The sequence below is a fragment of the Polypterus senegalus genome, chromosome 7 (genome assembly GCF_016835505.1).
Source record: "Polypterus senegalus isolate Bchr_013 chromosome 7, ASM1683550v1, whole genome shotgun sequence".
Taxonomy (NCBI): domain Eukaryota; kingdom Metazoa; phylum Chordata; class Cladistia; order Polypteriformes; family Polypteridae; genus Polypterus; species Polypterus senegalus.
This window is the reverse complement of record NC_053160.1, coordinates 57307350-57451528: the sequence shown is the minus strand read 5'-3', so window position 1 is coordinate 57451528 and position 144179 is coordinate 57307350. Positions and strand designations below refer to the sequence as shown.

The 144179-nt window shown below is 38.6% G+C and overlaps 1 protein-coding gene across 6 annotated transcripts; it reads left to right on the top strand.

Moving 5' to 3' along the window:
• Nucleotides 1–62655: 62655 nt before the first annotated feature.
• On the top strand, nt 62656–139248 carry LOC120532577 (E3 ubiquitin-protein ligase RNF180-like). 6 transcript variants are annotated; one of them, XM_039758695.1, is made up of 7 exons: nt 62656–62711; nt 65651–65752; nt 71104–71196; nt 74184–75125; nt 102452–102677; nt 134714–134839; nt 138223–139248. In XM_039758695.1, the coding sequence occupies exons 2-7, from the start codon at nt 65681–65683 to the stop codon at nt 138414–138416; spliced, it is 1653 nt and encodes a 550-aa protein (XP_039614629.1). In that variant the 5' UTR covers nt 62656–62711; nt 65651–65680; the 3' UTR covers nt 138417–139248. The 6 variants fall into 6 exon arrangements, with proteins under 6 accessions (XP_039614629.1, XP_039614627.1, XP_039614630.1 ...); XM_039758693.1 differs by lacking the exon at nt 62656–62711 and adding an exon at nt 62940–62959; XM_039758696.1 differs by lacking the exon at nt 62656–62711 and adding an exon at nt 62947–62963.
• Nucleotides 139249–144179: the final 4931 nt, after the last annotated feature.

Below are 144179 nucleotides of genomic sequence, written 5' to 3'. Positions count from 1 at the left end.
CGTTGTTTGGAACACACGCATTTCATGTCTGTTCCTTTTCTACAGTAATCTGTGTCAACACATTGTTAAAACAGAAACTTTTTTATATTCTAGTAGTAGATGACAAAATGTAGGCATAAACTATATAATGTATGAAGCCTGAAGTCCAAATAGCAAAGAAACATTTTCACAAGAATAACACAATTGCACTTTTATTCAAACATATAACTGCAGAAACAAAAAGCCGCCTTAACATGCGACATTGACAGCAGTTTTCTGTAACTGACTCCGTGGCTCAATAGACTCAGCCCCTGCTTGGGAATCAAGGGGTCGCGGGTTCGATCCTGCGCCCCTCCGTTTTGAGAAGTAAACTGCTCTTATTCTTACTGTTTTAGGATAAAAGCATACATTTGATTTCAGTCTGTAACAGCCGGTGCAATTTATGATCCATGTAAAGGTTAGCTTTTTTTATTCACTTTTCACTCTCTCAGTCGCGTTCAGAATCAATCCATACAACCCCATCTGACACGGCTGTTTTCACTAAAGACGCGCTATAGCTCTGCAGTGTACCACGATGCATACTAACGCACAATCACCCCCCCGGTTCTGACACACAAACGCTGGCGAAGCTGCCTTCTTCGTATCTCACCGTCACAGGAACATATATTGGTGTAAGAAAGTACACTGTCAGGTGCTCATTCAGTGTGATAGAAATCATAGCACAGAGAGGTGTGTGCACTGCAACAATTACACATGTCGTAAATGTAGGAAGGACGGTCCTTGGGTGTGTGGGAACTGTTAATATTTGAATGTGATGATTTCATATAGCACGGAATGAAAATCAGCACTTCTTAGCATTGCACCATGCAAGCTGTCATATCAATCGCCTACTGTAACTTGCTTTCTTTTCTTCGGTTATACAGGTAGTCTTGCACTTGTTTTGTTTGCGAAATGAAGTGTCTGCGTGCACTTTTCGTGGCATTACACGTGTATTTTTTGAGCATGCCCGTTTGAGCAGTATAAAAAGTATTGAAAAGTATAACAAAACAACGGGCAGATGGGGAGTGTCTGATGATTGCATATAGCGCCGAACTTACTGCTCTTTACTATTCTCTCCTCTGCGTGCCCTGGTGTACAAAAGAAACAGAATACAGACGCTATAGCTCTGCAGTGTACCACGATGCATACTAACGCCCCCCCACCCGGTTCTGACAAACAGACGCTGGCGAAGCTGCCTTCTTCGTATCTCACCGTCACTTGATTTTCTTTTTATTCAGTTTTATTGAGTGTTCCTGCCAGTCCCCGCATGTTGCTGTATGCTGGATATGTTCATATGTATTGTCTCTTTCTTTCAGGTGTGTAATAGAAACCACAGCATAGAGAGAAGTGTGTACACTGCTTCTTACAGGAAAAGGCGATGGAAAAGTGCACTTGAATAAAAGTGCACTTTTGTTATACTTTTACACCAATATATGTTCCTGTGTTTGAACGACACGGGCAGATGGGGAGTGTCTGATGATTGCATATAGCGCCGAAGTTACTGGTCTTTACCATTCTTTCCTCTGCATGTCCTGTAGTACAAAAGAAAAGCATACAGCAACATGCGGGGACTGGCAGGAACACTCAATAAAACGAAAAGCAAGTGACGGTGAGATACGAAGAAGGCAGCTTCGCCAGCGTTTGTGTGTCAGAACCGGGGTCGGGGGGTGATTGTGCGTTAGTATGCATCGTGGTACACTGCAGAGCTATAGCGCGTCTTTAGTGAAAACAGCCGTGTCAGATGGGGTTGTATGGATTGATTCTGAACGCGACTGAGAGAGTGAAAAGTGAATAAAAAAAAGCTAACCTTTACATGGATCATAAATTGCACCGGCTGTTACAGACTGAAATCAAATGTATGCTTTTATCCTAAAACAGTAAGAATAAGAGCAGTTTACTTCTCAAGACGGAGGGGCGCAGGATCGAACCCGCGACCCCTTGATTACCAAGCGGGGGCTGAGTCTATTAAGCCACGGACTCAGTTACAGTAAACTGGTGTCAATGTCATGTTAAGGCGGCTTTTTGTTTCTGCAGTTATATGTTTGAATAAAAGTGCAATTGTGTTATTCTTGTGAAAATGTTTCTTTGCTATTTGGACTTCAGGCTTCATACATTATATAGTTTATGCCTACATTTTGTCATCTACTACTAGAATATAAATAAACGTTTCTGTTTTAACAATGTGTTTACGCAGATTACTGTAGAAACGGAACAGACATGAAATGCGTGTGTTCCAAACAACGATCTATTATTTCCAGTCTAAAACTCCACTTCACTCCCAGATACTCAATCAAGGCCTGAGCTGAGAGAAGTTCGTGCACGTTCTAAATTGGTGGGGGGATGGAATAGCCGGCTGCTCCGAGCTTCTCTTTATCAGCACATTTAGAAAACAAAGGGCGCTGGCGGAGAGGTGTGAAGGGATTTAAGAAGCAGTTTAAGGTGGGACGGAATTACGAGTTTTTTCGTAGGCTCTGGTAATTCTAGTGTTAATTGATTATGGTTAATTGAACATGCATGGAAAACATTGTTTAAACCCTTTACAATGAAGATCTGTAAAGTTATTTGGATTTTTAAAACATTATTGTTGAAATACACAGTCCTGGAAAAAGGAACGTTTCTTTTTGCTGAGTATATATATATATATATATATATATATATATATATATATATATATACACAGTATATATACTGTATATATATAGAGTGTATATATATATATGGGGATCAAACCTTGGAAATCAGCACCTGAGGCAAAGCCTGTAACGTTGCGTCACGGTGGCTGGTTCACTTACTTGATATTGTGGAGATAAGAATTAAAAATGTGTTTTGTGGAGTGAAGCTCACAACAGAAGGCACGTCAAGATGGCACCTGAACACCACAATTAATTTCTGAGGACTGTTGTGACAAAACATATAGAACAACTGTGTATGGCTCGGCCTTCTCCTGCAATAGGGTTTGGTTGTGTAGGAAGTGGAAAAAGAGGGTCTCTAGCAGGTTGATCTGCACTTTCATGGATGCAAATATTTTTTCTGTCAGTAGTTTTAGTGACATGTCAGAAATTATCCCTCAGATAGAGCAATCTGGTGTGGTCACTCAAGGACAACCAGATATTAGTCATCTGTTGGGCTGGTCTGCTGAAACCTTGCCTATAGTTTGAACACAGTGGAAGAGCTTAATTCTTTGTGACTGGCAAGGCTGGCATATGCATGTCTGCCAGCAGCAAACCAATGGCCTTTGTCTTGCTGAGGCCTAAGCTTTGAAATAAAGTTTTGATATTGATGACCTAAGCAGGTATTGCCCCACATAGACCTTGATGGATAAGAGTGCACTTAATGAGATTTTGTGTGTTTGGCAGGTTCAGTGCCTCATTTCACAAGTTGTACTGCTGATCACAGCTCACAGGCTATACCTAACTAGAATTTTTCCATTATAGCAAATGTTCTGTTTCTTTTTTGCATCCCTATGAATATATATCTATCATGGAGTTTTGAAATGGATGAAGCAGGATTGGTTATGTTACATTATAAATGCAGTATGTTAGCAATATATTTTAAATTGTCAAGAACTTCTGAAAAACAAAACAAACAAAATGCCTAGTTTGAAAGTTCATATTTTGTAATAAAGTACAGTCTGTGCAGGCTTGCTGAGTTCACTACAGGATTCTTGTATCTATAATGTTTCATATTGTGGATAACTTTGATCTGTTATTCAACAGGAACTTATTTAATACTCATTCAGATGCAAATGTATGCGTCATTCCCTGTGGCATATTTGAGGCTTGTGTACTTTATGCATTTTAAACAAACCAACTTGACTTATAGTGGAAAACATTTCAAAATAGCCAACTTTTGATTTTTAAGTTCAGTCTACATAGTACCATGAGCCACACTTACAACAGGTGTTAATGATATGTGATACTCTAAAGTGGGTTGACAAGGTACATAGAATGCATCAGAATGGCATTGGATAGATTAGGATTCCTGAAAGGGGCTATACTTTAAAAGTCTTGCTCTGTTTTCTTGAGCACTGTCCCAGAAGTAATTATTCAAAGGACACCAGGATAAGAGTGAATGCCAGCTGAATTCCCTCCAGGCCTTTATGTGACAGCCAAGTGTTCTCATTTTGGAAAGGTGGGACCTTGTTCCCAATTATCAGGCAAGCGGCCTGATAGCTGGCAAAAATTCTTGATATTTTATCAATGGCATTTGTGTATTAAGGGCTTAAGGGGTACAGCCAAAACCTGATGCTCACAAGATGTTGCTGTTGTGCAAAATAAGTAATAAGTGTCCCTCAGGAATTTAAATTTAATATTAAAATGTCTTCTTTATCAACCTTTAACATTTTTCCATCATATCAAAGTAACTTTCCATTTAGATAAAAAAGTTTGGTTTTTTTTGCAGTATGTGAAGTTATCTTTATATCTGTTTCCAGCAATTCCCAGTGTTCTTATGATTCTGTGGATTTGAAATGTCCTTACCTCACCCTGGTGCGTGTGTGTGTGGGTGCGTGCGTGCGTGCGTGTGTGTGTGTGTGTGTGTGCATGTACAACTTGAACTTTCAGTTTAACAAAGTATATTCTCCTCATTAAAATGAGTGTCACTTTTTTTTATTGTTATGGTCTGGGATTACATTTAATTTTTAATACCTCTTTCTTATATCTCCCAAGTCTGAGTACATCATGTTGTGGATTCTGATTAAGGAAAAATTCATTTGTTTTATTTACAAAATTAAATGAAGAGTACTTCAGAGCATTAAAAACAGTTTTTAATAGTTTTTTATTTTTTTTTATTTTTGCCATTACCCTATTATTTCTTTATAGTTACTTTGGTTTTGCTACCCAGGGATCACCAGAAGTGCATGACATGTAGGGTCATTTTTTCAACATTTTAAAAGGTTGGTGCCTTGCACTTTCTAATTAATCAAATGGTGGAGAAAAAATAAAAGTCTTCTGCTTTGATTTTTGGACTAAGTGTATTGGCTGAAAAAATGGCAGTTAGTCCAAAATATTTAGAGTGAGTATCAGGAGAAAGAGCAGAGTCAAAGGGCAAAGAAAAGAACAAGACTGGAAGAGAAAATGAGAAAGACATTAAAGCCAACATCGCAAACCAAAAATCAAACTGAAAAGGCACAGCCTGTTTCTAGAACCAGAAGTAACAAAAATCAGTTATTAAATTTTGACCAATCTTGGATCCAAAATGGCCATCGAGGTGACATTTTAACACTCTTGCCCATTTGACCCTCTGATGTCAAAATTCTAGGGGCAATGATCCTAGCAGCCAGAATCTGCATCATGATGATGGAATCCACAAAATGGCAATGCCCACCGTCAAATGAAAGGAATCCAAAAAGATGTAAAATAAAAGTCAACTTTTAAATGAAGGCTTCAACCAAGAAACTGGATTTCCTGAGAAAAAAACACCTATATGATTTTTATATTTCAAGAAAAGACCCAAAAATTATAAACAAACTCCACTCGTATCACTAAGATTACTGGTTAAGTTTTTGGGTTTAAATGAAGGATGGGACCGAGTTTTGCTTTAGAACTTAGTATGGCTTTTAAATATGTCTATCTTCTGAACGCTACTGTATACTTAGCTGTCTCCTTGAGATGGCACAACATTATTAGCTTGTTTAGGCTTCTCGTTTGAGCTTTTTCAGTCAAGGCTATGCAGCACAAAACAGTGAAGAGTTATGAACTGTCCAGCATTATTTGCTTTGTTGAAGGTACTGGCCTTTAGAAGTTTGAAAAAAAAAAGAAGCGCAAGATATTAAACTATTTAGAACGATGCTAAAAAGCATCTTTTGATCTTTACTTACTGCATATCAAGAAGTGTCACTGCCTTTGGTAGATGGAGTAAATTTCAAAAAGCCACCAAATATGCTATTTCTCCTTTCACTTCATGGATAAGAAGCAAGCAAATAAGAACATCTGCCTGGAACAGTGGCTTGGGATTGATACTCCTGTTTCAAAGAAATGCAGTTCAGTGGAAGGAACAAGTATGTAGGAAACTGTTGTTTCAATGATTCGGCAATGGCCTGTCCAGCAAACACCTAGCTGCAGGCTGGTTACCGCTGTTGCCAGACAGCTCCAGAGTCTTCGCTTTGAGTTATGCCACGGGCCTAGTCTGCATGTTCTTTCTGTGTTATTGTGGCTTGTCCTTTTTCATCTCAAAGCAGCTCAAATCTGAAGTGGAGATGGTGCTGTTTCCATCCGGACAATTCTTAGCTACTATATTTTCCTAGACAGGGATTGTTTAGAGGCTCTCAATTTTCCTAACATTAAAATCTATATTGTAATATTTTATTAAAGGAAGATGGCAGAGGATACCACACTATATGTTGCCAATCAAGAGATACCAGGCAGTGGCATCCTACTGTTTGATTGATTTTTTTCTGATGCAAACTGTGCGTGAACTTGAATGTCTTGCTACTCAATAGCAAAAGTGGTACAGATTATGCACTGCAAGTGAATGTTAATATTACATAAGTTAGCACATATAAAAGACTTGTGTACCAACTTACTCTTCAAAATGTAAACTGAATTGTTGATTTTATTTTTATATTCATGAACTGACTGATATAATTTATTGTGTGGATATTAATTTGCACTTTGGGCATCCTTACACTGATGCCGGTTCCAGTCTTCAGTATTTGAAGTTCAGACAGCTTTTAACATGTTGCTTTGGTGGTTTTGCCATTTGTGTTGAAAACAAATGTTGATAAATCTAAATTGTGTGATTTTGTTAATAATCACTGGTGTTGGTGGTCTAATCCTTTGTAAATGTAGAAACAAAGTGTTGCTCCCTTCTTCCTACACTTGAGGTTTACAAGCTTTGTGAGTGCTGTTCAGTTTAGTGTAATAACTCCATATGATTGCATAATCAATTTTCTTCTGTGAAAATTGTCTTGCCCCATTTGAATTTTCATTTCAAAAATGCCACTGCATTTATGAACAGAGCTAAGGAGTGCTGGAATACACAAGAATTTCTGGTGGGACAGTTTTAGGACTTTCAAAGAGCATAGATGGGGCGATCCTGGTTGGTGGCCAGTAGTCTTCTGATCTTAAAAATAAACTATGAATTGTGCCAAAGGAATGGCAGAAGTGCCAGAGAAGGAGTGTGCACAGCACTCAGAGAGACAGATACAAAGGGAGTGAGGAAATTGAGTTGGAAAGCATTATTGCAGTTCTTGGACAGTGCTTTGGAAGCTTGAAAAGTTGGCAGGCCACCCCACTGCACAAACAGGGATGACACTCAGTAATATCAGGACTTTATTTAATATTTTTTGCTCCTTCTGTAGTTATCCACTTAGAATCTGTATTTTGATTAATAAAAAAACATTAGTTTTGCATTTTGTGGGCTGGTGGTACACAGAGATGTTAACCCATTACAAATTCCTTTAATACTGTATACCCTATTTTTCTTCATAATTTCATAAATGTTGTTTTTTTCATGGCAAGCCTCTTTTTCAGTAATTTAATTGCCCAACAACTCCCTTCCATTCTTTTTTTGAAGCAAGTCCTTTGTGCACATTATAGTCGAATAAACCTCTTAATGAATTTTTACTTAAGCTCACAAAAGAGTGGAAAGCATTGATACCATCTGCTACATATGAAAGTTATTGGTCTTATGATGGAAAAGCATGACATTGAATTTTAATCTCAATTTATAAGATTAACATTATTTCAGAATTTCACGTATAGTACATTGCATTTGATCATTAAATCAAAAAAAAAAAAAATACAGCCCTTAGAATAAGGGGAAAATAAATAATTTATTATTGCTGTGGCAGATGCTGATGATCAAACAATGCCATCTGCTGTACAGAGCAGATAGCAAGCTGCTTCAAAGGTGAAATGATCTCATTTAAAATTAAGAAAAGTCAGCTAATTATAGGCTGCTGTTTATTTTCTTGTTGATAATTAAAGATCAAGGGACTAGATCATTAAGATGATCAAACCTATTTCAGTATATGTTTTGATTCTTTAAGTAGTTCTTTTCAGTTCATCTGTATGTCTAGAGGTGTTGTGAACATGCATTTTGCTTTATTGTAAAATACTGAAATTTTTAGAGTTCTGTTTTACAAAATTATTTTTGCTGCTTTAATTTGCAACATTACTATTGACATATCACTAACAATGCTATCAGGTATGGTTTTGTTAGGGCAGTGTCGTGGTTTCTGTGTCAAAACTACAGAAACCTAAGTCTGATTCTTTGCTTAGTCACTATCTAAGTGGCAATTGCATGTTCTCCCTGTGCCCATTTATTCATATATTCTAGTTTCTTTCTTGCTTTCTTTTTGGTAATAGTTTTGAAGTTATCTTACTTTTGTTTCTTAATTATTCTGTGTTATTTTCCTGTTGTCTTCTCCTCTTTTTGGTAAGGCCATGGGGATTCTGCAAGTGAGTTGATTTTGGGGTTACCAGGCAAGCCACTTAAGGTTAAGAACTTCTCGAAAGGGCCACTAGGCTCAAAAGTAGGGATACATGATAAGGTGTATATATATATATATATATATATATATATATAAAAACAGGGAGAATTCATTGACACTTGATGGTATATATTGGTATCAAGAGACCTATAACCTGCTTCAGCACAACATTGAAACCCAAAATGGACTTGCTGTTTTTTTCAGAAGAGTTGCTGAATATTTTCAAGGCTGAGATCCAGGAACTGGAATGCAGTTTGCACCTTTTGTACAGGAAGGAAGACAGCTGAGGGACTGCTACCTCTGGAGCTCCACCACTGCGTTCCCCATCTGCTAAGGTCCAAGTGCCTGGATGTGTGAACACTGGTGAAGCTTCTGGCCCATGCAGCTGGGGAGAAGTGCGGCAGACTGAGTTGCCAGTGCAATGTGAGGCAGGGCAGGCAAAAGACAAGGCAGATTGTAGCAGCATTACAGAGCAGCCGAGGACAGAGAGTCATAAAGCTGAGATCCGCACATGGAACACCAGTTGCAGTGTCAGTTCAGTGTGGAAGACAGCCAAGACCATTACATTATATATAATGAACAGATATACTCACAAAAGTGCAGTGCTAAACAGCACTACTGCACTGCATGACAGAACAGCACTCCAAATCCTCGCTGTGCTGCCTGACAAAAAAAGCACTTAAGACCACTGGTGATGCATCTTTCTCAGCAGCTGCATGACCAAGGTGGAAACTAAGACGACCTTGCATTTCAAAGAATCTGTGCACCTTTGCAAGCTTGAAGTGGTCACTGGGGACAACAACTTTGAAAAAGGGGAGCTGTGTAATTTCTCTGATAAGCTGCATCAGCTTGGGGATGAGTCACAAACAGTAGCTAATATGCCATCATGCAAACAATCAGCTTCAGAGCCAACTGCAGGAAAGCCTATTAAAACTGCATGGCTTCCAAAGTTGCATGAATTCCAACTAGTGCAACAACAGAATGTGGTCTTTCCAAGAACAGAATGCTATCTAAAAAAGCATCATGAAAGGCAAGAATCCATTGGGTCAGCACCTGGAAGTATATACATCCTGTATATACGAGCAAATGGCATTGGATGTGTATCACATAGGACCGTTACATGAAAGCAAGCTTTAATTAGGAAGAAAATACAGTAATCCCTCGGTTTCACTCTATCGCGGATTTTAAATGTAAGCACATCTAAACATATATCACAGATTTTTCACTGGTTCGCCGCTTTCTGCAGACAATGGGTCTTTTAATTTAGGTTACATGCTTCCTCAGTTTGATTGCCCAGTTGATTTCATACAAGGGACGCTATTGGCGGATGGCTTAGAAGCTACCCAATCAGAGCATGTATTGCATATTAACTAAAACTCCTCAATGCTATAAGATATGCTTCCCGCGCTGTGCTTGTTTGCTTCTCTCTATCTTTCTCGCTCTCTCTGCCTGACGGATGGGGTGTGAGCAGAGGGGCTGTTTGCACAGAGGACACGGACGCTCCTCTACAAAATGCCACTTTATCGCGGTGCTTCTGTATACTTAAAAGCATGTATTGATTTTTTGAATGTTTGCTTTTCTTTGCGAGCTCTCTCTGACATTCTCTGCTCCTGACGCCTCCTTTATGACGGCGCTCCTTTGAAGATAAGATATGTTTGCTTTCTTTTAATTGTGAGAAAGAACTGTCATCTCTGTCTTGTCATGGAGCACAGTTTAAACGTTTGACTAAAGGGTGTTATTTCATGTCTAGAGGGCTCTAATAATGTTAACAGGGTGGGAGAGTTTATAAGGGCTTAAAATATATAAAAATAACCACACAAACATATGGTTTCTACTTCGCGGATTTTCACCTATCGCGGGGGGGTCTGGAACGCAACCCCCGCGATCGAGGAGGGATTACTGTATTCTAAGAAAGACTTTGTACAACAATAGTTCATTAGGAACATGCAGCCTCATTAAAAATTATTTAGCAGGTCTTAAACATCACCCACTAGAATTTCTGCTGAATGAAGTACAGTATGGATGCTGTATGCATCTGAGACATGCTATAATCCAGTTGGTCTACCAAATGGCACTCTATAGTAGCTTGATCATGTTTGGCCTATTAAAGAAGCATCTAGGCCACAGCTATTTCATCTTACTTTCTAGACAGTATGATAGCCCAACAATATTTTTCTATGGTTTTAAAGAACATTGGAACAGGACAGTGAACAGACTATCTCATGGAATGATGCAGTGTCACCAATTTTAAAACATCTTTAAATAGAATTTCCAGGCTTTCAATAAAGACAATAATAAGACCTTGAAATTAAAGTCTGATATCCTTTCAAATATAAGGGTATTAAAAATTGCAGTAAATGTATTTTTTTAAATTTAATGCACCCTGTTTTACATTAAAACAATATTCAATATATTCTTGTTCATAAATAAAGCTATTCCAGTATGTCATACTGAACACAAAGCCTGATCTTTGTTATACTTGGCGAAATTTGGTTTACAGTCACTGTTATAAATTAATAAAAATTGTCTTTTTTGAGTAGCTTTAAAATTCATAAAGACATAAAAGTGGGCTTCCTCAGTACACACTTTCTGTCTGTCATTGGCTTAACAAGATTTTCCAAACTGTGAGCATTCAAGCAAAAGATTTCCTCCAAATGGGCAGAATGAAAAGCTATTAATCACGATTTAGCGATATCACGAGTTTTCTTTAATGAAAATGCCAAAAACAAGACTGTAAATAAGAAGCAAGAATATTGAAATTTTGCCAGCCTTCAATGGGCTGTGACAGTTACACAATATAAAAAGATTTCTACATGGCTTCCTTAGAGTACTGTTCCAGATTATGAGTAGAAATATGGCCCCTTGGTAAATAAGGATGGTATTCGTCATGTACAATTGCTCCTGCCATTAGCTGCACCGATTATATGGATTTCTTTATTAGTAATCTAAATTGCATAAATTCTACTTCTAGTGTTGCTAAATTAAGCAATATGACTTCTTGCACATACTGCTTTCGTAAACAAACACTGAAATACCTGTGGGGGCAGACAGCATGCTTATTTATACAAGCAGCTTTGCATCTTTTTGTTTCTCTTAACTTTTCTATCATTCCTCAAGCTATTCTACCCACTACTAGCCTTTAATATTTGAGACACCCGACCATGGTAGTAGCAAGGTGGGAGGGGGGTGTGCACAAAGGGTAGGGACGTAACCAGTGGGAGCGTATGAGTCGCACTTAGTGGGAATTCCACAGTTTGCAGCCCGAATGGGGTTCAACGGCTTACCCATGCCTCTCTGCGCCGTGTAAACACACGATCAATCTCATGCATTAATATTTATTGAATGCTAAACACTTCTCAAAGACACGGTTGTCTAAAATGGGTTGGTGTGAGAATACAACAGTAAGTGAATGAAAAGATGGAACTCTGGAGAGAGCAACATATAATTGTCCGTGAGTGAAGAAGACGCATGTTTGTTGCGGATGGGAATTGCTGTATGTAGCATGTAAAACAGTTTGCTATGATGCACACGGTCGTGCGTCGTAACCGAAAACTCGGTTTTTAAAGACTGCTTACTTCATTGTGTTTTAACCTCAGTTGTAAAGGATTGTTTTAAGGATCCTATGGGATACCCCTCGCAAACTGTTTTACACGCTACATATGGCGACTCACCTCCGCGAGAAACATGCTTCTATGAACAGTCAAGGTGGCTCGAAGGTACATGAGGCCTCTAAGACAGACGAATATAAATGACGCCGTTCTTTCTGTGTCGTCGCATCCAATGGTCTTGGAGTTGGTGGGCGTGGCTCCTCCCTGCGTGTGTCATAGGTGTCTTACTTGTCGGCGGCTTAGTGAATCCACGCCCCTTCCGGCGTGCTTTCCATGGGTGTCTTGCCTTAGTGAATTATATATATAGATAATAATTAATAATTTACTTCATTTGCCATTTACAATTTCTTGTATATGAAATTTATTTTTCATATACCCCAACTTACTCAGAGTTTTAGGGTCAGAGCACAGGGTCAGCTATTTGTACAGAGCCCCTGGAGCAATTGCAGGTTAAGGGCCTTGCACAAGGGCCCAACGGAGTAGTATTCCTTCTGTCACTGCTGGCATTCAAACCAGCAACCTTCAATTTACCAGCCCAGATCCTTTTCATACAAAGTACTGTAAACAGGCGCTCAGTGGCGCCTACAGCTATCAATGAATTCAAAAGGTCTGAGAAGCTCTGTTCTCCTCAGAGGTTCAGGTCCAAATGAGATGCCAACATCTGGGGGCATCTCTCTGTTATACTGGTTCTGCTGGAAGCGGTGTGGTCAGTTGCCTTCGGGGGCATCTTCTTTGGGCTGAAGGAGAAACAAGAGACAAGCCTGTTAGTAGCAATGCCCCCTCTTGCCTTGGTGGAGTTTTACATACCTGGGATGAGTCTTTGAGGCGTCTTTCAGACATAATGTTGACAGCAGTTATAAACAATGGCATTAGCCAAAGTGAGCAAGATCTGCAAATGGCCACATATTGTTCAGAGATGCTTTGAAATTTTATAATGCTTTAGTCTTATATTCACTATAATCATAAATGGTTTTATTTTCTGGATTATGTCACTGTCTGGATTTCAGTGAAGTCACAGATATTTCTAAACATTTTCAAAATTATTTCTACGTCGATATATGATTAATTGCTTTCTCAGAGGCCATGATAAATTTCTTTTAATGAGGGCATGCCATGCCTTTGGTTAGGTCCAAACTATCCCTGATGTTTAAGAAATTATTCAAACTTCATCAAATGATTTAATTTGGAGATGTTACTTTTACATTCTGTTAAATAAATACAATCTGAAATGTGATCTTATTTCTTCACGTACATATTCTTTGTCCATTTATTTGATTCAGATGAAGATTAGATGATGTTCAAGGTGTGTACATGCATTGACCCCAAAATGAGCTGGTGTTCCATTCACTGTAGGTTTCTCCTTTGTGCCCAATAGTGTTGGGATAAGGTGCCCCCTGACTAAGAATTAGATTGAGAAGGTTTAAGAAAGTTATGGTATATTGCAAAAATATTCTTTTAATCAGTAATAGTGACATCTGCCAAACACCACAAACTAAACATTGTCATCTCATCTGTACTTTATTTTTTGCCTGTTAAATTGCTTAGAATTAGGTATAAAGGTTATGAAATATATACAGGATTGCTTCTAAATAAGAATAGTGTCAAAGATGGCTTGGCAAAATAAAAAAAGCAAAAAAAAAATCATATTGTTTGCATCTGTCTACAGCGTCTCATAGTTGTTCAAAGCATTGCAGCAGGTTTTATTGACATGTTCTGCTCTCCGCAAATCTCTCCTTTACAGATGGCATATTGCTGCAGGTCGTGGGAAGTGCAGAACATCACCAGAATGGGAAGCGTCTGTCATTCTTTATGATATGTCTCTACTACATGACAGAGTTGATATACTGAGAATAGAAACACTCAGCATAAAATGGCAGTTTGTTTAAACAAAGATTATAATTAGTGAGTTATTTGACTATAGAATGCAAATACATGGTTGAGAAATAGAACTGAATTATTCAGTCAGGAAGAAAAGAAACCAAAAGGTAAATTTAAAAACATGACAAAGTTCAGGCATAGAGCACTAATCCAGAGATAACTAACGGCAAAAGGGATGAGTAAGTCCTGAGGTTCACCAAAAGGTGAAACAGGAGAAAAGCAATGACAGGTGAAGGTTTTACCCACAATAAAGAACTACTGTACCTAAGTGGCCTACTAAATATCATGACAGACAGTGCTCCCAAAGTATGCAAGATTAGTGCTCTCATACTTCAGATGTTCTCTTTTAATATAGTCCTGACTATTTTTCTATCACTTAACATCTAATTTGCTTACAACTACTAAAATGTGTTTCCTTAATCATGTAAGAAAACTGATATTCCTAAGACTGGGGACTGGAATTTAGCAAAACAACATTGGGTATAAGGCTGTAACCAGTTTATTACTCATTTTCTCACAATCACAGTGCTATGATTACTCTGGCTTCACATAATAGTGAAGCACAAGACCTTCAAAAGTAGCCCACTGTGACATCCTGGGTGCTCTCTGCCATGGGCATCTTCCGATAGTCATCAATGCTCATGAACAAAGGCGAGGAGTGAGACATCCAGACTACTGTCATTCAGCAGATGTGGAAAAACACTGGTTTATTGTGAAGAGTCATTCAGTTCTTTAATAAAATACTAAATAGTGCATTTAAAATTCTTAATAATCTTTGGAGTGACCACTTTAAAGACAAATTAAAATGTGCAAAGTGCATACATTTGAAAATGTTTCTCAAAGGTGATGGCAAGGTGGGTCCAACTCTTAGTGAACAATCCACAAACTCAGAGAACATCAGAATTAAAAATAGATAACAATGTTAACAAATGATAATAAGCAAAGAATCAAAATTGAACAAAAAGGAAATGAAAAAGGAAATTAAGCGTAATTTGGGGCAGAACTCTGGCTTTACTGAAGAACATACACACATACCACTTGTGAAGCTTTAGCACAAAATGGTCAAAAGGGTGAACAGGCCTTCAAAAACCAGTCAGACCAACATGTCAATAAGTCTCAACTCAAAATAGACCACAGCCCAGACAGCCTGACCCCAAACTCAAAAGGTAGACTTGAAGGCATACACAGGTGCAAAATGGGGCTTTGGTTTATCAATACAAAAATCTACAGTAAATGTTCAAAATGCTCTTCAAGATTGAGGGAAACCATAAAACCTCTGGCTTAAAAGGACAAGAAGAAAACACAAAAATATGTCAAAAAGCAATGCCTTAAGTGGCAACCCAAGCCATATAAGTCCCAATCACTATTTCAAGATAAAATCTAAAACCCAGAAGCCAAAATTCAATAAACCAACAAAGTCCAAAGTAAGCAATACTCATAAGATGAAATGTACTCTCAAGTGATCATGATAAACCTCTTAGAGACCTGCTTTCCAGCCTGGTCCCTCAGCAGTAACATTATGATGGCACCAACTCTTGGCATTCAATCAACAGAAAACAAGTAACACTGGGAACCATAAACACAAAATGCATAATATATAAATATAACAATATTAACAAAAATTACATAATAACATAAAGCATATATGAAAAAATCAAATACAATAGAGATTACAATAAAAAGGCAAATAAACTCACACAGACAAATAAATTCACACAGACAATGGCAGGTGCTGTTTTTAACTTTGCAATGCTTGATCTGTTTGGCAGCAGTGCTTATCACGGCTGTGCCCACTGTGACATCTTGGGTTCCCGCTGCCACGGGCATCTTCCTATAGTCATCGATGGTCATGAACAAAGGCCACATAAATCCTTCACACTTCATCCTGGTATATCCAATCTCTCTCTCCCCTTTCTCTATCTTGTGCCCTCCTTGCTTGATCTGTTAGACAACAGAACTTATCACGACTCCACCAACCTGCCCCGAAGAAAAGTATGCTGCAATATGATCACTAAGTGCCTACTAGTACGACTAATTCTTTATTCTTAAGACATACGGTATATTTTGTTATTTCTCTTGCTGGGTACTTCTATATGAAGTTCTTTCCTCTAATAATTTTTTTTCTTTGAGGTTATTTGCAAAATTTCCTTCAAATGTCTTTTTATCCAGGTCATACATAAAACATGCATGATTCATTTAATTGCTGTTTACAAACAACTGTAGTAATTTGATTTCAACAAGTGCGGTATATAGAACATAAGGCAATTTTGTAGCCTAAATTGCCAATAATCACAGCAGCACTTTTTTTAGAAAATAATAAATAATAGTTGAAATCATCTATTTGTGTGGGAAAGAAATGAATCTAAGATAAAAAAGAAATTGCAAACATTTACCAATTAGCTGCAGTCCAGTGATTTCATGTACCCTTTGAGATTAGACATTTATTGATTGCTGTATGACATTGCTAGAGGAAAGTAACGCAGAAAACGAGAAAAACATTTTGATTTATACAGCCACATTTTCAGGTGATTACTATTTCACGAAGGGAAAGTTAAGTAGGAATATTTTAAAAAATTTGGCCTATTTTCAAATCCTTGGTCCATCTTATATTTATTTTGTTTATGAATTTTAATGAAGCCCAGAGGGATTTCTTCATTACACCCAATTTAAAAGGCAATTGGAAGTTTTGATCAATGCGGCTAGACAGATTTCACAATATGCACTTGAAAAGTGTCTGAAATTGAAAATTCATATACTTTGTCCAGAAAGCCATTCTCTTTGATTTTAAATGAGTCTGCTCAAAAAAAACAATTTAAGACAATTGTAGCTAATTTTAGAAGCCCTTTCTATATTGGGAGATTGTGCGTCACTTGAAGAATTAAGAGATAAAATGGTGCTGTATAAGTTATTTATTTTTTATAAACTCATATGGTAGCTGCTAACATCATGTCGATCTTCTTAAAGTTTAAAGGTACACTGTGCTATGTTTGATGACAGCTAATTTTACTAGTTCCAGTTTCTGAAACACCATTTCATGCTCATCACCATCTTTGCAATACTGGCTTTATTATGCACACCTTCTTCCGCTTACTGTACAGTGGATTCAGAAAGTATTCAGACCCCTTGCTGCATACTTTATTGTGTTGTAGATTGAATTTTAAATTGATACATTTTCCATTTTTGTTGATCAATCTAACTCAATATCTACACTATGACATAGTGAAAATATGTTTTCAGAAGTTTTCAAATGTATTTAAAATCTAAAACTAAAATCTCTCATGTATTGTGCACATTTGAAAATTTTTAGTTTTTAAAATGTAAGACATTTAAGATTAATACTAGAGATGACTGTGGGTCTAATATATAATGCATACCCCATATCATTAGCATATAGTAATATTTTTTGAGTACTTTTTTAAAATTATTCTCTGGTTTTTATCTGCAAATAAATAGCAAATGGCTCAACAGCTGTCATGAAAAGTATTGGTGATAGTGGGCAAGTAATCTGAATTCTTGATATTAATATGGACTGAGGCTTCTGGACTAGTACAAAGTAGTTTCATGTGGATATGTTGGGGTCAAACCTAAATTTGATGTAGTTTACTAAACAGGAAAGTTGCAATTGATTCTGTTAAAGTAATTTTCTGCATCCAAAGATACTAAGACTTCTGGTAAGTCAGATTTTGTGGGTGAGTATATTACATAAAAAAGACACTGAAACTTTGAGGCTGAGTGTCTGTCTGTCTTTAACAAATCCAGATTGGTCTTATGATCAGCCCTGGCTCCATACCAAAATGGTAAGGGGTACATCTGATATACTAGGATGGGCACGATGTGACAAAGTCCCAAAAATCCAACAAGTAGCATTATACATGACTGCACTGCTACCGGACATGATATTTGGAAAGACTTAGCCTGCTTGTGATATCATTGTAGTATCCTAATATCATTATGCAAGGGAAAAATTGGTTTGTATGATACACAGTGTAGAAAAACTTGGTAATTAATGCTTGGCAAAATTTTGGGGATAACATTTTATTTTCTCTAGCTTCTATGAATGATGTTAATGATAAATGATCATAACTTAGTCTTTTTCCATTGAGTACCTCGTTAGGAGATCTGGTGTACTCATAATCTATTCCGGAGGTTTCTGTAATTACATTTGAGGCCTTCCTAGTCTCAAGTTTATTTTTTTATGAGAGAGATATGTAATAATTTGTCCTCTTAAAACTTCCCTCACAGTTTCTCAGAGGTTTCCACCAGTTTGTCTGATAATGAATTCTATGAAGTCCTGATCTTGTAATGACAGAGAGTTAAGACACCAGGGACAAGTTGAGTATGTAGGGTATAATGGTATGAGCACCAAATAATAGGAGTGTGGTCAGAGATGACAATAGCATCTTACTTACAAGATTTGATAGTGGGCAGGAAATTATTATCAATGAGGAAATAATCAATACTTGAGTCACTATGATGTACTAAGAAGAAAAAGAAGCTTTATTTTGAAGTTGGAAATTAAAATCTCCAAGGGTCTGACAGATCATGATCTGTAATAAATTTGTAATTGTCCTTGCAGTTTTAGATGTCATAGTTACTGTAGTCAAGGATGTATCCAAGTCTACAATTAAAATTCAATTAAAATCTCCAGCTAAAATCATTCAATGAGTGCTCATATTAGGAAACAATAAAACACATTTTGCATTAATTCACTGTCATCCATATTAGGTGAATATATGTTAGAAATATATGAAAAAAACTTATATATTTGAATATGTACTCCACCATCATGACATTGCCTTTTGGGATCAAATACTACATCTATTGCTAAAACTGGGATTGTTTTACAATTAAAATTCCCACAGATCTGTTTTTTTTATTTTAGTTAGAAATGAAAGCTTTTGCCAGTCCAGTCTCTTTTCAGTTAAAACTGGCCCTTACTCGTTATTTGAGTCTCCTGTAAAGATACTATCTTGGCCTTTAAGCCAGTGAGATGGGAGAATACTTTTTTCTCTTTAGGCAGTGATTGAGGCTTTTTACATTTCAACTTATAAAGATACATGATTGTGTAGATATATTTTGTTTCTGAACATTAGAACACATGTTTGGATCTTAAATAAAAGCAGTATTATATCAAATCTCAGATTTAGTGCGAATTTGAAATACTTATTGCTGGGTGTTAAATTGTTAAGCTAGCCAGATAAATAACAAAATGGTGGAGATACAGCAAAAGAAATTGAGAAAGAACAACTTGCTCTCTTTCCATTCTCTTTCCACATCTTGTCTCCCTGTCAGGCTAAAATCAAACATCACAGAGTCCCAGTCCTTTGACATGCCAAGAGATAGGATGTGCCCAAAACGAAGATTCCTCCTGGCAGCAGTGAAGTAATGATTAAACTGAGACAACAACTGATAAAAACCCTCAAATCTTTATAATAGTACAGTACCTGGGGACAATAAAGATCTATCTATCTATCTAGGTAGAATAATCCTAGAGTCAGATATTAAACAGCTGTATTTAGTTACAGTAGTTGAGACTGATATTCCAAAAGACATATGCTTATTGATATATATTATTGATATATATTATATACATTATATACTGCTACACTATACACTACTACATTGTGTGCAGCAATACAGGGGCACCGCAGGGGACTGTACTTTCTCCGGTCCTGTTCAATCTATATACATCAGACTTCCAATATGACTCGAGTCCTGCCACGTGCAAAAGTTCGCTGATGACACTGCTATTGTGGGCTGCATCAGGAGTGGGCAGGAGGAGGAGTATAGGAAACTAATCAAGGACTTTGTTAAATGGTGCGACTCAAACCACTTACACCTTAACACCAGCAAGACCAAGGAGCAGGTGGTGGATTTTAGGAGGCCCAGGCCCCTCATGGACCCTGTGATCATCAGAGGTGACTGTGTGCAGAGGGTGCAGACCTATAAATATCTGGGAGTGCAGCTGGATGACAAATTGGACTGGACTGCCAATACTGATGCTCTATGTAAGAAAGGTCAAAGCAGACTATACTTTCTGAGAAGGTTGGCATCCTTCAACATCTGCAGTAAGATGCTGCAGATGTTCTACCAGACGGTTGTGGCGAGTGCCCTCTTCTACGCGGTGGTGTGCTGGGGTGGCAGCATAAAGATGAAAGACACCTCACGCCTGGACAAACTTGTTAAGAAGGCAGGCTCCATTGTAGGATTAAAGTTGGACAGTTTAACATCTGTGGCAGAGCGACGGGCACTAAGAAAACTCCTGTCAATCATGAAGAATCCACTGCATCCACTGAACAGTGTCATCTCCAGGCAGAGGAGTAGCTTTAGTGACAGACTTTTGTCACTGTCCTGCTCCACTGACAGACTGAGGAGATCGTTCCTCCCCCACACTATGCGACTCTTCAATTCCACCCGGAGTAAATCACGAACATTAATTTTATTTTAATTCTTTTCATTTTTATTACTATTTAATTTAATATTGTTTCTTTGTATCAGTATACTGCTGCTGGATTATGTGAATTTCCCCTTGGGATTAATAAAGTATCTATCTATCTATCTATCTATCTATCTATCTACTGTTTTAATATTGTATTTTAGTTTTACTTTTGTTATAGTGTTATCTAAGAACAGGTAAAATAAGTAAATAATTTAGTCAGCATATATAAGCATACACATGCATATGCATGCATGTGCATGTAGATGATTTACACACATATACACTTATTTCTATTATTAACACGTGCTCTTAATTTCTATTAGTTATTGTCTACACATATACAATGTAATATAAAATGTACTAAATGTACTCTCTTTATTCTATACTATGTTATACTACATTTATACTATTATAATATCAAATCCCTGTAAAAGATCAACAAAAGATTTAAATATTACTATGGTGTTCAAATAAAAACAAAAAATAATAATTAGAAAGAAAAGAAAAAGAAGTGGAAGTGTTTTATATTAAGATATTACTGGTATTCTTTTTTGCATTTCTTAGATAAGATTTGCTCCATATAATGTTTATTTTATGTTTTAAAGATTGTCAGAATCAGTCTTTTAGCTCTTTTTTAGCTTCCTCTGGAGAGGTGAAGATACAGAATAAACCGTAAACTGTTACTTTGAGTTAAGCTGGAAACAGAGCACTATATTTCATTTCAGCCCTACGTAGGCGCTGGTTATTGCTGTAAAATTCCTCCTGGTTTGCAGAGGATGTAGCAGAGAATTTATGGATTTGACTGTTTCCGAATATGAAATAGCAAGTTTATTTTATCCCATGATTTATCATATCTAACAGTGAGGCTTCTAGGCTTTAAAGCATTCAATCCACATGGGTGATAAGCCTTTAAGATCTCTGGGTTAAGTTTAAAGTCCACTCCCAATATTTTAGAAAAATATTCTCCTACAAAATACACTGGGCAGGAACTTTCAAGTTTATCATTTAGTCCTTCAATTTGGAGGTTTTTCATCTTTACCTATCTTCAGGCACTAAACGTTTTATTATGAAGTACATTGCATTCAGATTCTAGGGCAGATATTCATTAATCGTCAGCACACATGGTTATACTTTAGATGCGAGTTGTGACCCTGTGCTTTACTTCTTCTGGGTGAAGCGAAATACTTTGATTTTATTCTCAAAACTTGTTCATGTTTTCTCTATACTATTGCCCATTTTACTACATTTTCTTACAACTTTAAATCAAAATTATTGCTTAAGCATAATTCCTAATGCTTCATGTCCTGGTTCAGTTCATCTGGTTTGTCATGGCTCAGTACTTCTATTCTACTGCGTATTTCTTTTATTTTCATCTTGAGTTTGATGATCAGTAACTTTAACTCAGAAGTCTTGTCTGTGCAGCCTTCCATGCTGATGCTCTGATTAGATTGCACAGAAATGTGTTGAAATGTGTTCCATAATTATATTCAGATGTTCAATATGGTAACATAGTAACTTTACTTGGAAATTTTATTAGAAAACAAATAATTTTTTAACTTAAATTGCCACCGTCATATTATTCAAAATGTTGCTAACAAGAACCATTACTAGATGATAGATAGATAGATAGATAGATAGATAGATAGATAGATAGATAGATAAAATAATATTAAATTAAATAGTAATAAAAATGAAAAAAATTAAAATAAAATTAATGTTAGCATTTAGTCCCCCGGGTGGAATTGAAGAGTCGCATAATGTGGGGGAGGAACGATCTCCTCAGTCTGTCAGTGGAGCAGGACAGTGACAAAAGTCTGTCACTGAAGCTACTCCTCTGCCTGGAAATGACACTGTTCAGTAGATAGATTAAATAATATTAAATTAAATAGTAATAAAAATGAAAAAAATTAAAATAAAATTAATGTTAGCATTTAGTCCCCCGGGTGGAATTGAAGAGTCGCATAATGTGGGGGAGGAACGATCTCCTCAGTCTGTCAGTGGAGCAGGACAGTGACAAAAGTCTGTCACTGAAGCTACTCCTCTGCCTGGAGATGACACTGTTCAGTGGATGCAGTGGATTATTCATGATTGACAGGAGTTTGCTTAGTGCCCGTCGCTCTGCCACAGATGTTAAACTGTCCAACTTTAATCCTACAATAGAGCCTGCCTTCTTAACAAGTTTGTCCAGGCGTGAGGCGTCTTTCATCTTTATGCTGCCACCCCAGCACACCACCGCATAGAAGAGGGCACTCGTCACAACTGTCAACTGCAGCATCTTACTGCAGATGTTGAAGGATGCCAACCTTCTCAGAAAGTATAGTCTGCTCTGAGCTTTCTTACATAGAGCATCAGTATTGGCAGTCCAGTCCAATTTGTCATCCAGCTGCACTTCCAGATATTTAAGGTCTGCACCCTCTGCACACAGTCACCTCTGATGATCACAGGGTCCATGAGGGGCCTGGGCCTCCTAAAATCCACCACCAGCTCCTTGGTCTTGCTGGTGTTAAGGTGTAAGTGGTTTGAGTCGCACCATTTAACAAAGTCTTTGATTAACTTTCTGTACTCCTCCTCCTGCCCACTCCTGATGCAGCCCACAATAGCAGTGTCATCAGCGAACTTTTGCACGTGGCAGGACTACAAGTCATATTGGAAGTCTGATGTATATAGATTAAACAGGACCGGAGAAAGTACAGTCCCTGCGCGCCCTGTATTGCTGCACACAATGTCAGACCTGCAGTTCCCAAGACGCACATATTGAGGTCTGTCTGTAAGATAGTCCACAATCCATGCCACCAGGTGTGAGTCTACTCCCATCTCAGTCAGCTTGTCTCTAAGGAGCAGAGGTTGGATGGTGTTGAAGGTGCTAGAGAAGTCCAAAAACATAATTCTTACAGCACCACTGCCTCTGTCCAGGTGGGAGAGGGATCGGTGAAGCATATAGATGATGGCATCCTCCGCTCCCACCTTCTCCTGGTATGCGAACTGCAGAGGGTGAGGCGTGGCGGACCTGTGGCCTCAGGTGGTGAAGCAGCAGCCCTCCATGGTCTTCATCAGATGTGACGTCAGAGCAACAGGCGGAAGTCATTCAGCTCACTAGGACGTGATACCTTTGGGACAGGAGTGATACAAGATGTTTTCCAAAGCCTTGGGACTCTCCCTGTTCCAGGCTCAGGTTGAAGATGCTGTAGAGGACTCCCCAGTTCCAACGCACAGGCCTTCAGCAATCGTGGAGATACACCATCTGGACCCCCTGCTTTGCTGGCACAAAGTCTTTTCAGCTCTCTGCTCACCTGGGCTGCTGTAATTGTGGGTGGGGATGTCTCACCTATGCTGGTATCAGCAGAAGGATGGTTGGAGGATGCAGTACTCCGAGGTGAGAGTGGGTTACTGTGATCAAACCTATTAAAGAAGTTGTTCATTTGGTTTGCTCTCTCCACGTCTGTCTCATGGCGGCACCCGCTTGAGCTGCAGCCAGTGATAATCTTCATCCCATCCCACACTTCCTTCATGCTGTTGTTCTGCAACTTCTGCTCCAGCTTTCTCCTGTACTGCTCTTTGCCGCCCTGAGCTGGACTCGGAGTTCCTTCTGCACGCAATTGAGCTCATGCTTATCACCACCTTTAAAAGCCCTTTTCTTCTGGTTCAAAAGGCCCTTGATGTCACTTGTAACCCATGGCTTGTTGTTAGCATAGCAGCATACTGTTCTTACTGGAACTACAATGTCCATACAGAAGTTGATGTAATCAGTTGTGCATTCAACAGCCTCTTCAATGTTCTCACTATGTGACCCAAGCAATATATCCCAGTCTGTAGTTCCAAAGCAGTCTCTCAGAGCCTGCTCTGCCTCAGGGGACCACTTCCTGAATGGGCATGTAGTTGTAGGTAGCGCCCTCACTCTTGGTTTGTATTGAGGCTGAAGCAGAACCAGGTTATGATCTGCTTTCCCAAGTGCAGGCAGCGGGGTGGTGCTGTATGCGTCTTTAACTTTGCATACAGTAGGTCGATAGTCCTGTTTCCTCGAGTGTTACAATCCACATACTGGGAGAAGGCAGGTAATGTTTTGTCCAGCGTTACATGGTTAAAGTCTCCAGCGATTAGCACAAGTGCCTCAGGGTGCTGCGTTTGTAACTTAGCAACTGCGGAATGGATGATGTCACTCGCCATCTCCGGGTTTGCTTGAGGGGGGATGTAAACAATAACAGCAATCACCTGTCCAAACTCTCTGGGCAAGTAATAGGGCAGACTTACGGCCAACAGTTCGATGTCCCTGCAGCAAGTAGAGATTTTAACGTTTACATGTCCTGAGTTGCACCACTTTGTATTGACATAGAGAGCGAGTCCTCCGCCTTTCTTCTTTCTGCAGGTACTTGCGTCTCTGTCCGCTCTAACTGTGCTAAACCCGGGTAGCTCCACGTTAGCATCTGGGATGATAGACGTTAGCCACGTTTCACTAAAACACAGCAAGCTGCATTCTCTGTAGGTTCTGACATTTTCACCAGCACAGCCAGTTCGTCGATCTTATTTGGAAGTGAGTTTACATTTCCCAGGATCACAGAAGGCACCAACGGTTTATAACGCCATTTTCTCTCAAGTTGTCTAGATTTAATCTTATCTTTTATCTTTGCGCCAGCTCGGCTGCCCCGATATCGTCTTTGTACCTCGTCAGGTAAATAAGGAACCACCGGCATAAGCATTTCTTCTCAGTGCTTTAAGCTGACTACTTGAATAGGCGATTCTCGGAGTGTAAAAATCCATGTCAAATAGTAAAATAGTAAAAAGTGTCCAGGGAGCAATTCCACATAAAAGAAAGTGGTAGAAGTGATCAGTGAAATAGAGAAAAATAGAGATAAAAAGGTAAAAAGATAAAGTCATAGACGGAGCTGCTGGAAAGGCTGCCACTCGGATGCGGCGCCGGAAATGTTTTTTTTAGATTTTTACTAACTACCCCTAGAAAATACAACCAAATTGCTTTCATTAAAACTTTACTCTGTACTCTAGTTACAATAAGTGCTGATTTCAAAGCCCTTCCTTCCTACCCAAACTTATTATTACACATAAACTAGAATGGACATTAAGTTCAGATTTTTAGTTTAGTTCATTTCTAAAGCACATTTAAAATAATCTATGTTGACCAAAGTACTCTATATTAAAATAAACAAGGTTAAAATAACTATATTTTTAAGACTGGATAAAGTTAAACAAAAGGTATAAAAAGCAGTAAAAATACTAAATAAGTCAATTCTAATTAAAAAACAAAGACAAATTATGTGTTTTTACCTGGATTCAAAAATGGCCACAGTTGTAGCAGACCTGACATAAGCGGGTTCCATCCATCCATTATCCAACCTGCTATATCCTAACTACAGGGTCACGGCGTTCTGCTGGAGCCAATACCAGCCAACACAGGGCACAAGGCAGGAAACAAACCCCGGGCAGGGTGCCAGCCCACCGCAGCATAAGCAGGTTGTTTGTTTCAAAACCTAGGAACAGTTGTTGCAAAATCCCACTCATCTTTAAGTTTTAGTTGAGCCCTTGGCACTACTGAGAGTGTCTGAGATAGAAGAGTTAGGAAGATGTTAACCAATTTAGGCACTTACAAGCAAACGATAGTTCCTTAAAATCCACCTGTGTAACAGACTGGAAGCCAATGAAGGGAAGCTGAAACAAGCAAGCTATGGTCGTGTACTTATCAAAAGTCTAGCTGGAGCGTTTTGAACCAGTTTCATCTTGTGATTAAGATCTCAAGATGCTGGTCTACTAAAGATTCCTAAGATAAAACTGCAGGGGAATGTTATCAAGTCTATCACATAACTTGATGTAATTTTGGATGAATTATGTAAATAGGATTGATAAGCTTTGTTGGGATGCAATGGAGTATTCTCATCAAAACTATTTTAATGTTCTGAGGTAATTTTTTGGTAAAAGACATCAAAGCTGAGGAATGGTCTGCCTGTTTATTTAAATCCAGGCTGAAGACTCACTACTTTACACTAGCATACCCAGTCTAGAGCTGCTGATTAGTTGTGCATGTTACATCCTTGTAACTTAATTGTACAAAAAATATAAGAACTGTTACTGACTTTCTTCTATTCTACTTCCATGTTGTTTTCTTGCTCATGGAAACTATACTAGAGATACTGGAGCCTTAGGACCCAACAATGAAAAGATTCTTTTGTTTTTGATTCCAGTTATGTCTTTTAATTATAACTGACCATGGACCCCACAAGGGTTTATTTTCTCCAGAGATGCTGCTGGCTAGAGTTCTTGTTTTCCACTTCTCTGTTGTCAACTGCCCATATTTCAAAGATTATAAAGGACATACATGCTACATATTCCTTTGTTTTACTGTGTGCATTATGTAATTAATAATTTGTAAAATTTGTTAATTTGTAAAATAATGTTAATTTGACTGTGAACTTAACACAACACTCTCAGAGTGCTACACAAAAAATAAAATTAATTTAGATGAATAATCGCTGTTGGGATGTTTTTTTTTTTACTCTATTTTGACTACAAACTTTGCCTCATATTTCAGTTTTGTTTGCTGACCTTTTTCATTTTCTGCTTCAGGAAGTATGCCTGTTTGTTGACATTTTTTTTGGCTAAACCTAAAAGTTGTCATCTCCCAGTCCACTTCTCTTTTTGTTCTTTGTCACTGGACTACATTTTTTACATCTAAACCACAATGCACATGTTAAGGTCAGCTGTTTATGTTGTTAATCATCTGCGGCTGAACAATTAATTCACTTTCCAATTTAGCTCACTTAGGTAAAGAAAATTCATGATGACTGGGGTAAGGGAAGACACAGTGAAATGAGGAATTGTGGAATCTCTGTAACTAAAATATTTCCTTGGCTCAGAGTTATCTGTGGTCACTTCTCTCAGTGTTAGAAATGTACAAAGTTCATTTTTTTTAATCACATAAAGGATGTTCAGAAAGCATTCAAGTACTCAAGAGAATTATCTTACTTTACTGCAAATGGCTCACTACTCATGAAATCCAGAACAAAGACTGTGTAACACCCATTGTGTAAAATATAAATCAGCTTTCAGCCAGCACTGCCAAGATAACAGCAACAAATTCTTTTTTACCTTTGGGAATGCTGAAATTGAGTAGTCAAGAAATGTATTGATTTAAATAATTAAACTAAGTGAAAGCTTAGTGACCTAAGTAATAAATGAGATAGCCATACAATGAAATATAACAACCTTTAGTTTGTTTTTAAACAGTTATATGTTATTTAATGAAAACAGTATAGTATTACAAAATTATACATCCAACCAATTATGAAAGTCAAATAATCCAATTTAGCTAGCATCTATCCCAGTAGGCGTGTTACAAATGAAGTTATATGGTGTTTAAGGTTGGAGCATTCAAATGAAATAGACTTTTTCCTAGAATGCTTGATATCTAACATGCTAGACAAGCTAAAAACTATGAGAGTAGAACATTTTAATGTCTTTGAAAATTCTTTTGGGCCGTATCAGCTTCACTGCTGACAAGTAGAGAAAAATTAAATACCACTGAAACTCTGAACCAACTGTACTTCTAATATCAGTAGTCATGTAATTTGACAAACTCTGGCAAATAAAATTTGGGGACAAAATGTGTTCCATAATTTCATGACTTTGAGATTATGCAGTAAAAATGACATGCATCATCTTGGCTGTACCATTTTTTGCGAACTAGATGGTTACCTAGGGTGGCAAAATTTGAGGAGACAACACTGTTTTAAATGATACAGACCCTAACTTAGTCTCAATACAACTGACCAACACCCATTACTGTATTATATTTAAATAAGCAAGTGGACAGAAGAGACATACACACAAGCAAAGACCATGCAGGATGTGTAAATATTAGACCTCAAACAAACAGATATATTTAACAATAGGATATGGGCAGATCGCTAAACCTCTTCACTGTTAGGTGCCACAGCAATAAAAATAATCCCTGGCAGCTCCTCTTTGTCATCACTATTGGAAAAAGTCAGACCTCTTGAACCTGATAACTGATACTCCTGTAACAACACTCTCTGCAGGGTGCTCAGGCTTAAACAGCATGCACTAGAAAGCCATGGAACAGATGGGATGTTTCTAGGTAGTTCTACCGTCAGTCCAATGTCTCACTTCACATCATCTGTAAGCGCTCTTTTCCTGCTGTAATCCGGCACATACTTGGCCCCATGTGATTGATACGTGCTTCAGTCTTCTGGCTGCTACAATGTTATTTTATATTTCGTATACTAGTGATGTTTGGTCTCAATATCTGATGACCTACACAAGTCCTTTACGGGTGGTCTTTCAAACCCCCAGGATGATGCTACAGCGTATTCCACTTCACTCTTTATGCTGAACATTCTTGTTTTTTATTTCTTCTTTAGGTGCACATTTGTAACTTTACTTTTGTTTCAGTACTGTTTCTGTTTCCACAAATTTATTCTTTATCTTATTTTGCCTATTTATTTTGACATTAAGTTAATGAAGATTTTGGATTTATGCTTATATTTTTATTTCCATTTCTTTGTTTATTTTACAAGGAAGCATTGCCATTACAAGTGATTTTAGAAGGATTGTATATGTATCTTTTATGAAACAATTTCAGGAACAAAAATAATCCAGCAACGGATTTCTGCCTAATTGTTGAACTGGTCAGCATACATTTTTTTACCCTGGCATTTCTTGACTTGCATATGCTACATCCTGGGTATGACGTTAATCTGTATCCATCCCTGCATGTAGGCCCTCCAACCTGCAGGGAAAACCTGCACTCCAACCACCATAAAAAAATCTCACACTGTTCCACTCCATCCACTCCATCTGAACTAGTGTGGTGCTGAGGTGTCACCCATTGCATGGCTGCACTCTAATCTGGATCCTGAGTTGGTTTGTCATGTGGTGGGTGCAGCACCACTGTATCAGCGCATGCTCCTAACCTCTATCTATATCTCTCTATATTTTATGATGGGCATAATAATAATAGTAATTATTATTATTATTATTATTATTATTATACACTAGCTGAGTAAGCCCGTGCTGTAAAAAGCAAGGGGTCCTAGAAACTATTGAAATCGTCAGAAAAAAAATTGAAATGTTGAGATGTCAGGTAATTGAAAGTTTCTTCGGAGGTTTTGTTTTGCCGTGCTCACCTCGCTTGTGTATTAGCGGCAGGAGGAAAAGTTAAAGGGATACCGTTTGCCAATGTGCTCACCTCGCTCCTGTATTAGCCGCTAAGGTTTTGCCTTGCTGACGTGCTGGCCACGCTTGTGTATCCTCGGAGGTGGAGCCCTTACCCCGACTCCACCTCTCACTTCCAGGCTGGACAGACAGACACACACACACACACACACACACACACACTTTCATGCGTAGACGTTTATATATAAGATCAGTATTACCAGAAATAATTTTAGAAATTAGAGAATAATTACAGAAAAACCCTATTATAAAATGTGGCAGTCATTTGTGTGGGTTATATATATGTTGTTTTCAGGAACCTTGTTACTGGTCTAAACAATGAATTTAAAATAAATTGTTTCTAAATTTGCAAAGATGAAGTCAGTTTTAAATTTCAATGACTTTTATTTTTATATTTGTAAATACCTTTAGTTAAACATAATTATAAGTATAGTTTCCTTTTTAAAACTAAAGTTCTGTTCTCAAATGAAACTACAGTAGACCAATTAACCTATTTATTTTTGTTATACTGTATATATATATTAATATAGCGGAGTGGTGGCTCCGAGGCTAAGGATCTGTGCTGGTATCCAGAAGGTTGCCGGTTCAAATCCCTGTCACTGCCAAAAGAGATTCTACTCTGCTGGGCCCTTGAGCAAGACCCTTAACCTGTAACTGCTCCAGGGGCGCTGTACAGTCTCTGACCCCAAGGGGTATGTGAAAACTAACATATTCCTAATACATGAAATTGTATAAGACGAAAAAAAAACCAAAATATTATCATGTTTGTATTTACACATTTTTAAATAAAATATAATCCATCTAAAATGTTAAATCAAATTTACATTCATTTACTTAATATTTGTAATAAACTGCTTTTTTCTTTGGCATCATTTACCAAGAATTTTGAACTTCATTAAAACAAATATATAATTTTAGCCGATATAAAATGCCTGCATTATCTGCATGATCAGTGCAAACTATCGGATTATAAACAGTGGGCAGCAAAAATTCTAGAGCCAGCCCTGTTTGTAATATGACTGATAGGCTCATATTTAGAACAGATGTGATTATATTTAAAACCCACATAGAGGATGTTTTGAATTTTGCTTGCAAAACATATTATATCATGAAAAATTCCTGGGAACATTTTTATATTGCATGGTTTCTTCATATGTCTATACTGTGTCATATTGTTAGTTGGCCAGAGGTTTACACTTCTAATGCTCATGCACTTTGCTCATTTTAGGCAAAGCTTTTAATTTATTTTAAAAAATCAACTTATATTGCATACATGCATTTTTATATACATCTCCCTTGATTATACTATTAATGAATTATAAAGCTGTTGTTATACTGTTATATTGTTAATTGTTATAGTAGTACTCTTAAAAAAAATAATGGCTAGCTTATATACGATAGCGATTTTACTGCGTATATAACAAATTTTAGAAAATAATATTGACTTTATAACAATCAGTCAAAACTGATGAAATTAACAGGAGGCTATTAATTAGTAATGTAATGAATTGAGTCAAGTTTAACTCAATGGTCAGTGCATTGTTAATACATTACAAGGAATGCCAGTACTGTTCTCAGAAATGATAATTTATTTGTTTGCTGTAATATAATGTTAATTTTCAAAATTAAAACATATCATTTGGGCATTGTGCCTTGTGAAGATATCTTGTACATATCAAAAGGTAGGCAGTTAGTTTATTTTGTACCATTTGTAACTGAATTTAAATTAGTACTGACAAAAATCAATTTGAGCTAGACAAGCAAACAAAAAAGATGCTTTTATTTACTTTGTTATTACTGGACTTTTAAAATGAAGTGGTATTTAAATCTTTATATACAGGATGAGTCAAAAATTTGTTAACACTAATGGAATATTTTTATCTCGACCACACCTTTCCAGGTCAATAGATAGGTCGTGGTGAACCAGTGCCATGGCCTCCATACACCCCTGATTTGACACCCTGTGACTTCTGGTTATGGGGTATGGTGAAGGAGAGCATGTATAGCAGAAAAGTTCATGATGTCAGTGACCTGAAGAACAGTATACAGACTGTGGTATCATCTGTTCCCCCACGAAATGTGTCCGGGCTTTAAATGACACTGTTGCTCTTTGGTTTTTGTGTGTTGAACATGATGGTGAACAGGTTGAGGCATTCCTGTTAATCATCTTCCACATATGAAGTATGTTTTGTGAATAAATTGTTTCCACCATTCAAATGTTAACATAATTTTGACTCGCCCTGTATTTAGCAATAATAAAAATGACATTATGCTCACTACTGACTGCACGTTCATATTTTTGTTGACCACAGCACTAGCCATGTGATGCAACGGCACAATGGTTTATGATGGCTTTGTGTCAATGCATACTATGTTTCAGATGAAAACAATAAGAAGTATATCTTCCTGGTATATATACTGCACTGAGAGAACAGGAAATAAAATTTATTTGGCAGGATCAGGAGATGGAAAGGTAAACTCAAAAACCTATAAATGAGTTGTTGTGAAAGGTACATGTTCTATTATGCTCCTTGTGCTTTGTGGGTGGTTCCTCAACAGGTGGGGCTGCCTATCCATTTCGATCTAGGAACTGCCCCCAAAACTGTGAGCTCAAATCATAAAAAATACGGAGCACAAGACAAGAATTTGAAACCAAGAAACAAGTGCACAAAGGCAAATACCAGGAGATCAAAAATAATTACATCACAAAGACAAGGCATAGAAAGGGTTTTGGGATCATAAATTTGGATACTATGGTATCATTTTGGACAACCTTTAAATCTGTCACCGATTCAGATGTCATCAGCGTGTATTTCTCACAGAATCCAGGGATTGTTCCCATGGATAAGGGAGACACAAACAACAAAAAATATTGGTGCCCATCAGGATCTAACATGACAAAAAATAATCAGCTTTCAGATAAATTAGAAAACTGATGGAATATTCAGAATTCTTGATCTAGAATTTTCCCACAGCAATGTATAAATCATGGCAAATAAGCAATGTAGTAAATTATAGAAATGAGAGAAGCAATAAAAATTTTTACATAAAGGTACAAAAATATGAATACAACAAAACACCTTCTAAAATCAATATAATAGAAAAAGCGGATTTAAAGGCATCTTGGTTCATTTTTTGACTCTTGCTCAGTGTATTTTCATGCATACACAAAATCAGGATTAGGTGAGTAACTGAAACCTGGTTTCTTAAAAACACATGTTTACATGCTGAAGTCCACCTATGGAGTTCTCCCTTGGGAAAATGATCTAATGTCATTAAACTGCACAAAAAAGAGTTACTGTACTAATCTCTGTCTCCTAAAGCAGTGTAAGTAAAGTTAATTAGTTGTAATTATAATTAATTCCAAAAAAAGTAATTTTATGTTATATAGTTATTTATTATAAAATGTAATGTGTAAACAGTGCCTTACCTTTGTGTTACCCTTTCTTCCTTAATATGAAAAATTGCACTTTTGACTGGCCAGAATTTGTTATTAAATTCTAAACCCATATATGAACCATCATGAAACTGACCAGAACCATAGCTAAGCATAATTATTTCCTTCTGCTTTATAAATACTTTTGGCCCATCATGTGCTGTGAGGTAAATAACACCCATCCTCTTTTTACGTCTCTGACCTGAGCTACTGATGATTCATACTGAAACAGATTACTTCAACCAGGAGAGTGAGTAATGCAATTACCCGAACATTTGCCTCAGGAAATGTATCTTGTGGACGCGTCTACTCATGAATGCTGAAAGCATGTGTGAAGCTAATACATGCGCAGGCAAACAAAGTGCGATGGACATGCGCATACTTAGGAAATTCTTAACAGTAACCCAGTTAAGGGTTTACATGACCACATATCTGAGTTACTTGCACATAAAATCTATGTGTATTAACCTGGTTTCATTAGCCATAGTAAGGGTTTACATGGCATTTCAGAAATCAGGTCTCTGTGTATAACCAGGTTATTAAAGTGCATGTAAACACTCTGAATGTTACTTTATCATTTTGGTACTTTTTTGGTACTTGTTGACTTCTGTGCTCTGACTCCAGCCTGTTTTCTGACAATTCACATGCATAGTTCTAAAAAAAAGGACATTATTTCTCCATCTTTAGCTATCAATATACCTTCTTTCTAAACCTTCTACAGTCTGCTAATTTATTTTCCAGCACAACTTTGTAGTGGTCTGGTGCTGCTAAGATTCACACCATTGAAGAGACAGTGATTTATTAAATTTTTTGGTAGAGATTCCAGGGACGCACCCAGCCTTGGCCCGACTGTCACGCATTGACAATCAGAGGCAAAAAAGCCACTGGTAACTAAACCACCAATAAAGAATGTTTTAAACAATAATAAATGAAAACAACGACCCCACCCCTGTTCCCCTTATGGCGATGTACAATAAACGCAAAAACAAACCACAACAATAAACACTCACTATAAAGTCCATGGAAAACAGCAACAGATGAAATAGGAATGAAGGAGCTAGATAGCCCAGAAATCAGCACGTTGAATGGGAATGTAAAAATAGTCCTACTTGTATTTCTTGATGAAATGAAGATGGATGATGGATCAGGAGTGCTCCTTTCTTCACAGGATGGCAACAAATCCTCGGAGAGTCCTCATGTGCAGGAAGACACCAGGCAGACCATAACCCAAAACAAGAGATGATCCAGGACAAAACAAGAATCCATAGGTATGAGAACAGAAGGTAGACAGGCAGGAACTTCACACACCTTTTTTGGTATCACCAGCCCCCTTTTAAATGTTGCCCCAGACTCCTTGTACCCAATAGCCTCTGCGCCCTCAGCAGATGACCAATCAGAGCCACTGCAGGGTCTGCTGGGAATTGAAGTTTTAAGCACCGCTACAACTTTAACATTAATATGTTTTGAGGAATGAATGGGATAAAAGCCATAATGGCTTTATATAGTAAGAGGACAACTTTGAATTGGACTTTACTTAACTTTAGTGTAGGGACACAGTAGGTGTACTGCAGGTCTTACAGGGACAGACTTTGAGGTTACACATCTTCTAACATGCTTGTCATTTTCCTCTTCAGCCTGAAAGCTGATGACCCAGTTGAAGAATACTGACTCAGCATTCACTCCACTCACCACCCGCTTATTCTGATCCACAGAAAATAAAACTACCATTATGATATTGGTTGTTTAACCATACTGCTGAAGGTGATGCTGGTGTTATCTAAAAGCATTATTTTCATTCCATCTTTTTTTTTTTACATTTTTATCTCTATCTTTTCACAAGGCTTAAAAAAATGTACAGGTTATAACCCAGCCACAGGGGATGCACAAACCAGTGTGTTTCTTTGTGCCGGTCCCAAGTCCGGATAAATGGGGAGGGTTACGTCAGGAAGGGCATCCGGTGTAAAATATTGCCAAATCAATATGCGGACAAGATGATCCGCTGTGGCAACCCCTAACGGTAGCAGCCGAAAGAAGAAGAAGAAGAAAGAAAATGTACAGGTTATGATCTAACTTCTTACTTTTTTATTATAATGTAGGCATACAGGCAACAAAGGAGAAATAATTTTGTTTGGAGACAAAGACCAAGTACTTCAAAAAGTAAGAAATACTAGCAGATGTTACATTTGAAGCCTGGTGTGCATGGTCATCATGGATACATGATTCTCATTCTAATAAGAGAATGATTTTACTAACCTTATATGCAGCAAGGTGAAGGTGAAGTAATGCATAGCTACAAGTAAATGAGGTTGGGGCATGCACTGTTACACCATGTCGCTGCACCCACCACACAATGAACCACCTCAGGATCCAAAATTAGACCCTGAGAACAGTCGTTCAATGGGTGACACCTCAGCACTGCACTACTTTGAATGGAGTGGATCAATCTTAAGACTTTTTACAGTGGCTGCAGTGCTAATACTGCACATTGGAGGACCTGCTTACAGGGCTGGAATCAGGTTAATGGCATACCCAGGATGGAGCAATTGCAGGTTAAGGGCTTTGCTCAAGGGCCAAATGGAATGGAATCACTTCTGGCATTTATGGGATTCGATGATAACCTTCTGATTGCCGATGCAGATCCGTAACCTCAGAGCCAGCACTCTACCCTCTACAGGTACCTGGGAGTTAATATAAACATCAAACTGGACTATACAAGAAGGGCCAGAGTAGACTGTACTTCCTAAGGAGACTTTGGTCTTTTGATGTATGGGACAAGTTGCTGGAAATGTTCACGCAGAAGTAGCCAGTGTATTGTTCTGTTCTGCAGTCTCCTGGGGAAGGAACCCGAGCTCAAAAAATGCACAATGCCTCAACAAACTTATCAAAAAAGCTTGCTCCATCACAGGGTGGAACCTGGGCACACTGGAATCCTGTTGTGGAAAAGAGGAAGGTGGCAAAATTGGATGCTGTCATGAAAAAAAAAAAACCCTCTAGGAGGCATTCTCATGGAGCACTTTTACAAAGAGATTTATTCCACAATATATTTTACTGATTGATTGTATTATTTGTCATATGAGTCTTTATCCTTGTTTGATTTGTTTATGCTGCTGTAAAATTCCCCTAGGGATTAATAAAGTTTTTCTTGGTATTTGGTACACTGTTTTAATCCCTGAGTGGAAATTGTCTTTTCACATGTCTAATTTAATCTACTCTAAGGTGAAGGGGATTGCTGTAAATGTGTTAACAAGCAATGTAAGTATGTTTGCAATTAAGAGAACAAACAATTTAGTTTCTTACATGTTGGCAGAACAGACTTATAAATGTAGTTGGCCACATTCCAGGGTGGGGCCTTACAAATAAAATCAGGAATAATGTTTTTAAAAGATTTTAAATTCTTACAGTAAGTTAGATAGCAAGCACACACACACATTATACATTATAATAAAAAAGCATATTTAAAAAATCAAATTTTAATAATCTTTTCTTTTAAGATTTCTTTAAATTATACATTTTGGAGCTTTTGCCACAGTTTTGGCAAGTATGGTATAGATGATACTGAAAAAATGGACAAAACTATACTATTTACTACCATTAATCCAATTTGCCATTCTTTTTTAGTTAAAACTCAGAATTTTGTAATAGAGGTCAAGCTGACATTAGAAAATGTATAAAATATAAATGACTAAATGTCTAATATATGATAATTAATTTTTGTAAACATTATTATTCACAGGCCAAAGGAAAAAATACAATAAGAGTTTTGAAGGTGATGAAGAGGATTGAGTTGGGATTTTGTATACTAATTTTTTGTACATTAGGGTACATTTTAAGTAAATGCTTTATTATTTTTAATACTTGAAAACAGTCCATCAACCTTTTTTATGTCTTGTTGACTTGATGATCTGAATGTTATTACTGTAAGTGGATAAAAACTGGCAAATGAAAATGAAAAATAATGTTTTACAGATACACACTGTACTAAAATTACTTAAAGCATTGGATGTGGCACACTTTGAGGTACAATAAAAATAACAAACTGAAAGTCCGTAATGAAACTTAAGAAAGAAATGTAACATGATCTGAGTTATCTTCCTTCAATCCATCATACTATCTGTCTACTTTAAGCACTTTTCCCCATTAATGTGTTTAGATTTGTCTTTTTACACATGATGTTTTCATTTTATAGTAATAGTGGCAGAGAAAGTAATGATTAAAGTGGAAATCGGAAAAAAAAACTGCAGAGTAGTTGAGGTAATTAAGAGAAGGGTTAATAAGTAATGAAAGGAATATAGAGAATGTGAATGAATTATAGTTGATTGAGCAAGCAGCCCTGTAAAGCATGCAAGAAAACATCGGAAGGGAGGAGAAACAATCGGGAAAGAAACTTTGAGTTACAGAGTCAATGGTAGGAAATAATAATCGTAGAAAGGGGGAAAAGTGAGTGCACAAGAAGGACAAATTCAATATGAGACTGATCAGCAAATTGGGGAGAGTGACAGATGAAGTGAGAGAAAAATGTACGAAACTGTATGAAATCAAAATAACAGGGAAGCAATGTCTGGAAAAAATCACAAAAGGTTATCACTGATGGAGAATGAAGATATTGTGAGAGTATAGCAAAACATTGTATGGAATGAATGAAAATCAGTTTGGAAAATAAAGACTAGCTTGATCAACAACAGACAGGACAAGCTCTGTTGCAACAAGAGGTAAATGAAGCTTTTGAAGGAAGAGAAGGCAGCAGGAGTGGATGGAATTCCAGGTCAAATACTGAAAATAATAACAGGAACAGAGAGTGATAATGAATTAGTAAACATTTGCCAAAATATAAAGGAAAAAACATTATGGCCCGATGCTTCATAATATCTTTTGAAAAGAAGCAAAGTACAGTTAAGTATGAGCGCCATCACACCATCAGCTTGATATCGTGTGCTTCAAAACTTGTACTGAAACTAAAAAACCTACAGAATGGAGAAGAAGGTAGAGGACTGTATTTTGATTTAATTTTATTTCAATAAATTAAATATGGTGATGACTAATCTGTCTTAATTCCATTGGTTATCCTTTTGCAATTTGTTAATTTACAGACTTAAAGAAAGATTTAAAGTTAGTCCAGGATTCATTGGAGCGTTTGTCAAATACTACCATGATGGGCCAAGGTTCTGAGAAAGATGTGCCAACTGATCCCTGAGTGCTTGTAAGGATTTACAAATGTTTCCATGTAGGCCATAGGTTTTGTCTGATTTTACATACGTACTTAAATTGTAATCACAAAGCATTCAGCCTTACTTCGGTATTTGCAACAAAAGATTCAGGTCATCTGCAAAATCATCTTCAGTAGTGAAACAGTACTTTAGTCTCATCTTAGGTGGGTAAAAAGGAAAAATCTAAATGTACTGTACTGCATTTAGTATTTCTATTCTTTCTTTCTTGAGCCAGTTGCAGTCTGGATAAAGAAGAAGTTTAATTAATATTTTGTAATTAAAAATAGCTTATCTATTACATAATTTGCTATATGATAGGTAGTAATATATGATAAAAGCAATATATGCTTAACAGTAAACATGTTGTTGTTTTGTGTACCTTTTGTCTATCTTTCCTGTAACAAATAAATTGTTTGTTTCAAGCAAAAATTTGTTCTATAAAATTGTCTACAATTTCTGTACCAATAAGGATATTATAATACTATTAGACTGGCTGCATCTTGCAATTACTGACAGTTACTACTGTGATGATAATCATTAATGTGAAATCAGCAGCAGAGCAGATCATAGGTTCTTATAAGACAATCAATTAGTTTTGGAAATGCCAAACCCCTGCAGTCCATAAATTATGAATTAATTAATACTTATCACCTAAGCTGTTATTTAAAGTACCAGTCTTTTTTTTTCATTGTGTTTCTTCTTATATTTTTAATGAAAACACAAAACTGGAAGGAATTCTTTTCCTATTGAAAATTTTGCTAACATTCAATGCATTATTTCTGTCAGTGAATTACTCTCTACATTTTGGTGTCTTTCATTAATACAATTTAGGAGTAAGTTTTTTAAACATTCCAGCATTTAGCACCCCTCCCTTTATGGTAATTAAGTTATACTGCACCAATTTTTATTATTATTTAATAAGTTAGTATTTTGTTATGTTATCTATATATTCATTTTAGACTGGCCAAAATATCAGTAGTTTAAAATGATTTTCTGTTAATAAGGAAACTTATGCTTTATATTTGTATGTTCATTTTTTGCACATTTCATTCTGCTTTAGTAACATTTACCAATAATTATTTTTATTTTGCATTTCTTAGCGAGGTTCAAAGTGGCCACATGCTTAGCTGTACTGAACAGGTCATCTTAACCCGAACACCTTCCTTCAGTACCTGCCGAGGAATTCCTAGATGCTCCCATACTCTGCAAGATATATAATCCCTCCACTGTGCCCTGGGGTGCCCCTTGCTAATTTTGTTGTGGCAATTTTAAATTCATATCCAAACCCATCCATCCATCCATCCATCCTGTTCCGCTTATCCGAGGTCGGGTCACGGGGGCAGCAGTTTGAGCAGAGAGGCACAGACTTCCCTCTCCTTGCCACTTCTTCTTCCGGGAGAATCCCAAGACGTTCCCAGGCCAGCCGGAGACATAGTCTCTCCAGCGTGTCCTGGGTCTTCCCCGGGGCCTCCTCCCAGTCACCAGGGAGGCGTCCAGGAGGCATACTGATCAGATGCCCGAGCCACTTCATCTGACTCCTCTCGATGCGGAGGTGCAGCGGCTCTACTCTGAGCCCCTCCCAGATGACTAAGCTTTTCACCCTGTTTTTAAGGGAAAGCCCAGACACCCTGCGGAAGAAACTCATTTCAGCTGCTTGTATTCGCGATCTTGTTCTTTCGGTCACTACCCATAGCTCAAGACCATAGGTGAGGGTAGGAACGTAGATCGACTGGCAAATTGAGAGCTTTGCCTTATGGCTCAGCTCCTTTTCACTATGACAGACCGATGCAGAGCCCGCATCACTGCGGACGCCACACCGATCCGCCTGTCGATCTCACGCTCCATTCTTCCCTCACTAGTGAACAAGACCCCCGAGATACTTGAACTCCTCCACTTGGAGCAGGATCTTTCCCCCAAACCAGAGAGGGCACGCCACCCTTTTCCGGCTGAGGACCATGGTCTCGGATTTGGAGGTGCTGATTCCCATCCCAGCTGCTTCACACTCAGTTGCAAACGGATTCAGAGAGAGCTGAAGATCACTGCCTGATGAAGCAAACAGGACAACATCATCTGCAAAAAGCACCTTATCGTGGTTGGGGGGTTTGCGTGTACCAATGATCCTAGGAGCTCTGCTGTCCGGGGCTTTATGCCCCTGGTAGGGCCACCCAAGGCAAACTGGTCCTAGGTGAGGGATGAGACAAAGAGCGGTTCAATAGACCTTCTATGATGAATAAAAAATGGCTGGCGTTTTCCCTCGCCCGGATGCGGCTCACCGGGGCCCCCTCTGGAGCCAGGTCTGGAGGTGGGGCTTGATGGTGAGTGCCTGGTGGCTGGGCCTGCACCCATGGGGCTCGGCCGAGCACAGCCCGAAGAGGCAACGTGGGTCCCCCTTCCTATGGGCTCACCACCTATGGGAGGGGCCAAGGAGGTCAGGTGTAGTGTGAGTTGGGTGGTGGCGGAAGGCGGGGACCTTGGCGGTCCGATCCTCGGCTACAGAAGCTGGCTCTTGAGACGTGAATGTCACCTCTTTAAAGGGGAAGGAGCCTGAGCTAGTGCGTGAGGTTGAGACGTTCCGGCTAGATATAGTCGGGCTCACCTCTACACACAGCTTGGACTCTGGAACCAATCTCCTTGAGAGGGGCTGGACTCTCTACCACTCTGGAGTTGCCTCTGGTGAGAGGCGCCAAGTGGGTGTGGGCATACTTATTGTAGCCTCCCTCCGCCTTTGGGTAGGGGGACGGGTCCTGACTGTTGTTTGTGCGTATGCGCCGAACAGTAGTTTGGAGTACTCACCCTTTTTTGGAGTCCCTGGAGGGGGTGGTAGAGGGCATACCTTCTGGGGACTCCCTCGTACTGCTGGGAGATGGGGGACATTGAGTCTGAATGACCTCGCTGCTGACCTCGACTCGGGACGTTGTGGGTCGGTGGGAGGAGTACTTTGAAGACCTCCTCAATCCCACTAACATGCCTTCCAATGAGGAAGCAGAGCCTGAGAAGTCGGAGGTGGGCTCCCCCATCTCTGGGGCTGAGGTCACTGAGGTGGTCAAAAAACTCCGTGGTGGCAGGGCCCCGGGAGTGGATGAGATATGCCCGGAGCTCCTCAAGGCTCTGGATGTTGTAGGAATGTCTTTGTTGACACGTCTCTGCAACATCGCATGGACATCGAGTACAGTGCCTCTGGACTGGCAGACCGGGGTGGTGGTCCCCCTCTTTAAAAAGGGGGACAGGAGGGTGTGTTCCAACTACAGAGGGATCACACTCCTCAGCCTCCCTGGAAAAGTCTATTCGGGGGTTCTGGAGAGGAGGATCCATCGGATAGTCGAACCTTGGATTCAGGAGGAACAGTGTGGTTTTCATCCTTGTCGTGGAACAGTGGACCAGCTCTACACCCCTAGCAGAGTCCTGGAGGGTGCATAGGAGTTTGCCCAACCAGTCTACATGTGTTTTGTGGACTTGGAAAAGGCATTCGACCATGTCCCCCTGATAAGAGCTGTTTGGTCCCTGTACAAACGGTGTCAGAACTTGGTCCGCATTGCCGGCAGTAAGTCAAACCTGTTCCCAGTGAAAGTTTGACTCCGCCAGGGCTGCCCTTTGTCACCGATTCTGTACATAACTTTTATGGACAGAATTTCTAGGCACAGCCAGGGTGTTGAGGGGATCCGGTTTGGTGGGCTCAGGATTGGGTTACTGCTTTTTGCAGATAATGTTGTCATATCCAAACCATCTAATCAAATTCATTTCTATCCCAAATGTCACTATATGCAAAAAATAAGTTGTATTATTTTGTTTGCCACTCACTCAACTATAGAGGATGAGGATGCAGACTAAGCGGTAACTCAAAAGCTTCACCTGAGAACATAGCTCCTACTTCACCAGAATCATCTTCTACATTCTGCAGCAGGGGTAAAATAGAGCTTACCTTAGTAAACGTGCAAATTAGAAAAATTCATGTCCTAAATATAAATACTGTACATACAGATTAAACTGAAAGCTGCTATTCCAAGAAACATACTATAGTTCTCTTCATGCCCAATCTAAACTCATCATTGCCAATTGTACTAAGTTAACCAGACTACATAATTTAGGTAACCTAGGCTCAAAGTTAAATTGAATAAAAGCATGTTCTTTCCAGTTAACTTACTTAATAATTGCAATCAATTTATTAGTCATCCAGTTGTGTACAACTCACTCAAAGAAATACAAAATTAGTTCCCTGTAGCTCCATTGTAGCAGAGTTTTTGTATTCCAGTCCTTAACTTACAGTATTTACTGTAATTTATGGAAGTCATTAAGTATCACCACTTTCAGAAATCTGTATAGTGAGAATTTGTTTGATCAGCTATGTCTTAAATATGGAATTTCTTCAACAAATTTCTGTTTACAAGTCCAAAGCTTCCATTACCATCCACTCTTAAAAATATTGTAGCTATTAATGAGGAAAATGCTGGCAATATTCCTAAAGTTCATCAATTAATGTTGTGGCATGCACCACTATTAAAGAGACCTTTCTATTAATAAATTCTCCAGTACTCTGAGCAAAATATGATTTTGATTCTACAATCCCTGAGGGGATATTATCATTTCTCATAACCTTTAGGGTTCAGAGTGCAGGGTCAACCATTGTATAGCATCCCTGGAGCAATTTTCAGGCTAAGAACCTTGCTCAAGGGCCCAGCAGAGTAGGATCCGTTCTGGCAGTAAAAGAATTTGAACCCAGGGCAGAATTGTTTTACTTAAAATTACAATGTTAAAATTGGACCTGCAATTATTACTAATTTTAGATGGGAATAAATTATGTAGTGATAACCCTTACACTTGTTTCTTATACTACATTGGTGAATTTTGCTGAACTGGAAGAATTCTATTGCACCCTCTATAATTCAGTGGGAAAACAAATGCCTTTTATTATCTAAAACTAAAAAAATCCTAGCCAGTAACAGTGTACAGTTTCTTCAGCATTTGGTACAAATATATTAATATTATTGTAATGTAAGTCTGCTATTTTCCTTCCAGTATTTCTGTTTTACATCTGTGTTTGAGTCCATTGTGGTATAGCGGGTCTGTGGCTTCAAAAAAAAGGGGCCAGGTTTTAAAAATTTATAGCCGTGTCGTTTTCCGTGGGCGCGATTGCACGACCGTGGGGAGTTAATGAGGTAGTTGGAGTGAGTCGCACCTGCACGTGTAGGTGCGATTGTTCTCGATTGCCTCATTGGCTTCCTGCGGTGTGTGATTAAGGCGCTATGCCCACGGAGGTGCACAGGGGTATAAATACGGGTCAGCACCATAGAAAGAGGGGATAGATGTAATGAGGATGGAGGAAAGAGAATGGAGGTTAAAGGACGGGGAAGAGCAGTCCCAGCAGGATGATCTGGCTACCTATAGCAGGAGACAGAATGAGCTGCGGCCCCACAAAAGAGCGTTAAGCTGTTGTGCTCTGGGGGCTAGTCCACCCAACTGAAAGTCCGAGGGAGTGGGGTGAGCAGGGCAGGTGTCCTCCCGAAGGATCTGAGGAGCGACTGCGGGAGAGCAAAGGATGAAGGGTGGAGAGCTGACCTCGGACGGTCTGGCAGTGACACAGTGAAGGAGGCCAAGACGGAGGTTGGCCAAAGGAGCTCGTGGCTGTTGGGTCTCTGCCGGCTACGCGAGTTATGGGTGAGCCAGGGATAAAGATAGATGGAGGTGTGCCGAGATCGGGATAAGAGAGACTGCATTTTAACCTCAGATTTTAATGGATTTATTTATTGATATTTTTTATCCCCACTGGACACTTGTTTTTATGGATTTATTGAAACTGTGGAGCACTGCGCTATTTTTTGTTTGGACACTGTGATTATTGTTTTAATAAAAGCACTTTTGGAAATATCCCCTGGCTTCATTTGAGAATTGTCCTCATTTGTCAGCTCATCTCATGACATTCAGGGCTCCCATAAGGACGTTGGGACCGTGGAGCGAACCCGCATCGTCACATCCATGTCTAGGATCAATTGTATAATGGTCTTTTTTCAGGTAGCTCTCTCTAAACCTGGTTAATAGTGGGGTTTTACAATTTAATGTAAGGCTGTCTTTTGAAAATGTTGGATTGATTGTATTTTTGACTACATATTACATATTGTAATATGACTTTTATAGTTTCACAACTTGGTTATATTTATTTTAATGCATACATTTTGAAAATATATAAAATAAAGAACATTGTATTTTAAATACTTCAAAAGAGATGTATTTTTAACTTAATTTTATTAAGTTAATTTAATTAATTTTACTGAACCATTAATTTTACCATTACCATTTTACCATTACTTTACCATTAATTTTACTGAATCAGCCCGAAATCTCGGAGTTCTCTTTGACTCTAGCATGTCTTTTAAAGCACATATTACAAAGTTGTCCAAATCATGTTTTGTCCATCTTAAAAATGTTAGGAAATTAAGGCGCTTTCTAAATAAACAGGATTCTGAGAAATTAATTCATGCATTTATTTCTAGTAGGATTGACTACTGCAATGTGGTGTTCACTGGATGTTTAAACTGTTCTTTATACAGCCTCCAGTTAATCCAAAATGCTGCTGCAAGAATTACCACAAGAACAAGAAAATACGAACATATAACTCCAGTTCTTAAATCCTTACACTGGCTCCCAGTTAAGTTTAGGGCAGATTTCAAAATCCTCCTTTTAACATATAAAGGATTAAATGGCCAAGGTCCAGCTTACTTGTCTGAACTTATCATGACTTACAAACCAGAGTGCACATTAAGATCTCAAGATGCCGGTCTGCTTATGATTCAAAGGATTAATAAAATAACAGTGGGAGGTCAAGCTTTTAGTTACAGGACCCCTAAACTGTGGAATGGTCTGCCTGCTACAATAAGAGATGCCCCTTCGGTCTCCGCTTTTAAATCCCGACTGAAGACTCACTACTTCAGTTTAGCATATCCTGACTAGAGCTGCTGATTTACTATACATACTGCATCTCTGTTTTCAGTCATTAACACTAAAACATAAGTAACATGATAGTTATAATTTGATACTAACCCTCACCTATTCTGTTTCTTTTCTCGGTACTCAAATGTGGCACTTGGTGCCATGGCCCACCTGCCAAGTTGTTGTGTGCTTATGGTAAAGTCATCCCTGATGAAGGATCGCTGGAATCATGGGAAAGAGAGATCCTTTCATCGGATTGGCTGGCCCAGCACTGTTTCAGCTGTGGAATGGCCAAATAGGGAAGGCAGCTTGATGGATGAGGTCTCCAGGACTATAAGCAAATCCAAATCATATTATGTGATGTCATCCACTGTTAAATTCTGCTACATATTCTAAAAATGTTTATTTTTATACTGTATTGAGGATTTGTTCTGTTCTGTGTATTGTATGGTATTGACCCCCTTCCTTTTGACACCCACTGCACGCCCACCCTACCTGGAAAGGGGTCTCTCTTTGAACTGCCTTTCCCAAGGTTTCTTTGGGAGTTTTTTTTGTCTTCTTAGAGACTCAAGGCTGGGGGGCTGTCAAGAGGCAGGGTCTGTTAAAGCCCATTGTGGCACTCCTTATGTGATTTTGGGCTATACAAAAATAAATGGTATTGTATTATATTAACTTCTGAACACTAGAATAAGTTTAGAAGACAGAAAATTTAAGGAATGTTAACATTCTACAGTATATTGCTTTACCTAGATAGAATATTTTATATTTGCTTCATTACAATGCAGACTCTAGTGGTAAATTAAATGGGAGTTAATTAAAATGATCAAATACATTATTTAGGAAATTTATATTTTATTAAGCTGTAATCAATTGCAGATGAAGATGAAATGAAACCATGAAAGTGACTAAAGAAAATGAACTTCTCAATACTGAACAAAACAAACTACAGTCCAGGTCCCCATTATTGGCACCCTTTCATTTTTTATATAACATGTAGAATAACTTCGGAAATTAATGGAAACGTACCAGATTTGTTATCATCAGAATATTTTAATTGGATATCTAGAGAGTACTTTAACCAGTAAACAATATTGTTCAACTTACATGTAGTAATTTCAAAGTAATTTTTCCCCAGTGTCAGATTTCAGCTCTTTCCATAGATTTTAAATGCTCATTTGCATGGCCAGTTTTAAACAGTCCATTTTTTCCTTTTCAACCATTTTTGAATACTTTTGGATGTGTGCTTTGGGTCTTTATCTTGCTGGAGAACCCATAATCTTCAACTCAGACATAGTTTTCTTACATTGTGTAGCACATTTCACTCTAAAATACCTTGGTAATCTCTGATTTCATAATTCCTAAAAAGTAATAAGTTCAACTCCTCCAATACTATATAACTCCATTTTGGGACACATGAGGTGGATAATGCATTGAGTGGATAGTGCAATTAGAGTATAGTTGCAAGGAGGCCTTTGAGAGGAAAACTGACAAATGTGAAGATCTGTCAGAAAACTGCAGATGAAAAGTTAGGCAACCATAGCTCTTTTTGATTAAAGTCTAATCATGTGGAGAATACTGTAATAGAAGGGCTGACTTTTACAGCAGGGACAGAAATACAACAGTTTAAAAACTGCTAAAAAGTAAACTCCAGACCAACAGATGAGGAGCAATGTCTAGCTATCACTGATGACGAGCTAGCAGAAAAACATTATACATTAGGGATTAGAACACTTGATGAATGTTGTATTCCATTTGATGACATCAGCTCCTGGTAAAGCAGCAATAGTCATTGCAGTCATTGCCTAAAGAGAACAAAACATATTAATTGGAAGAAGCAGAGTAGCAACAAACCTGTCAAACAGATACATATCTACAAGAAATAAAGCTGGGGGTTTTACAACACTGTAGAAAAACCTACACATTTGTGCAAGATATATTGTATGCAAAACAATACGAGATAATTACTTTTACATTTTTGAGAAATAAGAATGGAATTACAGAGAAGGAAAGTTATTTAATATTAAATGTGTGCCACACATCAGTAGACTATGGTGTATTGATTTGGGAGATAAATCATTTCTAATAGAAATCTGTTTAATTTGAAATAAACATGATACCTTTAATAATTCCATTATGGCCGCTATAGTATTTGAATGATATCAGTAACGCAGAATTTCTAATTTCCGACCAGAAGGAAGGTGCTTAATTGTGGAAAACGAACCAACCAATTTCAAATCACCTAACATTTTAAAGCATCTTTGGATCTATAAGGTACTTCTCTGCCTGCCCAAGTACCTTGTTCTAAGTATGCATAGTCTGCTGTGTGGACAAAAAAGCACCCTGATATAAATGCAGAGTTCACTTTTATTCATCTTCCATCTAAGTCCTTATGTTACTGCAGAAGAACAGATTTTAAAATAGCAGTGGCCAACAACCTTACATATTCCCTTCACAAGTTTAAATAGTTCTGTCATGTCATTTTGTAGTCTCAGTTTGCCTTAGATGGAAATTTCTTTGATATTTTCTCATAGCTCATATTCTGCATTCCTAGAATTTCTGTAGTAGCTATTCTCTGGACTTTTCTCTAGTGCTTGTATATCTTTTTTATTCTAATATGAAGACAAGGACTGCCTACAGTATTCCAGGTCTGTCCTCTACACCTACACTACACAGTCTAACCATAATAGTTCTTGACATTTTCTTGGCACTTTCATTCTATTTATGCAGTGCTCTATAACTGAAAATCCTCTCAACATTTTTATCACTTCAACTGGTTGCTGATAGTGAGCAGTCTCTTCTGTAGTCCAGCACCCATCAATGGTGTTTCCAACAATTAATAGGCTCAAGCTTGTCATAGCCTCAAATTTGAAATAAGAGCATTGAAAAATGAGTAAATACCTGGTATTTCAAAAGGTAGTACTTTAAATGAATTTACCTTAAAATGTATTTGTGACATTCTGCATTATTCCAAGAAATGTACTGTGCCCATTGTCAATCTGTAATTTTTGCTGACTATAGTATATCTTCTGATCCATCTCCTTTTATTTAATTACAGACTTTAATTGGAAAAAACATAATATATTAAAAGTTATTTAAATTATAAGAAGCGGAACACTCATCACTAAATCCTGTTGTACAAACCTTTTTAGCATTACATAATTCTGAAATAAACTTCTTTTATTTTCTACTTGAACCAATGTTGTGTCCTAGATCCATGCTTTATATACTAGCAATTAAACCTTTTTAAAGTGTAGATGTAGGAATTGATAATGTATGCACCACTGTGAGCACAATCCACTCTCCCTAAACACATTGCACACCTGTACTCAGTATGTTTTTTTCTTCTTCTTTTTATAATTGCTTACATTAATTCTCATGTCATACATTAAGGTAACTCATTTATAGTTACCAGACTTGATCTATTTTTTATATAATAGTATAATTTTTGCTGCCTCGGTTTTACTAGGAATTTCCTGATATGCACTTATGTTTGACAAGAATATATTTCAGGCTACGGTGCTATATATAATCAGTATTTATTGTGACCACTCTTGGATAAATGTTGTTCCTTTGGGGTGTTTTATTTGCTTTTATGTTTTTTAATGATAGTAATACTTTATTCATTAAAATGTTCATGTCTTTTAGCATGTAGCCACTGGCAGGTTATTGCCCTCGTTACAGAGAAAACTTCTGAAAAAAATAAGTTATGCATTTTTGATGTAATTTTTTTCTATGCTTACTTCACCACTGTCTCTCTTAATTCACATCATCTCTTCTTCCTTGACTCTTTTCTCAATACTGGACCACTGATAGTACCTCTTAGGGTGGTCTTTGGTATTATTAACAATATTTTCATCTGACTGCCTTTTGCTACTTCTAATTTCTCTGTTAATGATTTCTCTCATGTGCTCATGAAGTTCTATTTAGTGTGGGAGTTGGGTGTATGTTAGTGTGGCCTTCAAAGGGTTAATGCCCTGTAAGAATTGCCAAATCAATATGCGGACAACAGTTTTGGATGATCCGCTGTGGCAACTCTTAACTGGAATAAGCAACTTTGAAATGAAAAGATGAAGTTATATGGCTATATATTGCTCCACAGCTGTCCTCATAACTTTTAAGTTTTTTTTTCTATATGGTTTTTGAGACATATGTTCATAGTTCACTTAAATTAAAAATCTGAAATTAGCTGTTTCTCTAATTCTATGAAAACACTGTGAAATTTACTTTTCAGCAGGCCCATGTCGATCCAACACAGGAAGCTCTACAGTCTACTTGTGTCTTTACACTGTAAGAAGATAAGTAAATAAAGGTAAATAACATTCGATATGGCATTTATATAAGTAACAAATAAATGTTTTTCATATAAAGATCATCAAAAAACATAATCGCAAACAGAACTTTGCATGTTACCTTGGCAAGTTCTGTAGACTCTGCTGTTTCGTTGAAGGACGTGTGTGTGTGGCAGGTTCACTAGCAGGATGACGCCCAACCTCCTGCTGCATCCAAATGGTGCCATCTTTCGCCTTTATGGCACATACACCTGACAAAACCCAACAAGGGTGAAACATGTGTCATGTATTGTTGGCAGATACTGTATGACATATCTATGAGCTGCTTCTCACAACTGAGAGAATGTGGCAGATGTTTGCTGACTGGCTGACCAACCGCAAGTGTTACCTGATAGGTAACCACCTAATAATCAGATTGTGATTTAGACTTAAAAAAGAATGTAATTCGCCGATCTTCACCGTGCCAAGTAAGCAAACCAGCAGCCATGGTGCAGTGTCCGAGGCGTGACTATTGCGTCTGTTGAGGGTTGCTTGTCCATTGCTGAGGCAGCCGCAGATTCACAGCTCTACAGAAACAACTATAAGCTGACTACTGCTACGCGCAAAGTGCTGGTCACCCAATGGGTGATGCAGGGAACATTTTAATTTGACCACTGAACTGACCTGACCCTGCATGTTTGCTGTGTCTGTGTATAGTAGAATGTTAGATCCCGATACAATAAATAACCTTGCTGTTCCTGTTTTGAATTGAATAAAGCTGGTTTTGCTAAAGTACTGAGACTCAGCATCATCTTTGGGGTGCAAGACACCAACTCACATGTCACAAATATATATATGTAGTAGGGGGTTTCGTCCCCTGCTCGCTTTGCTTGCCAAACCCCAAGGTCAGCGCTATGTTCTGTTGTGAAGAGGGGGGCTGAACATAAACCTAGGAGATGCGATTGCTGTTCCAAAACTGCTCTGAAATGGCGATACAATGGGAACCAAGTTAACAGTTGTTTTATTACCTCCTGTTTGCTCTATCAGCTGCTGGCTTGCTGCTGCTGCAGTGCCGCATGAGCTGCATTTCGTGTGGCGCTTCAAACATTTAAAAGCCTGTACAGCACCTGTCCTTTTGTCTCACTGCCTTGTCTCTCTTCTCCCCCAGACATCCTCAAACACTATTCGATCTCTTTTCGCTGTTCCGTTATTTCACCGAGTAATATTTTCTGTTTGTTTGCACTAATGTGATATTTACTCTCATTTTTGAGACTTTCAAATTTTCCTACTTCCATTATCTCTAACCTCCTCTGCATGTGTATCACGGGACTTGCTCCCAAAGGTTGTAAGTATGACATGACTTTTCTTTCTCACGGGACGTTAAAGTGTCTCTCTCTGTCTCTCTTCAAAAGATCATGTCTCGTCGCAGGAAAAAAATCTCATATAGTCGCAAGAGTTTTTTTTTATTATATATATATATGTGTGTGTGTAGTAATTGGACAACCCCATTTAATTCCAAAAAAACACTAAAATGAATTTAACAGGAGCACAGTGGCACTATCAAGACAACAATGGTAATGGCCTTTTGTCACCCACTAGTACTGTTCTCTGATATTGCAGGCCTGGAGTCATTCCTGACAGTTAAGCTCTCAGCCCCAAATTAGATGCCACCTTCTGGAGACATTTCCCTATTATATCAGCTGGAGCAGAAACAATGGAACTTCTCTGGTTCCATTGCCCTCATGGGTCGGTTTCTCAGTGTCGTGAGGGAAAAAGGAAAGTCGTACCTATATATATATATATATATATATATATATATATATATATATATATATATATATATATATACATACAGTGGTACCTCATTATACATCTGCTTTGGTATAAGTCCAATTTGGTATACGTCCTGTTTGGACACGAAAAATTTTGCTTGGTATACGATTTTTGTTTGGAATACGACTTGTTTACCCCTCTCGAGACAAAGCCACGACTGCCCTCGAGTGTCAGTGCGCCAGTTGCTAGCATTCAGTGAACAACCCGTGCTATAACTTTCTGTGAATTTTCACGTGTGTGGTATAGCGGGTCCACAGCTCCTATCAAAGGCAGCTTTAAAATAAATAATAACCGCACTCGCGGCTTGGTGAGGGGGTGTGGTGGTTATGTGGCTGAAGGTTATCAGGGCGATTCGTGAAGTGGGAATTATTCACCAAATTGCAGGTGAGATACCATCCCCATTCGTGAATTTTCCTGGGGCTGCTTATCTTGATAAATAGAAGTGCAAGTCGGCTAGAAGGGGAGAAAAAAGAATGGATGTTGAGAGAGAGAGAGAGCGAGAGAGCACATGAAGTAGCTGAAGTAGGCAGAGTTAAGGTCAGCTGCAAGTAGGGCGAATCCCCTGTTGGGAAGCAGGGGGGCCGCCAGGTAAAATGGCAACGGGCTTCTTCTTGTTTTTTTTTTTTTGAAGAATGCTTCCTGCTGTATTTTAACCTCTTTGTTTTTAACCTCCACGTTTCACTTCTGATTTTATGGATTATTTATTGGAACTTTGGAGACTGCACTTTAATTTGAACACCTTGTTTTGCTGATTGTTTTAATAAAAGCACTTTGCACTTTTTCACCATCCTCTTGCTTTGTTGTTAGAGATGAGCTTAGCAGTGAGGCACATTACCGACGGTGTAGGATTCAAGGGCTCCCCGACAGCAGATGGGAGTTTACAGCAAACCTGCATCGTCACAGCATGATTTTGTGTTTTTTCACGTAAATTTGAATTGATTGTTGAAAAGTATGAAGGTGGCATGCGTATCCGGGACATGGCTGTTGCATACCGTTTGCCGAGAACGACGGTATCTACGATTGTGAAAAATGGACGTTATTAAAAAGTAAAGTGAGGTATAATTTTCATTTATTTCATCTAATTGCTTTTGTATTTATGTATTTTAGTATTAAGCAGTGTTTAAATTATTTTATACAACCCCATCAATGTATAATATGCCAATAGCAATAGGATTTTTTTTCATGGGAACGGATTAATCATTTTCCCATTATTTCTTATGGGAAAAATTAGTTTGGTATACGTCCTGTTTGGTATAAGTCCAAGGACCTGGAGTGGATTAAGGACGTATACCGAGGTACCACTATAAATATATATATATTGTCACGCTTGGGTCACAGATTTGCACAGAGACACAAGAGGTTGTAGAAACAAGAAGGATTTTTATTCAAACACTGCAAACACATGAGCTTAAATGTGATCCATGACAAGTCAGAGATGACAGTTCCGCTAGGAGCGGAGAGAGATAAAAGCAAACAATCAATTCCAAAACTGACAGGCGCTGCGCAAGGCTTATAAGTCGGCAGAGTACCGCGCGAGGCTTGTATTACGCGTTATAGTGTAAGGATAAGGAACAATGTGAGGGTGGTAGTCAGTGTTTCAGGGTTTGTGGTTTTCCCAGGGGCGTCTGTATCTATTTGGGGTGCGATTAACCCTCCAGCTCACAATATATTGTGGCATCCGGCTGGGGGTGGATCTCAGCCGGGACGCCAAGGACCAGAGGAGGGCTTGTACCTCCTCCAGACCACGAGGGGGCGACCGCCCTGGTTGTATTGGGGGCCACGGGTAGAGAGCTTGGAAGCCCAGCCCTGTAGGGGCCCGTGGCCACCGACAGGCGGCGCCCCAGTGCCTAAAGAAACCTGGAGCCCAGCACTTCCGCCACACCAGGAAGTGCTGGGGGGAAGAAGACAGGGGACACCCGGAGGGCTTCCGGGTGCGCAGCCGGCACTTCCGCCACACTGATTGCGTGTCTGCGGAGGAATGCGGGGAAGCAGCTGGAGCCCATACGGGTTCCTATATAAGGGGCCGCCTCCCTTCATTCAGTAGCGGAAGTCAGGTGGAAGAAGGACGGAGCTGGAAAGAGGACTGGAGGCGGCCAGGAGAAAGGTAGTTAAACTGTGAGGCCTGGACTTTGGGGGATAAGTGCAAGAGGCACTGGGTTGTGCACTGAACTTATTTGTATATAGTGTGTAAATAAACATGTGTTGGGTGAAATAATGATGTCCGTCTGTCTGTGTCCGGGCCACGTTCCACTATATATATATATATATATATATATGAGTCCTTTCCTGTCTGTAGTGGTAAATGACAGGTTGACAGATGAGGTCAGATAGGAGTCTATGTGGACTGTGATGTTCACGGATAACATTGTGATCTGTAGTGAGAATAAATAGCAGGTTGAGATAAACTTGAACAGGTGTGGTATGCACTGGAGAGAAGGGGAATGAAAGTCAGTAGGAGTAAGACAGAATACATGTAAGTGTATGAGAGGGAAGGTGGGGGAATGGTGTAATTGCAGGGAGCAGAAGTGGTGAAGGTAGACAAAATTAAACACTTCAATAGTCCAAAGCAATGGACAGTGTGGAAGAGAGATGAATCAGAGAGTGCAGAGGTAGAGAAGAGAGGTGGACTGAGTGGAGAAGAGTGTCAGAAGTGATTTGTGATAGAAGAGTACCTGCAAGAGTGAAAGGGAAGGTCTATAAAATGGTAATGAGACCAGCTATGCTATATGGTTTGGAGATGGTGGCACTGACAAAAAGGCAGGAGACAGACCTGGATGTGGCAGAGTTGAAGATGCTACAATTTTCACAAAAAAAGGGTAGACAAGATTAGGAATGAGTATATTGGGGGACAACACAGGTAGAACAGTTTAGTGACCAAATGAGGCAGTCTAGATTGTGAAGGTTTGAGCACATGCAAAGCAGAGATGGGCGAGGGGAGGGTGTTGGGGGATAATGAGGATGAGGGAAAAGGGAGAGGCCTAAGAGGAGGTTTATGGATCCGGTTGAGGGAGGACATGAAAGCAGTCAGTATTGCATTAAATGATGTAAAAAGAGAGGGATAGATGGAAACGGATGATTCACTGTGGCAACCCCTAAATGGGAGCAGCTGAAAGAATAAGAAGAAGAAGCAAACAAACAACAAACCCCGAAACCCCACATAAGAACTTATGGCTGGGATATCAAAGAGCTCCTGCTGTTAATAACAGGGTTGTAAGCAAAAAATTACAAAGCAGTGTAGTAGGTACAGTAGTGGTAAATTGGGAACTTTCAAACATTGACTTGGCTGAATTTCTTGCTCTTGTCAATAATGTACTTACATTCTTAACTGTTGGAAGTTAGGTGATAATTGGACATAGCCTAATATGGACAGGCAAATTCCTGATGTTATCATTCAAAAGGGCATCTTGGTGTGGCATCCAAATCAGTATGTAAGAATATAGAGCCTGCTATGTCACCAAAACAGCCTTGCACACACCTTTTACATTAGTATATTAAAATTTGCAGCTTTTTATATTATGTATAGCATGTAGGAAACATTTATTGTATTGTCAAGAATAAACATTGTCTGATGATTACATATGACCTACAGTCAAAAGGGCCAGACATATCATTAATAGGCTGGTAAATCTGGGGATATGCTGGGGATTAATTTAAATTATTATCTTCAATATAAGTCAACAGTAGAAATTAATTAATCTATTTACTGGACAACAAGAGATGGTTTACACTGGGTAATGCAATGCTAACAGGACAACAGTCACTTCTTCATCTTCGTTTGGCTGCTCGCGTTAGGGGTTGCCACAGTGGATCATCTCTGCATATTGATTTGGCACAATTTTACACCGGATGCCCTTCCTGATGTAACCCTCCCCATTTATCCAGGCTTGGGACAGGCACGAAGAAACACACTGGTTTGTGCATCCCCTGTGGCTGGGTTAACAGGACAACTGTCACTACAATGTAAAAAAGATTTACTGATTTCTGCTTTGCAAGTTGCGCATAATTGGGGGGTAAACACAAATAAAAAAATGTCCAAATGCCATGACAACACTTTTCTGGCAAAGGTAAGGTTATTTAAATGTAAACTCTCTTGCTGCTTTTCATTATATTAACAAAGCTCCTGGATTATTACCTTTTATACTATTTGCAAAAATCTTTTAAAACCTGTATTTATTGCTGTAATGTATAATTACATTGAAAAATATTTGTTACTCTTAATGTATGCATCATGTATTTAAATGCATGTATCAATAATTAATTTCTTCTAATAACAGGAAAACCTTTTCAATCCACCAAATTTAAATTCCATTCCTACATTTCGTATTCACCATCCATTATCCAGAAAATGTACCTTGGCAGCATCTCCCTCTGAATGACAAAAGACAAGGAAACTCAATCCAAAGCATTGTTTTTTAAAAAAATGAATATTTTGAAAAAGAAACAAATGAGTAAAAAGTGCTTACAATGAATGGATGTATGCAGATGAATTATTGACAGCTGATTTACATGACCATCAGCCATCTCTTTATGGATTTAAAAAGTGGTTGGCCTGAAACGAATTTAGTTAATGCATTAACCTTTTTTTGCATTATCAACAGGTTGGAGTGACAAGCTCAAAATGTAGCACGCAGTACTCTGATAGCGACCTTGCACAGTGAACCATCCAATAGGTTCAATATGATTCTATGCTCTGTCGTGGACCAAGTATGTTGAACCCATACCCCTTTTAAACAGCTCAAACACCAGCTCAAGATCTCATTATGTTCAGAACTCATCTTGTAATTTGGAAATCAGCAAATTTAATAAAATTAACTGGGATACTGTGATGAACATTGCAAAACAGCAGCAGTGAAGCTGTAGAACAATGGCAAAATGGTAATTCTATAGCAACATCCAAATGAGTTCAGCACAAAATGCAAATACCAGCCTTTTTTACATAAGATTAGAAATCATTTTGCATTAATAATTATTTAAAATCTAAAGTTAAAATATGCTTTTGGTGGCATACTACTGCTGTATGTCTGCCTCTGGATAGTAGATTCAAATCCTAGCCCAGTTACATTTTTTTTCTGTTTACCGTGGCTTTCCTCTATATTCCAAAGGCAAACAGTGCCCTTCATAATGTTAGGGACAAAGACACATTTTCCTTTGATTTATCCCTCTACTTCAAGTTTTAAAATTACAAATCAAACAATTCAGATGTGATTACAGTGCACAGTGCAACAGTGCTGGCATATTTTTGGTCACTCCATGTAGAAATTACAACACTTTTTCTACATGGTCTCCCATTTCATGTTTAGGACAATTGGTGTCACAGATGTTTGCAATTACTCAGGTATAGTTTAACTTGGCTGGTGACTATTTTTTTCAAGTCAGGTGTGTGATTGTATGTATTCTTCAGCTAACCTGTCTTGGGTCACCTTCTGCCTTGTCTCCTGTGTTAGTAGAACATGACCCAGGACTGGATTATTCAGGTTCAGAAAACGGAAGAATGGATGCACAAATATTTTAAACTCTATACACTGATAGCACTACAAAATATTGTGATTAACTAATTTCTATTAGTTTTATTGTCTCTTATACTGCTTCTAAATTATCCATGAACTATACTAAATAACAACAGCAACAACATTTATTTCTATAGCATTTATTTCTATTTTCATACAAAGGGTGTAGCTCACCTACCTTGCAAGGTGACAAAGAAAAAAAAAATAACATGAAAAGAAAAACAAATTACAAATCGATAAAAATAAGAATGAATAAAAAACATACCAAAAATCTCTCTATTTAAAAAAAAAATCTTGTGACAATACAAGACTTTTTTTCCTGCAACGAGAAGTGATCTTTGGAAGAGAGATCTTTTGAAGACTGACAGAGAGACACTTTCACATTCCGCGAGACGGACAAGTCATGCCATACTTACAACCTTTGGAAGCAAGTCCCGTGATATACATGCAGAGCAGGTTAGAGATAAAGGAAGTAGGAAAATTCAAAAGTCTCAAAAAAATGAGAGTAAAGATAGCATTAGTGCAAACAAACGGAAAATATTACTCTGTGAAATAATGGAACAGTGAAAAGAGATTGCATAGTGTTTGAGGATGTCTGGGGGACAAGAGAGACAAGGCAGTGAGACAAAGGGACAGGTGCTCTACAGGCTTTTAATCGCATTAGTGTAAACAAACGGAAAATATTCCTTGGTGAAAGAACGGAACAGCGAAAATAGATGAGTGTAAAAATTGCATTAGCGCAAACAAACTGAAAATATTACTCTGAAATAACAGAACAGTGAAAAGAGATGAGAGTAAAGATCGCATTAGCGCAAACAAACGGAAAATATTACTTGGTGAAATAACAGAACAGCTAAAAGAGATTGCATAGTGTCTGAGGATGTCTGGGGGAGAAGAGAGACAAGGCAGTGAGACAAAAGGACAGCTGCTGTACAGGCTTTTAAATGTTTGAAGCGCTGCACGAAATGCAGATCACGTGGCACAGCAGCAGCAGCAATCCAGCAGATGATTGAGCAAAGAGGAGGTAAAAAAAGTATTTGTTTCCCATTGTATCACTGTTTAAGAGGGGTTTCGGAGGAGCGGCACATGTAATAAAAAAGTAGAGTTCTTACATACAGATTTGTTTTTATGTTTCTACGGTAAGTCCGATGAAAAAAAAGAAGAAAAACTCCACACTGAAGGAAAAACAAGATCTGCAGGGGTTCCAAGGTCAAGAGACCATCCAGCCCCAAAGGATAGTGAAAAAAGTTTAGTCCCAAGAAAAACTCGCAAGGATTCAAAGGTAATTCATTTGATTTTAATTTTGTGTGGCAAGTACAATAAAAAAGGATTTAAAAAGTAACTTATTTATTCAAACATTCTTTCTTAATGGATATTTTATAGAATAACTAGCAAAATACCCGTGCTTCGCAGCGGAGAAGTAGTGTATTAAAGAAGTTATGAAAAAGAAAAGGAAACATTTTAAAAATAACGTAACATGATTACGAATGTAATTGTTTTGTGACTGTTATGAGTGTTGCTGTCATCAAGGATTTGATTATCATTATTTCTTTCAATCAGGTTCATATTTGGAGGATGTGTTGTGTTCAAGTTATATGCCATGTTTGCCAACCATTGTAAAGATAACAGATTTCATTCATCGAAGTGTTCACTACCCAAATCGGTACTCGTGAATCAAAGATGTTTAACAGGCATTCCTGGTATTAAGTTGTGGATTTGCCTGCGAATATTTAGCGGCAGCGTGTCAATGAACTTAATTTAAACTTAAGCTTTACGCCTTGCTTTCCTATTGATATGTCTACAAAGGCTTGTTCAGATTCAGAGGGTTGTTCCTTTCTTACTGCATCAATAAACAGCTCGTCTTCCTCTTTATCTGAGACATCACACACTGCATGCACGGGTTTACTTTTCCCAGTCCTGCAAACTTTAGCGAAGTGGTTTAAGTTACCACATTTTTTACACTGTCTTTAGCTGGACATTGACTTTTTCCACCATGTGCTTTGTTTCTGCAGTACCTGCACGAACTTAATTTAAACTTAAGCTTTACACTTTGCTTTCCTATTGATATGTCTGCAAAGGCTTGTTCAGATTCAGAGGGTTGTTCCTTTCTTACTGCATCAATAAACAGCTTGTCTTCCTCTTTATCTGAGACATCACACACTGCATGCACGGGTTTACTTTTCCCAGTCCTGCAAACTTTAGAGAAGTAGTTAAATTTACCACATTTTTTACACTGTCTTTAGCTGGACATTGACTTTTTCCACTGTGTGCTTTGTTTCTGCAGTACCTGCAGTTATGAATATGCTTGTATGCGTCACACACTTCATATTCTTTTGCTGCCTTCTCAATTGTGTAATGCGTTTTTTGTTCAGCGCTTTTTGGAGCTCTTGCTCTTTCTCTGCATACTGCATTCACAGTCAGTTCATGTGAGCTGCTCGGAGTACATGCATCGAAGGTTCTCAGCTGTGCTTGTGCTATCTCGTGCGATCTTGCGATGTCCACGGCTTTATTTAATGTTAGCTAAGACCCGGCACTTAAAAGTTTCTCTCACACTTTCGCTGAGTTTGTGCCAAACACTAGTCTGTCCCTGACCATCTCATCTTCCTTTGCATAAGCACAGTCCTTCACCCGTGAATATTTAGTGGCAGCGTGTCTATGGGATTGCTGCTGATGGATGGCCTTATATGGGCAGGCACTCAATTACGTGGGAGGCGTGACGATGAGGGACGCAACTCTGCCTCACACAGCGACCGAGCTGCAGGCTATGGCCGTATATATGTACGTAAGTAGGTTCCAGTTTTGACCGTTACGCGTAGAATTTCGAAATGAAACCTGCCTAACTTTTGTAAGTAAGCTGTAAGGAATGACCCTGCCAAATTTCAGCCTTCTACCTACACGGGAAGTTGGAGAATTAGTGATGAGTCAGTAAGTCAGTCAGTGAGGGGTTTGCCTTTTATTAGTATAGATGATGATTTCAAATTTATTAACTGATGGAGACTGCTGGCACTACAGGATGACTAGTGGTGTGACAACACACACATTACAATGCCTGTGTAGTAATGATTTTTTTCCATGCAACATACAGTGCAAAGCTGTGCCTAACAACTGTTGTCCATTTAAGAAGGCAGGTGGGGGAGGACTCTCTAGATGTAAGATAAGGTCCTTTTAAAATAAAGTAAGGCTCAAAAGTGCAGGCCAGAGCCACTTGAGGGAGGTCGAGTCTGCTATTCTGGCTGCAAAAGTTAAAATCACAGAAACACCATTTACATATTAACACATGAACAGACTTCAAATACAGGTACTGTATATCAAAATACTGAGTTTGAAATTAATCGGTCTAACCTCAAACTAGATATCTTGTTCCAGAACTTCTGCAAATAGAAGATTTACTGTTAACTTATTTATTTTCTTTATTTAGTTAACTTATTAATTTACTATTCTTTTCAACTTGTCACTACAGAATGGTACATACTTACAATGTGTTCATTACCATGTGGATCATATAATACTATATGTACTATATATATATGTATAGTATAATATTAAAAAATAACAAATTTGACAGGCATAATGAAAACAGTTAAACCTTTATATGTCTTTTTACTTTTTTCAGAAGTGATTCAATCATTATCATTTTTTCTTTTACATCCTTCTCTGACTGTCTTGCCCTCTGTGCTGACTACTGTTTTGTTGGGTGTTTGTGTGCTCTTGATGTGTGGGACTTTTGTTTTGAAGTTGTCTGAAGATAGAGGGAAAGGTGCTGAAGTAGTTTTTTCTGATTCATTTTCCTTTAGATGGGAAGCCAGTTAGAGGTACATGGTGTACAGAGACACAAACATTATTAATCTTCCTGTTGTAGCCTCCAAAATCAAAGACTGTAAGTTTATTTTTGTTTGTTTTGACATTCTGTATTGCCAAATACTATTGTTTTAAATAAGGTTAAATGTTTTAATACTGAATGATTATTCTAAAATTGCAATGCACTGGATATATTGCCTCAGACTTTCATTGAAGAAGTAATGATAACTTGAGAATGGAGTTTAATGTGCTCTTTATCTGTGTCAACACTTGAGAAGTAGCATGTAGTGAGTTCTCATGTTCTCTTAAAATTAAGCTGGTTGATGAGAAGTATGAAAACTTTAAATGCACTTTTTAATGAATGATTCAGAGCATATATAGCCAAAATGTATACAGATAACCAATGTATATCCTAGTAATTACATGGTTCTTTTAAAGGATAAGCAAGCTACCTAACAAAGCAATGAAATGATCACAAGTTCATTGGCAAGCACTGTGCAGAGCTACGATATAAAATACTAAGAACTGGTTTGAATTGGATTATGCAATTTATAGTATCTAATCCTCAATCCAGGACGGTGCATTATGTTATATACATTCTGCCCTCTGCATTGAATACTATTTTGTTGTTGGTACTTTGAGGCTGACTGATGATACAGGGAAAGGTCAGGAAGTATCTGTCTTTTGAAAAGTTCATGAAAGAAGTAATGAAACTCGGTCCCTGATTTTTTAATGGACTTACAATTTATCTGTGTCAATACATGGGAAGTAGCACATGTAGAGAACTGTTCAACATAAATTTCAAACTTGTTGGAGTTCACGCAGTCTTCTTATACAGCCGTCCTTTCTTTTTTGATATTCATATAAAAAGTCATAAGGATGCACATATTCTCCAGCAACACATTTGTATACACTATGCATTTGATACTGTCCTCAGGCCTAGGGGAACCTGTGCCAGGTTCAAGCCACTGTTGCTACAGGGTGTAGCCACAGCAATGTGGTGCCAAAAACATAAAAGAAGCAGGCAGCAGTCCAGAGTTTCTGACCATGCTTACTTTTTTTTTAATTCTTATTTACCCAGAGGTATATAACTGCTTCAATGTCAATATGATGATTGGTTAAAACAATGGTACATACCAATTTCCTCTTGTTAAACAATGGTATTGTTACTAACAATCAAGATGTACACAGACCACTATATGCAGATTAGGGACCACTGCCCCCTGAACTTGTTGATTTTCAAAGGAAATAATTCAAAACATTTTCTATGGAAGCAGGCAGTTCTGTTATTACAGTACAGTATGCTGATGCCAGTCAAAGCAGGTGACTCTTTTGTGAGACATGTAAATATTGATGACCTGTAGATATCTACCAACAATAACTTGTAACAGGATTACTCAGGAAATTTGTCTTTTCATTTATCCCAGTCTCAAACAAAAAAGGTGCCTATTGTCCCCTCATCTATAGGCTTTTCCATTTATTATTGATGTTTTTTTTTCTAAAAGAAACATACAGAAATGTCCTTTTTCAATAAAACACTAATGTCTAGCCCATTACACATTAATACGCCAGAGTTTCTCAGATTTTTGGAGGAAATGTCATCAGTTTGTTTTCCCCGTTAAATATGCCCAAAAATATAGAAACATGTATCGAGCAAAAAAAAAAAAAAAAATGTATTTCACTTTCTTTTTATCTTTCAGAAAATCATTTTTCAGAAATACCGTACATTAATTTTATAATATCACTTTTCCATTTCAGTAGAATTTGGACTTCGTGTCAAAAACACCTGTTGCAATGTCTAAACTGGACACACGTCCATTGCAGGGTACACTCCGATACACAGCCACCCTCGTTTTTATTTACGAATTCTAGACCTCCCAAATAGTCTAGTAAGCCATTTCTTACTCCGAATTCGAGGGAACCCTAAATATCAAATATCTACTCTACCTAAATATCAAATATCTACTCTACCCGATGTTTCATCAAGCTTTCAGTAAACTTCTGTAAGTCATGGTAGTTCGGTTCTTCCTACAAGTACGCTCGGATTCCTCGGGCATGGAAATGACGTTTGCGTCGGGTTAATTGTAGATCCTGAACTGCCATGCTACGACAGACTGTTGTGATGCGCGTGAGTTTGGGCCGATCACTTCAACAAAATCCGTTGCAACGGTAATCAGATCTTGAAAGAGGAGATTTGATGGAAACGTCAAAGAACCAAACTGAGTACCTGAATAGTTCAAATGCATTCGAGCTGTAGTTTGAATTCAGATAGGATTAAAGTCACATTGTTTCTATATCAGTATATCTATAAACCGAAAGCATTTTTGAAATCGAACCACATTCTGTTCTTGCTAATCTATTTCCCACTACAGTACGGTCGAGGCCTGTCATATGAAGTTTGGCACTTTTGACTTCCCGTAGGTTGGTTCGGCTTTAAGCGTTCGAGACAACAACGCAGTGTGTGGTTTGCTAATAGTTTAAGCTGTCACGAAGTTGTGTGAAAAATGAGTGCTGTATGCGTAGGTTTTTCTTGTATACAGATAACATTTTTGTAACTGTTAAAAGTGTATGAGATGATATTTTGGTATGTAGTCTGTAATTTATCCTTTCCATGTGTAAGATATTAAAATATTGGAATTTATTGGGGGGTTGGTTTGTTTGAAACTTCAAACTGTGCTGCATATAGGTAATCTGTCAAAATGCCAAAAACCCAGTTATATTCTTAACGATTGTGCGTTATAGCAATCGTTTGAGTATTGACGAGTTATTATAACTTGTAAATGTGGCTAGAAAAGGGTTGACTAACTCCGGGACACGATGGTCCTGATTTTTTTTCTGTTTATATAATAGTGGTTAGTTCATACTGGCTGTTAAGTCATTTTGATGTCCTTAAATGTTTACATTCTTTTATAACCGAACAGAGTTAGATTACAGTTAATTGTTTTGTCGTTCCTTATTTAATAATAACTCATAGGTGTTACTGTTGAGGAAAAAGTCACAATTCTAGCAATCGGCTTTTTTGTCAGAAGCATGTTATTTGCGTGTGTATATTATCATATTTTTAAGATTAAATCCACAGTTTATATAAACCGGGCAAACTTTATTTTCGTCTCCAAAACGATTCAAACATACCAAATTTGCATTAGTGCACTATTTCTAAATAAGATGCGAATGTAGAATTTTGAATGCAAAACTAACCATGTAACCATAAAAATATTGAACGATTATAATGCATTTTTAAATTTGAAGGTGGCGAAAATCGCTCTCGATTTTGTTAGTTTCATTAATTAGAATAAAATAATTATTGTTTAATATGTATTTAATTAACGCTTGATACATTAAGGACCCGAAACTTCAGATTCTGCTCGATTTAATCTCTGTGAATATAGACTGGAAAGTCTTAGGTATTGTTAAAGTATGTGTCTTGTTGGCCCGCTTCATTTATGATGATATTTTTAACTGAATTTATTTTTTTTTTGGGAGTGAGATTTAGACGGTTCGGTTCCTGAAGGGCATTTTTATTTCTTAATAGGCAGCCAATTCCTATTTTGCACAGCCGATGCATTTAATTCAATTAAGAACCACATTTATTGCCATCCACAAAATTGGCTGCAGTAAAAATATGAGGCCATTGCGCCCCGTTAGAGGCACTGTTTGATATCACTGCATTAGAGAGCATGATATTGCATTCACTTATGATACAAGCAGGCATTTCTAATATTGTTCTCAGTAAAACAAAAAAAAACATCCAAATATTTTTGACCTGAATCAGATGAGTCGTCTTCCTTTTCTTCTTCTTTCTCCTCATCTTTCCCACTTTTGTGTGGGGATCAGATCAGCACTTACTGTTATCAGACATCCAGTTAATGAAAAAAAGAGTAATTTAGGTTTCGCAGTCTTCAACAGCTAATCCATCAAACCCAGTGCAACAAAGTATGCAAAATATTTTCTGCTAACTGCAATAACTGATTGTTAGTTAGGAAAATGGCTGGAATAACAACCTGTCTCTACAGCTGCCCTTCAAGAACTGAACTTGACACTCCAATTTATACAATATCCTTTATTTATTATCTCAGACCATCTTAATTTATAATTTTGTATATTTTACACTTATGTCACAGAAACACTAAGAAAACCTGCAAATGGAATTTTACAGCTGAGTTCGCTGTTAGTCATTCTTTTCAGATTGCAGTTTGCCTTATTTGCTCAGGCTCTAACAAACCTATTTAAAACAATACATTTTTAAGTTAGGTTCATACTTATTTTTATGAACAACCTATATATATGTATGTATGTATATATTACAGGGTGCCCATGAAGTCCGTGTTCAATTTGAAAATAGTTGTAACCTTTTAAGTACTGTAAATGTTATAGGAGGAACTGTAAAAAAGATTAGAAAGAAGAAACACATTTTTTATTGTTCTTGTTAATTTCCAACATGTCCACCGTCATTACTAATACAAAGGGTAATAATACGATTCTGTCCGTCTTAATGACTTTCTTGGACTTGCCTCAAAGGTAACTTCTACAGATGCTACAGTTTCTTCACTAACACGTGGCTCATCATTGACAGAACCTGTTTCTTTAAATTTTTTCATCCACTTGGATATGGAATTTCTGTGAATTTCTTCTTTCTTGTACTGGGTTCTAAACCTTCTTTGGACAGCAGCGGTAGATTTTAGTTCAGCCAACCAAAGAACACGATTTACTTTCTCTTCTAGTGAAGCCATGGGTCAACAGTGATTCTGAAAAATGAGTAATTTTTAAGTTAAATTTCTAAAAATAAAACTTATAATGTCAAAAAAAAGATACATCAAGCTTTCTAATACTTTTTTTCTTTCTATCACATACACTTACAAAGTTACAACTATTTTAAATTGCACACAGACTTTATGGACACCCTGTATACATGTATGTATGTGTATATACAGTATATATATATATATATATATATATATGTATATAAATATGTATATGTATATATATATATATATATATATATATATATATATATATATATATATATATATATATATATATATGAATGCAAAACTCATTGATCTTGAAAATCTACCTAATTAAATTTTTATAATTCTCTTGATTTACAGAAAATTTATGTTTAAGTGCTTGGAGGTGTAATGGAGTCTGCATCACTAAAATGCAGGAAATGTCGGAAGAATGTCCTGGATTCAGCAAGTCTTTTGGTTAAGGTATTTGATTCACTTTATAATGCATTCAGTTATAATTAAGAAACACTTCTTAGCAACAATAAAGTTATAGAAACAACTTTAGTATGGTATGATACAGTATTGTGCATCTTTTCAATGGTAAGATCTTAGGAACTACTTGTCTATACATGTCCTATAACATGATTAACGAGTATGTAACATAGTAGGCAAAGGCGGTCTTATTATTATTTAAAAAAAAAATAGTACACAGTCATACAAAACAAGTTATTAGAAGGTGTCATTTAACTGTAAATAAACTGAAAATATTCTTTTTTAAATGCTTTTTTTAAAGCTACATTGGTATTTGTTTTAGTGACAGTTACATTTGCAATTACATATCCCTCCTAATGCTTATTGTCCTATTGAGGAAATCCCACATTGATTCCAATCAGAACATCTTTTCAAAATCCACAAAATTGACAATTGTGGAGGGTCTATTCTTTGTGCATGTATACTGTCCCATAACTTAATTTAAAACTACCAAGATAGCTCAATAAGACTACTGGTTGAACATCTTGATTTTTAAATAAATGACAATATTCATGCTTCCCAGTGTTTTGATAGCATTTATGTAAGTGTTCATATTGCTTTATGTTTACCATTAGTTTGACATCTGCTAACACTGTCATCCTCGATAATGAGGGTCACAAATGTCTCTGACATGCATTTAACAGATGTGAAGTTCAAATTCTGTGAGTTTTTTTTCCCATTATCCTGACTAGGTTTTGTACCTGACCTTTTTTTGTGTTGTCTCGCGCTCCAAGGTAATATTAGGAATGTATTAACCACTTCAGCAATTTCAGTCTATTGTTCACATTTATGCTTGACGTACATTTCTGAAGATAAGACTCCTTATGAAATTTCAGTCATAATCAAAATTTTCAGCACTAAACTGACAGTTTACTACATGCCCACTCATACAGTTAATTTTTCTATATTGCCTTCAATAACAGGCACTTCAAACACTGTTTTCTGGTTTCCCAGTTCAGAAAATGCTGCAATTTTTGCAGTGATTAGACAGACTTTAGGGTAACTAATATTTTCCCTATTCTAAAACATTTTCTCTTACATAGGTCATTAAAATAATTTCCCCCTTTTTCACACTTATTCTTAAACAGGAACCTCTGTTCTGAATCCAGTCATGCTCTCCTCCTGCAAAGCACCTAACTTATGGAAACTTACAACTAAGAACCAGTTGCTACACCAAGCATTTTCATGTGCAGAAGTTACAATGTAAATACCTCTTCAGTAATAAAGCCCAATTGGATGCTTCAATATTACAAAACTGGCCTACTACCTTTTTACCTACTTTTTTTTGATAGTTTATACTGCAGTTTAAATAGACTTAAAGTGGGAGAGCTTGTACATTGTTTTAAGAAAACTGTCTGTGTCTTTGGATCAAGCACCTCATTGAGCCTTTTGTTAAATATGTCACTTGAATGTAGCCACACTGCACTTTTTGTTTATAGCCTTTAACAGGGTTTCAAAGACAACTATCAAAGAGTGACAGTAGCGAAACTATTCTTAAACTTGGATCACTTATTTTTCCAATACAGAATGACCAACTAACCTTTTAATCTGTCACTTTATCTTTGATCTCTACTAGTATTTCTCCCCATCTCACCTATATCTTCTCCTGCTTGTGTACTCCATTTCAGGCATACTCAACGGCTTAGCAGCCCATAAAATGTTCTTTTGTTCTCCAGCATGGAAAAACCCTGATTTTTCCACTGTCTATTTTTCTCAGTTAGTCATACAATGGAACTATACTGTAATTGTCATTAACATCTCAAAGCTTTGGACTCTGGGACGGATGTGCCTTCTGTGGCTAATTTACATGTTCTCCTTTATTTTTGCTGGTTTGTTCTAGGGATGCTGATTTCCTCAGAAAAAATAAATGCTACTTTGTTAATTGGCTTCCATGTGTTGCCCCTTGTGTGTCAACATGAGTATGTGTTGTATTTTCTGTATATCATATATGTAGACTGTGTTTCCCTTCTAATATCAGTCTCAAAAGGAACATTAAATTGAATATTTTATATGTTAAGGATATTTAATTTACAGCTTTTAAAACAAAAAAAGCATGTTGCTTGTGTGCATCATGTGTTGTTAATTTCAAATATTAACATGCTGTCATATGAAAACAGAAGATGCATTTCACATGACTGTCCTTGATCATTTAGTATTATATGAAAATAATTAGCACTTGTGTGTATGCCTCACATTTTAAAAATATAAGCTTAAAAAGATTGGTTTGTATGTTTTGGGCTGTTTGAATGATTTTACTACCATAATAATGCAGTATGTTCAGGGTGACTGATAAAAATTACAGTGAAATAAAACCAAATTGGAAATTGTCAAAAAAAAAATGTCTACTATTGTTTGACCTGCCACACATTTTGCTGTAGTACAAAAATAAAGCAAAGACCATCTCCTTTACTTCATCCTTTCATTCATTGTAATCTAGTGCCTACTTTGTGCATAGCATGTATGTATTGTATAACTTGCCTATCAGTTGAACTTACATGTACAGGCAGTCCTCGGGTTACGTACGAGATTGTACGGACTGTAGGATTGTACTTAAGTTGAATTTGTATGTAAGTCGGAACAGGTACATTATTTTAATAAATGCTATTGTTGACCTACTGTAACCAAGTGCTCTGCCAATGAATGGTGGAGTTTTACCTCTCTCTGACCTTTTTATTTCTACTTTATTTTCAATGGTGATGGTTTTTCTCTTCTTTACTGTATCACAAGCACTTGCATCAGGTTTGTGTTTCAGAGACATTCTTGAAGGGTGAAGGCAAAAGATTAAGATGATCTCTTCTGCACAGCTCTGTACACGCTATCACAGCAGGACGGCACACGTCATCAACATGTCTGATTTACTGACAAGAGACAACTTCCTGCTATGTGCGTAACAATACAAGCAGTCTTGCTATTGAGAATGAATGGGGGCGGCGATGGGTGATTCACCACCTGCCCACCACACAGTCACCTCCACTACAATATGCTGCCTGCAGCGTCCGCCCACCGAGAACAAACATGGTGTGGCCAAAGGCAAGTAGTGAATCACCCACTGCTACCCCCATTCAACAAGCAGCCTGCGTCTAATCAGGAGCAGTAGCTGCGGCGGTGTGGTGGGCGGGCAGCGAACTGCCCCATGAAGCCTTCATCCTGCACGCGAGCGATAGCTGTGGCCCCAGTGACTGTGGAACTCGGGTCACCGCTTGACGCCGGGAGCCGCCCAAGGGACACAACACTGCGTGAGCAGCAAAATCACCCCCCTCCGGCCTCCGTCCAGCTACTGCTTGCATCATTCCCAGGCCGAAGATGACAGCGTGGCAGTTACTGAGGCGCATGTGTTGCAGCTGCAGCCCTGTTCGTAAGTCGTAGGTCAGATGTCCGTAACTTGGGGATTACCTGTATTTTAAATGTTTGGGGTGATTAGTCAATTTGGAACAAACCCAAGCAAACTTGGAAATTAAAGCCTTTCAAGAATGCATATTAATTTATAGTTATTAATTGCAGTTCCTCATAAGAGCTCAGTGTGCTATACAATAATTGCTAATATGTTAATGAAAAAAGTATAAAAATACAAAACGTTCAAACATAATGAGAGAAGCATTGTGCAATATGTAAAACAAACATATTCACACACACATACTGTATAAACGTGGTGGTTTAAAGTCCTGATTCCAACTGTTGTCATGCTTTTTACTTTATGATAGATACTATGTGAATTTGTTTTCAGTCTACAGTGTCATTATACAGTGGATATAAAAAGGTTAAACACCCCTGCCAAAATCACAGATTTTGTGTAATAAAAAAATAAACCAAGATTAATCCTGTCAGAACGTATTCCACCTTTATTACAAGATTGCAGTCTTTACAAAGAATGTGAAAACCTTCCATTTTGGCAGTTGTATGTAGACGTTTTATATCCACTGTAGGTATTAATAATCTGAACATAAATTACTAATGTAGACTAGTTTGTAGTTGTGGGCACTTAGTTTATTGATAATTAGTGTCATATTCAGTCCATTGAAGCATTTGAGTTAGTAGTTGGTAAAAACCCATCTCCTCAAATCAGGTTTGTCATGGATGCTTTTGTGCAATTTATATTTACATCAGTATATGGAAGAAAATATTAGTTGGTTAATCAAAACTCCTGATAATTTATTTTTCCCAGTTTCTGCTAATGTATTTTACATTTGACTCAACTTTACGGCTTCCTTTTTGAAACTAAACTTCTCAGTTGAATATCAATGTAATATTTCAGAATTCTGGTTAAACAGCCTTTGTTCTATTGCTGTCAAGCCCCATCACATAAACTTTAATGATCGAATGTTATTTTTTATTCCTAAGTACTAATCGAAATTAGCCATTGAATTGGACTGACTTTAACTGTAGTAATTACCCAGAACCGGAGAGTGTATCTCATTCACTCTCCATACTATTCAAATATATGTGGTATGAACAGAGAAAGAAAAGAGTGAAAGGAAGAGAGTCCGAGGTTTAAAGCGGGGAAAAGATTTTGGAGACGTCAGGATCGGTAGCCACCAGGGTGCAGAGGAAAGGAGGCAGGCTGTTGGGAGGAGAGCCCCTAAAAAGAAAGTAAGGCTGGCGCTCTAGGAGGCTGAAGAGGGTCACACCAATTGAACATTTTTTGGAATAGCTGGAGCGACCCAATACTCGTTCACACATAAGGCTGAACAGTGGCAGTGAGAGTTGAAGGAGCAAGGTGATGCTCGGCCTGGGGTGATGGCAGTGACCCGAGCATGTGAAAGAAGGTTGGCTGTGCATGTTGGAAGGACATTTCCTCTGGCTGCATGATCTCATTCCGGGTAAGCAGAGGAGATGTCAGTTTTTGAAAGGATGCACTGGGATCTGACTTTTAGAAATGTTCCCTGGCTTGAGATTGTAATCTTGTTTTTTTAAAGGATATTTATTTATGGATTGTTTTAACCTTCACCATCACATGCATTTTTTTACAGGTATATCAATTGGAATGTTTATTTATGCAGATAATTACACTGCACTTTGTTTTGATACGCCTTATAGTTAATAAATACACTGAAACTTTTTTTGTATTGTTAATAAACACACAACTCCTTGCTACAGGCATGTGTCCTCATTTCCCTGGCTCATCTTGGTCTATGACTATCAAAGGTTTTGGGTTGGAAAGGCTCCTGGGAGTGACAAGGGAGAGTGGAACCGACCCGGACCATCACATGGTGGTAGTAGGATCCTAATGATAATCATAATTGAAAAAATCATAAAATACTCTAGATAAAAGCAATTTCTAATTGCCTTCATTTTGGCCTGTTTAGGATTCTTTGGATGATAGTAATGCTGCGTTCTGCAGTATTTGGCATGTCAGTGTTGACGCATTACCTAATTGGATGAAAAAGCAAATAGAAGAGGTAAGCTAGTGGTTTATGTATTTATGATTTTTATATTATGTGCAAACTCAATTTTCAAATGTGAAATGGACTAGTAATTTAAGCTTAATTTAAGTAAATGCCGTGTTGAATTTTAAATTATGTTTTGTTCTCATTTTAATTATTGTTAAAATCTATAAAAAAGACATTATTAGTGATTTCAATAATCTGAAGATACTGACTGATTTGGTTGTACTATGGTAAATTTAAAATTTTTAACAAATATGTATGCTAATATACTGTAAGACATGCTTCAATGAGACATAGAAACCAGTAGGAAATACAAAACAAAATTAAAAAAAAACTTTTATATGTGCCTCTGGGAAAAAAAAATAACACTCATTATTGTCATTTTCCTTTGTCCCATTACTTCTGGGGCACTGGTCATGCTATAGTTTTACAGTTAAGAATTATACTCTTATTTTAATAAGAAACTCATACCTGATACTTTAGTTTGTAGCAATCATCTGACAAATGTTTCTTAAAAAGGTAAATACAGATCAGTTGTGTATTTTTCAAAGCTGGTTCCACTGTAGTCTATCTGAAAATAGCAATAATTAGCTCCTAGGACACTTGTAGATGTCAGATGTAAAGAATAGTACATGCATAATTCTCATTTGCTTTGGAAAACCTGCTGCTGATATAAATGTTTTTACTACTAGTTTTTAAAAGTATGCCGTAAGTCATCTATGCTAATAAAAGGTAAAGCCCTCACTGACTGACTGACTGACTGACTCACTCACTCATCACTAATTCTCCAACCTTCCGTGTAGGTAGAAGGCTGAAATTTGGCAGGCTCATTCCTTACAGCTTATTTACAAAAGTTAAGCAGGTTTCATTTCGAAATTCTACGCATAACGGTCGACAACGTCCGCCATGTTGAACTTTCTTATTTATGGCCCCATCTTCACGAAATTTGGTAGGTGGCTTCCCTGTGCTAACCGAAACCGATGTATGTACTTATTTCGGTGGTATGACGCCACTGTTGGCAGCCATATTGAACTTTCCAACGACTGACTCACTCATCACTAATTCTCCAACTTCCCATGTAGGTAGAAGGCTGAAATTTGGCAGGCTCATTCCTTACAGCTTACTTACAAAAGTTAAGCAGATTTCATTTTGAAATTCTATGCATAACGGTTGACAACGTCCTCCATGTTAAACTTTCTTATTTATGGCCCCATCTTCACGAAATTCGGTAGGCAGCTTCCCTGTGCTAACCAAAACCAATGTACGTACTTATTTGGGTGGTTTGATACCACTGTTGGCCGCCATATTGAACTTTTCAACTGTCTTTGTTACTTATGGGCCCATCTTTAAGAAATTTGGTTCCCAACGCTATCTGAATCCTACTTACATACATATATACGTCCATAGCCTGCATCTCGGTCGCCGTGTGAGGCGGTGTTGGGTCCCCCATCCCCATGCCTCTCACTTAATGAGATGCCTGCCCATATAAGGCCATCCGTCGCTCCGGTCTCTTCATTCTCTTCCTTGCTTTGCCACGGGATTCGCGTCTCCCTGCTGATAACTGCAGCGTTTTTATTTAATCCATGGCTTCTCCGCTGTTTTATTGTTCGTTTATTACGATTATAGTTTTTGTATAGGTATTTTAGACTTACTTTACATTGTTCAGGTACCCATTTCCTTTATCGTTCCAACTGTACCCCTATTAACATGTCTATCGAGGTGATCACCGTTCAAAGAACTGTCACTTACCGAGTGGTTTCCATGCCCGGAGATGGCACCTGCCTTTTCCATTCTCTGTGTTACATATTGCACGGCCATATCAGGCTCACTCTTGATATTCGGAGGAACATTGTGTCTTATGTATTGAATGACTGGGACAGGTTCAATGTGTGGACTGATTACGGTACAGGAGATAATTATACTACACAGGAGCACTATAAGAGTGAAATGCTTAAGCCCTTCACCTATGGTTCTGCATGGGAGTTGATGGCTGCTACTGAATTGTTCGGTTGTCGCTTTCAAGTGCACTGAATGGCCAAATATTTTACACCTTTGGACAACTGCCAATGCCACTTAAACATCTTAGATTCACAGGTGACGATTTCAGTAGTGGACACTTTGATGTTTATGAATGCTTAAACTCTCAATACCTGGATGCGACGTTATCGATGTAACTGGTTGTATGCTTACAACACTTGACAGATGCCGAATGTCACTTCAACACAACAAATCCTGCAAATACTGTCGTAATTGAAACAAACCATGAAACTCAAACCGATTATGACAGCAGCAATCCAAGCCAGGAGATTTGAGGCAAGATTGCTTTTCACATGGCCAACTGTACGTTGAATGCTCAAGAGTAAGCTCAGCGCACAGCTTGGTCATATTACAACCGGAGGGCCGAACTGACAACGTGGTATACAAAGAGATCCTTAACAAATAATTATTGGTATATTTTCCCTCAGTTTAAAAAGGTTTACTTTTCTTCTTAATAAAAATTTTAAGGCAGTACTTTGCCGCTGCGAACCTTGGGTATTTTGCTACTATACCATATATTGGGGCACATTTTCAATAGTTTAAATAATTATACCGGTACTTTCTTTTTTTAATATTTTCTTGTATATATACAGTATGTCTTGTTATTTATTTCTACAGTATTACAATGTTATTCATGCTTTGTTTAACTGTGTGTTGTACTTTCAGATGGTTTCTGCTCGGTCAGTTTTGTTTGTGGTTAACAATTAAAGTAGTATAATGGCTTATATAGTATGTTTTGTGCTGATTAGCCCACATTTAGTTAATATTCAAAATTGTGTTTGAAAACTATGAATAATTTGGATCATGATAGCTATTCAGTGTTTTGCTGAGTAATTACCTCTAAATAAATCAAAACAAAAAAAAAGCTGACATTGTCACTTAAAAAGAGGTTTATCTGGTTGTTTCATCAGTTTTTATTTTTTTTTTCAATGGAAGTGTTGTTCCTTCTTTCTTTTCTGTAGGCCCAGTGGACAATTGGGAAGCTGAAATGCCAACACTGTGGGGCTCGCTTAGGGGGCTTTAACTTTGCCTGTAGCTCAAAATGTTTTTGTGGCCAAGACAGAATTGTACATGTGTGTAAGAGAAGGGTTGACTATGAGGAAAAGGTTTTGTTGCCTATTTTAAACCCTTCAGAGAAGCAGACACTTTTAAAAGAAAATACGTTACAGGAGCCCCAAAGCTTGGACAACGGCATTAAAGTTAGGCCACAAAGGTTAAATAGAAATATGTTTACTCATGCTGTTGGATTTAATAATGAAATTAGACAGATGACTGAACCACTTTGCCTTGAGGAAAGATCATGCAACAGGGATTTCAAAGGGCCTAATTTGCCAGCATTTTCTGTGGATTCATGGTTAGCTAGTACAAAATATGCTGTGGGAGCTACTCATAGAAAAACTCATAGCTTGGATTATATTAACAGAGATGATTATGACTGTTCTTCTGATGGTTCTTATAAGACTTCTTTTCATGGATCATCTTTGTCTGACTTATTCGTCAAAACATCACAACCGTACAGTCAGAAAGCCACTTTAACAGAAGTAAGTACTACAGGAACTCTTGATGTTTATGCGAATAGAAGCAATTCTGTCACAGTTTCTGAAACTGATAGACTTTTAAGTCAAATGAATGTGGATGGGGAAGATGCATGTAGCATCACAGTGCATGCTTCAAGACATTTCCCTGAACATGCTGTAAATGTGACAAGACAGTTGCCTTCAGAATGTAATACTGAGGGTGAACTGGAAGTAGAACATATCAGTTCTAGTGAAAGCCTTGGGCTAGCTGCTCCATCAACATCTTTAGCAGTAGAAAAGAAGTTAAGCAAGAGGGAAAAAAACAAGCAGAAAAGCATAAGAAGAAAACAACGCAGAAGAGAACGTTGGATTCTGGATCAGAAAAAGGTATGGCTCTATTTAAGATGTACCTGTTATGTTTTTGCTTTTTTAAGAATGCATAGAATAGTTTTCAGATGTTCTAGGGCAACCAAGAAACCAATTTTAAAGATAGTTTCCTGGACAGTAATTATACTATATGTTTGCACGTCAAAATAGTATATAACATTAGAGTAAACCTAAATAAACATTGAAACAATAAAAAAAACAGCCAGCATTTGCTGCGTTTTTTAAAAAGTAAAGTCATTATTTACATGACTTTCCTTAGAATGTAACCCTAAAATAACTGCCTTTGGCACACAGCTTCACAATTTTTTTCTGGTAGTTCAATGGTTAATTCTAGCAGGCATCTTGTAGGATATGCCATAACTCCTTTGTTGACAAGGCTGCTTTTTGTTCTTTTTTCCCAGTCCATCTGATCCTAGACAGCTTCAGTTATGCTGAATTTGGGCCCAGTGCTGGCCAATGTAATCCCATTTATGTTCCATCTGCAAACTACTACTCCAAGTAATTCTTAAATGTTTACAATGTGTTTTGAGGCCGTTATCATACTGAAAGATTAAGCTTTTGGAAACAACAAATTTTTTTTTTGGAAGGTACAGTCTGAAGGGTCAAAATCTGTCTTATTTTTCAGCTTTTATGATTATGTTAAGTTATTTGGCTTGATCTCCTATGCTATTAGCTGAAATGCACCCCCAGACCATGGCAGAGTTGCCACCACACTTCCAGTCTTTACAAACAGGCATAAGTGTATTTATTGTCAACTCTTACAATATATTTGAATCTTTTTGATATTAAAATTTTAAATTTGGACACATCACTCTATGAGGATTTCTGCCACTGGGTGTTGCCAAATGCTTTATAACCTTTGCACACTGCAGTCTTTTCTCCATGGTTCCTTTCTTTTAAGAATATTTTTTTAGCAGCAGTATGCCATGCAAGACTTATTGGCATTGGTGTCGGGTGACTTTACCCAATACAAACTCTTCACTGGATTTCCTTGTGTCTTTTAACCCAATGAGCTTATATGCATCAGTGATAATATGTTTATGATACACATTTTAAGTGTTATTCATTAAAGATTGGTTTTAGACATTATGATGCTTTCATTTTCATGTAAAAGCTGAGTTGTACTGTTCTAGGCAGGAGAATGTGTTCTGTTTGAGGGGAGGGTTCTATCTAAATAACATTTTTGACAATTTTTCTCCTTGGAGCTGATGAACATCATCAGTGCATTTAACTTTTAATGAAATTATGTTTTATTTTTTATTTTACTTGCTTTTGTTTTGCCTTTAGAGTTGATGCACGTCAATTCTTCTTTTTAGATAGAAGTGCTGTTTATTTGCTTATACTATTCAGATGTCAGTTGTAAACATTTTAACTTGTTTCAGCTGAAAGTTAGAAGGACAGACAGATTTCTTTCCATCCATCCACCCATTTTCTAACTCACTTATGGAATTATTGATTATTGGGAGCAAATGCCTGCCCAGCAGCACTGAGCACAAAGCATTTAGCAACATTGGATGAGGTGTCTCTCTGTGATTGTACAAACCTATACACATATCTACACAATTGGGGACAATTTAAAGTTGCCAATTAACCAAACCTTAGAAGAAAACTGTGATACTAAGTGTAAAGCTCATGAAGACAAAGTAAATGAGCAATATCCAAACAATCATTGCCAGTAAATAGTTGCAGCAAATAAATATCAATAAAAATCAAGACAGGTTTCAAGCCAAGTGTCTATGACTGTGGAAATGGATAGTCTACAGTGCTAATGAAAACGAGCTACTCTTTATATTCATTACAAAATAAAATTCAACAGCCATTGTTTCAAACATTACGCATTCCCCAGACACATTTGTGTGACTTAGCAGCCATTGTTTCAAACATTACGCATTCCCCAGACACATTTGTGTGACTTAGCACATATGCTTCTTAGAAGGTTGAAGTAGGCAGCTCTAATGATACATTAACTGCAGCACAGAATCACAGAGACATACAGGTAATGGATTTGCTGATATGGCTTACTTAACTAATAGAAACGAATTAGTAAATAAACATTATGGTACTCATTAGGTTTTTGAAGGAAAAGTGAGTGTCCATCAGTACAAAAAATAAAATGTTATGAACATAGTGAAAAAAAAAACAAATTGTACATATTGAATGGTAAGACTGACTGTGTTGGTCTTCAGTTATGAGTACATTACAGCAGTTAAGGCCAGTCCCATTCTGAATGAGAATGCTGGCATAAATAGTAGCAACCATCTAAACATCTAAATGTACCTTGAAAATAACACAGCAAATTCTGTTTTTAAGCTAATTGTTTTTTACTTTGTTGAATACTTTCATTTCAAAAGGATTGCCTTAAAGCAGGGGTGCCTAACTTTAGTCATGGAGGACCGCAGTGGCTGCAGGTTTTCATTCTAACCCTTTTCTTAATTAGTGATCTATTTTTGCTGCTAATTCATTTCTTTTGAATTCATTTTAATTGACTTGATTTTTAAGATTTGTTCCCCTGACTTTCTTCATCGTTCCTCTGAATTGCTTCATTTCTTTCCTTAAATGGTACCCAAATAGAAGTGAAATGTGAAGTGATCGAGCCAACAGAAGACCAACTAAGTCAGGGCCTCAAACTCCAATCAGTTGCTTATTGAGGTGCAGTGTCTTGTTGTTAATTAAATTTGTTCTTTAATTCCATGGCTTGTTGCTGCTCTCATTGTGCAATAGCAGACATTTCCGAAATTGTGGATTTTCTCTTTTCTAAGAGCAGATCAGCATTCCTGAGATGTTCATCTTTCTTTATTTTCAGATATTGTATGATGGACACAGTTTGCTGGTCCTGTTTTGACTCATTTTGTATCTCATTATTATTTGGCTTCTAATTAAGGAAAAAGAAACAATTGAGGGGTCTGAGTCTTCAAGAGCAAGTCAAATAAAATTAATCCAAAAGTTAATTAGCAGCAAAAACAGGTCACTAATTAAGAAAAGGGTTAGAATGAAAACCTGCAGCCACTGCGGCCCTCTGGGACTGGAGTTGGGCACCGCTGTCTTAAAGGGAAAAATGTAAATAAGAAGAAAATTGGAAAAATAAAACCTCACAAGTACTCATTTGTGACATATTAAATTTATTTGATTTCCCTATTAAATGTTACTTTACCACAAATGTTACTAATCAGCTAATGTTTCTAGTTTGCGAAGATGCAAGCATGTATCTAACATTAACATAAACCTATACAGACATAGCATGAAGCACAATGCAGACAAAGACTGCAAACTGTATTTGAACCCAGGATATTGGGTGTATATGCCAGTACTACTTACCACTGCGCCTGTGTTCTACATTTGATAAAATATTGTGATTCTGAAATTAAGAATATGCAGACTTCACACGGACAAATATCAGGCATGGGATTCAGATCTAGGAAGCTGGAGCAGTAGGCAACTGTACCAAGTATATATTAAAAGCTATTGTTGTAAACCTGGCAAAATTATTTTGAACACACCTCATTTGAAAGTGTTTTGTTAACAAAAGCAACTTGAAAGTTTTTTGCGAATAATATGTTGTAATGTATCCTGAATAATCTTTGTATTTACTAATTCATGCGGCACCAAAATAATAATGTTTGGATATTGATTTTAAGCCGTATTTATTTTTCAGTTACTAAAGAGAAAATGTGACTGAATTAATTTTTTAAGTGCACGTGATAAAGTAGATCAGGTAGTCCATGATAATCGCCACAGAGATGGGTATAATGTTGCGAATGCTGCATCTCGAATGCTGCATCTCATGGGTGATTGTAGAGAACACTAACTAAGAACTTGCCCTTCAGCATTTTGGGTGTGCTTAAGATTACTTTCCCTTTGATCACTTCATTCATTTACTTATGCATTGACTGTTAGGTTTTTGATTTTCGTCTATATGTGGGATGAACTCCATAACAGTCTGAGTACAGTAATCCCTCGCTATAGTGTGCTTCGACTTTCGCGGCTTCACTCTATCATGGATTTAATATGTAAGCATATCTAAATATATAACGCAGATTTTTCCCCGCTTCGCGGGTTCTGCGGACAATAGGCCTTTTTACTTCCTGTATATGCTTCCTCAATTGGTTTGCCCAGTTGATTTCATACAAAGGATGCTACTGGTGGATGGCTGAGAAGCTAACCAATCAGAGCACGCAGTTAAGTTCCTGTGTGCTGATTGGCTCAGCGACGGAGCGTCGAATTTGATTCTGCAGCGTTAACCAGGAAGTCTTGTCTCACTCATTCAGCATCAACGTGTTTCACTGTGTAAAGAGTTAACTTTTGTGCTCTTTTATGTTTATCTTTGTGCATAGTCAAGCCCTTTATTATGGCTCCAAAACGATCTGCTCCTGCTACTGCTTCAGGGGCCTTGCCCAAGCGCCAACGGAAGATGTTAACGATTGCTGAAAACGTAAAAGTTTTGGATTTTTTGAAGGAAGGGAAAAACTACACTGCTGTAAGACACCATTATGGCATCAATGAGGCTACGATTCATTTTATTTAAAAAGTAGGAAAGGAATATAAGATCTATGGCTGCAGTGTCCTTTTAACCAGGGTGCAAAACGAGTTGTAAGTGGATGTAATGATGCAGTAGTCTGGATGGAATCTGCTTTAGGGATTTGGATTGAAGACTGCCGGAAGAAGAACAACGGCGTGCTTCACAGTCGCTTGAAGAGGCTGTAACGCTCTCCTTTGTTGTGCAGTAAAATTAAACTCATTGTTATTGGACAAGTTGTCGTGTCATTGTTGGTGAGTAACCATAATTAATTTTCTACTTACAGTACTTAGTACATGTACATACGTTTAGTGTCACTGTACACACATTTACTGTATACAATTTTTCTTGCATTGTACGTATTTATTGCTGGTGGCCTGTCTATCGTAATGGCTGTAACATGTGATATCAGAGATGCTCAATATTTTTAAAATAATATTTAGGTTTTACTGTATATAAACAGTGTGTTTACATACATAATTTCAATGAATCTTACCTAATATCTAAGAGAATACAAAGGGTTTATGCTGTATAACTGTACGGGGAATATTTATAAACAGTGTGGGAGAGTTTATAAGGGCTTAAAATATATAAAAATAACCATAGAAACATATGGTTTCTACCTCACGGATTTTCACCTATCGCGGGGGGTTCTGGAACGCAACCCCCGCGATCGAGGAGGGATTACTGTACTATATATTACAGCAGTAATGGCCAGTCCTGTCCAATGGCTGGTGTAAGGAATAACAAGCATCAAAACACTTAAAGGCATCTTGAAAACAACACAGCAAATTTTGTTTTTACACAAAAACTGAATTTGTTGAGAGATTTAATTTCAGGGCGGCACAGTGGAGCAGTGGTAGAACTGCTGCCGCGCAGTAAAGAGACAGGGGTCCACGTCCCCGGTTCTCCCTGTGTGGAGTTTGCATGTTCTCCTTGCGTCTACATGGTTTTCTTCCGGGTGCTCCGGTTTTCCTTGCCACAAAGACATGCAGGTTAAGTAAATTGGCGATTCTAAATTGGCTCTAGTTAAAAAAGAAATAAAAAGAGAGCTTTAATTTTACAAAGGCTATTTTTGGGGGAAAAAATGACAAACAGCAAAGCAGGTTAATACTTAACCAAGAAAATTAATGTCACCAAATGTTTTTCCAGTTGTTTATGACTTAGTAGAAAAAGGATCCACTGATTTCAGTTACATTGTTACTAATTATGAATTAACATCATTGCCACAACATAAAGAGCCTCTGCATCTTATGGATTTTTATAGGACATCCTAGAATATTGTTCATACCGAGGTAATATACATTGTATTGTTTTTAAAGCCGGTAGTAAAAAAAAAAAATAAAAATGAATGCTTCCTCTGCCATTGCCTTTCTCTAAGAAGCTTGGGCTTCAAGCTGTAGCTTGCACATACTGTATATTTGTATAATTCATATTGTGTTTGTATAAAAACAGAAACATGTTAACCTTTTTTTAATGTTTTGAATCCATTGTTCAGTTAGAGTCATTAATTTAGTTCTGAAAAGCTTTTTTTTTCTTTTAAAAAACCTGCAAAATACCACCAGATGGCACCAGATTTCCTTTACCTTTGGGGAAAAAAACAAAAAAACTTGTATTCACCTCAGTCTTTGTACATTTTTACAATAATCATATGGACATTCTGTATTATAATACAACTTTTTGTCATTTTTATTACAATTTCAAAGACTGAAATATTATATCTTAAGTTATGTATTGAATATTGCCATTTTAGTTCAGAGCAAAGAACAATTATGGGATTTATTAAACCACAGATAAACAGTATAATGCAGGAAAGAGGCTGACACATACCAAAATACTTTCTATTTAGGGACAAATTCAAATTAAGGACAGAGTGGAAGTCTATAATTATTACATCCTCTAATTCACCCAGCATTTTCCCTTAGCTATGGATAGAATTGACTTTTTGTTGGCAGCTATATATTTAAGATTACTCATTGTTCTCATGGTAGTTATAGTTAAACTTTTGGTTGTGCTGTTCTCAGTTGTTACCTGCATATGCTAAGACTACTGATTGACAACCATTTGCTGCAATCTGTTGATGTATTGTATCAATCAACTAAAACATTCCAGCTTGCTGTGATAGTGGTTATATATTCAGATAAGCAAGACTTGCTCTTTGAAAGTTAAACTCAGTTCAAGAACATTTACTCATTGATTTTTCAAATTCTTTTAAATTTCTGTAGTAAAACAAATCAACTGAGTGGCACTTTGTATGCATTACATGCTGATGGATTTGATGGATTGACATCTGTTTGACATAAGTCACTTTTGTGTGCATACATCTACAAGCTCTATGCTACAGACCAGAGTGAAATGTAACGTAAATGAATGAAATGATTTAGATAAATTTCAGGGTCATAGTGACCAGTAGCCTATGTCAGCAGAACTGGGTACACAGCCGACTCATCCCTGGGTGAGGTGCCAGTCCATCACAGGGGACATTCATACTCACTTAAGGCCAATTTGGAATTGGCAATTAATGTAATATATATATGGAGAAAAATCCATGCAAACCTGTGCAGAATATGCATGTGTGTGACATTTGAACCCAAGAGGCTGTGTACAGTGTTACAGTTTTTCATAAGACCCATTCACACAGGACCAATTTAGAGTTGCCATTTAATGTAACCTGCATGTCTTTGGGAGTATGAGAGAATGTTTACAGTCCACATAGAAAACAACTTGGCACAAGATTCAAAAGCAGGATGCTTGCTGATCCATGAGAAAGGAACACCAACTTAAAAAATTAAATATTCTCATTAGGTCCAGCAGTTATTACTGTTAATGAAACAGTTGTATAAGCCTCAATAGCAGCCTCACCAGTAGATCTAAAAAAGGTTAATTTTACCTACCCTGAGCATTTTTAAGAAAGCCTGCATTTTATATTCACAACAAATGCTCTGTAACTTTGGCATTAACACTTTCTCTAAGGTATATGTGGGAGTGGAGGTTGATTTATACTGTTTGCAACTTATATGACAAAGCAAACATTCTAAATTTGTTTCTGAATTTAGTTGTAGTCTAAAAACTGAAGTTACACTGAAACTAAAGATACTTAAAAATTCCAGTCATTATCTTTACAGGAATATTTGAATTAAATGTGGAAAACTGATATGAGTTTGAATTACAATATTACAGATTCTCAGTGACACAGCTTGTCTTTATCATGCACTGGATCATTTTTATTTTTATTTTTTTTACTGTAATATTAACATGGAGAAACAAATCTTGGCTGAAAACTATTACTGCCAAAGATTACATATTTAATGTTATGTGGGTTCAACCAAAGCATATAAATATTAAACTGTTTGAGAATATCTACAATAGCAAATAATATTGCTAGAATTACTGTGCACGAAGAACTTCTGTTTTTCTGTTTTTCTTCTTATTTTTCTAAATTCATTTTAGTATTGACTTCATCCCGAAAAGAGCTGTTTTTACTTATATTAACTTTAGGTTTTGCACAAAAAATGCTCACGTATGCTTTAAGAAATTCAGGTAGGAAAAGCAGAAATTTTTAATTATTCATCAGATTATAACAGGTGATTTTAACTGCTGTTCGAACACCAACTTTCCTGAAGCAGTCAGTCAGACTTCCTAATTTCCTTTCTGCACTAACCAAGCTAAATGTTAAAACATTTAGTCATTTTATAGACCTAAATACTCACTCAGCACTTACATGATTATTGCAAAATGAGAGTGGTGGGGTTGGGAGGTGGAAGAGGAGGCGAAACCAGCACTCGGGTAAAAGAGCTGTTGCTGAAAATAATATAAAATTAAATAACAATTTTAAGTAATGTTTAATGCATTGTACACAAATCAAATTCTTTAACGGCTTATGATTTTTTCCTAAAGGCAGAGCAACTGAAAATACACATATTTCAAACCAAGTGAACTTAGAAGTTCTGTCTTTAACATATAGACCTCCCTAATTGATAACTTAAGCACTGTGATCTACACACCTAGAAAGTCAACAGTCTTTTTCTTTATCAGTCAAGCTCTGTGGTGCTCAAACATTTTGAACCAAGTACCACCAGTTCACTTAAAGCATACAAAATGTCAGTGACCAGCATGATTATGCATGCATCCACATTTTCACAAGCTGTAAACTCTTATCATGACAAGTTATAAGGACACATGCAAATGGGTTTCTTTGCCCACAAATAGAAACACATCTCCGGTAAGGTACCATTTCTGGTCATAAAGGCAATTGACTTCTTTGCCCACAAATAGAAACACATCTCCGGTAAGGTACCATTTCTGGTCATAAAGGCAATTAACTTCTAATACATAAACAAATAATAATGCACTTACTGTTTCAGTGAAAGGAGTGACCTGTTTAGCCAAGCATATCTACTGCACAATTTAACAAAACAAAATATCACTCCTACAATATGGAAGCTGTAAAACAGTAATAGTACATTTTATTTATATAGTACCTTTTACTTGCTCAAACCACTATTGTCGTGAGGGCTATAAAGACCACAGTTTTTGTAATTAGGTCTAAGTTGTTAAGGAATAAACTGATTTTATAAATTAATATTAATCTTTGTAGCAAATATTATCAAAAGTAGAAAATACAAACATTATTAATCTTTATGCTTACAGTGTTCTTGAAAGTGATTACACAGTGGATTGGAAAGACATCAGGCCATATGCTGCTCTGATCACATGCTCTATCAAGTAGTTTGTGCTAAGTAAGCAAAATGTTTATTAAAGGCTCACAGGGCAACCACCATAACAACTAAACTTAAATACCACTAGAAGGCATTGGGCAAAACATTAGTATAAAAGAATAATTCCACCACAAGATGATACTAAGATTAATTCATTTAAACATATTATTTAACCTGAACACAATTGTTGAGCCGCCATTAAGTCTGAGTTTTGAATTTTCAAGTGCATTACGTGATTTTTTCAATTTTTTTTTTCTCTTTCTCTGAAAGCTGATCTTGCTGTAGGCTGAAGTGACTTTTTCTATATTGCTTCTTTTAGTTACAGTTATAATTGGCTAGAGAGAATCATTCACAGTAGTACAGGGTAGGTACATTATAGATTCTAAGCATTTCAGTGTATGTAACACAGTGTGTAACAAAATGTGCTAGAAACAACCAGAAGAGAATGAGCTGGGGGATTTGGTAATAACAACGAATTAAAACAGGCAACTCTGAGTCGTTTCATGCAAATCATGCTTCTATTTGAGATAAGGACACTTAAACAAACAAAAAAAGTCATTTAAATATTATTGACAAAAATTAACATCACACTTGTTATTTTGTATTGTTTTATTGCATAACAGATCACTTTGACCAAGAGGTATATTTGGCTGGCTGCTTCCTACACTTCCATCTCCAAGGGCAAATACTAAAATCATTGAAACAAACTTCAAATGCAATTTGAATGTGTTCAGTTTTTCGTTTTTTTTTTTTTTTTTAAATCCTTTATTTTTTGTGTAGATGAAAAATCAACACCAAATTGTAGGACACAGTATAATTTGTTAAGTTTATTTACACCCTTTACATATATTTTATTTTGTGAATATACCTGATTTTAAAGATTTTTTTAGAGTAAATCTTGTGTACAAGTAGTAGCTTATGGTGCCAATAAAACTCACCAAACGTCACTGTACCCTGATCATCGCAAGTTCTTCAAGATTCATTCGCAACTGTATGATACGTAAAGAGAGAAGCCTGCCTCTTGTGTGTGTTTATAGACTGCCACCCTGGCCTTGGATGTCTTTGTCCAGTGCTGCTTCTCTTTTGTTTTTATGTACTTTTGATTCTTCTGTAACAATTATGAATAGGTTCAACAATATTTCAATACATTTTTCAAAATTATCGCATCTGTTTTTCAGAACCATTTAAGTCCAGCCCAATGGTGCAAAGGCCTTTCCCCGCAGAATTGAGAGGAAAGCAATCTCTGATTCTGTTGCTGGGCACACTTCTCCATATTGTTAATCACCTAGACACCTTGACTTTCATTGATACAATAACAAAAGACACAAGTGGAAATTAAACTATTGGATGTCTTTGTCCAGTGCTGCTTCTCTTTTGTTTTTATGTACTTTTGATTCTTCTGTAACAATTATGAATAGGTTCAACAATATTTCAATACATTTTTCAAAATTATCGTATCTGTTTTTCAGAACCATTTAAGTCCAGCCCAATGGTGCAAAGGCCTTGCCCAGCAGAATTGAGAGGAAAGCAATCTCTGATTCTGTTGCTGGGCACACTTCTCCATATTGTTAACCACCTAGACACCTTGACTTTCATTGATACAATAACAAAAGACACAAGTGGAAATTAAACTATTTTTACACAAGTGTTAACAATAACACTGCATATAAGATGGGAACCCTTTAATTTAGTGGATATGCCTGTCTGTGGAAGTGAAAGGAAAAGTCACTTTAACGCAAGAACATGGAAACATTCCCCAGACGGTGACCATGCTTGTGGTTAGAATGAGGCAGTGCATAACAGTGTCCATTTCAATTTCCATGCTATCTGCTGTATAACTGATTTGCAGCTAATCACAAAAGAAAACACAATGTAGTGAACCACCTGGTGCTCCTCTTTTTGTTAGGCTACATCCACACTACTGCATTTTCTGTTAAGAATTCAGACCTTGTTTTCACCTTTTACCTATATTACCCTGGCATTTTTAACCTCTGAAAATGGAGAGTTTTGAAAATCTTGTCCAGAGCTTTATACTTCTGATAATGTTGCCTTGGCATTGCAATATGGATGAGTGAAAACATAAAAACTTTAAAAATGCAGACTCTAATTGCACTCTGATTTGTTTGTGCTAATTACGTAGCCCTTTCCTATTTGGATCCTGCACATTACAACCTGATGGGTCACCCTTCACAGAAGAAAATCATATTTACACATAGAGGACATATGAGAGTTACTTTTTGTGGCTCTTGATGTGTTGCTAACCTGTATGCTTCTATATTATGTTTTGTACAGTTTTAATTCTGCAAATGGATAATTTTGCAAAAGGAAAAAATGTTACCAGTTGCTACAATATTGGGATAAATCCCTTGGCTGCTTATGTTACTATACTTCCAAGGATTTTTCTTCACAATGCATGCATGCCCAGGGTAGACGGACTACATCATATGTGTTTTTAGACATTTTAATGTGGACAGAGATACATTTGTAAATTCTTGGGTGGCTGGAGATTGTTTTCAGTTAAAGAAAAAATGATGTTCTTAAAAATTAGAAAAAAATGTTACAATGTTTATAAAACAGCCACTTGCAATATAGTTTAGCAGTGCTTCGCATACTTGAAAGCCCGAACAGCACGTATTGATTTTTGATTGTTTGATTTTTTCTGTGTCTCACTCTCTCTGACATTCTCTGCTCTTGACGGATGGGGTGCTGTTCACACACTGGCCTAGAGGATACAGACGCTTCTATTTGTCCGGCGGTGCTTTGCATTCTTAAAAGCCCGAACAGCCATATTGATTTTTGATTGTTTGCTTTTGTCTCTCTCTGTCTCACTGTCTCTCTCTCTGACATTCTCTGACGCACACTCCTTTGAAAAGGAAGATATGTTTGCACTCTTTTAATTGTGAGACGGAACTGTCATCTATGTCTTGTCATGGAGCACAGTTTAAACTTTTGACTAAAGGGTGTTATTTCATGTCTAGAGGGCTCTAATAATGTTATGTTAAAAAACATATTTAGAAGGTCATAAACAGGTTTTCTATGTTCTAACTGTGAAAATATTCGATTTATAAATAAAGAATCCTATTTTGCAGAAATTAATTTATCACGGTAGAGTAAATGAAGGTTTACTGTATTACTGTTTTTACTTTCTACTATCAAAACTTATTCTGGATTTTTCTTTGTGTATATAAGCCACACATGTAGGATCACCTGGCATTCCTGTGACATCAACTGTAAAGGAGATCCTAATCCACTGTGACATGGCTTCAATTGGAAAATATTGTCTTTTTTGTTTCTTTGCCAAACTATTCATGACAATCATATCTTGAACATCAGCATCAAGTGCTGCATCATATGTTGTTGATACTTCTTCAAACTAGGAAATACAGACTTCGCATGCCTTGACTTCATTAACAAAAAGCTCTTTATCTTTTTTGTTTCTTCATAACAGTGAATTTGTCAGAGATGTCAGAAATTGTCAAAAAGAGCCCCTGCAGTTCCTATATTTACTTCTGAAAATGTGTCAGCCAAATAGGCTAATTTTGCAAACAATACTAGATAGTCAAAGACACTTGCTAAGTAGGGTTTTTGCTCTAATTCAGAGTGCAGTTAGCAGAGTCTTATGAGCACTTTACCCCATAATAACCATCTCACTTTAATATGAAACAAAGTTGCACATACAGTATTCAATACTTATGTCATTACACAGTATACTGCACAGTTGTGAGTTGATAAAATTCATAACTTTAACAACAAAGTCCTCTGCATTTTCTTGACAGTCTAGGCCTCATGGTGGATACTGCAGCGTCCTCTTCATCTGCTATGATCTGTCTACTGGAACCACACTGCCATGTGAGCCTGTCATTGCTTACTCAGCATCTGTACAAACTCCAACACATTATTTCCAGTCAATAGTATTCTCTTTGCTAAAAAATATCCTGAATCTGAAATGTACTGTGTGTTCTTCAGAAGTTTGGGTTAGTAGCAATTCGTACAACAAAAAACCCAAATAGGTCAAACTCATGTCTTACATAAACTAGCAAAGACAGTGATATTTGTTGTCTGATGTAGCTGTAGCGAAAAGCATCTGCTCATTTTAATACATTCTGTCAGTGTACTTTTGCATCATATGCCATATAATTTATTCTGTGAATGACAGTGTAATTCAAAATTGCACTGTTTAGAAGCTTTTTCTGCACTCGTAATGTATGTCAGCTCCTTTGCTAATGGTAAATAAAGTTCTTCACCAATATTGGGGTTTTACCGGCCTCAGCATTATGCAGGCTGTCATGGTAGGACATTTTGGAAACTAGAGTAGAACTGATGTTTGTGGTAGACTTTTGCTGCTTCAGATCTTTGAGGGTTTTTTTCTTTAACAAAAATGTTATGAAGTGCCATTTCAGATACAGTATGCTTGCATCCTACTTTTATTGCATAGAATATCACAACAAAAATACACTATAGCTTTGGTTCTTCCTTTGTCACTGTGCAAGTAAATGTTTAACTAATATAATTGTGATTGTACAGTGCTCTCCATAATGTTTGGGACAAGGACACATTTCTCCTTGATATACCACTCTGCACCACAGTTTCAAATTACACATGAAACAGTTTAGTTGCAATTAATATGCACATTGCAGACTTTAATTTAAAGGGTATTTACATACCTGTCAGTCACATCAAGAAGAAATTGCAACTAAACTCTTTTTTACATGGTCCCCCCATTTCAAGGCACCTTCATGTTTGGGACACATAAATGGTATACAGTAATCCCTCCTCGATTGCGGGGGTTGCGTTCCAGAACCCCCCGCGATAGGTGAAAATCCGCGAAGTAGAAACCATATGTTTCTATGGTTATTTTTATATATTTTAAGCCCTTATAAACTCTCCCACACTGTTTATAAATATTCCCCGCACAGTTATACAGCATAAACCCTTTGTATTCTCTTAGATACTAGGTAAGATTCATTGAAATTATGTATGTAAACACACTGTTGATATACAGTAAAACCTAAATATTATTTTAAAGATATTGAGCGTCTCTGATATCACATGTCGCAGCCATTACGATAGACAGGCCACCAGCATTAAATACGTACAATGCAAGAAAAATTGTATACAGTAAATGTGTGTACAGTGACACTAAACGTATGTACATGTACTAAGTACTGTAAGTAGAAAATTAATTATGGTTACTCACCAACAATGACACGACGACTTGTCCAATAACAATGAGTTTAATTTTACTGCACAACAAAGGAGAGCATTACAGCCCACGATAGATGAAAATCTTCGAAGTAGAAACCATATGTTTGTATGGTTATTTTTATATATTTTAAGCCCTTATAAACTCTCCCACACTGTTAACATTATTAGAGCCCTCTAGACATAACACCCTTTAGTCAAAAGTTTAAACTGTGCTCCATGACAAGAAAGAGATGACAGTTCTTTCTCACAATTAAAAGAAGGCAAACATATCTTCCTCTTCAAAGAATGCGTATCAGGAGCAGAGAATGTCAGAGAGAGTGAGCGAGAGAAAAGCAAACAATCAAAAAATCAATACGTGCTTTTGGGCTTTTAAGTATGCCGAAGCACCACGATAAAGCGGCATTTTGTAGAGGAGCGTCCATATCCTCTAGGCAAACAGCATCTGTGCAAACAGCCCCTCTGCTCACTCTCCCTCCGTCAGGCAGAGAGAGTGAGAGAGACAGAGAAAAGCAAACAATCAAGCACCGCGCGGGAAGCATATCGTATATCATTGAGGAGTTTTACTTAATATGTAATACATGCTCTGATTGGGTAGCTTCAAAGCCATCCGCCAATAGCGTCCCTTGTATGAAATCAACTGGGCAAACAAACTGAGGAAGCATGTACCATCTATTAAAAGACACATTGTCCGCAGAAATCCGCGAACCAGTGAAAAATCCATGATATATATTTAGATATGCTTACATTTAAAATCCGCGATGGAGTGAAGCTGCGAAAGTCGAAGAGCGATATAGCGAGGGAACACTGTATATATTAAAGCAGTCATATGTGATACTTTTTTGCATGTCCATTAAATGCAGTGACTGCTTCAAATTTGCGATTAATGGATGTCACCACATGCTGAGTATCTTCTCAGGTGATGCTCTGATAAGCCTCTAATTCAGCCATCTTCAGTTGCTGTTTGTTTCAAGGACTTTAGAACATTAGAACACTCTAGACGAGAACAGGCCATTCAGCCCAACAAAGCTCGCCAGTCCAGACTTATCCCCTTAAGTTTTCTCTTTTGCATATGGGAGACTTGTTCAGTTGGATTTAAATCAGGTGACTGGCAGATAAACTTTGAAAAAATTCTGTGTTGCCTTAGTAGTATGTTTGGGATCATTATCTTACAATCCACTGGTAACAGTATTGCTGAAAAGACAGATGGGTGAACTCAGGCCTCCTTTTCCAAAGCTCCTATTGGCTGATCTTGTCCACAGCAGCCCCTGTGCTATCCACAGATGTCCAGTCAGAATCACTGCTGGGAGTTGAAGTTCTTAAGTCACGTACCACTGCTACAACCCTGCCCCTGAACCCCAGGTCATTGGGAATGGCCAAACCAGGTCTTGAAGTTGGAGATGTTAAATATGTCTACTTTTTTAGTCCCAGGTAATCCCCACTGTACAGCAATATTGAATGAACCGTTTTTGAACCAGTTTAGCGGTGAATTTGTTGGAGGCTTTGGAGAGGGTATGAATCTTGATCTAGACTTTCTCCCCAAGCAAGAAATGCAAAGGTTTATGTCTCTGGTTGTATGATTCAGATTGTCTGGACTGGGATTACACCATCCTCTCCTTTACTTGTTGTGAAATATGATATAAGGTCTTGAACTGATTATAAACAAATGTCAGGTTTTGGTAGATTTTGAGTATCCTTTCAAGTGAACAACTAGCTGCCTGTCTAGAGCTAACAATGCAGGATTTTCACCTGTAACCTTGTGCACAGATGAATTCAATGTGAACTGGAGCTCGGCCAGCCACCTAGTCCATTCAGCGTCTGGTTCACCTGCTCGGTGCAATTCGATTGGGGCTGGTATGCTGTTGTCTTCAGATGGACCACCCCCCATTGCTTCCACAATTCAGTAGCCTCTGAGCTGGTAAACTGCAGACCCCTACCAGTCACAGTGTTCTTAAGCACCCCCCATAGGGTGAATATCTCATCTTTCAGGGTGGAGCATATCTTCTTTACTGTCACATTGGCCATGGGGAATAGCTTCACCCACCGAATGAAATAGTCTATAACCACCATCAGGTACGTTTTTAAAGTCTTTGCCAGTTGGAAAGGGTTCCATCAAATCTTTGCCTATACACTCCCAGGGGACAGTGTTGATAATGCGTTGCGACAGTCCAAAAGGGAGTCCAGTGGGGTCTTGTATTGCTGATAGATGTTACATGTCTGAACATGGTACCCAATGACTTTGCAAACCGTTCACTCACCATGCCACCTCCTAGATCTTAAGCAATGTCTTTTTTCATCCAAGGTGTTCACCAATCAGGCTTTCATGATAGTATTATGACACATGCGTTTTGGTCACTACCAGCTAATAGCACACAACGATACAGCGCACCTTGAATTTCTCTTTTAAGTATATGTGGCCAGACCCCTTCAAGCCCTCTCTCAACCTCAGACCTGCAGGACTAATGTTGTGCAACTGAACTATGTTCTGCATGCTCAGGGGTAGATCAGGCCAGTGGGTTTAGTCCGATATCGAGTTGCAGCACCTACCTAGTTAACCTAGACGTGGTCTTCAGGCAATTGAATGCCCAGGTCAGACCCCAGTGGTCCGTGTGGACTTTAAATTGGTTCCGTCTAGGAAATGGTGCCACTTCACAATGGCCCACATGACAGCGAGGCATTATTTTTTTGTGAGGAGTAATTGTATTTGGTGCCCTTCAGGGACTGTGAGGCATATGCTTCTTTCCTTCCCCAGTTCAATTTGGGATAGGATGGTGCCAAGCCCAAGGTCACTCACAGTGTTGGATCTGGCAATGCAAGGACTGGTGGCAATGACAAGGGCTTCTTTAGTACAGTGGAACCTTGGTTCACGATCATAATTCGTTCCAAAACTCGGTCGTGAACCGAAGCAATTTCCATAATAGGATTGCATGTAAATATAATTAATCCGTTCCAGACCATGCGAACTGTATGTAAATATATATTTTTTTTAGTTTTTAAGCACAAATATAGTTCATTATACCATAGAATGCACAGCGTAATAGTAAACTAAATGTAAAAACATTGAATAACACTGAGAAAACCTTGAACAACAGAGAAAACTAACACCGCAATAGTTTGCACTATAGTGGTAGGAACTGCTCGCTAAAAACACTTTTTTTTAATGAGTTTTAAGCACAGGGAAAAAATGAACATTTGAAAAATCTGTAATTTAATAAACCACCAAGAAAAGTAACATTGCCACAATGCACGCTATGAACCGATCACTGTAAACAGAACTAAAAACAAAAACAAGCCTTTTCTACCTTATGCGTGCAGCCTTCCCTCTCTCGCTTGCTTGCTTGCTCGCTCTCTCTTTTGTGTGTGCGTGTGGCTCTTTCGGGAGCCTGGAGTGCCTGTGTGTGTGCCTCTGCGTGCCTGTGTGTGTGCCTCTGTCTTGTGCACCTGTGTGTGTATGCCTCTGTCTCGCGCACCTGTGTGTATGTGCCTCTGTCTCGCGCGCCTGTGTGTCTCTCTCTCTTGTTCGCTCACTCACTGCACAGGAAATGCACAGGGAGAGACTGAACATGTACAAACCTAATGGGAAACTGGCTTGTTCGTATACCGAGAGTGTGGTCGTGAACCGAGGCAAAAGTTTGGCGAACGAGTTGTACGTGTATCCAGATATTCGTGAATTGAGGTTCCACTGTACTTCAAAAGAGCCCTGGCATGCCTGTGACCACTTCCACGGGGTCCCGTTCCTCAGCAGTTGGAACAATGGAGCTGCGATGTCAGTGATCCCTTGAACGAACTTGTGGAACAACCCAGCCATCCCTAGGAAGTGCTGGAGACTTTTACCTCCTGGGATGCCAGATAGTCCACGACAGGCTTAATTTTCTTTTGGGGTCACCTGAACCCCATCCACTAACTCCACATGGCCAAGGAACGTAAGCTGGTTTTGCAGAAATGTATACTTCTTGATGTTTAATGTGAAATGAGCCTGATGTAGTCGCTGGAAGATTATCTTGAAGTCCTTGAGATTTTCTTGGACTGATGGGGAGAACACAATGATCTCATTGAGGTATAGAAAACAGGTTTTCCCATTGAGTCCCTGAAGGCCCTGCTCCATAAGCCGTTGGAATGATGCCCCTGCATTTTTTAATCCAAAGGTCATCACCTGAGACTGGAACAATCCCTCTGTAGTGATGACAGTGGTCTTCTCAGTGCTGTTCTTCCCCCATCATCACCTGCCAAAACCTAGACTTCAGGTCCAGGGAGCTGAATACTGTAGCCACATGCAAAACTCTTAAGATGGTATGGACAAGTATCATGGGGTAGGCAAGGTAGTCTTTTTCAGATAATCCATACAGAATCGGTAGGTCCCATTGGGCTTAGTTATGAGCACTGCAGGACTATCCCACGGTAAAGGTGCAAGGGGAAGTTTACCCCAACATCTGGTTCACTCACTCCTTGATTATGCCTCTCGCTCAGGAACTGGGTTGACTGTGTGGATGTGGTGATAAACCACCTCAATCTGACCCAGTTTGTCCATCCACACTGAGTGCCACCTCCTAAGCATTGGTAGAATTAGCTCTGGCTGTTCAAGAATTGACTTCTCCATTAGGCGAACTTCAACCACTTGAGCGAGTTAGTAATTCAAGTTAGGCCAAACCTGATTTGAGCCTTACTCCCATACTGATGGACATCACCCCCCGGTAACTCGTAATTCAACCACAACAGATGGATGGTAAGCCCTGCCGACATTAGAGATTCCATACCAAGTAGCAAAAGCATTGACTGGTGATCATCTTCCAGGATGTATACCTCTATTTCCCAGTGTGTCTCATATAGACAAAGTATCAAAGGCACCCCTTTTCCCTCAAGCACCCAACCATCGGCATGAAAGAAATTTATTTTTGCACTTTATCTTAGCTGTGCAAGAGGCACTTTAAAGTTTCCTGACCGCCTGTCCCGTGACACCTTGCACTTCTATGGGCACCACTAAGAAGGGCAAGGTGGCTTGTTCCAAGGTCAAATAAGCATGGGGTTCCACTGGGGTTTTCCCTTATAGTTTGGGACAGGAGAATGCTGAAGACGTGGCACCCTTGGGAGACCCACTATTCCCGATGGCTGCATAGGCCTTCTTCACTTGGGACCCCAAGTGCACCAATTTGTTCTGATTTCATGACCCCACTCAGAGTAACTGCCACCTGAGGGTCACATACATCAAGGACATGTTGCAATATCTTTTCCTCGCATGCATCAGAGCACCACTTAATGCATAACGATTCCGCGATGGCTTTTGCACTCTCTTCCAGCAGCTCCTAGTACACATCTGAGAAGAACGCAGAAAGGCAGTGCAAAACTCTGCCCAGTTGTTACATTTGTGACGTTATGCAAACCACCAAGTATGAGCTGGTCTGCTGAGTGCTATGTCCAGGAATCAACGCAGCTCGGCACCGCTCAGTGGATGCAGCTCCACGAATAGGTTGACCTCCTTTACAAAGTTGATGATACTTGTGGATGGACACTGAGGGGAGACCCTAGGAAACTCCCATGTGCATCACTGCAACCATCAAGGATCACTGTCCCCAGTCATTCCCCACCCCTGTTACAGAACCCCACAGAGTGTGACTCAGGTCTTGGACTCCAATACCCCAAAGCAAAGGATGTCAATATCTGAAACTCTTGATCTGAGGAATAAGGCTCTGCTCTGGATGCCCGATATGATTCTGAACCCATGATGATTTTTCGGCATCAACTGTCAATAGCACAGTTGAGTTGCTAGCAGCAGGAACATAAGATCCCTTGGACTGGAATTTGAGTATGTTCCCCAGTAGTTAATTGGCTGATGGCTTGGTCCACACCTCATATGGTCTGGTATTGCTTGTTTTTCCTTGGAGTCGGGTGATTTATTCATTTGCAGACCTTTGTTGTACCTCAGTCCCCGGGTTAAAATTCAAATGCTGTTATTTCCAGTATGCTAGGAAAAGCATTTTATATCTTCAGATGTAAAGACTCAATTGTTTTGTTCAATATTAATCAGTATTACAGTATTACTTAATCTATAATTTTGTGAAAATTTCTCAAAAAAAAAATCTCAAAACTAGCATCTCATGAGGTGTTGGGCCTGTTCTGTGGCAGGTACCCCTTATCAAAAATAATGTTAGCAGTAAAACAGATTATCATTGTAAACCACTTTCTGCTTTTATTTTGACTTCTTTATTTTAATGGTCAAAAATGAATTCTGTTCTGGTAAGCACAAGTTTCAATTCATTGTATCAATTGTGTTCAATAAAAAAATACTCTATATTTGTATCTAGTTTGGCCATGGTTGGGGATTCCACTCAATAAAAAGCATTTTCGTCATAACAAGTTAATCACCACAATGTAAAAAAAAAAGTCAGTCTTGAGATTATATACTGTAGGTATGTATGTACTCACATATTAAGCTTGGAAACAAATCGATGCACCAAAAGAAAGAGAAACAAATTTTGCAGAAGAGCAAGTTAATTGCCTTTACATTTGCGCTCCACTTTCACTCACTTTACTGGTTAGAACAAAGAAATATACAGCCAGCTTCCTCTGATGACATAACCTGCTGTGAATTCCAACAAAGAAAACAGTAGCAGAGTCTTCTCAGCCACAAAGAGAACACACAGTTACTACACAGAAAGCCTAAACTTTACAAATCTATACCAATGATAAAAAATTTTACCTTTCCGTCTAAGCTCTATTCTTTTTCTTAGAAAACCAGTACAAACAGAAACATGACATACCATCTTATTTTCTCAAACCTGCACTATCTGTCTGGGCTCATGTATTTATAGTCCATTAATCACAGAGATTTATACTATATAAGCTTTTCAATCTTTTATTTTAACTAAACTTACACCCCTACTTTGGGTGACCTATTAATTTTGCCCTGCCTAATTGAATGCTTCCTTGGCGCTTTCGGTACCAAAGCAGACGTCTGCTATGGTCTTTCAGTGTTCCTTCGGGAGCCTCCTATGGATAATTTCACCTAAGTGAGCTTGGTTTCCTTCTGTAGTAAGCACTCCACCCTAGTCCAGTATTCGCCATCAAATGAGCTTGCTCTTCTTGTAGTAAATAAAGTCCACCCTAGGGTGGTATCTGGTATCAAATGAGCCTGCCCGTGTTTTACTAAACACTCCATCCTGGGCTGATTTCTACTAATCAGAACATTTCCTGGGTAATCTATTATAACAATAGATGTTACCTAAATGAACGAACTCACTTCAAAGATAACGGAGTCCTTCCTGAGTAATCGGTTATTAAAATGAACATTACCAGAAGGAACCTAAAGACCTTATCATTTGGTGGGGTACCCACATACTTTTACCCATATAGTAAATCAGATTCTCATGTCTCGTAGTCATAGGTAAATACCATAGAATGATGTTCTCTTCTTTGTGATTTGTACACTAAAATCGGGGAAAAGAAATTCCAAGTGACCTTCATATTGGATCATTCATGTCTAATGAAGTGTCTTCTTTGTTTATCCTAGGAAAAAAACTCATTGTAAATGCTCTGAATTTTCCATCTGAGTGCTGTAGTCTTCACAGAAGCCAATATATGTTGATCTCTGGATTTTCACTAAAGCTGATGTCTAGCAGTTTAGTGAAGGAAGTAAATGTTCTGTAAATTTCTTGGTGTTTTTCTTCCTTGCCTGAAAAAACTGAAGATCTGCAACTTTTTTATTTTGGTGTATTTTTTTTTCAGTGCAGTTAAAACTAAGTCTTGCTACAGGGATATTCCTGCATGAGCTGGCAATCATAGGTAATGAAGTAGTTAGAGTAAAACAACAAAGTCAGTGTTTGCAGGAATAAATTGTTATTAGATAGGCATTATGGTATAAAAGTGAGCCTCTGTCTCCCTATGCACTAAACAAGTTGCTTAACCTGTGCTCTACCTATAAAAGAATATCTGTAAAACTATTTCAAGATTTTGTGATGTTATAAGTGGCCTTGTAACTTTTGAGATTCATATGTAATAATTATTTTCTCACCTGCTTAGCCCTGAATGGGCAGTATGGTGGCTCTAAGGCTAGGGATTTGCACTGGCAATCAGAAGGTTGCCGGTTTGGATCCCATAAATGTGACTCTTCTTCGTTGGGGCCTTGAGCAAGGCCCTTAACCTGTAAATCCTCTGTCTGGGTATGACGTTAATCTGCATCCAGCAGCAGATCCTGCAGGGAAAACCTGGGGGTTCGTGGCAGAATTTGCACTCCAGCCACCATAAAAAAACTCTTCACATTGGTTCCATTCCATCTGAACTAGTGTCGTGCTGAGGTATCACCCATTGCATGGCTGCACTCAGGTCATAATCTGGGATCTTAAATTGATTTGTCATGCTCCTAACAACCTCCTCCTCCTTAGTCCTGAATAGGGTCGTCGTAGGTGCTGGAGCCTATCCCAGCTAGCATTGAGCACAAGTCTATAACAGGGCAAACACACGCACAAACCACACACTAAGGCCAATTTAGTATCACCAGTCCACCTAACCTACACGTCTTTGGAATTTGGGAGGAAACCAGAGTATACAGAGGAAATCCATGAAACACAGGGAGAACCTGCAAACTCCATGCTGGGAGGACACAGGATAAGAACCCTGATCTCCATACTGCAAGGCAGCAGTGCTACAGTTACATAATAATAAATGATAATAAAATTTCATTCACTGTGTACTGACAAACCTATTGTCATCTGCAAATATTTGACAACAGAGTTATTTGGTGACAATCTTGATTTGAAAATGTTTTAAAAGAAGATAATTCATTTACAAAATTGTTATTAGCATATTTAATCATAGATTCCATCAATGTGGCCTTATGTGAAACTCAAACTATAAACTGGAATTTATAAAACCTGAACATGATGTCAATGTCTTCTTATACATTTGTATACTAAAAACTATGCATACAGTTTTCTTTTTTGGAGACCGCAAAACATTCCTGTTTGTTTCACATTATTTCAAGTATCAGTTAGTTAAAATTTGACACTCTGCTTTATCTTGCTGTTCACTCAATGTGGTATTGTACGTATACAAATGGAAATTTTTTAAATTTAAGGAGTCACAAGCCATAGCTGCAATTGCCATACTAGAGGACTTTGCTAATGGTGCATTATGTAGACAGTTGTGTTCTGAGTGATTGGTTAATCTTTTCCACACATCTGTGACTCAGGAGGTGTTACTAGCTACAACAAGTAGTCTTTATGGACATCTGCCAGGAGTTGCCATCTACTTTTGAGAACTTTATTACACACACTCCCTCTGAGTGGAAGTTTAGGCACTCTTTGTGCTTGGGTTTCTTTGTGCAGTGAACGTTTAGAGAGACCTAACAGGTAACGAGTATCTCAGCCTAGTATCATGCCTAGTATCATGAAAGAATGTAATTTGCATGTCTCCATAGTTCATCAGTTTTATCATGTTAAATAGAATTAATCTTGCATGGTTTTGTGTTGTTTATATGGCATTTTATCTTACCATATGAGGGTACGTGAGAGTATTCTGTGAAAGATGATGTCCTTATTGGTGTGTGCACAATTTTAAGATTTAATAGACTTAGACATTTTGTAAAATGTTTATATAAACATTTAGAAAATAATTATATTTTCAAATTTAGGGGTGTGTTTTACATATTTTTTTTTAATAAATGAAGCCTCTTGGTTTAAAGAGTTTTGATAAATGAAAACATTCTGATAGATGTCAGTGTTTCCTAGTTCATTACATTAGTATTGTGTTTGGATTGTAATTCTAATTGTATCAATTAAGCATATGCATGTACATAAAAGTAATACAAAATTCAGAATCATTATCCATAGAGTACTGGAGTTGCCCATGTCTCTGTTCAGACTGGGACAAAAGTATAACAGTACATAGTAAAGCCTATTGAAATCTTACTAAAAGTGACGTTTCTTGATCTCAATGGAGAGATTTGTTATTTAGACATACAATCTAGCTGAAAAGCTTAAATCAAGGGGACTTGGCAGTAGTGTTGATCAGCAAAATTCACTAAAACTTTATTTGAATATTTATCTGAATATTTTCCTGAAAAAGTACTGTGTGGCTTGTTATAAAAATGTTTTTCCCCTGCACCCTATAATTCTTTGCCAAGTCATTGTGACTTCACAGAGCCATATAAATGAGCGAGCAAAAGCATGAGGAGGAAAAATAAACATACTTAACTTTTCAGTTTGAGAGAGTTTTGCACTTGTTATTGAATCTGGGATGTGGATCTGGGAAGTCTTTGTGGATTCATGCTTCCTGGTCATTTTGCCACAGTCTGCAAGAAATGTTGCTATTCTGATAAGGTGGTTCCAGGTTGTTGGTGATTAATGGCCTCACAATTCAGATCAAGTTCATATCCACAATAATTGGACCAGCATAGCTGAAAGACACTTCCGTAGTCCTTGGGGACAATTAAGACTATTTCACCATTATCACTCAATAGTAGTTAATTTTGTCCTTCCTCATTGATTTCAGTGCCCTTTGTGGAAATGTTTGGGAGTTCTGTGAATTCAGTGGGGTTTGTAATGGTGTTCAGCATCATCCTCCTCCTATACCAAAGGACATTCATGGCATGGGCACCTTTGGGTCTCATTTCACATGATCCACGTGCCTTCCTCATAGTATCCACCCTGTAGCAATGCTCTTAATAATTCTTTACATTTGCATAGCACCTTTCTCATTACTCAAAGTGCTCTCCATGCAAGGAGGAGGCAGGACCAAACCCATGATCTCCTTACTGCGAGGCACCAACACTACCAGCACCCAGGAAGCTTGCTTGTCTGCCATATACTTATTGTCTCATCATCTTTTCAAAAAGAAAATTTTTGCCCCACATCAAAAAGAATTCAATAAAAAATGAAAATAAAAGATTCATTAACAATTACTGGTGAAGCTAATCTGCACCTTTGGTATTTGTAAAGGAAGCCAGCCACACATTTTAGGTGTTTTCCTGTATGAAATAGAGTTGTGCCATGATACTGTACAAGTGTATGCATCTATCTAGTAATATAATATTAAAATTATGCTGTTAGACCATTCATACCTTTCTAATTACTTGCTATTGCAGTAATAAGATTTGCAGTAAGTGGAGAAAATTGACCAAGATAAAGAAATTTTATACAGTGGGAACGGAAAGTATTCAGACCCCCTTCAATTTTTCACTCTTTGTTATTTTGCAGCCATTTGCTAAAATCATTTAAATAATTTTTTCCTCCTTAATGTACACACAGCACCCCATATTAACAGACAAAAAAAGAATTTTTGAAATTGTTGCAGATTTATTAAAAAAGAAAAACTGAAACATCACATGGTCCTAAGTATTCAGACCCTTTACTCAGTATTTAGTAGAAGCACCCTTTTGAGCTAATACAGCCATGGGTCTTCTTGGGAAGGATGCAACAAGTTTTTCACACCTGGATTTGGGGATCCTCTGCCATTCCTCCTTGCAGATCCTCTCCAGTTCTGTCAGGTTGGATGGTAAACGTTGGTGGACAGCCATTTTTAGGTCTCTCCAGAGATGCTCAATTGGGTTTAAGTCAGGGCTCTGCCATGCTTCTCTGTGGGGACTGTATTGGACAAGTGATGAGCAGTGCCTGGTTGTCTCCACACACTGAGGAGAGGCAAGACACATGACAGCCCGCATGGAGTTTGCTAAAAGACACCTGAAGGACTCTGAGATGGTGAGAAATAAATTTCTCTGGTCTGATGAGACCAAGATAGAACTTTTTGGCCTTAATTCTAAGCGGTATGTGTGGAGACAACCAGGCCCTGCTCATCACTTGTCCAATACAGTCCCCACAGTGAAGCATGGCAGTGGCAGCATCATGCTGTGGGGGTGTTTTTCAGCTGCAGGGACAGGACGACTGGTTGCAATCGAGGGAAAGATGAATGCGGCCAAGTACAGGGATATCCTGGACAATAACCTTCTCCAGAGTGCTAAGGACCTCAGACTGGGCCGAAGGTTTACCTTCCAACAAGACAATGACCCTAAGCACACAGCTAAAATAACGAAGGAGTGGCTTCACAACAACTCTGTGACTGTTCTTGAATGGCCCAACCAGAGCCCTGACTTAAACCCAATTGAGCATCTCTGGAGAGACCTAAAAATGGCTGTCCACCAACGTTTACCATCCAACCTGACAGAACTGGAGAGGATCTGCAAGGAGTAATGGCAGAGGATCCCCAAATCCAGGTGTGAAAAACTTGTTGCATCTTTCCCAAGAAAACTCATGGTTGTATTAGCTCAAAAGGGTGCTTCTACTATATACTGAGCAAAGGGTCTGAATACTTAGGACCATGTGATATTTCAGTTTTTCTTTTTTAATAAATCTGCAACAATTTCAAAAATTCTTTTTTTGTCTGTCAATATGGGGTGCTGTGTGTACATTTATGAGGAAAAAATGAATTGAAATGATTTTAGCAAATGGCTGCAATATAACAAAGTGAAAAATTGAAGGGGGTCTGAATACTTTCTGTATCCACTGTAGGTGTTATTGCTCATAAAAGGAAAGGGGAAAATTTCCTGTCACTCACTTTTCCTTTTAAAAGTTAATTTCTCCATGGAGGAGCTACAACAGTAATTAAATATTTATTTTAATTTATTGTGCAATTAATCAGTATTGAGCTCTTAGCGTTTCTTTTTATTTTCCTGAAGCATTTGGACAGAAGTGCCTTCATAGTCTAAAGAAGATATAAAATATCTTTACAATAAAAGATACTGTGTTTCAAATGTTGTATAGAATTCATTATTTTATTTTATTAGAAAAAAATAAATCTTGTTAAAATAGCTACTGTGATCATCTGCTTTGTTTTTCACACATGCACCTGTGACCCTTAATTGGATGATGTGTTTTATATTAATCTCCTTGTTTTGTTTTTTTCTTTAGATCTCTTGTGAAAATCTCCCAAGTCTTTATGATGATATCAGTGTCAGTGACAAGGAACAATACATATGTGCTATATGTTTGGATATTTATTTTAGCCCTTACATGTGTTACCCTTGCCAGCATATCTTCTGTGAACCTTGCCTCCGAACTCTTGCCAAAGACAACCGTACCAAGGCTCCCTGCCCACTTTGTAGGATGATCATCTCTGATGTCCTTTTCCAGTCAGGTAAAACTTTTTGACACAAAAGAGCAAACATGATTTGCTGCTATCTTGTTTGTGTATACTTCATATAGAAAAATCAAGCAATAATGAGACCTGTTTCAATGTATGTTAACGGTTGTTGATGCATCTTCTTTTTTTGTTAGAAATAAGAGTTTTTTTCTCTCTTTAAATTGTACTTGTTTATAAAGCATTTTTGTTAGGGTATCAGAATTAGTTATCAACTAATTGGTGCATTAAATAAGGTTCTATATTCTGATATGTAATCATTTCAATACATCAATGTGTACTCTGGGATTTACAGCATATGTCTTGGAGGACTATAGCAGATTTTTCACTGGAACATTAATCTGTGGTCTTCTTAAAAAAAAAAAAATTCACACTGTTTGATAGACCTATTTCTTAATTAATGTTGATCAGCCTAAAATGACCTTCAGCGTGTTGAAATTTGAAATGAAAACTTTAGAACTTACCAGTACACCTACACTGAAGTTGAAAAACTTTCTGAGAGTTGTTTCTCATATTTGGATACCTGTGCAATCTCAATAATTTTTTGCAAAAGTTTATTTTTGTGAGACACCAGCATTTTTGACAAGTCTGACTATTGTCTTCTGTTCTGTATATATAAATTAATGACTTATAAAATGCAGTCCTACTTTAATAGATTTAGTGTGCAGGTTATGTTTTTTTTCCTGGTGAAATTCAGTTTAGCTAAACTTTTAGACATATGCTCATTTAATGCAATTGATGTTTCTAACTGTGAAGATGACAAAACATTTAGGCATATTGCCATACCTTGTGAGCTAGGAGCCAGAACAGATTGAAGAAGATGGAAAGAAGGTAGAGACAGAATTACAGAACCAGAGAGGAAAGTATACAGTTTGAAACCACAGAAAGGCTAGGGATAATGGGCAATTGGGGTTACACATATGGAATATGTAATACCTTAGCTGCAGTGAGTGGGATTTGAAATTACAATACCTTCTAGAAAACATAGACATGTTTAAGAAAAGTTTTACATTTTTATTTTATGTGAGGCTGCAATTTGTATTACTGGTAGGGATGATTTTACAACTGTTGTCAGCCATGTAGACATATATTTAATTTTTTTCATGATAAAATTTTTATTAATTCCATATCAGATCTGGAAATACCAATAAATGATTTCAAATATATATGATCAAAAAAGCATCTATCACTAGCCAAACATTTTGAGCCCCTCTTTATTAAAAATGTCTCAAGTGTGTGGAGATGCCTGACTGAGACTATTTGAAAGAGGAGGAGGTAGAGCTGCCTGCAGTATTAAGGGTGAAGTGGTGGAGTTGCACACCCAAAGAGTGTGGCGGTGCCAATCATGCTGCCATCTTGTCTTCATATCTGAAGGCATTAAGACATAACCGCATCAAAACCAGGAGAAGGAGGAACTTCAGTATTCAGTTTATTAGAAAGAAAAGAGAGAGATCACTCAATTAAGACAGTATGTGCATTTTGGGTCTTTGAGCTTAACCAAGAGCGAACTGTGTATTCAATCAGCTAGTAATTGTGTGATGAAGTTTAACAGGGCAGCAGAAGATAGCTGCAATTTACTGTTGTGTCATCTAATGAAAGAGACTGTCATTTTTCAGAACTGTGCTACCTATTTTTCACTTAAAACAAAAATGACTGACCAGATATAAATGCAAGTCAAACCCATCAGATGAGTTCTGGTGGAATATAAGTGATCACTAATTTTCTTTTGACTCAACTTCTGTTTTTCATGGGCATCTTCTAAATTTACATCTGCTCAAGTATATCCTTAAGGACATGAGACAGAAAAGCAAAATCCCGAACAATATAAACCAAAGTATATAACTTATTCAGTTCAAGATTCAGTACCAGCACTAGAAGAGCTATAGGGGTTCACATGCATCTTTCACTTACGATGCTGTGTTTGGTTTTTTTAAGACCTCCCAAAATTCATCTGAATGTGCATTAAGCATGAGCAGTGTAAATGAATGAGGAATAAGATTTTTAAAGATTTTTTCCCCTGAAGGTTAATCAAACAAAGGATTTTTACAGGCAGTAAGAACTAGACAAGATTTAACATTTTGCTTTCTTGCATCAATGTCATTTATATAAATTTATAGTAGTTGAACAGATTATTTATTTCGAGTGCTTTTAAAAATGAAATATCATTTAAAGGTTTAGATGGTGGCTTCAGAAAGTGTCTTGTGAACATGTGATTGGTGAAGGACACTGTGTAATGTTAGGAATGACTTATTAAACGTCCTTTTCAGGGTTCATTGGCATTCCTGCATTTCACCCATTATTATTGGTACAACCCGTTATGCTTTCCAGTCCTTTGTAGGTCTAAGAGAGCTGGGACAATTCTTGGACATGTATTTTTCAAATTATATTTCAATCAAATTAAAACCTATTTGTAACATATATTTTTAATTTACAATCATAGCTGGCAAAGCCATTGCAGAAGCAGCATTTGTAGAGGTCATGTGTAGCTAGTGAATCCTGCATAACTGTTTAGGCAGTGAGCAAGTTTGCAGAACAATTATTTCATTTCATGTGTACTCCACCTTTTAGATAGAATAGATCTTGCAAAAATATTGCTCATGTCATAAATAAAGAGGCATATATAGAGAAATGTTGCTAAATAATATGTGGAAAAGAACAGAATGACAGTGCCCTTTCCTGAAAGTTTGTAGTTGTTTTAAAATACAGAGTATAACAGATGTCTCAGTTTAAAAACATGGCCCAAGTGTCTTAGTGAGCCAATATCAACTTAAAGGTCAAGACTGGGCTACTTAAGGTGGTACCTAATATCAGGTAAAACTACTTATTTTATACTAGCAGCATGTAGCACATAATTTGTGATGAAAACAGCTATGTTTTGTGGCATAGCTTTAAAAAATGCTGAATGATGTACGTTCAATTATCGTGTAGCTGTGTGTGCAATTTTCCAAACAAATTAGTGAATTTGATTGTGGAGGAGATGTTTGTCCCCTTGGGGCTGGGTGGTTAGGCAGTTTAACTCTGCTGATTTGACAGTGGATTAATGGTGGTGACAGCATTTGCATTAGTAGTGGAATAACACTGGTGACAGTGGTTGCAGAAGCACTGCTTCATCCATCCAGAAAGAGCACAGGCTCGGAGATGCTTGCCTCAGTGGCACAGAGGCTCAGAGATGCTTGCCTCTAATAACCAGACCGTTAGAGACTGATTAACACTAGAATCCCTGAAGCCTATGAAAAAACTCAGAACTCAGGGTCACCTTAAATTATTTTGCACATTTCCATTAGTATCTTGTTTTGCAAATGTGTAGATCAGCACAAGTAGCCTGCAGCCTGCTATCCCATCCCCCCACCTTCAGAGCTGAAGTCAGTCACAAAATTCTCAGCTCAAGAGTGTTTTTATCTGGGGCTGAGGTGCCTGTAGTTTTATAGGGTAAATAATATATTGTTATTTGGAACACATGCAGTTCATGTGTGTTCCATGTCTACAACAATCTATGTAAATGTAGGATGACAGGAAATGTGAGGCAAGAAATGTTAAACACATATCTTAAAGCAGAAACTTTTTGACATGAAGTGTATAATGTGTCAAGACTGAAGTCCAAATATTAAACACTTTAACTGAAGAAAAAGAAATCGGGTTAAGGTACGATGCTGACATGACCGCTTGGGTGGTTCAGCAGTAAGAACTGCCGACTCATAATCAAGAGGTTGCTGGTTTGATTCTGGGCGCTTCCCAGAATTGCCGGTTTGAGTTGTGAGCTGCTGTTATTGCTACTATTATTGAGTTAAAACATACATTTGATTTGAGTCTGTACAAGTACCATAAATTTACACTAGCTCTTAAAGGTTAGCGTTTTTTTGTTTTTTTTTTAATTTTTCATTTTTTTTTTCTGTATCATGTTCATGCTTCCCCTGATCTGACACTGCTGTTTCCAAATAAAGACGTGGTATAACAACAACAACATTTATTTATATAGCACATTTTCATACAAAAAAATGTAGTTCAAAGTGCTTTACAAAATGAAGAATAGAAAAATAGAAGACACAATAAAAAATAAAAATAAGTCAACATTAATTAACATAGAATAAGTAAGCTCCGATGGCCAGGGTGGACAGAAAAAACAAAAAAAACCTCCTGACGGCTGGAGAAAAAAAATAAAATCTGCAGGGATTCCAGACCAAGAGACCATCCAGTCCGCTCTGGGCAACTCAGATGAGGATTGGTGTCCTACGTCGGAGAAAGAGAATGGAAGCCCTCCCCGCAAAGAACCAACCAGTCACACATAAGAACAATGCAGCTGCACCAGGCGTAGAATCAAAAGATGGCACCGTTTGGATGTAGCAGCAGGTAATGAGTCATCCTGCTAGTCAGTCTGTGACATGCATATCCTCACACACACATAAACACACTAGAGCTGGGAGAACTTTTCGCCCGAGTTGAGCTGCAGCAGTGGGGGGATGGGATAGCAAGCTGCTTGCTGCTTGTGCTGATTTGCAAAACAAAAGATACTAATGGAGTGGTACCAAGGAATTTAAGGTGGCCCAGGATTAGTTTTTTCGTAGGCTTCAGGTATTATAGTGTTAGTTTTGGAACCTTTTTTTACCAGGACTGTCACAGTTAACACATTAACACATGCAATTAATTTTGAAAGGTAAATTGATTTATTTTTCTTAATCACATTGATACCCCCTGCTGTTCTAAGCCAGTGATTTTCAAACTGAAGGCTGCAGCTTTGGTGAGGCTGACATTATTAAAAATACCAATTCTAATTTTAAAGATTGTCTTTAAATTGCCCAGTTTTTAAATAAATATACATAGAGGTAATTTAAATTTTTCCTAACAACTATCTATTTAGTTATACACGAAAGCAGTGTGGTACACAAACAACAGTCCGGTGGTACACAAAGGAACAAACAAAAAAGGGCACACAGCAGCTGAACGCAACTCTCATGACTCAGCTTTGTTTTTTTTTCCACCTCTCCATCTCAGTGTGCTCCTGCTGTGACACTCCACTCCCATCTTGGCAAATTGAAGTATTTCAAAGCTCACATTCACTCAGAGAGAGAGTGGATACCTGTTGCTTCCACCCTCTGCACGGAGACCAATGGATTTCTGTGAAAGTTTGCAACTCAGGAGAGTACTGTCTTTCTAACCCCCTTCTTCCTGCATGAGCACGGTGTACAACCCTCCCCCCTGCGCCTCTCTCTCTCTTGCTCTCTGTCTATGTCTCACTCTCAGGTCTGGTTTGTCAGTGTTAAAAGTTTTGGTGTACTTATTTTTTATACTATCATTTTTAGAAATTGACATACTGAGAAAATTATATTTAATAAAGTACACTTTTTACAATTATTAATAATAAAAAAGTATCTAACATTTCATTTTAGTATTTGTAATATTAATAAACAGTGGAAAGCAACTGTTTTAGACAGAGTTGCCAGTGTTTGATAAACTTCATTCTTCATTTAAAATTTAATACAGGACAAGGCTGAACTTAGAATTGTTGACCCTGTAAAACATACGTATACTCAACCTTCAGTACTGGCTTGAAGCTACTTTCCTCATTTATGACTCATAATTGTATGTAACTTTAGTTATATTTCCTCTTCTTTTGATCTGGATTCACATGTAACCATATATATATATAATATGTAGTCATATGAAATAGTTTGGGAACCCCTCTTAATTCTTTGGAATTTTGTTTACTATTGGCTGAGCTCTCAGAGTAGCAACTTCCTTTTAATATATGACATACCTTATGGAAACAGTAGTATTTCAGCAGTGACAAAGTTTATTGGATTAACAGATAATATGCAATATGCATCATAACAAAATTAGACAGGTGCATAAATTTGGGCACCCCAACAGATATATTACATCAATACTTAGTTGAGCCTCCTTTTGCAAATATAACGCCTCTAGACGCCTCCTAGCCTTTGATGAGTGCCAGGATTCTGGATGGAGGTATTTTTGACCATTCTTTCATACAAAATCTCTCCAGTTCAGTTAAATTTGATGGCTGCCAAGCATGGACAGCCTGCTTCAAATCATCCCATAGATTTTCGATGATGTTCAAGTCAGGGGAATGTGACATCCATTCCAGAACATTGTACTTCTCCAACTCTGCATAAATGCCTTTGTAGATTTTGAACTGTGTTTTGGGTCATTGTCTTGTTGGAATTTCCAACCCCTGAGTAACTTCAACTTTGTGAATGATGCTTGAACATTTTCCTGAAGAATTTGTTTATATTGGGTTGGATTCATCCGACCCTCGACTTTAACAAGGGCCCCAGTCCCTGAACTAGTCACAATAGCCCCACAGCATGATGTAACCCCCACCAAATTTGACAGTAGGTAGCAGGTGTTTTTCTTGGAATGCGGTGTTCTTCTTCCTCCATGCAAAACGCTTTTTCTTATGACCAAATAACTCAATTTTTGTCTCATCAGTCCAAAGTACATTGTTCCAAAATGAATCTGGCTTGTCTAGATGAGCATTTGCATACAAGAAACAACTCTGTTTGTGGCGTGAATGCAAAAAAGGGCTTCTTTCTCATCACCCTGCCATAGAGATGTTTTTTGTGCACATTGCGCTGCATTGTAGAATGATGTACAGATACACCATCTGCAGCAAGATGTTCTTGCAGGTCTTTGGAGGTGATCTGTGGGTTGTCTGTAACCATTCTCACAATACTGCACATATGCCGCTCCTGTATTTTTCTTGGCCTGCCAGTTTAACAGCAACTGTGCCTGGGAGTTTGCCCAACCAGTCTACATGTGTTTTGTGGACTTGGAAAAGGTGTTCGACCGTGTCCCTCGGGGAATCCTGTGGGGGGTACCGGACCCCCGATAAGGGCTGTTCGGTCCCTGTATGATCGGTGTCAGAGCTTGATCTGTATTGCCGGCAGTAAGTTCGAACCCGTTTCCAATGAGAGTTGTACTCCGCCAGGGCTGCCCTTTGTCACTGAATCTGTTCATAACTTTTATAGACAGAATTTCTAGGTGCAGCCAGGGCTTTGAGGGGGTCCGGTTTGGTGGACTCAGGATTGGGTCACTGCTTTTTGCAGATGATGTTGTCCTGTTTGCTTCATCAGACTGTGATCTTCAACTCTGTCTGGATCGGTTCACAGCTGAGTGTGAAGCGGCTGGGATGGGAATCAGCACCTCAAAATCTGAGACCATGGTCCTCAGCCTGGAAAAGGATGGAGTGCCCTCTCAGGGTTGGGAGCGAGATCCTGCCCCAAGTGGAGGAGTTCAAGTATCTCGGGGTCTTGTTCACGTTCTTGTAAGTGTGCATATTCTCTGTCAACTTTGGATATCTCTGTAACTCATTCTAATGTCTGTTTAGTTTTCAGTTTATTTTAAACAGGTATGAATGTTACAGTTTGTTTCCTCAGATGTGCTTTCAACGCCTCCCAAAGTGTTCCTTCTGATGTCTCTGGATTTGCATTAGTTAAATAAATCTGAGAATTGATACATTTAATGATGTCATTATCTCCTAAAATTAAGGGTTTATGTGGGACCTAGTTTATAAATTCCAGAATAACAGAAGCACGATCAAAGATAATGATTACATCATAATTACAATTTTTAAGAAAGAACAGGTGGTTATTGCCAACAAGGAAGTAGTCAGTCGGTCTGAATTGCAATCTGATTATTTGGATGGTACTGATCATATATAGTGAGGTTTTTGAGACCTTAACAACCCCAAAACTGTGCTGCATACCAGCATACTGTTAACACAGGCAGTGACTGGTTGTCTGTTGCCAGTGTCACTGTAAGTTTGCAGGCTTCTCACATAACATGTCTGTCACCCACTGTTGGATGTGGGGAACATTTAAAACTGGCTTCTGACCTGGCTGTGTGTTCACTTTCTGTCTACTTTCTTGTGCAAGAAGGCTATCTATCTGTTCTTTTGGTTTGAGAAGGGAGTGACTGCAGGATGATGTCATCATCCCTGCTTGCATGCTGCGTGTGTTTAAGTGACAGTTTGAATAAATGCTTTCAGAATGTTCCTTCACAACAATAAAGCTGATTGTTTTGGGAACCTGGACTCACCGCCTCCTCCCTCATGCAAGTTTGTGACACATACGTCACATTATATTAAAATTATATATATATATATATATATATATGTATTGTAACATAAGACACGTTGTAAGTTTTGGGGTCTTCCGCCCCGTATACTGTAACGGAAAAAACTAGCAGTCAATCGCTTTACAAAACATAGAAAGCAAAAAAGACAAATGAGAGGAGAAACGGACGGGCATTTTATGAGAGCGGACCGGAGATTGATGTGAAGGATGCTGGGTATTCGTGATGGATTCTGGGAACTGATGTCATCAAGGGGTCATCGGAGGGATTAAATAGACCCGGAAGTGCGTGCTTCCTATAGCCGTCATGGCGTTCGTTTATGTCTCTGAGACCTCGGGCTTTCTGAAAAAGGAAAGAAAGAGAGGTTAGTACCCCGTCGTAGACCCCTCGCGGCACGTTTTCCGTAACAACCCGGGTCGATCCGCTGTTCCCCAAGCACTCGTGCGTGACAGGACCCCCCCCGTTAGCCCAGGCCCATCGTGAGAGAGTGCATCAGCGTTGGCCTGCAGGGTGCCCCGGCGATAAACGACGGTGAACTTAAAGGGCTGCAGATCCAAGAACCACCTGGTGACCCGGGGATTCGAGTCCCGGTGAAGAGCCATCCACTGGAGGGCGGCATGGTCCGTCACGAGAGTAAATTCCCGACCCAGCAGGTAGTACTGCAGGTGCGTCACCGCCCATTTAATGGCCAGGGCCTTCCGCTCCACCGCCGCATACCTTGTCTCCCGGTCCAACAGTTTTCGGCTCAGGTAAATCACAGGGTGTTCGACATCATGGACGCTTTGGCTCAGCACTGCACCGAGGCCTGTGTCCGAAGCATCGGTCTGGAGAATAAAAGGAAGCGAGAAGTTAGGTGTCCTTAATATAGGTGCCGAAGTAAGGGCCCGTTTCAAGTCACTGAACGCCCGCTCCGTATCCTTGGTCCACACCACATGTAAAGGGGCTCCCTTCTTTGTTAAGTTCATCAAGGGTGCTGCTCTCTCGGAGAAGCGAGGTACAAACCGGCGGTAGTATCCCGCTAGCCCCAGGAAGGCCTGCACCTGTTTCTTGTCCATCGGTCGGGGCCATTCCAAGATGTCTTTTATTTTGGTACACTGTTGTCTCACCAGCCCTCCACCCACCAGGTAGCCTAAATAACGGGCTTCGCTCATCCCAAAGTAGCATTTGTGCGGGTTGATGCGAAGCCCAGCTCTCGCTAGCGTCAGGAGTACTGTATAGACCTGCACAACATGTTCCTCCCACGTGCTGGAATAGATAACAACGTCATCCAGGTATGCAGCACAGTAGGACTGGTGGGGCCGCAGCACTTTATCCACCAGACGTTGAAAGGTCGCAGGCGCCCCGTGCAGCCCAAATGGGAGTACCTTGTAGTGCTAGTGACCGCTAGGGGTGCTAAAAGCAGTTTTTTCTCTGGCGGATGCCGTTAAGGGAATTTGCCAATACCCCTTCGTCATATCAAGAGTTGTCAGATAGCGGGCCGTCCCCAGCTTCTCTAAGAGTTCATCCACCCGGGTATAAGTACGCATCAAACTTCGAGACCTGATTGAGACTTCTGAAGTGGTTGCAGAACCGCCACGACCCGTCCGGTTTGGATACGAGGACGATAGGACTTGACCAGGGGCTGTGGCTTTCCTCAATGATTTGAAGAACTTGAGCATCTTTTGGACCTCTAGCTCCACCTCAGCGCGTTTTGCCTCTGGGAGACGGTAGGGTCGCTCCAGGACAACCACCCCCGGGTCTTTGACAATGTCGTGCTCAAATAGCAGGGTCCGGCCTGGTGTCTCGCTGACCACCTCCGGGACAGACAGGATGGCTCTCTCGAGCTCCTGCCGTTGGGAAGGGGACAGATTAGAACCGAAGTGAAGCGGTGTCTTTTCTGAGTAAAGAGAGAGAGCGGGGCCGGGAGACGGAGCATCCTCTCTGTCTCGCCACGGCTTCAGAAGGTTGATATGATACACTCTCTCACTCGGTCGACGATTTGGCTGGCTTACCAAATAGTCCACGAGTCCTTTTCTCTCTTTCACTTCGTATGGCCCTAGCCAATGAGCCAGAAGTTTCGAGTGGGAGGTGGGCACGAGCACCATCTCACGGTCTCCAGGCTGAAACTCACGCAAAGAAGTGTTTCGGTTGTAGTTCCGGACCTGCGCTGCTTGAGCCCTAGACATGTGATCCTTAAGCAGGGGCCGGATTTTAGTCAATCTATCGCGTAACTGCGCGATATATTCCAGGAGATTAGTGGAGGGAAGCGCCTCCCCTTCCCGACCTTCTTTAAGTACGTCCAATAGACCCCGGGGCTGTCGCCCATTTAACAACTCAAAGGGGGAAAACCCTGTGGAGGCTTGTGGAACCTTCCCTATAGGCAAACAGCACGACGGGTAAAAGTTGGTCCCAGTTCCTACCGTCCGCGCTGACCACCTTGCGGAGCATCTGCTTCAGTGTTTGATTGAAGCGCTCAACTAGTCCATCCGTCTGGGGATGATAGACGGATGTCTTGAGATGCTTAATCTGGAGTAGTTTGGCTACCTCCCTGAACGTATCCGATGTAAAGGGCGTACCCTGGTCTGTGAGGACTTGTTTGGGTATGCCCACGCGGGAAAACAAGGCTACTAATTTCCGAGTGATGTTTTTAGTATTAGCAGAGCGCAGGGGAACTGCTTCGGGATATCGGGTTGCGTAGTCAACCATTACCAAAATATACTTGTGACCACGCACGGAAGGCACCAAGGGGCCAACTAGATCGATACCGATCTGCTCAAAAGGGATATCTATCAGGGGGATCGGGATCAGCGGAGCACGGTCCCTGCGGGGAATCTGGCGTAACTGACAGAAACGGCGGACCTCCTCATTGATCCCGGGCCAATAAAACCGGAGCTTTATTCTTTCCAGCGTTTTTTCGGTTCCCAGGTGGGCACCTAGGAGATGGGCGTGAGCTAGCTCACAAACCTCCCGCCGGTAGGTTCGTGGCACTAGCAACAAATTCCGCACCTCGCCTTCGTGTTCGGCAACCCGATAAAGCAGATTATTTTCGAGTACAAAGTAGGGCCGTGTGGTGTGGATGCCATGGACGATATGTCGTCACCGGAGACGATAGCATTCCTGGCAAACCTCAAGGATTCATCATTCCATTGTTCACGTTTAAAGGAAGCTGGCGTGGACTGGTATTGGGTGTCCAAGCCGGCAAGTATGTCTGTAACTGGGGCCGCGGGAGCGTTTGCCAGCTCCGGAGCGGCTCTTGGGACGCCTTCCGGGTTGAGGTCCTCCCCCGAAGAGGACTCCCCCGACCCGTTTACGTCATCAATAGTTGCCGAAGTGCACGGCGTGGGAACAGCAGGGAGGGGCCCCTGACCCTCCATGAGCAGACCTAGTCTCGGTAGAGGAGTGGTGACGGTCCTACCGCTTTTAATATTCGACCAGTCACGTCCCAAGATGACCGGAAAGGGCGGTTCCGGCATTACAGCGACCACCAGCTGTTTCAGAGCCCCTTCCCAAGTTATGAAGCATCTCGCAGACCGATAAGTTTTGGTCTTCCCATGCACACATTTTACTCCCATACGGTGAGGGAGCCACTGTCGCGGTAGGACATAGCGGCGAGCAACAATGGTTATGTTTTTTTTTTTTTTTATTTATTTATTTATTAATTTTATTACAATCAATACATAGCAATCAAGTTTTAACAAAAAAAAAAAAAAAAGAATTATGCTAAGAACAGATCGATCCCCACCCTTGAGAGAGAGAGCAAGCCAAACGGTGTAAAATTTAAGGCTTTTAAAAATACCTAAATCAACAAATTCTATGTGCTTTATGAAATCATTTCAAAATATTACTGATTAGATCCTGCCATGTTTTGAAAAAGTCTGCACAGATCCTCTAACTGAGTATTTGATTTTTTCCAATTTTAAATAATATAACACATCAGTTTCCCACTGACTTAAAAGAGGAGAGTTTGGGTTCTTCCAGTTTATCAGAATAAGTCTGCGTGCCAACAGTGTAGTGAATGCAATCACAGTTTGTTTGTCTTTCTCCACTTTAAGACCCTCTGGAAGAACCCCAAACACAGCTGTTAATGGGTTAGGAGGGATTGTGAGTCCAAGACTGTCTGAGAGGTAATTAAAAATTTTTGTCCAGAATAATGTTAATTTGGAGCAGGCCCAGAACATGTGACCTAGTGAGGCTGGGGCTTGGTTGCAACGTTCGCAGGTTGGATCATGTCCTGGAAACATTTTGGAGAGTTTTAGTCGAGACAGATGTGCTCGATATATAATTTTGAGTTGTATAATTGTATGCTTTGCGCATATGGAGCTTGAGTGAATTCTCTGCATTGCTACTTTCCACTCCTTTTCTGATATATTAATTGAGAGATCATTTTCCCAGTGTCCTCTTGGATCTTTGAAAGGAAGGGATTGTAAAAGGATTTTATATATTGTAGAGATGGAGTCTAACTCCTTGAAATTGAGCAATAATTTTTCCAGCGTGGATGAGGGTGCAAGATGAGGAAAATCTGGAAGGTTCTGTTTAACAAAGTTCCTGATTTGAAGATAGTGAAAGAAATTTGTAGCTGGAATGTTAAATTTGGAACGTAATTGTTCATAGGATGCAAAGACGTTGTCTATATAAAGGTCTCTAAGCAAGTTAATTCCAAATTTTTCCAGATATTAAAACTGCATATGTTTGTGAGGGTTGAAAGAGGTGGTTCTTTTGCAGGGGTGCCACAGAAAGAAGCTTCTCCGTCTTAAAATGCTTTCTACATTGGTTCCAGATTCTAAGTGAGTGGAGCACAATTGGGTTATTAGTGTATTGCCGATAACGTGTGTTTATTGGAGCACAAAGCAAGGAATACAAAGAAGTACTGCAGGATTTTACTTCTATTGCGGTCCATGCCTGTGTATGTTCTTCTATTTGTGTCCAGGTTCTCATCGACTGTATATTTGCCGCCCAGTAATAAAACTGGAAGTTAGGTAGAGCCATGCCGCCTTCTGCCTTTTGTCTTTGTAGGGTCGCTCTTTTGATGCGTGGATGTTTAGAATTCCAAATAAATGAGGTTATTGTTGAATCTAATTGCTTAAAGAACGATTTATTAATGTATATTGGTATGTTTTGAAATAAAAAAAGGAGCTTAGGAAGAATATTCATCTTAACAGTGTTAATTCTTCCAGCTAGTGTGAGATGAAGGGTTGACCATCTATGCAAGTCTTGTTTAATTTTTTCCATACAGACGACGAAATTTTTTGATAAAGAGCTTTATGTTTACTTGTGATGTTTACCCCGAGGTATTTAAACTGTTCTGCAATGATAAAAGGAAGGGTGTCTAATCTAATATTATATGCTTGCGAATTCACCGGAAAGAGTACACTTTTATTCAGATTAATTCTGAGACCAGAGAGCTTTTGAAATTCTGTGAGTGCTGCTAAGACTGCAGGCACAGAATTTTCTGGGTCCGATATATACAGTACCATGTCATCTGCATATAATGAGATTTTCTGTTCCAGTCCTTCTCTGCTAATCCCCTTTGGAACATAACAATGGTTATGTTACTCCCGGTATCGAACATTGCCACCACCAAGTGCCCGTTCAACAACACCACTCCCGTATTTGTGACCGCAAGGGGGTTAGACAGTGCACAGTACCTCTCTTCCTTCGCCCAGCTGCAATCCATCGGCTCCTGGTTGAGCTGGCAAGCCGGCAATAGATGTCCCGGCTCACCGCACTTGAAACAGCACGGCAGCGCGAGCCTTCGTTCCTTCGGCTTGACCGGAGCCTCTGGGGCGCGGTGAGTGGGCTCTCAGATCTCCTGAGTTGGGACACCGCCATCTGTCTCTCGAGAACCTCCAGAAGGCCGTTCATATCAGCGAGCGGGTGCCTCCGGACCTGTTGGGCGAGATAATCCGGCATCGCGTAAATCAGACCCTCACACGCTACTTGCTCCACCACCTGGCGAGCTTGATTTTCATCTGGCCGTAGCCAGCGTCCGAGCTTCCCCCAGTACTCGAAGGCCTGGGCTCGAGCCGGTAGTGCGGGTCGGCGCCAGTGACGCCAAGCGCGTGCCTGTTGGCCAGAGGTTACCCCGTACCGCTGATAGATTTCAGCCCTCAGGAGTTCATATTGGGCGGCTACCTCCTCAGGGAGGTCATGATATGCTGGCTGCGCAGGCCCCTTTAGGTACGGGGCCAGAATGGACGCCCACTCCGCCCGCAGCCACCGCTGTCGGGATGCCGTCCTCTCGAATATGGAGAGGTACGACTCTATGTCGTCCTCCCTGGAAAGAGGCTGTAACGGAGGATGTGCCGGTCGGGAAGGCTCCGGTCTTACCGCTTCCGCAGCCGCCAGCCGCCTCTTCGTTTCTGCGAGCTCCGCCTGGGTTGCAGCCTGGTCCACCTTGACGGCATGGAGCTCCGCGACCAAAGTGTTGAGGACCGCATTCAGATCCTGTCCTTCTGCCATAGTTCGGACCCTCGTCATCCAACGACTACGCCACTGTAACATAAGACAAGACACGTTGTAAGTTTTGGGGTCTTCCGCCCCATATACTGTAACGGAAAAAACCAGCAGTCAATCGCTTTACAAAACATAGAAAGCAAAAAAGACAAATGAGGGGAGAAACAGACGGGCTTTTTATGAGAGCGGACCGGAGATTGATGTGAAGGATGCTGGGTATTCGTGATGGATTCTGGGAACTGATGTCATCAAGGGGTCATCGGAGGGATTAAATAGACCGAAGTGCGTGCTTCCTATAGCCGTCATGGCGTTCGTTTATGTCTCTGAGGCCTCGGGCTTTCTGAAGAAGGAAAGAAAGAGAGGTAAGTACCCCGTCGTAGACCCCTCGCGTCACGTTTTCCATAACAACCCAGGTCGATCCACTGTTCCCCAAGCACTCGTGCGTGACAATATATACACACATGCACACACATACATAATATACACATAGGTAAATGGGATGTGGTGACGTCATCATCGGGGGACCAGAGGGAAGGAAGGAACCCGGAAATGGCTTGTTCTGCTGGCTACGCCAATTCAAGGTGGCGTTTTCTCATCTTTCCTGTCGGAACAAAGAGAGAGCAGTTAGTACACCTGTTGTTCCCTGGCGTGCGATTTTGCGCTGCTCGTTGGATCTTTAAGCTGCTCCCTAAACGCTTGTGTGTGACACGACCCCCCCTCAGCCCAGACCCATCGGGTCGGGCAACCTGAACTGAGAGGTCGTAAACACGAGAGAGAGCATCAGTGTTAGCCTGGAGGACACCCTGACAATAAACAACCATGAACCTATATGGCTGCAATTCCAAAAACCACCTGGTAACCCTGGGATTCGACTCAGCCATCCACTGGAGGGAAGCATGGTCCATCACGAGGGTGAACTCACGACCCAACAGGTAGTACCGCAGTTGGGTCACCGCCCACTTTATTGTAAGTGCCTCCCATTCTACCGCCGCATACCTTGTCTCCTAGTCCAACAGTTTCCGGCCCAGGGACATCACGGGGTGTTCGACTCCATCGATGCTTTGGCTCAGCATGGCACCCAAACCTGTGTCCGAAGCATTGGTCTGGAGAATAAAAGGGAAAGCAAAATCGGGAGCCTTCAAAATAGGTGCCATTGTAAAGGCCATCTTTAAGTCACAGAATGCCCGTTCCATCAATTTGTTCCACACCACATTGAAAGGGGCCCTTTTCTTCACCAGATTTGTCAAGAGCGTGGCTGTCTCGGAAAAACGAGGCACAAACCGGCGGTACTGACTCGCTAGACCTAGGAAAGCCTGTACTTACCGCTTGGTTATTGGACGGGGTGGCTTAAAATTTTGAGCACTGCGGCTTAACCAGCCCGCCTCCTACCCGGTAGCCCAAATATTTGGCCTCGTTTAACCCGTAGAAGCATTTCTTGGGGTTAATACGCAGCCCGGCTTTCGCTAGTGTCAGGAGGATGGTGTGAACCTGCAGTACATGTTCGTCCGAGGTATCAGAAAAGATGACAACATCATCGAGATAGGTGGCACAATAAGACAGATGGGGCTTTAGCACTCTATCTACCAGGCGCTGAAAGGTCACCTTGCACCCCATGCAGTCCAAATGGGAGGACTTTATACTGCCAGTGCACACTAGTGGAACTAAACGCCATTTTTTCTTTTGCGGATGTCATTAAGGGAATTTGTCAGTATCCCTTAGTCATGTCAAGAGTAGTCAGGTAACGCACATTCCCCAATCGCTTAAGGAGCTCGTCTACTCGGGGCATGGGATATACGTCAAATTTGGAGACTTGGTTGAGGCACCGAAAGTCATTGCAAAATCTCCATGACCCATCGGGCTTAGACACAAGGACGATGGGACTGGACCACAGACTGTGACTTTCCTAAATAATGTCCCTATTCAACATAAGCTGGACTTCTAACTCCACCTCCGCACGTTTTGCCTCTGGGAGGGTGTCACCCTGGGGTCCGTCACAATGTTATGCTGAATCAGTGAGGTGCGGCCAGGTGCTTCACTAACCACTTCGGGGACAGACAAGATTGCAGACTCCAGCTCCTGTCGTTGGTGGGGCCTCAGATTGGGACCGAGGTTAAGGATAGATGTTTTCGAGAATAGGGAGTGGGTCAGGACTTGAGTCAGGGAGTTCTTCCCTGTCCTTCCACAGCTTTAACAAGTTGATGTGGTATAGCCGCTCGGTCAGTCGGCAGTTTGGCTGGTTCACCAAATAGTCGACAAGCCCTTTTCTCTCTTTAACCTCATACGGGCCCTGCCAATGAGCCAAGAGTTTAGAGTGGGAAGTGGGCACGAGCACCATAACACAGTCTCCCAGCTGAAACTCCCATAGGGAGGTGTTTCTATTGTAATTCCGCGCCTGCACTTATTGAGTTTTTGACACGTGTTCCTTTAGCAGAGGTCAGATTTTTGCCAATCTATCTCGTAACTGCGCAATATACTCTTAAGATGTTGGTGGAGGGAAGGGTCTCTCCTTCCCACCCTTCTTTTAGGATGTCCAATATACCCCGGGGTTGTCACCCGTACAATAATTCAAAAGGGGAAAACCCTGTGGAGGCTTGCAGAACCTCCCGGTAAACAAAAATTACAGCAGTAGGAGCTGGTCCCAGTTCCTACTGTCCTTGCTGACTACTTTGCAAAGCATCTGTTTTAGGGTTTGGTTAATCCTTTCAATTAACCCATCCGTCTGCGAGTGATAAACAGACATCTTAAGATGCTTAATATGGAGTAACTTGGCAACCTCCCTGAACGTATCCGATGTAAAAGGTGTACCTTGGTCCGTAAGGACTTTCTTAGGTATACCTACTCGGGAAAAGAGCCCTACAAGTTCCTGTGCAATGTTCTTTGTATTAGCTGTTAGCAGGGGAACGGCCTCTGGGAATCGGGTAGCATAATCGACCATAACTAAGATGTACTTATGGCCTTTCGTTGAGGGTTCTAAGGGGCTACAAGATTGATGCCGATCCTCTCTAAGGGTATGGTATGTCAATAAGGAGAATCGGAACTAGAGGAGCACGGTCCTGCCTGGGTATCTGATGTAGTTGACATCCAGAGCAAGAATGACAAACCGGAGCTTAACTCTTTGAAATGTTTTCTCGGCTCCGAGATGGGCGCCCAGGAGGTGGGCGTGTGCTAGTTTGCAGACCTCCCGCCGGTAGGTTTGCAGTACTAACAGCAACGTCCTAACCTTATGTTCAGCTACCCAACACAGCAGATCATTTTTTAGTACAAAGTAGGGTCCTTGTGGTGGGGGAGTTCTCGGTCTTTGTCCGTCGATGGAAACAATGGCATTCCTGGTAAACTTCAGGGACTCATCATTCCACTGTTCTCTTTTAAATGAATCCGGCGTAGACCGAAATTGAAAGTCTAGGCTGGTTAAGGGATCTTGGGGTTGGTCCAGGAGTGGCGCTTCCTGCCGTGGATCCTCACCCGGGTTTAGTTCTGGGTCGAGGTCCGAAGCGAAGGAGTCCCACACCCATGAGCCCGTGTCATCAGAAGTTGCCAGAGAACACGGTGTGGTGCTCCCATAGGATGGCCTCTTGCCTGTCCGTAATTAGACCCAAGTTATGCCTAGGAGTGGGGTCGAGTTTACCGCTTTTAGTTTCCGACCAGTCACATCCCAATATAACCGGATAGGGGGGCTCGGGCAGAACAAGCAGCTGTTTAGGATCATCCTCCCAGGTTATAAAACATTTTGCGGACCTATACATTCTGGTCTCCCCATGTACACAGGTTACTCTTGTTTTCTGAACCAACCACTGTCACGGTAAAACAAAACGGCATGCAACAATGGAGATATTGCTTCCGGAATCAAACAATGCCAACACTGAATGCCCATTCACGATCACCACTCCCGTATTAGGAACTGACAGGGGATTAGACAATGCACAATACCTCTCCCCCTTCAGCCAGGTGCAGTCTATGAGCTCCGTGTTTAGTGGACACATGGTCAGAATGTGTCCCAGCTCGCCACACTTGAAACAGCGGGGCAGGTTGGGACCTTTTTCCTTTGATTTTGCCGGAGCCTCCGCAGTGCGATGGGTGGGTTCAGGGGGAGTGACACGGCCCTGCCAGGCACCACGAACAGACCTTTCTGAAAAAACCCAACCCCCCCGGGCTCAGTTCACAAGACCTCAACAGGGCCGTTCATGTCCTTGTAGGGATGCCGTTGGACCTGCTGGACGAGATAATCTGGCATGACATTTACTAAGCCCTCACAGGCCACCTTCCCCCACCACTTTACACGCCTGGTTAATGTCTGGCCTTACCCCAGAACTCAAACACCTGGGCCCTTGCTGGGCTGTCGGGGCCGAAAAGCCAATTCCGCAACTCCCTTGCCTACTGTCCTGAGGTCACGCCATAGCTTTTAAAGATCTCGGCCTTCAAGAGGTCATAATCAGCGGCTTCCTCCTTGGGAAGGTCATAATAAGCCCGCTGAGCGAGCGGGCTACGCCACTGTAAAAGAAAGCACAAACACAATCTTTAAGAGTTGGGGAATCCGTCCCCGTATACTGTAAGAACCGGTACTTTTTTGTTATCTGGTCAGTCATGAAAACTCAATACAGACAGTAAGAATAGTGATCGGCGGACATTTTATGCTGTGGAGACGGAAATGGAAGGGGAATGCTGGGAAAGGAAACGCTGAGGTAGATGGGATGTGATGACATCATCATCGGGAGACCAGAGGGAAGGAATCTGGAATTGGCTTGTTCTGCTGGTTATGCCTCCACAAATTTTATAATAACAGATAATATATTTTGCATATCGTTTTAAGACATCTACTTTGTGCAGGGCAAAAGTAATTTTGTCCAACAATGTTCACAGACAAGAAAGAGTGTTTCACTTTTTATTGACTGTGTTATAATTGTAGTGGGTTGGTAAGACTTCTTGTAAAAATCAATGAAAACAAAGTGTAGGGATGCTCCGATCATGTTTTATAAGGGCAGTACTGATCACCGATTTCATGTTACTTGATATGGCAGATTCCAGTAATGATTCTAATTTCTTTTTCTTTGTCCATTTAAAAAGTGTTTTACATTAAGCTCCTGCATAAACAGGTGCATAGAAGCTTTATATTTGTGTTACCTTTGGTATTTTTATAATTAAACTATAGACCACAGGTGTTTATTTTTACTGTTTATTTTTTATTAACAAAATTAGATTCTGCAGGCTTATTGTTCAGTGATCATAAAAATACTAAAATAAATACAATTTCCTTAAAATACGAACTTTAACTAATAAAATATGTACACATGTATACCCATAATACAATAATAAAAGAAAGTAAAATCCTTTTCAAAATTACAAGCTCTATCATATTTTTTTTTGTAATGTACCTATGTGAAACAAGGCTTAAGTAAAATAGTACTTTTCACCGTTTCTCTAACAAAAAAAAACAAATATTATGTATATATACTGTATATGTATATATCTATACTAATAAAAGGCAAAGCCCTCACTGACTGACTGACTGACGCACTCACTCACTGACTCATCACTAATTCTCCCAAGTTTCCGTGTAGGTAGAAGGCTGACATTTGGCAGGCTCATTCCTTACAGCTTCCTTACAAAAGTTGGACAGGTTTAATTTCGAAATTCTACACGCAATGGTCATAACTGGAAGCTATTTTTCTCCATTTACTGTAATGGAGTTGAGCGCGAAAGCCGTGGGGGCCGGAGTTTCGTGTGACATCATCACGCCTCCAACGTAATCACGTGAACTGACTGTCAACGCAGTGCATAGAAAATCAGGAAGAGCTCCAAAAAGCGCTGAAGAAAACATGCATTATATAATTGAGAAGGCAGCGAAACAACAAGAAGCGAGCGAGTGATGTACAACCATATTCATGAATCGCCATCAATAATTGTTTTGGTAAAGCCATACTCGATGTAATCCTCCTTCCATTTTATAATTTTTCCGCCACTAGCCATGATTAAATGAACGGTAAAAAGTAAGCGGCGAGGGTGACTTATTCAGGCAGGCAGGCGGCTCAATAGCTCGAATTTGGATATAAGTAGGTTCTATTTAGTCGCCAGAAATATCTTTGTTAGGAATGGAAGTTGAATTTAGTCTTTAAATTTCTATGGTAAAGAAAAAGTTATGCAATGATGACTAAATTTAACTATATAAAGTCAAAAGTTTTATATATAAAGTCATTCCCGAATATATAAAGTCAAACCTTGATTATATAAAGTCACTGTCAGAATAAATAAAGTCAAAACTTGAATATATAAAGTCATTCCCAAACATATAAAGTCAAAACCTGAGTATATAAAGACGGCGTTGGAATATTTCTGAATATATAAAGTAAGCGCTGAATATATAAAGTCAAAACTTAAATATATAAAGTCAGCGCTTTATATATTCTGACGCTGACTTTATATATTCAAGTTTTCACTTTATATATTCCTGCGATGACTTTATACATTCAAGTTTTCACTTTATATATTCCGACAGTGACTTTATATATTCAAGTTTTGACTTTATATATTCTGACGCCGACTTTATATATTCACAAAATCAATGTATTTGCCTGTTTACCACCCCATAGTATATGTGTGTGTATATATGTACACATGTATGTGTATATATATATATATATATATATATATATATATATATATATATATATATATATATATATATATATATAAAAGGCAAAGCCCTCACTCACTCACTCACTCATCACTAATTCTCCAACTTCCCGTGTGGGTGGAAGGCTGAAATTTGGCAGGTTCATTCCTTACAGCTTCCTTACAAAAGTTGGGCAGGTTTTATATCGAAATTCTACGCGTAATGGTCATAACTGGAAGCAGTTTTCTCCATTTACTGTAATGGAGATGAGCTTCAACGCCGTGGGGGGAGTTTCGTGTGACATCATCACGCCTCCCACGTAATCACGCAGTACATAGAAAACCAGGAAGACCTAAAAAGCGCTGAAGAAAACATGCATTATATAATTGAGAAGGCAGCGAAACAATAAGAAGCGGCGAAAGTGACATATACAACCATATTCATGACTTCTGCTACTCGAAACAAAGCACGATGTAAACCTACACTTTAAATTAAGTTCATAGACAGGCTGCGCTGGCGTTTGTAATTTAGTGCCTGCCCATATAAGGCCGTCCGTCAGCGGCAATCCAATAGCAAACTCCCACTAAATATTCACGGGTTAAGGACTGTGCTTATGCAGAGGAAGATGAGATGGTCAGGGTGGTGTTTGGTACAAACTCAGCAAACTGCGAGAGAAAGTTTTAAGTGCCAGGACTAAGGTAACATAAAATACAGCCATGGACATAGCACGAGATGGCACCAGCACAGCTGGGAAACTTCGATGCATGTACACCGGCGGCTCACGTGAACTGGCGAGTGCACAGATAAAAGCAACAGTTCCAAAGAGCTGAACAAAACCAATTACACAATTGAAAAGGCAGCAAAAATATGAAGCGTCTCATACATACAAGCATATTCATAAATCCAAAACAAAGCACACGTTGGAAAAAGTCAATGTCCCGCTAAAGGAAGACAGTGTAAAAAAAACCCGTGCATGCAGTGTGTCAGGTCTCAGATAAAGAAGAAGACGAGCTGTTTATTGATGCAGTAAGAAACGAATCGATGAATGAAACCTGTCATCTTTACAGCGATTGACAAACACGGAATGTAACTTGAACACATCCTACAAATACGAACCTGATTGAAAGAAATAATGATAATCAAATCCTTGATGACAGCAACACTCAGTAACACTCACAAAACAAATACTGTATATTGACAGTCATGTTACGTTATTTTTAAAATGTTCCCTTTTCTTTTCTAGCTTTTTAACACACTACTTCTCGCTGCGATCTGCGCTATATATATATATATATATATATATATATATATATATAACCCGATCTACATACTCGAATAATGGATACTTTATTAGCCATCAATGATTGTTTTGGTAAAGCCATACTCAGTGTATTCATTAGATGAGCGGTAAAAAGTAAGAGCGAGGGAAGGATGACTTATTGAGGCATGCAGGCTGTAGTGCGTCAACTCTATCTGAATTGCGCGATCACATTTGAAAAATATATCTTTTCAAGTTCTATTTAGTCCATATGTGTCAAACTCAAGGGGCGGGCCACATCCGCCCGGCGTGTAATTATATCCGCCCGAGATCATTTTATATACTGTATTATTGTTATTAAAGCCGGGTATATGAAGCGCTGGTAACACAATAAACTACAGATCCCATAATGCAGCGCTTCAGCTGCCTTTCAATAAACACTTACCGAGTTAATCAAGTTATTGCGAAGCTAGCTCACACGATGCTGAAGAGAAAAGTTGATTCTGAAAATAGAGCCTTTAAAAACCGATGGGAGGCTGAGTATATGTTTACTGAACCCGTGTGTCTCATTTGTGGAGCTAATGTGGCTGTAATTACAGAATTTAATCTAAGACGGCACTATGAGACAAAACATCAGGTTAACCTGAATGCAATGCAGAAGATACAGAAAGCAGCATAATTAAATAAGAATCTGACACTTCAGCGGACGTTTTAACCCGTGCACAATCACAAAGTGATTTCAAGTGAAGCTGCTTTTATGGGAGACACAAATGCACCAGTGCACCTTGCCTCACTTTCCCTGTTGCCAAGTAATGTTAAACCAAGTCGTCACTACGGTGTTCCCAAATCGCACTTTGCTGATAAACTGAGCGCACTGAGTTTGCACGGCGCTTTGGTGACTTTGAAGAACAAAAAGTCCGTCTACAAGCGGCTCCAACCTTGTGCATGTTTGGTAGCACATATCTGTGTGAGAAGCTCTTCTCAGTGATAAAGACTAACAAAACAGCACACAGGAGTCGCCTCACTGATGAGCACCTGCAATCCATCCTGAGAATCTCCACAACACAGAACCTCACACCAAACAGAAGCGAACCTGTGGCCAAAAAAAGATGCCAGGCGTCCAGCTCTAAAATGACATATGAGCAAAGACAACTGAATGATTTGATTTGTTATTGCTGAAAAGAACACATTTTATTTATATTTCTAGGTTTTGTTATGCAGCATGTTCATATTTGAATTTGTATCATTTTGACAGGATATATTTTTATGGAGAGCAAAATCTTTTGGGATATTTAAAATCTAAGTTTATTTTTTATATAAAATTACATAAGAGTAAAGAAATGTGAATGTTTGTTCTTTTAACGTTTACTTTATTTCTAACTTGTATAATTTAGACAGGATAAATTTTTATGGAGAGCAAAATATTATAAGTTGTTTAAGGTTTGAGTTGATTTATTCACGAATAATATTCCTGTCTGTTTTTACCATTCCTACCAAAGATATTTCTGTCGACTAAATAAAAATTCCTTCTATTTAAAATTTAAATAGAACTTGAACAAATCGATAGTTCATAATATCCACGCAGACTTGCGTAAGAGCGGAGTTATCCGTTTTAACAAGCAGCGTATTGCACTGATCTGAAATAGCTGTGTGTGTATATATGTAGATATGTATGTATATGTATATATATGTTTATATATGTGTGTGTATGTATGTATATATATATGTATTTGTGTGTATATATGTGTGTGTATGTATGTATGTGTGTATGTATTTATGTGTGTGTGTATATGTATGTGTATATATGTAGATATATATATGTATATATATATATGTGTATATGTATAGATATGTATATATATATATATGTTTATGTATGTGTGTGTAAATATATATATATATGACAACAACACTCATCACTCACAACAGTGACAAAACAATTACATTGACAATCATGTTACGTTATTTTCAAAATGTTTCCTTTTCTTTTCATTGCTTCTTTAACACACTACTTCTCCTGAAGTGGTATTTTGCTAGTATATATATATATATATATATACTGTATATATATATATATATATATATATGCCAGCAACACTCATGACAATGACAAAACAATTACAAACCGGATTCCAAAAAAGTTGGGACACTATACAAATTGTGAATAAAAACTGAATGCAATGATGTGGAGGTGCCAACTTCTAATATTTTATTCAGAATAGAACATAAATCACGGAACAAAAGTTTAAACTGAGAAAATGTATCATTTTAAGGGAAAAATATGTTGATTCAGAATTTCATGGTGTCAACAAATCCCAAAAAAGTTGGGACGAGGCCATTTTCACCACTGTGTGGCATCTACCCTTCTTCTTACAACACTCAACAGATGTCTGGGGATGAGCTGGTCTGGACCTTCCTCTTTATGATGTGCGAAATGTTCTCTATAGGTGAAAGATCTGGACTGCAGACTGGCCATTTCAGTACCTGGATCCTTCTCCTACACAGCCATGATGTTGTGATTGATGCAGAATGTGGTCTGGCATTATATTGTTGAAAAATGCAGGGTCTTCCCTGAAAGAGATGACATCTGGATGGGAGCATATGTTGTTCTAGAACCTGAATATATTTTTCTGCATTGATGGTGCCTTTCCAGACATGCAAGCTGCCCATGCCACACGCACTCATGCAACCCCATACCATCAGAGATGCAGGCTTCTGAACTGAGCGTTGATAACAACTTGGGTTGTTCTTGTCTTCTTTGGTCCGGATGACATGGCGTCCCAGATTTCAAAAAAGAACTTTGAATCGTGACTCATCTGACCACAGAACAGTCTTCCATTTTGCCACACTCCATTTTAAATGATCCCTGGCCCAGTGACAACGCCTGAGCTTGTGGATCTTGCTTAGAAATGGCTTCTTCTTTGCACTGTAGAGTTTCAGCTGGCAACGGCGGATGGCACGGTGGATTGTGTTCACTGACAATGGTTTCTGGAAGTATTCCTGAGCCCATTCTGTGATTTCCTTTACAGTAGCATTCCTGTTTGTGGTGCAGTGTTGTTTAAGGGCCCGGAGATCACGGGCATCCAGTATGGTTTTATGGCCTTGACCCTTACGCACAGAGATTGTTCCAGATTCTCTGAATCTTCTGATGATGTTATGCACAGTTGATGATGATAGATGCAAAGTCTTTGCAATTTTTCGCTGGGTAACACCTTTCTGATATTGCTCCACTATCTTTCTGCGCAACATTGTGGGAATTGGTGATCCTCTACCCATCTTAACTTCTGAGAGACACTGCCACTCTGAAAAGCTCTTTTTATACCCAATCATGTTGCCAATTGACCTAATTAGTGTTTATTGGTCTTCCAGCTCTTCGTTATGCTCAAATTTACCTTTTCCAGCCTCTTATTGCTACTTGTCCCAATTTTTTTGGGATTTGTTGACACCGTGAAATTTTGAATCAACATATTTTTCCTTTAAAATGATACATTTACTCGGATTAAACTATTGATCTGTCATCTACGTTCTATTACAAATAAAATATTAACATTTGCCATCTCCACATCATTGCATTTAGTTTTTATTCACAATTTGTTTAGTGTCCCAACTTTTTTGGAATCCGGTTTGTACATTATCAGTCATGTTACGTTATTATTAAAATGTTTCCTTTTCTTTTTACTTCTCCGCTGCCAATCGTGGGTATTTTGCTATATAGATATAGATATTGTAAAAGGTGCTATATAATGTTCGACCCGGCACAGACCACGCAGAGGCACGTGTACAAAAACACACAGGCTTTATTTTTTCTTCAGCTGTGTGACACGTCTTCCCCGTGCCACACAGCCCAAACACAGTCCCAAAGCACAAAACAAACCACAATTCTCCACCTCGCTCCACCACTCCTCCCAGACAAGCTTCGTCTCCTTTCTCCCGACTCTGACTCCCCGAGTGGTGGTGGCTGGGCCCTTTTATAGCCCACCCGGAAGCGTTCCAGGTGATTAACCACGTGGTCCTAATTTCACTTCCGGGTGCGGCCACGCCAGGCCCCAACCAAGCTGTGGAGGACTCCATCTCCCATGGAGTCCTGCGGGCGGCTGGGAGCCACTGTCAGCCAGGGAGGCTGCCAACAAGCGTCCCGGGGGAGAGGTATTGGACTGCCCATGGCGGCTCCCCCGGAACATAAGTAGCAGGGGCGTCCCTGCCGGGCATGGGACCCGGCTGTCCTTCACAATATATATATATAAATATATATATATATATATATATATAAACTGCTCAAAAAATTAAAGGAACACTTTGAAAACACATCAGATCTCAATGGGAAAAGAAATCCTCCTGGATATCTATACTGATATAGACTGGGTAATGTGTTAGGAACGAAAGAATGCCACATCGCTTGATGGAAATGAAAATGATCAACCTACAGAGCCCTGAATTCAAAGATGCCCCAAAAATCAGAGTGAAAAATGATGTGGCAGGCTAGTCCATTTTGCCAAAATTTAATTGCAGCAACTCAAAATTGTACGCAGCACTTTGTATGGCCCCTGTGTTCTTGTATACATGCCTGACAACATCGGTGCATGCTTCTAATGAGATGACAGATGGTGTTGTGGGGGATCTCCTCCCAGATCTGGATCAGGGCATCACTGAGCTCCTGGACAGTCTGAGGTGCAACCTGGTGGCATTGGATGGACCAAAACATAATGTCCCAGAGGTTTTCTATTGGATTTAGGTCAGGAAAGTGTGGTGGCCAGTCAATGGTATCAATTCCTTCATCCTCCAGGAACTGCCTGCATACTCTCACCACATGAGGCCAGGAATTGTCGTGCACCAGGAGCCACTGTGCCAGCATAGGGTCTGACAATGGGTCCAAGGATTTCATCCTGATACCTAATGGCAGCCAAGGTGCCTTTGTCAAGTAGCCTGTAGCGGTCTGTGTGACCCTCCATGGATATGCCTCCCCAGACAATCATTAACCCACCACCAAACTGCTCATGCTGAATGATGTTACAGGCAGCATAATGTTCTCCATGGCTTCTCCAGACCCTTTCACTTCTATCACGTGCTCAGGGTGAACCTGCTCTCATCTGTAAAAAGCACAGGGCACCAGTGGTGCATCTGCCAATTCTGGTATTCTATGGCGAATGCCAATCGAGCTGCATGCTGCTGGGCAGCGAGCTCAGGGCCCATTAGCGGACATGGGGCCCTTGGGTCACCCTCATGAAGTCTTTCTGTTTGTTTGGTCAGAGACATTCACACCAGTGGCCTGCTGGAGGTCATTTTGTAGGGCTCTGGCAGTGCTCATCCTGTTCCTCCTTGCCCAAAGGAGCAGATACTGGTCCTGCTGATGGGTTATGGACCTTCTATGGCCCTCTCCAGCTCTCCTAGAGTAACTGCTTGTCTCCTAGAATCTCCTCCATGCCCTTGAGACTGTGCAGGGAGATACAGCAAACCTTCTGGCAATGACACGTATTGATGTGCCATCCTGGAGAAGTTGGACTACCTGTGCAACCTCTGTAGGGTCCAGGTATCACCTCATGCTACCAGTAGTGACACTGACTGTAGCCAAATGCAAAACTAGCGAAGAAATAGTCAGAAAAGATGAGGAGAGATAAATGTCAGTGACCTCCACCTGTTAAACCATTCCTGTTTTGGGGGTCATCTCATTGTTGCCCCTCTAGTGCATCTGTTGTTAATTTCATTAACACCACAGCAGCTGAAACTGATTAACAACCCCCTCTGCTACTTAACTGACCAGATTAATATCACAGAAGTTTCATTGACTTTATGCTATACTCTGATTAAAAAGTGTTCCTTTAATTCTTTTGAGCAATATATATAAAGGCAAAGCCCTCACTCACTCACTGACTCATCACTAATTCTCCAACTTCCCGTGTGGGTGGAAGGCTGAAATTTGGCAGGTTCTTTCCTTACAGCTTCCTTACAAAAGTTGGGCAGGTTTTATATCGAAATTCTACGCGTAATGGTCATAACTGGAAACAGTTTTTCTCCATTTACTGTAATGGAGATGAGCTTCAACGCCGTGGGGGCGGAGTTTCGTGTGACATCATCACGCCTCCCACGTAATCACGCAGTACATAGAAAACCAGGAAGACCTCAAAAAAGCGCTCAAGAAAACATGCATTATATAATTGAGAAGGCAGCTAAACAATAAGAAGCGAGCGAGTGACATATACAACCATATTCATGAGTTCTGCTACTTCGGAAACAAAGCAAGGTGTAAACCTAAAGTTTTAATTAAGTTCATAGACAGGCTGCCGCTGGCGTTTGTAATTTAGTGCCTGCCCATATAAGGCTGTCCGTCAGCGGCAATCCAATAGCAAACTGCCACGGGTAAATATTCACGGGTGAAGGACTGTGCTTATGGAGAGGAAGATGAGATGGTCAGGGTGGTGTTTGACACAAACTCAGCGAAACTGCGAGAGAAAGTTTTAAGTGCCAGGACTAAGGTAACATTAAATAAAGCTATGGACATAGCAGAGATGGCACCAGCACAGCTGGGAACCTTCGATGCAAGTACACCGAGTGGCTCACGTGAACTGACGCAGTGCACAGATAAAAGCAACAGTTCCAAAGAGCTGAACAAAACCAATTACACAATTGAAAAGGCAGCAAAAAATATGAAGCGTCTGATAAGCATATTCATAAATGCAGCTACTGTGGAAACAAAGCACACAGTGGAAAAAGACAATGTCCCGCTAAAGGAAGACAGTGTAAAAAAACCCTGTGCATGCAGTGTGTCAGGTCTCAGATAAAGAAGAAGACGAGCTGTTTATTGATGCAGTAAGAAACGAATCGATGAATGAAACCTGTCATCTTTACAACGATTGACAAACACGGAATGTAACTTGAACACAACACATCCTACAAATACGAACCTGATTGAAAGAAATAATGATAATCAAATCCTTGATGACCGCAACACTCAGTAACACTCACAAAACAAATACTGTATATTGACAGTCATGTTACGTTATTTTTAAAATGTTCCCTTTTCTTTTTCTACCTTTTTTAACACACTACTTCTCCGCTGCGATACGCGGGTATATATATATGTATATATATTTTCCGATCTACATACTCGAATAATGGATACTTTATTCGCCATCAATGATTGTTTTGGTAAAGCCATACTCAGTGTATTCATTAGATGAACGGTAAAAAAGTAAGAGCGAGGGGAGGATGACTCATTGAGGCATGCAGGCTGTAGTCTTGCGTCAACTGTATCTGAATTGCGCGATCACATTTGAAAAATATATCTTTTCAAGTTCTATTTAGTCCATATGTGTCAAACTCAAGGGGCGGGCCACATCCGCCCGGCGTGTAATTATATCCCGCCCGCGAGATCATTTTATATGCTGTATTATTGTTATTAAAGCCCGGGTATATGAAGCGCTGGTAACACAATAAACTACAGATCCCATAATGCAGCGCTTCAGCTGCCTTGCCAACACTTACGCGTTAATCAAGTCTACCTTATGATGCTGCAAGTTATTGCAAAGCTAGAGTTATTGCGCACTGAGTTTGCACGGCGCTTTGGTGACTTTGAAGAACAAAAAAAGTCCGTCTACATGCGGCTCGAACCTTGTGCATGTTTGGTAGCACATATCTGTGTGAGAAGCTCTTCTCAGTGATAAAGACTAACAAAACAGCACACAGGAGTCGCCTCACTGATGAGCACCTGCAATCCATGTGTGTGTGTATGTATGTGTATATATATATATATATATATATATATGTATTTGTGTGTATATATGTGTGTGTATGTATGTATATGTGTGTATATTTGTGTGTGTGTATATATGTAGATATATATGTATGTATAGATATGTATATATATATATATATATATATATATATATAAATGACAACAACACTCATCACTCACAACAGTGACAAAACAATTACATTGACAATCAGGTTACGTAATTTTCAAAATGTTTCCTTTTCTTTTCATTGCTTCTTTAACACACTACTTCTCCGCTGCGAAGCGCGGGTATTTTGCTAGTATATATATACACAGTAGATATGAGAACAACACTCATATCAATGACAAACCAATTACATTGACAATCATGTTACGTTATTATTAAAATGTTTCCTTTTTTTTTTCATAACTTCTTTAACACACTACTTCTCTCTGCGAAGCTGGTATTCTACTAGTATATATATATATATATATATATATATATATATATATATATATATATACACATACAATGTATATGTATGTATATATAATTCTCACGTAATCAATTAAATAATATTGGCAATTAAACTCTGCTTAAATGTAAATAAAAACTTGTTATAGGTTTTAATCATTTTTAATCATTAATTGCACTCCAGCTTTTTTGCTGTTAAAATATTCATTTACTATATGTTGTGGACCAGCAGGGGGGCCTACCAGCCACCCTAACCGATACAGACAAGCAAACACAAAAATTGTCCAGTACACACGTTTTATTTTAAGTGGCGCAGCACTTTCCCCTCTCTCCTCACTAACAGAGCACAGTACACAAGCACAATCACAATCCTTTCTTTTCTGTCTCTCTCAGTCTGTTGCCTCTGCTCTTCTCCCAGCAAGCTTCATCTTTTTCCTCCCAACTCTGGCTCCTTGACTGGAGTGAGGCAGCCCCTTTTATAGGGCATCCGGAAGTCCTCCAGGTGCTTCCAGATCTTCTTCCGGCAGCACTTCCCAAGGCTCAGAAACTGTCCAGGCGCCCCCTGGAAGTGGCCATGGGCCCCAGTAGGGTTGAACTTCTAAACTTCAAACCCATGGCTGTGCTGTAAGCCAGGGGAGTCACCCTCTCATGTTCCGGGGGAGGTATTACCCTGAATATGTACTCTCCCTGGGCCCAGGCTGTCTGCCACAATGTATAAAGGTAAGTTTTTTTTTTTCAGTATAACAACTAGACATTCGTAATTCTTGAGGCTTAATTATAAAATATGGATTACCATTTTAATTATGTAGTACTTGTTTTTTTACTAAAATGTATACTGTATACTGTATTTGTGTGTATACAGTATGTGTATATGACACACAAATAAATAATAAACACAGTACAAATCTTTAAAAAAGCCACAAATGTATCAAATGTTCATAAGTTGTTTATCAAGAAGATACAAGATTAACATGCTTATCAGGTTTATTAGTAAAAGATACATTTTGCTGTTAAGTGAACATGCCTATTGTTTACTAAGCAGAAATTTCAAAATCGTCTCTGTTTCCAATTAAAAATGTAAGCTGCTGCACTTAAAACAAGGTCTGAATTCATTAAAGTCTAAAAGCACAGACGACTTCTCTGATTCCATTTTCTCAGTTTAGTACTCCACTTTAACATAAAGGCTAAGCTCTCTAATAAAATAAGCCTTGACTGCTCTTTTTTTACACTGCAGGAAGTTTGCAGCAAAATAAATAAATAAAAACTGCCGGAAAGCTTAGAAAAAGCAGCGGCAAAAAGATCGGGTTTCGTGATCGGCCAATTTACTGATCACCGATAGAGTTTTTATTAGTGAAAATCAGCCGATTTAGATCAGCGGCCGATTAATCGGAGCATCCCTAAGAAAACGTGTATCATAAAAAATGCTTATATTTTTAATGATTTAATTTCTTATTTTTTATTGCAGAACTGAACCATGCTGCAGAAACACGCTTTCCAAAAGAATACTTGTTAAGAAAACAGAGTTTTCAGAGAAAAAATTATACCAAATTGCCCCTTCCCAGCTCAGGAAAATTCTTTAATTTTTTCAGAGGTAGGTATTTGCATCATAAAAAAAAAAAAAACACATAGTATTCTTCCTGCATAGTCAGTCTACAATCTTAATATGGTGTTTCTATTCATGCTTTACAATATAAAAGAAATTACAGTTCTTATGCTGCATAGAAAATTATAAAAAGTGTATAATTAAGGAGCCTGGGAAAAGAGCTTAACAGTATCCATGCCATATACAGTACACTGTACTTGATCTTTTCCCATGGTCCTTTTTTCATTTTCTTATATGCAGGATAAGGGTGTGCTGACATCAATAATATTTAGATTTTTTTTTAAAATGACTTTTAAAAGGTGAGTTTCCTTAGTATAAATTAAAATGATGATAATGTGTAAAGCACAATACGAAAAGAACATTTGCTTCAAAAAGAGGTTTTATGAAAACTGTTGTAAGTGTTCATTTTAGCAGAGAACATTTAAATAATCAGCAGTGCATGCAGATGTAAACAGTTATACAAAATGTAAACTAAGAATATGATTTTGTACGTAATATTTATATAGGATTATTAAAGTCTTAAACCACAGCATTCATAATGAAACCAAAATCTGAAGTTAGAGCCAATTATTGAAAGAAAACATACCAGTTAAGAGAAGAAGGAAAAAATCAATCTGCCCTTACTGCATGTCTCATTTTATCTATAATATGGTCTTAATTCTTTTCTGCCTTTGTACAAGCACCAATAGTGTTGAATTTTACCAAAGTGTTATTTTCACAGCAAATAAGCTGTGTTTAGCCGTGACTTTGTTCGTTGAATATTTTTTTAAAAGTTTGTCTTTGGATGGCTTGGACAATTTTCTTAAAGTATGTCGAAGATTGGATCTCTGTGAGTGTAATGAAATATTATTTTACTTATTGCTTGTCTGTGGTCATTTTAATGTTGTTAGTGGCTGTTTTTCTGTTTGCTTTTTTGTTGCTTGGTCACATTTTAGATCACAAGTAATTAGCCCAGAATAGGTGGCAGATGTGTTAATAATAGCTTTCAGGGACACTTGAAACACAATTACACCATGACAGGCCTATTCAAATGGTGGCCCATGGGCTGCATGCGGCCCAGAAGCAACCTCCGAGTGGCCCACCCCGTGGTCCCACCAGGGCTCCAGACTGCAACTAAAATGATCTCAGATGCAACCAAAATTAGGCTTTGCCGATTATCATTTATACTTCGTTCCAGTTGCGAATTAAATCATTGAAAGTTTAATTAATATTGTAACAGTACATGCTGCTGGGATGGCTGTTTATTCCAAATGGTGAATTTCAATGAGAGGCTCGTTACACTTGTGCTGGAATAATGAACAAAGGTCTGAATATGATGCAACAGGTCATCAAAACAAAAGATAGGCATGCAGAACATTTGAAATTCATCTGCCCATCTTATAGGTCCCCTGTTGTGAATATGTCTGTGCCCTGTGGAATTCAGTTGTCCCTTCTGATTTGGCATGGCACACTAAGGTATTATTGTCACCAATCTCCTAGTGTTGATTTAATGCATACTCCATGCAAAATGCCAACCAGTCTATCAGTAAACATGTACAAGCAGTCGCCTGCCCGCTGTTTCGTCATGCATGGTGATGTAATATAGTCTGTGTTTTAAGGTTGAAGGTGTATTACAGTCGTTTTACCCAGGGTGTTGTGTGATTGACGGCAGACAGTAGACTTTGATAAAATGGTATAAAAAAATGCCACTTTGTTAGTTGTTACTTCAGTTGTTTTGGCTTGTGCACTATATGTTCTTGTACCAATAAATTCTTCAACAGGAGCTCATTAACAAAGAAACAAGGAAAATAACATTTAGTAAAAAAAAAAATAGTAATAATTATAATTAGTAATTCATTACCTGACACCCAGGAACTCTGTACAAAGACATTTTAAAGACAAATCATTAAAATAAATGTACCAATGCACTTTCACACCATATGGGGTGTCTTGCTCTTAAACATTTACTTAGGTAGTATTTTTCTGGGGAGCAGGAATAATATTTCAATAGGAAAGGCTTTGTTGTGGAACTCAAATTTAACCCCTGTCATATAATTGATCAAAACCGTGTGCATGAAATAGTTTAAGATCTATGAAGAAAAAAACATTGGCTTATCATGACCACCCATTTAAATTAGGGGAGGATCTCATATTTCAAAAGGGAAACAATGTTATTGCTAATACTGCTGTACTTTTTGGATTTTACGCACTTTGAGATGTGCCTGGGTCACATGAGGAATTTTTTTTTTATTTATTTTATTTCACAAGTGGAAAAAAGTACTGCTACTACCTCAGATTCTAATCAGTTTTAGCTTTTTTGTTTTTTGTCTGTCTGTGTCAGAGGTGACCAAATGTAAAAGGGAAACAATTAATAAACATTACTTGTTTTTAAATACATTAATTTGTGTTAATTTAAAATTTGTCATTACCTGCTGCTTACTGGCTGCTGAAAATGTCTGACCCAGCTAAATTTCTTGGTTTACTTGGTTTGAAAATCTGACCCAACTGAAATTGTAATTGAATTGACCTGCTCTAAGATTTTGCCGCTCTCATGGCATAGTAAACTCCGCAGGGTTCGCTCATCACAAATCACCAACAGCACTCCATATCTCACCCTCTCATCTGTATTAAGTCTGTCTCCCCCTCTTTTATTCTCAAAATCTGATCTTCCATATCTCTTTTAATAAGCTCTTGGATCTGCATAACATGCTTGGATTGCGTTGTCACACACACACACACACGCACACTTGAGAGGCAGTCTAAGGGTTTAACTGAGGGTAAGACAGAGTCAAGGGTTAATAAGCTGTACTAATGCCTTTTCTCCCTCTTTCACAGACCACCAGAAGGGATATCCAACTAGACCTCCACCCACTTCTGCTACCAGACCACACCCTCCTACTGACCTCACTTCCACCAAGGACCGGCCTTTTCCCACCCACCACCTATAAAGATCCAGCCACTTCACCATCCAATTCAGTCCACTTTGACTCAGTCTCATATGATTACTTTATAGTGTTTTCAGTACTACTGACTGTTTCAATATACAGGGTGGATCCCCAAAACTTTTTCTCTGTTTTGTCTATTTTTACAGCATGTATGATTTTATAAATATAAAGCAGTAAAAGAAATATGCAGATAACACCCTCATGCATATATTCTTTAATAACATCCTGTATGGCCATTTGACAAAAAAAAAACAAAAAACGTTCATATCCCTAAAGCATCTGATGGAATTATTCACTGACTGCAGTGCATTTAGTAAAAAAAAAAAAAAAAAATTTACAGTATCCATTTAGCAGTTAGTATATAAAAAGCAAAACAACATGCTTGTAGATATAAAACAGCATTCAATTAATTCCATTCTTTTTTTTAATTATGTTTTTTCCTAACAGGTTTTAGAAGACATGCTAATCCTGTCTCAAGAAGACTTTTGCCACATGGTGGTTACAGATTGGACACTATGGAAGGTGACACTCGAGGATGGCAATTTGACATTGACACGACGATCATCTGCTTGTACTCAGTTAACTGGATTCTTGTATTCATTATAGTCTGTTATTTGTGTTACATTGTCATTTATTGTTAATAGTAAAGTATCTGCTGTGTTCATTAGACAACGATAGCAAAGGGAAAAACTTTTGCTTAATCAACACTTTCTTTAACATTTTACACAAGCTTTGTTCTGTACCTGATAAAGCACATATGAAATGAGGGGTTTTGCTCTATGAAACTAATTGCACAAGGTCCAGCATACTGGTTTATTTCATAGTTGTGGATGCTCAGGAGCTATATTAGAATAGTGTTAGTTGAAAACTGAATGTTATACTTTATATTAATATACATATAATCATATTATTTAGTGTATTTCATATTATTTATTAAGTGTTAAATCTATCTGAATCATTAAAAACTATCAAATAGATGCGTACAGTGGCTTACTGATGAGTTTTCTACAGACTTGATATAGGAGTCTTACACTGAAACTTACAGGAAGGAAATACTGTAGTAAAATAACCATTTTTTTTATTTGTTTCTAATTAAAAAATTGAATGAGCATGTGTTAAACAACTTGATGAATGTAAAACTTTTACATTTCTTGAGCACAAAAAGCCTATTAATTCACCCATTGCTTTAATCTGATTAGTCAGATTCAAACCTATAGTCATGCACAAGTCATGACCAAATCCCAGACTACACAGCAGCACAGTATATTGCAGGGCACACTCACTCAATTACTGGCTAATTTACAGTCTCCAATTAGCTTATCAGTCTTGTTTTTATAATGTGTTGAAAACCTAAAATAAAATGCCATTCATAATTATTTTAAAAGATTAATGTTCCCACTGGTTTTCTCCGGGCGTTCCGGTTTCCTCCCACAGTCCAAAGACATGCCGGTTAGGTGGATTGACGATTCTAAATTTTCCCTAGTGTGTGCTTGGTGTGTGGGTGTGTTTGTGTGTGTCTTGTGGTGGGTTGGCACCTTGCCCAGGATTGGTTCCTGCCTTGTGCCCTGTGTTGGCTGGGATTGGCTCCAGCAGACCCCCGTGACCCTGTGTTTGGATTCAGCGGGTTGGAAAATGGATGGATGGATGTTCTCACTGGTTTTGAATAGCTGGTATGACTATATGTTATGATGTGTTGCATGTTAAGGTTTCCTACTAAAATATTTTGAAATTTCCTGGATTAAAGAAAATGTCATAGTTTACCCTTCAGTTACAAATTTAAATTTTTGTCACCTTTCAGTCATGGAATAGTAAAATCTCGAGACATAGTGTGTTAGATGCACTCAAGCTCAAAGTTTTCATAATTTGTTTATAAAATCTGATGTGTAATATTAATCCGCATGTTGGTATATTTTTATAAACTTTTTATTTTGCGATGACAGATGTATCGTGAAAGTCTGCACATCCTTTTTGAACTTTCAGATATTTTTGATATGAGTGCTTCATCAAAACAAATCATATCAGACGTTTTTAACCTTTAATAAGAACTGTTGAGCCACAATATTAAATCTAAAAACAGATTTTTTTTTTTTTTTTGGGTAAACAAAATAAAGCACTTTCAATGCCTTGGTTGCATTATTATGCATAGCCATGAATTTGTTGTTCATTGAAGCACCTTTTGCTTTTATTATAGTAGTAAGATTGTTTAGCTGTAGAGTATGTAATTTTAGTACACATGAATGTTGCAGTATTATCCCACTGTTCTTTGCAGAACAGTTCAAGGTCAGTCATGTTATGATTGAATCCCCTATAGATGGTTCACTTCAGATGAGGGAATGACATGAGAGCTCTGACTGGGCCATTGTGCTTCATATTGTCGGATTGAAAGGTGAATTTTAGCTTTCTAGCAGAAAGCAACAGGTTTTGTCCCAGAATATCTTAATATATTCCCCATTATCCTGACCAGAGTTAAAGTCTCTGCTGTAAAAAGTAACCACTTTAAAACAATGCTGCCATAAGCATACATTATTTACTGTCTTGTGTAGGTAGGTGATCAACTGTGATGGCTTTTGTATGTCTGAAGCTCCTGTCATCCAATCGAACTGTAAGTAAAACAGGTCTTACAATCTTGCGGCATTGTTGAAGGTTTAGCCCTACTGTCTTTCAAAGAGGGATGTGTTTAAAAGTCTTCTGAACTTTATTCCCAAACACTGAACAAGCTTGTTTTATCTTTTTCTGTTGTTGTTTTCATCAGTCACCTTCAGCACTTTTTTCTTATCCAAAATTGAATTAAATAATAAATGCAATAAGATATAATGAATCCATTTGATTGTATGGTTACTTTTTAATGACATTTTATGACTTGGTTACAACTGGCACAGTGTTGTTAAGTTTATTATTAATTACTTTCAAATGCATACCTATTTATTACTACAATGTATGAATTAAAAAATGTAATGACATCAGGGAGTAGAGTTATGATGAACCTGAGGTAGAGAGGTTAGATGTTAGGCCACAATTGAGGAACATCTCCTTTATAGTTTTACACATTTTGTCAAAGGCAGCTGTCATAGATTTCTTAGCCTTTGCTTAATTGTTACAAACAATTATAACTTTTTTTTTTTTTTTTTAATTTTCATCATTTCATAGTTGGTCCTCAACAACGTTTTCTTTAGCCTCTCAAAAATCTTGTTACAGTCGTCAATAGTGGTTCGGGTGAAGTGGAGGCTGCCAAAATAGGTAAGGTGGCCTCTGTTTTCCAGGAGGATATTGTTCTCAAACCTTGTAGTGATATGGTTGAAGGGTTTTAGATACAGTGGAACCTCGGTTTACGAGTAACTTGGTTTACGGGTTTTTTGCAAGACAAGCAAAAATTTTTTATAAATTTTGACTTGATAAACGAGCGATGTCTTGCAATACGAGTAGTATGGATACACTTTGTCTGCTGAGCGTTATGTGATCACAACTGAGCTGATGGTTCTTCTCTTTCTTCTTATCTCGCTCGCTCGCCCAGCGCATCTCTCTCTCTCTCATCTCGCTCCCCCTGCGTGTCTCTCTCTCTCTCTCTCCTTATCTCGCTTGCTCGCTCGCCAAGCACGTCTCTCTCTCTTTCTCCTTATCTCGCTTGCCCAGCGCGTCTCTCTCTCTCTCTCCTTATCTATCTCGCTCGCCCATCCAGCGCATCTCTCTCTCTCTCTCTCTGGCAATCATCTCCTATTCTCCATCTGAGTCTATGTGCCTCACTCATATAGTCACATCTGTTTACTACAGCATTGTGACTGTGTGTGTGTGCGCTGTGAAGTGCGAGTCCCCGTCTTTCTCCCCAAAACACGAAGCTGAGTCTCAGTACTTTAACACTAGCTTTATTCAGCTTGAGACCGCAACAGCGCTGTTATTTATTGTACCGGGATCTTTATAATGTTCATTGTATGACCCATTGACGAAAGGCGCTTATAGCATGTCTGCGATCTTTTTGGATGCGCTTATACGGCGAACTGCTACAGCGCTGGGAGACTGCGATTGCTTTGGGACACTCTTCCGCATGTTGTCCACATGAGTTTAGAAACTCACACCAGCCATGATTCTTTATAAAGGTAAAGTGCAGGTTAATTTGTATTATGTATTTTACTTTATATTTTGTATTAATCATTTTTATATGAATAGTTTTGGGTTGTGGAACAAATCATCTGAGTTTCCATTATTTCTTATGGGGAAATTTGCTTTGATATATGAGTGCTTTGGATTGCGAGCACGTTTCCGGAACGAATTATGCTCGCAAACCGAGGTTCCACTGTATCTTGCTAATGTTAAGGTTTGATTAAGTTAAGCTCCTGCTGTGAGGAACTGAGGAATCTTTGATCATTGATCTCTGTACCAAGTATTTTTTTTGTTTGCCTTATACAGTGTCTTGTATTTAGAATTTGTTAGTTTTAACATACCCCTTGTGGTCAGAGCACAGGGTCAGCAATTGCAGAGCACCCCTGGAGCAATTGCAGGTTAAGGGCCTTGCTCCAGGGCCCAGCAGAGTAGGATCTCTGGATTTGAACTGACAGCCTTCCGGACACCAGTGCAGATCCTTATCTTCTGAGCCACCGCTTCGCCCTAAAGTAGTGTGCTATGTTTCATTATATCCCAGAAGACTTTCATTTTTGTTTGGAACACACATTCTGTGTAACACAATAGGGCCTTCATGACATATGTTGAACCTTCAGATTTTTTTTTTTTTTTTGGTTAACTATTTATTTTTAGATTCTTGCACATTAAGCTAGATATTGGTCTTGGCTCTGAATTGTACTTTCTTTTTGACCCATTACGTATTGGTATTCTGCAATGTTACCTTTACACGAATGAATTGTGTGATTTCCGAGTCAATTTCATTAAGCTAAATTACTCTCCTTGATTTGACCATCATGACATTTTTAAGAAAATTTTCCACCTCACTGTCATCACCAAATTACCGGTTACCATTTACTCGTCAAAACAGATATTTTTGCAAAGGTCATGCCAGTTTTTGCACCACTTTTTTGTAGATAGCTATTTGAGCCATGAGTGGCAGGTTTTACTGTGGAATACCCGTGCATAGGGAATATCTACAGTACATTTACGCTGTAACCGGGTTGGGCTGTACAGTACTTCAGATTCAAATATGGACAACATCTCATGCCGGCATAGCTCTTAGGTTCATAGAAGTGCTCTGCTATGTCAAGAGTTGCAGTTTCTCAGAGAAGTTTCTGCAAGGCAGTAGGAATTATTTTAGTGGACTCAAAAAAAGGTGTTTATAATAATTTTATATATGTAGCACCTTATCATCATACATTTACATGCTACTCGAGGTGCTTTCCACAGATTAATCAACAAAAACAAAGATAATACCCCATTTACTTGGATTATTATCATTAAGTAATAATAGAATAATTTCTAATAAATGTAGGTATACTAAAAACAAAATCAACCAGGTATTGTTAAGCAAAATTTAACCTCTAAAGTGCAAAACAAGCCTTCACTCTTATCAGAAAAAGGTTTTCTAATTAAAATATTTATACATTAAGGTTGACAATAGATCAGAGATCTAATTAATATATATATAAATAAATATATATAATATATGTTTCCACATTTTACCTAGGCAACCCATTTAGTACAAACACTATATAAATAAAGTTATTATTATTATCTACTATGGCTGCCATTTTTATTCAATTAGATAGATAGATTAAAAGGTGGAAAGAGTAATACTATGGAAAATAGTATTATGTGAACAGCAGTCGATATTGTGTATAAGCAATTTTTAGATATTTTAGCAACAGAAATGTAAATTTTATTTATATCTCCTAGTGGTCATTTTCTGGAATAGATGTAATAGCAAACGTTTAGCAGGGACTGTTCTGTTCTGTCAGAGAGAAGGATGCAATACTCCTGTGTGATATACGTGGCTTCTGCTTATTAATACAGTAACTTGGTTCACAAACACAAATCTAGTATGAGCTCTCTGTACTGCACATTCGGTTTCACAAGACAAGACCTGCTTGAACCACTGTCAAGTCGTGGGGTTGGGTTGGATGTGGTTCAACTTTATTCAATTACTTTATTCACCAGTGAAGCCTGGCAGATGATAATGTTTGTTGTTGAAATGCATAATGAATTAACTGCTTTTAATTTTCTCATATATACATCCAGTCCAGCATTATTGGGTTTCTTTTTAATTTTCTTCCTTTTTAGACTTTCTGGTGTGTGTTTAAACCATAGTATCTATCTATATATCTATCTATTTATCTATCTATCTATCTATCTATCTATCTATCTATCTATCTATCTATCTATCTATCTATCTATCTAAAGAGCTTCTGTAAAAAGCCAAATTTAGAGTCTCTGGTTATTGTGAAAAGGATTTCTAAATAAATAATAAA

Excerpts from the sequence above, each read along its gene's own strand:
- LOC120532577 (XM_039758695.1), top strand. The coding sequence starts at position 65,681 with ATGGAGTCTGCATCACTAAAATGCAGGAAATGTCGGAAGAATGTCCTG. Across the intron at positions 75,126-102,451 it reads GGATTCTGGATCAGAAAAAG|ATCTCTTGTGAAAATCTCCC; the intron begins GTATGGCTCTAT and ends TTTTTTCTTTAG. Across the intron at positions 134,840-138,222 it reads ATTCTTTAATTTTTTCAGAG|GTTTTAGAAGACATGCTAAT; the intron begins GTAGGTATTTGC and ends TTTTCCTAACAG.